This window comes from Ostrinia furnacalis, unplaced genomic scaffold (genome assembly GCF_004193835.3).
Source record: "Ostrinia furnacalis isolate ACB-3 unplaced genomic scaffold, ASM419383v2 OfSCF7582, whole genome shotgun sequence".
NCBI classification, from domain to species: Eukaryota; Metazoa; Arthropoda; class Insecta; order Lepidoptera; family Crambidae; genus Ostrinia; species Ostrinia furnacalis.
The window spans coordinates 47,360-191,538 of NW_021137821.1; the positions used below are offsets into that span (position 1 = coordinate 47,360).

At 37.7% G+C, this 144,179-nt stretch overlaps 3 protein-coding genes and 1 long non-coding RNA gene across 5 annotated transcripts; 2 read left to right on the forward strand and 2 right to left on the reverse strand.

Annotated features, from left to right (window-relative positions):
- Positions 1-7,393: 7,393 nt before the first annotated feature.
- Positions 7,394-7,967, reverse strand: LOC114365294 (uncharacterized). Its single transcript, XR_003656934.1, has 2 exons — positions 7,639-7,967; positions 7,394-7,452 (listed from the first exon to the last, which is right to left on the reverse strand). It is a non-coding gene; the product is annotated as an uncharacterized LOC114365294 (long non-coding RNA).
- A 113-nt stretch (positions 7,968-8,080) lies between these two features.
- LOC114365313 (uncharacterized) lies at positions 8,081-45,776 on the forward strand. The gene is made up of 29 exons (XM_028321844.1): positions 8,081-8,380; positions 9,190-9,314; positions 9,643-9,801; positions 11,009-11,199; positions 11,354-11,436; positions 11,525-11,694; positions 12,025-12,135; positions 12,384-12,699; positions 12,953-13,097; positions 13,941-14,082; positions 15,219-15,332; positions 16,286-16,425; positions 20,779-21,559; positions 23,258-23,372; positions 23,714-23,855; positions 24,302-24,388; positions 24,993-25,077; positions 26,334-26,523; positions 26,801-26,883; positions 27,613-27,792; positions 28,077-28,154; positions 28,495-28,653; positions 30,521-30,766; positions 33,242-33,345; positions 34,395-34,541; positions 37,321-37,564; positions 38,646-38,753; positions 42,141-42,284; positions 45,484-45,776. The coding sequence occupies exons 2-29, from the start codon at positions 9,195-9,197 to the stop codon at positions 45,661-45,663; spliced, it is 4,764 nt and encodes a 1,587-aa protein (XP_028177645.1). The 5' UTR covers positions 8,081-8,380; positions 9,190-9,194; the 3' UTR covers positions 45,664-45,776.
- Positions 45,741-75,734, forward strand: LOC114365314 (uncharacterized). The gene is made up of 8 exons (XM_028321845.1): positions 45,741-45,831; positions 49,067-49,188; positions 50,504-50,637; positions 57,966-58,127; positions 63,023-63,116; positions 64,735-64,854; positions 71,449-71,645; positions 75,109-75,734. The coding sequence occupies exons 1-8, from the start codon at positions 45,741-45,743 to the stop codon at positions 75,698-75,700; spliced, it is 1,512 nt and encodes a 503-aa protein (XP_028177646.1). The 3' UTR covers positions 75,701-75,734.
- Positions 75,735-84,406: 8,672 nt separating this feature from the next.
- Positions 84,407-120,084, reverse strand: sca (scabrous). Of its 2 annotated transcripts, none has more exons than XM_028321839.1 (6): positions 119,830-120,084; positions 107,378-107,543; positions 105,509-105,676; positions 87,284-87,736; positions 86,978-87,178; positions 84,407-86,479 (listed from the first exon to the last, which is right to left on the reverse strand). In XM_028321839.1, exons 1-6 carry the CDS (start codon positions 120,000-120,002, stop codon positions 85,766-85,768), a joined length of 1,875 nt encoding a protein of 624 aa, XP_028177640.1. In that variant the 5' UTR covers positions 120,003-120,084; the 3' UTR covers positions 84,407-85,765. The 2 variants fall into 2 exon arrangements, with proteins under 2 accessions (XP_028177640.1, XP_028177639.1); XM_028321838.1 differs by having other exon boundaries at positions 105,494-105,676.
- Between the last annotated feature and the right edge of the window lie 24,095 nt (positions 120,085-144,179).

The following is a 144,179-nucleotide window of genomic DNA, read 5'->3' on the forward strand; positions in this document are numbered from 1 at the left end:
TCGCACCCGTGACTGAGCGCCACTGTTTCTAAAGCACAACTTTTTTAAAAGTCACTTCTTAACCCATAATCAAATACGGGGAAATACAGTGTGAGTCATATTAAAGTGTACATATGAAAAAAGATGAAACTAGAACTGTTTTTATCGACAAAAAAGAGGTAAACATTTTTTTGAGATTTTTTTAAAATTTTTTATAGATTTTTTTTTCTTCCAATTACTTATTGTAAAGAAAACGTAATAACTTTTAAACTAAGCGGTATATCCTGATAAAATAAAAACAGTAATAATGCTTAATAACAGGCGATACTAAAAAAATACAAAAAATACCCAAAAAAGGCCAACAAATAATAAAAAATGATACTTTTTGAAAAAAATCTGTTTAAAAATTCGTGTTTTTTTGGTTATTTGATAAATTTTTCCAAAAAATGCTCCTATAACCGGTGGTTTTTATTACTTTGTATTGTTCTCTATCGTATTGTCTTTGTAAAACCAAAAATCGCATGTCTCTTTCCCTATCACAACCTTTGCTATGATCGTTATAGGGGCATTTTTTGGAGAAATTTATCAAATAACCAAAAAAACACGAATTTTTAAGCAGAGTTTTTTCAAATGTATCATTTTTTATTATTTGTTGGCCTTTTTTGTGTATTTTATGTATTTTTTTAGTATCGCCCGTTATTTATCATTATTACTGTTTTTATTTTATCGGGATATACCGCTTAGTTTAAAAGTTATTATGTTTTCTTTACAATAAGTAATTGGAAGAAAAAAAATTCTATAAAAAATAAAAATAAAATCTCAAAAAAAATTTGACCTCTTTTTTGTCGATAAAAATAGGTCTAGTTTCATCTTTTTTCATAATTATGTACACTTTAACGTGACTTACACTGTATATTCCCAGTTGGCTAGGATGATAAATTTTTTTCTCCTGAATAATACATTATGTACCTAATAATACCAAATAGAGAGAAAACAAATCTTGGATATATATTTTTAACTGATAAAATATATCAACATGATTGTGTCCAAAAGTTGTATCCTGGCCTAGTACATCAAAGCCAAAGTCACAAAGTTTGGTCACAAGTCGTGAAAAATGGTGGTCCTCGGGAGTTTTTCAACAAGTTTGTAAAAAAAAACTTGTGAGTTACACGTGATAAAACTAGTAAACTAGACCTATAATCTGAGCGCTTAGCTATAATCGCATGTAAAATAGAATACCTATTCATTTATTTTAACATTAGACGAACAAGCGAATTGTTTTTATTTTTTTTATCTATGTTATTTCATTATATTATACTAGTAAATTATTTAATAAACTATTAACTATTTAGACTAATTTTAATATTTACAAATAAAAAATATGTCCTAATTCGCTGTCCATACAACGCGACATGGTGCTCAGAATGCTGGCTGCATTTCCGCGCGGAATGGCCAAACTGATTCGTTGGCCAAGAAATGCGCTAGCTCTCCCTGTTCAGTCAATCAGCCGCTTGGCTAATTTCCTGTAGGTACAGATGATGAGCACTTGGTCCCCATGGACCTAGCGTCTCGACCCCCAAAAGGCTCAAACATGTAGGTAATACAACTTAAATATTTGCGCCGCATGACTCATGCGAACAAAAACAAATGGTAATATTTTGGTGTTAAACATAGATTTCGAATATAAAAAATATTTAATTTTACTATAATTAAGACATGACAAAACATCTGCCCCCCTAGACAAAACGCACTTTTTGATCGAATCAAAAATCGAATCCGTCAAAACTCCATACAAAAAAAGGGGTTTTCGACCACTTTTCGATTGGTTTGCGATTATAATTTGCACTTTGTCTAGACCCACTGAGGTATGTCTCGTTTCTGTCGGGTCTGGGTTTTTTTTTTACAAAACTCAGTCTAGAAAAATGGAAGATGCGGGTAGCAAGGATCCATCGTCGTTACAGAAATCCTTAGAAACATTTCTTCGACGCCCAACGTCTATGCTTGAAAAATAAACTAGATATAATAACAGTAATAATTGTTTGTTAGGTTTGGTAAGTACTGAATTTATACTTATAAGTAGTTGCTTATTTTGTAAGCACTAAAGAAACTATTATTAATCAAACAGATAGAACAAATTAATAGGCATTAAGTACGTTTGAAATGGGTAAGTAATTGGAGCTTGACCCTGGTAACACCATTTAGGTACGTGCCGATTATTAGTGATGTTGATTGTTGGTATCGAATATATCTTAACGATTTATGACTGTATTTAGATTCTATCTAGGTACGCTGTGCCTCTCACTACTCTGCGATGAATATCGATCGATACACCAAACCCGGGCGAACATTATTTTAAGAGCACCATTTGGAGACATCTCAACATCGCGTTAACGGCGTCACATTAAGTTGGTGAGTAGGTACTATACATTAATGTTTTTAACCTAGCGTTGTGTTTCTATTGATGCCAAGAATATCAACAGGTAGTACTAAAGAATGTAGGTACAGGTTCTGTTTCCTTCTGTTGCTTAATGCGTAGGTAGTTTATAGTAGGTATGCAAATCTTAATTTTTCCTTTTACAAGCATTAACAATTAGGTTCAAATTATACCCATTGCAAGATAATTAATTAGATTCAACAAGACCAATGCTGAATCCTGTATAGGTACCTAGATAACAAGTAATGCCTAGGTACCTAGTACCTACATATAACAAGTAGGTAATGTAAGTAAGTAAGGCTTTAACATAACATTTTCACCGTTAATATGCTAATGCTTTGATAAAACCAAAACAAATTTCCAAAACCAATTTGCAAAATCTAAGTAATACCAGCGCATGATGTAGGATAAATAAGTTTTATATGCGTTCATTTGTATCACTGAAAATCGCCCAAAACGCAAGTTGGCCATCAACACAAAGGCCGTATATAGAAAGAAAGCTGGAAACTTACAAGCGCTTACCGGCGCTTGCAGTAGCGGCGTAAGGAGGGGGCGGTGGGGGCGGTCCGCCCCGGGTGCCAAGCATCAGGGGGTGACAACAGTCGTGCAGATTAGTACTCACAGGCGCATCTGCATGATAAGGACTGTCATTGAATCGGTAACCCAAAAATCCTGGGGGGCACCAGACCAGACCATTCTGGGGTGCCATAGCCCCCGGCTATATATGGAGGGGGGGGGGGGGGGGGACCGCCCCGGGTGCCAAGCCATGCTACGCCGCCACTGGGCGCTTGACAGCGCTGGTAACCCGCGCAGGAAAATATAAACGCGCGCCGATAAGTACTGAACGGTGCTGACAACAACAACTGAGTTTCAACATGCGCTGGTCACCGTGCCATTCAACTTGCTTCCATTTGTGTATAGGTACCTACTTATCTACGTAACCTACATTGTTTTTTTTTATTTTCCAATTAATAAGAAAAGGAAGTCTAAAATAATAACTAAATAAGAGCTCGAAGAAACTGTCGTAAATTGTCATTCATAAAATGACAAGAAGAAATGTGAAGAAGATTAGTATTCAAACAGTAGTCCATTTATGAACAAATCGTATCATGTAATTCCTTCCTGTACCTACTTACATACTGGGAAATATTTCCCACTTTGATAAAATTTTGCATGCCGTTATGAATAAAGGGCCATAATTTCCAACAGTAAAACCTCCCTTTAACCCCACTGTTCCAGGATTTAGATATTTTCAAATTTAATATTGTATGCAAAAAATCACCTTATTATAACAATCAATCTCGTTTTGTATTTATCAAACTTTTTTCCAATTAATTAAGGGTTAAAACATGGTAGAATAATATTTTTATTTACCGTTTTGTATTTGTCAAACTTTCTTCCAATTAATTAAGGGTTAAAACCTGGTAGAATAATATTTTATCTACCGTATCAGAAGTTTCGATGTTTATTTCTTTTAAACATTAATTTAATGTCATATTTTTTAAGTTTTAAAATCATTAAAAGGTATATTAACCGAATGTGTGGAATCGATTTAATTTTCAGTGTTTCGATTCTAACTGATGAGAGATTGATTCAAAGGATTTACTCTATTCACCACAGATATGGATAGATGCAGCATGTGTAAAAAATTGTATGAAGCCGAGCGTGCCAATTTTTAAACGTCATTAGTGNATCAAACTGCTAGGGGAGGTATCCGATTTTTAATTCGACGGAATTCTGACAGCTGTCAATTTTTGACAATTCAGATGTAATAAGCCTTTTTTTGCTTCGAATTATTAAAAAATAATATGAAACGAAATTTCATCAAGTACAACTTACAAGAATGAACTATTGTTTGTTTTGTGAGTTCAATGTACACTAATTATTATGTACATTTTAGAGATTAAATAGAAAAAAACGTTTTTTTAACACAGTAAAACAACATATTATCATAAACGAAAATATGTATTGATCACCAATCATCATTATCGTCATCATAATCACCTTGGATTATAAAATTGCATCTTGTTAAATTGCTTATTTTATGAAACTAAGATTTTATTAACAAAATGATTTTCATAAAAAAGGTTTGTAACCCATGGATTATTGGCCAGGGAGTCCAGTAGTAGAAAAATAATTTCCCAATTTTTTTTGTAACTTCAAAAATATGATAATAAAAATTCAAATAACCATTATGAAATGAGCAGTACATTTTTAAGCCTTAGTTTTTCAAGTGAAACCTTAAATTCAAGAAAGGATTATTTTTTAATTTGCGAAAATGCTCTCCATTCTTAGTGGGAATGTTTCAATGTTGGCAGCACTTCTGAAATGTCAAAATTCCGTCGAATTAAAAATCAGAGTTTTATCGATATAGATGACCCACGCTGAACTGTCCCGCCAAACTCAATGACAGGGGGGCGCTACCATCGTTCAACTGTATGGTTTCCAACATGGCAAAAATCTGAACCAGCGATCCGGTATTGACGGTGGCGCCCCACTGTCAATGTCATCGACAGGACAGTCCAGTATTTTGGAACTATAGCACAATCGATAGGTATTTTTTTTAAACAGAAATTGTGAAAAAAAAAATCGCTTGTTTTATTACTATTAATTTTATTAAAATGTGTTTTTATCAGTAATTTAAGGTTAATTTACATTACTAACGTATATAATCTTTATATTTTCGTTAAATCTTTAAAGATATTCCAAAAAAAAGTCACTTTTACTTACTTTTTTTTAATTTTTCAGAACCTCATAACTTGTGAACGGGCAACTTTGGGCGCGCGCTGATAGTGTAGGATTAATAGTCAACAAGCCATAGAACAAGGCTCAAGTAGTTTCAAAGCAAGATCTGTCAAGGCTGCGTCTTTCCGTTCTATACATGGCCAGAACGCACCCATAGGAAACTGCTCGTGTATATTTTGTAGTGCCTGTTTGTAAATCGGTCACTACAAACTATACACGAATTTTGCGTACTGATCGTGTATAGTTTGGAGGAGCTTAGTAAAAAAAGTTATTTCCAAACTATACTCGATTAGTTTCTACTACACCACTTACACTGGACTAGAGTGTGTTTAGTTGACATTGATTTAGTAAAATTCAGTAAAATATGGAACTATATTTAAAATTACATTAATTTGATATTACCTATTACATAAAATATTATTATTTAAATGAATCTATAATAAATCTAGATTTTTAACACTATTGTAAATGGTTTTTGAAATTAAATTGATTAGGTAGATTTCAAATTAAATAACAATTTAATTAAAATGAGAGAGAGTGAGAGAAGAAAGTTCAACGTGCATTAAATACAATATTATGCGAGACTTTAAATGCTAGGTTTGTATTGCCGGCCGTTTGGTGTAGTGGTTCGAAACGGATTACTATTCATTCCGGAGGTAGCAGGTTCGATTCCCGCACAGTACAAATATTTGTGTGCATGAACTTATTTGTTTGTATTAGACTGGGTGTTTTCTATGATAATAAGTATGTATTTACAAAAAAAAAGTATTTAAGTATGATTATATCCGTTGTCTAGTACCGATAGTACAAGCTTTGCTTAGTTTGGGACTAGAAGCGCGGTGTAAAATGTCTAAGGATATTTATTTATTATTTATTTTATTTATTAACTTTTATCTCAAGAACAAAATCATTTTGACATATTTCCATAACTACGAGAATTGGAGAAATATCAGCCCCAAAACAAATATCTTTTCTATGGCAGAATAAGAAACACCATAAAATCCCTTATCAAAACAATGACACGTGTCGAAAGATGATTCAATGTTTAAAGTAGACACGCAGATATGAATTAATATGTAATAGAAAGAAAGGTCAATACGTCAAAATGACTAGCATGCAACTACTCGCGTATAAATTGCAATCACGCACTTATTACAATACATACATGATTAGTCCGTATGCGTACTGGCGATGTATATTTTGGAGTAAGATAATTGACCTAAGTCAATACAAAGTATACGCGAGCAGTACGCAGCATATGCGTACTGGTCGTGTATAGTTTGGAGGAGCTTAGTAAATAAAGTAATTTCCAAACTATACTCGATTAGTTTCACACCCTTGCGTTCTGGCTATGTATAGAACGGAAAGACGCGTCAAGGCTTAGTAGAAATCGACCACTTTATGTTTCATTCCATACAACGAAAATGGAAAATATTTTTTTCCAGCCAAACTATTGGTTTTAGAGAAAAACTTGTGCAGCATTTATTCATCAGAATAACGTAACTTATCGATAAGTATTTTTTTCAAATAGAAATTGTGAAAAAATTCGCTATGTCCATTAATCTCAATTTCGATCCATAGTGTAACGCCACAAATTTTTTGAGACTCAAAGGGTCAAAGGGTGGGAAGCTATGGAAAGGGGTATCAAGGGTATCATTTAATATCCTTCATTATATCAATAACTCATGTCCCATCCCACTTGGTCCCATTTTCTAAACTCGTCTCACAACTTGAAAATAGCACAAAATTACGTCGACCTCGAAGAAGAAGGGACGGGAGCTCTAATCTATATCTGTGGACGGGAGCAACATTGGCAACCGCTGGCAACACTGTCGTAGCCATAGATTAGAGTCTAATCTATGGCTACGACAACCATTAGACCATTAGACCAGTGTTGCCAGAAGGTTACTTTTGTAACCTTTTTGGTTACTTTTGAACTGCTGTGGTTACTTTTAGGTTACACTAATGAAAAGGTTACTTTTAGGTGATTTTTCAGAAATTGTAGAATTAACTTTACAGGTTATTCAGTAAAAAATATTAATAGTGACAATTTAAAAATTATGTCATAAAGTGCATTTAAACTTGAATTTGATTTATTATTTGTTAAGAAAAATGAGTTTTAGCGAATGTTTTTCGATAATAAAACGCAAGTCCATGAAACGTTTTTATACGACTGGTCACTTTTCGTATTTAGATGATCAATTGTATTCATTTTCCATCCATGAACAACCTTACACCATTCTACGTTGTTGAAGTTACCTCACACTGACTATCAAGCCGCAATCAGTCAAGACCTGAAAAAGATATGGCATGAGTACTGGACAATTACTAGTATGGAAAAGGGAAAATGGTATGCTAAGATCCAAGGAAGCCCGCCCGCCAAACCTTGGTACCATCGGAGGAATGAGAATATAGATAACAGGAAGTTTATAACCATCATAAATAGGCTGAGATTTGGCCATTGCCACGCTCCCACTCACCTGAAGAGGCTCAACTTGATTCCGAGCCCTGAATGTACATATTGCAATGAAGAGCTTGCTGATTTGGAACACATAATCTTGAAATGTAGAAGTTTTGGAGTTCAGAGACTGGTCATGATCGACGACCTTCAATCTATTTGTGAACGTGTACCAGAGTCGTTGGACGAGCTCTTGAAGGATCCGAAACTTTTCAAACCCTTATATACTTTCGTGGTTTCAACTCTGGGAACTATTTGAGAAGAGAATATCAGTGAATCAGTTGGAAATGTTGGAATCATCAGTGCTGTGCATCAGTGCAGTGAACTCAGTGAAGTGTCAAACACAGATGTGATGGTGTCAAATTCAAACAAAAGTTCAACGGACTTCAAAGACTGGCTTAAAAGGGCTTGCACCCAGAGCCGTGAAAACTATAAAAAAAAAAAAAAAAACCCGACTGGCAACACTGGATTAGACACAGTGTTTTGCACAGAGTACCTGTCTCCTGTCTCATCTGTCCGCTCCGCTAATAAAATAAATCGCTACATCCCTATTTAATTCCCGATCGTGTTATTTTTTTTTGTTCTGTGTTTTGCACCATTGCTCCATTGTAAAATCAATACTCACTTATTCTGCGTTGCTTGAAGATTACCTGTCGTGGCGTGGAATTAAATTCTCAATCGTCTGCTGCTGTGCTGTGTGGTTACTTACGTGACACCTGTGTATTTATCGATCCAAACCATTGAAATAAATATTCATCAATCATGTAAGTAATGTACTTAATTGCTCCAACCAAGGGCCCCAACAGATTAAAGAGAGTGCATGCATAGAGAGTAATGGCTGTGGTGTTTTTGTCTCAGTGATAAAGTTTTACTAGTATTTTTTATAGAAGATCCTAAATTATGTTCGAAGTTTTTAACATTGATTGACAGGTAGTCAAAGTAAAGAAAAGAGTCAGAGGGTAGTGTTTTGTACCCAATAAACTCCGCTAAAAGTAGCCTCTTGCAGTTTGGTCAGAGAGTAGTTCTTCAGGGTCAGGATAGGTAATCTTAAAATTCACTTTTAGATTTTTATATTCTAATTAACTATTTAGGCAGGTAGGTATAGTTAGAAAATGTTAGATTTCTATGTAAATTATACCCTCAATTTTTCTAATTTGGTGGGTAATAGAGTAAGCAGCATGTGGTGCCAAGAGAAATTCCTCATTATTATTGAAACAATGATTGAATTTTTTATAGTTATGATAGAATTAATGGTACTATTAATTTACATTGGTATTTTAATAGATTGCACAAATCTGATGTGGGCACGGAAACGCAGATAATAATCTTAGCTGTAAACGCTTGTCACATACAGTGTGAGTTTGTGTTTGCCTCAACATTTATTGTGCGACCTAGGGGAAGAGTAATGTTGGGAGGCCCAAGGAAAGGTGGGCGGATGACATAAGGAGAACAACTGGCTCGACCTAGCCCAAGACAGGCATGAGTGAAGCGAGTTGAAGGAGGCATTTGCTCATATAGGGTGCCACAATTTTATATTTATTTATTTTGCTGAAAAAGTTATATATTGTTACAGAGATCATGGCTTCAAGAACATTTCGCAAAATTTATGGTGGTGCTGAACTACCGCCACTGGAGGGGAACTCTGATGAAGAGTTTGCACCCCATTACGCGAAAGAAATTAAGTCAAAATTTTCAGGGGTAAGCTTCCTATTTTACTTTACATTTTGTTAAATGCTAGCGATCAAAATTATGACATTGATAAATGACATCTATTTTTTTGTGTATTAAAAATTATTATTGCTCAGCGCTCAGCACTGTCTCTTATTTAAGCTAACCGAATTTAATGTTATTATCAGCAAAGCGAAATCTACTACATCTGACACTTGTAGCAACAAGTGTTGTAGGTGTAGTATATCTTTTCCCTTTAAATGCGATCAATTTAATTTTTATCAGCTTTACTTAATAATTTAGCTCATGCCGAGTGTTTCTTTTGTTATTCAAAATGTTCATTTTTTTTGTTCAATAGTTGGTTGTAAGTTCGAATTCGGAATCTGAGCAAGAGGGGCCAGAGAAAAGTGATGATGATTCTTATATGATTCCGGCTGAGACAAAATCAAAAAAGAAAAATAACAAAAAGAAGCAACGACGAGCCAAAAACAAAAATGCCAGTGCTGACATGCCAGAGGTATGATATGTGTAAACAATGCATTCTTTGAGTTGTGATAGTTACAGTCTAGCATTTTGCTGCTTTTGTGTTTTCCCTTCCGGAAATATTTTGTTAATAATTAATAAATTAATTCATGTTGTCATATTATTAATTGATTTTTCATACAAAACTTCCATAATCATTTTGATCTCACATAATTTTTAGGATAAAAAGTATCCTGTCTTTTCAAAGTTTCAAACTACATAATATCTTCATGCCATATCTAGAAAAAGAGTTTAATAAAGTTGCTATCCCATGCCCATCCCATCATTATCTTTAGGTAAATATTATGTTCCGAGAACACGAGGCGGCGGCTCGCTCAGTGAATCAATAACGCGCCGGGCCGGTTACCTAGGTTACCTAGACACCTAGCTACGAGTTACCACGCAAAAGCAAAGTCGATACAGACGGTCGCCACGCGCCCCCTCTGGCCGCGCAGTCCGCGCCTGCGCGAATATAATGTGACCTTTTTATTTATTTACTTGTCTCGAAACGATTTTACACGGGCTATTATCGCGCAGATTTCATTTTAATACGCTTATCTTCACCTCTACAATGCTCATAGTTTTACCAAATCTTGTAAGTTGGCTTCAATCTACTTATAGTCGTGTTGATTTAAAACTTTTTAAGTGAATATAAACTCGAAAGACTAGTTTATTACTAATTTGGTACCATCGAACGTATTGGGCTACACTTTGGGCCTGTATCCTGTATCCTTTTAGAGAGGTTTGATTGATACTGAACTAGGACTTCATTTAGAAACCGTTTCATACGCATCTACGTATCACATCCACATAATGGCGCACGATCCACGTTTCTTTACGGTTTGTGATTTAGGTACGCATAAATTATGCAATGTGGCGCGATAAATATTAACTACATATTATTATTAGGAAGCTGTTCCAGCGTTTGTAATATATCAATTGTTTACCTATAAATAAACCTAATGGCCTCCACTTTCACGATGGTAACTATTCCTTCAATCAAACAGTACTTAGGAGATTAGATTTTTTATTGGTTGAGTAGGAGATTAGATATTTGATTGGTCGTTATTTTTTTTGTGGGAGCCCCTGTTCATAAGAACTTTATAAGATTTTAAGGCATTTAAGTACACAGTCCCTTAATGTTTAGTGTAACATAAGCTGAGCTTTTCATGTAATGAAATTAAAATTTCAAATATTTTTAGTTGGACGAAATAGATAAATCCGTAATGGAAGTTAATGCTCTTCTTGGAAAACCGCCACCAGCAGCTCTGGTGCAGGAAAAAAAAGTGGACCCTAGGAAAGTGCTTTTCTCAGTAAAGGCTAAGCATTTGGACTTTAATAATGAATTAAAAAGGATTTTTGGATCAGAATCCCTTGATGAAGCTCACGGCAAGTATGTATCTTATAGAATGCTCTAGTTTAATGTTAATGCGACATGCAAGCAGTAATTTAATACGGATCGTTTGACGCTATATTAAAAGATGGACGTTCAATTTCTTGAGTTTTTTTAATAATTTATAAAAAACTAATTCACGCTTAATTTTCAGAAAATATCGCCCCCACAATGTAGTCAAATACAGGCGGGCAGCAATAGTTCCTATTCTAGAAAACAGACATTATGTCAGCGTGGGTAAGTTATAATTACCAATTGTTAAGTGTTATTAAAACAATATTATTTGTTCTTTGAATGTGGTTAATGAATGTTTTTATATTTTTAGGACTGTCGATGTCTGTCCACCGTCGTGAGAATGATCCGCTGTCATATTTCACCTTTGACCACAACAGAGAGTACCAGGCCATGCACCAACGTGTTCTTGAGCTTGTGACCCAGGATGAAGTGTTACCCCCAGACGATCGGAGGAGCATTCACATTGAGGGAATGTTGCAAGTAAGTGTATTCTGATGATGACTTCTGGGCCTTTACTACTAGTTACTACCAGGCAGGCACTTGCAATTTGAGTGTCATCACATCAATCAATACAATAATTTTTCATAAGAAATAACTTGTAAATTATTAAAATATGCCGTCTCACTTAGCTTTTTTTTTACTTTTTCAAAGAAGATCTGCAAAGATTGATGTAATCAAAATGAATTTTCTTTAAAATTCTTTGTTCTGCATTTAAACATCACGGAACATGAATACAGAAGTTGATACAGTTTTTTGTAGTCGCTGTAGGCTGGTTTGTTGTCATTTATATTTTTTTTAAATCCTTTACAGAGTACAGATTACATGTTCCGTGCTGAAGAGTACACTGCGGCCAATAACCTGCTAGAGCAAATTATTTCGTATTTGCACTACGTAGCGCATCCGTGCTTCAACTTAACAGATGTAAGTAATATCCTAAACATGGATTCATTTAATATGACATTGCCGAGATGTTTATGTGTCTAGTGATTTATAGCAAACATATATTTATGATTGCAAATTGAGTTAGGATACCAAGACTTCAACTTCTGAGTCGATTTTTATCATTTTATATTTACAAAATTATCAGTTCAGGTTCTATCGGGGCGGATACAAAACATTACAGTTTTCAACATTTATTGCCATTTAGACTGACGAATAACATTTTGCAGCAATCAATCCGCTTGGAGTACAAGTACTTGGAAAACAGGCCTTTCCACATCGCCGTTCTGAAGTATTGCCACATGCTTACAAATAAGGCCTGCCACCGCACCGCTTTGGAGTTGGCCAAGCTGCTCCTAAACCTGGATCCGTCCGATCCCCTGGCTATCATATACGTCATCGACGCCATAGCTCTTCGAGCCAGGGAGCACCAGTGGTTGATCGACGCCATTGACTACTGGAAGCAAGAGCGCGACGCGGAATACTTGTTCAATATTAAGTATTCCTACGCAATGGCCCATTTCCATGTTGCTAAGAAGAACAAGAGTGAGTATTTATTTGTTATGAGAATCCAAACAATATTTTTTTAAATCTAAGTTGGTTTTGTGAATACAATGATCTGCATTATGCGAATTGTAGACCAGGAGCTAAGCTAATAGACACAGTGTTCCATAGTTGAGTGCAAACTGCATGACACTTGGGGAATTGTTCATTTTTCGGCGTTATAGAGTTCGTGATGTTTTAAAGAGTTTACACTGTATATTTTGCTTCTCGTCTTAACCATCTTAAACACTTTCAGCTAACGATTTCACCCGAGCCGACGAGCTGCTGAAAGACGCTCTTCTCCACTACCCCACGATCGCAGCCAGGATTTTTGAGAACTGCAAGCAAGATTGCGCCAATCTCTACAACCACGCGTATTTCAGCCTCAGTGGCGAGGACAAGTAAGTACTTTTGCAGTTTAAATTGGGTTTACTTTCGATTTTCAGCACAAATAACTTAATATTCCAAAAAAATAAGAAGATTGTTCACATTGTGTTAATTTTGGACATTCATCACGAAGAAAGATTAAACACATTTCAAAAGTGATCACCTACTTTTATAATAATTATTTAATTTGCACAATGAATAAAGAAACGGTTGCATGTGTGTAAAATTTATTTACCCTGCTAAATGAACCCTTGGTAATGAGCATTGAGACATCATCATCATTTCAGTCACAAGACGTCCACTGCTGAACATAGGCCTCCCCCAATAATTTCCAGATTGTCCGGTAGGTAGCGGCCTGCATCCAGTGCATTGAGACTGATGAAATGAAAATCAGTTGTTTGTTGTTGCCATATTAATGTGTCGCCAAGTCAATTTAAATTGTATCTTTTATTGAATCCCATATTTTGAGGGGAGAATAGTAATGACTCATGAACAATGAGCGTCTGATAACAAGTTGTAAACTAAATAATTTGTACATTATTTCATGAATAAAGCAAGTAAAGTAATAGTTAAAACATAACAAGCTAGACTCGAGTGTATTCTTGAAACATATTGCTCATCTGTATTCTCATAACTCATAGTACTGTTCAGGGTCGTCTTTAATATACTAGGGCCCTGGACACTTAAAGATCAAGGGGCCCTTATCATCTGGAAAAAAGTATTTGAGCAACCCCTCGGACGCAGGGCCCTGGGCACGTGCCCAGTGGGACATTACTATCTAACAAAAAAATAGCTGTCGTGATCGAAGCAAAAAGATCCAGTTACAGTCGTCAAAACAATAAATCGATGTAATGCAGGTTCCCTGAGAAGGTGACTACAGCCATGATCCTTCACGCCAAGCTCGTGTGCTGGCGTTGGCGCGAGCCCAAGGTGAAGCAGTGGTTCCTCAAGAACCTCAACGAGCTCGTGCATCAGCTCGACAACGATCCCGCGGTCAAGGTAAGCTCGACACTCTTAGGCTGAGTTGCACCACCTAACTTTGACCGTAACTATAACGATAATCGGTGATTTTTTTATGAAGGTTGACGGATATACAGGGTGTTTGGCGCATCGTGTGCCAAAATTATTTGGCGGATAGAATGGGTCATTTCCTATATTTTCACCCCCCATAACACGTTCCATGTCAGGCGGCTACTTTCATATTAAGTTTTTTAGTAATTTCACCAAAANACCTAACACCCTGTATAGTTAGAAGAATGCCCAAAAATCGACCTACCATTACACACTGTGTCCTACAGTTTCGCCTCCCAGAGGAGAATCAGAGACTGCAGAGGTTCTTCTCCACTTTCTACTGCACAGTGAACCTGGGCGGGTTCATGGGCATGATCGTGACGCCTGCGCTACGCAGGAGCGTCATGTGCTTCGGCGACGACGCGTGCTACGCGCTGGGCTTCGGCTTCCCGGCGCTGCTGGTGCTCATATCCATTGGTCAGTACTCGCATCAGTTGGAGACTGCAGAGGTTCTCCACTTTCTACTGCACAGTGAAGACTAATCCATCTAGTTAGGCTTTATTATCTAAGCTTTTAGCTATCTATGTGGCTATTGGATCAGAAAATGTAAGGAAGTTCATAAAAACAGTTGTTTAAATTAATAAGAAATTTTTTTTCTTCTTCTTATTTACTTAACCTACACCACAGATGACTGAGGTTAAAAAAAATTCCGGCGTTAAATTTTTTATAAACTCATAAAGCTTTCAACTTTCAGTTATTTTTNTGTGTTACAGTCAAAGTAAGATAGTGCAAACCCTGCCTTAAATTCAAACTCTTTATTACCTTGCGCTTAACTGAGTCAGGGCCTGAGGTAACAGGATGGCTGATATCGAAGAAGGAGGTTAAGGCTTTTATTTTCGCACACCATTGTCTATTAAGCTTTGCAGTTACTCGTGTGTACGTATTTTTCTATGATCGAAGTAAATTATTCACGTGTGCCAATTTTTAAACCGCGCGCAGCGGATAAAAAAAAATTTTTCTTTACGTAGGTAAATCGATAACTTACTGATTCTGAGCCGCTCCTAAAAATGTGGACACTGATTGCAAATTCAACCTGTATAATGTAGCGTACTGTTCTCTTGCAGGCACGTTCTGAGCAGATCTCCCGTATTCGGCACTCGCTCTACGCTGCGTGCCCGGAACAAATTCACCGCCACATGCACGTGATCAAACCCATGGCTAACCTCCTGGTCGAGTGGGTAAGTTTCTTTTAAATACACTATTTAGCTTTAAGATCCGTATAGATCGCGCAACCTGTCAACCGCTTTGCAATGGAGGAAAGTCGAACCTTAACTTCGAACTCCTATGTTCTTCTGAATTATTTCGTTGCGGTTCCAAATACAATTTAACTTTCCCCCGGGACAAACTTGACCTTCACTGGTTGGATTTTTATTGGCGGCCAAGCTGTAGATCCTGGCTACACAGGAGTTGCAGCTGTGGGAACGTGAGGTGGGAATAGTCCCGTACTCCCGTTATAGGTCGCGCAACCAGAGTTGAGGCGATCAACACATGCAAATGTTATCTTGTATAAATGAGGCCTCTTACACACAGCTACGACCGACACCCGTCAATACGAATTTAGAATGAAAGTCATGTATAGTTCCAAAATACTGGACTGTCCTGTCGATGACATTGACAGTGGGGCGCCACCGTCAATACCGGATCGCTGGTTCAGATTTTTGCCATGTTGGAAACCATATAGTTGAACGATGGTAGCGCCCCCCTGTCATTGAGTTTGGTGGGACAGTTCAGCGTGGGTCATCTATAGCTTACTTTTACTTATACGTGACGTAAAGTTACGACATAGACTATTTGACACCATTCCCCAATAATTCGAAATCACAAACTGTTTTAAGATACTTCATTCTGGTCTTAATAAAAACTTAATTAAATTTAAATTACCTGCAAAATAAGATTTTTGGTTGCATTGTATTTGATAAAAGTAGTTTAATTGAGTTGACAAAATAGTGATGTCACTTGCTTGTATTGCCATACAAAATCTAAGTCTCGTTTTGACAGTTATAAAAAGTACGTCAAAATTGATTAATGTTGTCAAATAGTCTAAAAACGCAATCGCGTGTTCTTTTTTAAATCGTCGTGGTGTGGGTTGTTTTGTGTGTGAATAGCGCCTTGATTGTGTGTGCGTGTATAGGAGCTGCCAAGGATGACGCGCCAGACCTCGTTTAACCCCATGCCGCCAGCGAACACCATCAATCGGTACCATTACGGCGTCGACTTAGGTCTCGACCCCCGAAACGTGACGCACTATTTGGGACTCTTCAATGCTTTCACGTTAGTATGATGCATCTACGACAGCGAACAGCCGCTACAGTTTGAGCGATATAAATCTGGATATACGGTGGAATTTTTGATAAATTATTATCCCTAAAACGCCATCACTTGCGTATCATAGTTTAGGCTAGATGTTTGCTTGCGTAATGCATTGTTAGATGTTTTTGCCGAGAAAATTTTTCTTGGTCGTTTTTATAGTTTTTAAAAAAGTACATGTGTAGAATATAATTATTGTTAACTTTCTCATTTTGAGAAAGTATTTTTTTATTGCTTAGTAATTTACTTTACTATCACCACTATTTCCGCTCTTTGTACTTTCGTCTTCTGGTATATTCGTGTAATTTGCCAAAATAAGTATTATGAAACGCGCTTCGTGGCATGGTTAGCGACAGTAATTACTAATTATGTACATAATTTTTATGTGAAACATGGCAGAAAATGCCAATGAGCAGGGTCAATGTACTTTTACTCCGATTTATTTCGCTCAAACCAAATCGGCGAATCAATAGTAATTTATTTTCAAATAAAATGTTGATTTTAAACAAAGTACTTTTATTGTTTTAACACCACGAATTGTTAAAATACATTTCGCCCAAATACTGATGCAACGCGATGAGTTAAGGCTGGCGTTTTTAAGCATTGTCAACGATGTTATATTTTATATTACCGAAATATCATTATTTACCAGGTTGGTAAAAGCTAGCAGTGAGTGCAGGTTACCCATTTTTCCAAAATTTCGCACATTATAATTAAATTGTTCTATTTCTACTGTTATTCATATATTTCCAGGATGTTAGGGTTATGGTCATGGTCCAAAACCACTGTCTTAGTTTTCTTCAACCTGTCGTTGATAATAGAGATTTAATTCCCTAATAATTATGGATCCTGTTCTGACATTAAATGTAAACAGCCTTTATTTTGAGTGTATCTTCAGTTTTTGGTAATGATGTCGTTGTCCAGTATGTTAGTTCTAACTGCACTGGATAAAACAGTACTACTATAGTAAAATAGAAAAGTAAAACTTCTTTAGAGCGAGTATCCGCAATTCTACTACAAAAATTATTATTGTATTTTGCTTTGACAACGTGAAATACTTTTCATAAGCTGCCAAATCGCGATTTTTATGTTATTAGAGATTTGTGACGTCATTTGTTTGCAACTCAATCTCTGTATAATCTACCTATTTTGGTTTTGTCTTAGAGTACCTTCTGTACTCGCCACTCTGCCCAGTGAAGCTGGAAAAATTCTTACAGCTACCAGCGCGCGGCCCTTGAAAAATTCACGTATAATAGAGATGGCGGTTCTGTTCACGTCTGTTTCAAGACAAAAACAAAGATGTTTTACTTTTCTTTACTGTGTAATTGTATGTTCGTGAATGTCAGTAGTTAGATTGGTGTTTTAAAATAATACCTTTAGAGGGATTGATTTAGATTTAACAACAGTGCCGTTGTGTACTAAAAGAGATCGGGAGTTATGTTAGAGGAGAGGAGGTAATAACAAAATACTCTAAAAAAGGTTCCGAGTTTCTGGAAATTAAACGTCATAATGGTTTATAAAGGTGTTATTTTGAATTCGGTTTTTAATTCGAGTCAATGTTTGAGCCATATTTGCTATAGGTAGCGAATTATCATTTGGACAATTCGTATAGTTCATTATTTGTTTAGTTTTTTTTTATGATGACTCGAATTAAATGTCAAGTATAGTTGTTGTTCTACGTAGGACAGATTTTTCAATTACTAATAGGAAAGAAATAACAATCGCCTTTTTCGTGAATTGAAACTTGACAATTGAAAAATCAATCCTTCATTGTTCGTGTAATATAGTGCCGTCGCACACCCGGCTTATAATCGAGTTTCAGTACTAAGACTCAAGGAAATCAGTAAAGTACTATGATAGTTAAGTAAACCCTTATAACTAATAAAGATCTTTTTATTTATTTGTATTTATAGTTCATTAATTGACGGGAGGTAATGTAATGTTACTGAGGTTAGAGCATTATATTTACGTAACCGGGTGTGCAGCAGCGCAGTATAACAGCATTGTGATATTTCATGATAATGCTACAATTTAATTATTGACATATAAAATACCAGTCAATTTCCTGTGCAATACGTGCCAAGTTACAATCCGCACGCTGCTAATTTCAAGCCAATCACGAAAGTCTCGTGTACAAGGCAATAGTTGCACGATAATGAAACAAAATGATTTCGACATAGCCCGAAAAAATGGTGGTGTTACATTCAGATAATTTTCATTGAGGGGATACATTAAGTAGAAATCTACATTTAAACAAGAATGTTCATCACAGGTTTAATATTACTTATCCCAGCGAAATCAGCGCGTTATGAAAGGAACCTACTTTAAAGCGCTGGCCAAGCGAACGCGAATTTTAAATGTTTTTACCCTCCTCCCGGTGCTCATAGAAACTGATATCGATTTTTTTTCCTGAAACGGAGGTTTAACGGAGTCCGAATCTTTAAATTTGTTTTATAAAAGAAATATGAAACCTTTGGTAAGAAAATTAAAACCTTACATATAAATCAAGTGAATTGGTATTATTATGGCTTTGCGAGCAAAAGTAAAAATAGGTACGTTTGTAAAGCGCATAACCATTTTGTGCAAGAGTTCAGTGATGAGTAATTTTCATACAATTTCTAGATGCACAGTCGCGGCGCCACTAACGTGACAAACGCGATTGTGTTGCATTTCTAGAAATTGTATGAAAACTAGTAGTGGCGCGACTGTAGCGCATTCTCACGCCTCTAATTTGAAGGCGCCCTAAGTTTTGCTGTCGTCATGCGCTACGAAAACTCCGTTATGCCTCCGCACGCATTCCCGTGGGAGAAAAGCGGATGAAGAGATTAAATGTTATCCAAGAAATCCGAATTTTTGGGTGCGGAACCAGTGTTCCCCTCGATCCCCAATTTATTCCATTGGTAAGTGCTTCTGTTGTATAAAGTTCAATAAAATTGTTTGTAGTTTCGTGGCTCTACTAAAAACGTAACCAATAAAACCAAATACATTTTTAGCACTTATTCTAACGACACTTTGTATATAAGGTGGCCGGAGTAGTAATGCCCATAACTAAAATTTACTTACTTCCTAGATTACAAGCACTAACCAATACGTTAGATAAATAAGCTTATTGAAGCTTTTTCGCTTTGTTGGGGTTCCGTGCAAGCTTGGGCCTTAATAACTTTACCTGTCTCTGCCTGTCACAGGCAATTTCCACAAAAGTCAATAATTGATATTTAATGGTGATCCCAGAAACATATTTTTTTTAAATAAGGAGGCAAATTACGGGGCAATCAATTGGCAACTTGAAAAATTTACGTTTTCCGGTAAGTAACTATAAATTGGTAAATATTTTTAAAAATTATCTTTACTAAGTAAAATTTATTAAAATTTAGCACATTCAGACTTGTGATGTGAGTAAATGTACAGAACCCACTGCACTCGGCCGATGTTTGACTAGGTAAATGTAAGACTAACAAACTAAATGAGTACCTATTTTGTAACATCACCATTTTCCATCGCATTCATATACTTACCATCATCTCGCTGCACGTGCCTGTTAATATATCTAATGTATTTAAGTATTTATATTATGTATGTATTTAGTAAGCACAACATTTCGAAGCCGCAGACCCGCTTAAGATTTCTTAAAAAAATGCAGTTTAGACTAGGCGCAGACCACCGATTTTTAGTAGGCCGATAGTTGTGCCCGATTTTAAATTGTATGAAGAATCGGCCAAATCGAATCGGTGTAATGTGCGCACTACCATACATGCCCATTGCCTATACTGATCAACTGCCCGACTACTGATAAACTATCGGCCGATGAAAAATCGTTGGTCTGCGCCTAGGCTAATAGCGATATAATGTCGACGACTAATCTTTTGCTATGTTACTGTATGTATTTATAATATTCCTAATATTTTTGGCACTTATATTTATTGTTATGTATCGTATGCTTATGTTAAAATGCACCACCCTCAAGACCATTTAATTTTGTCCTAACTCTGAGATTCCCAAAATGTAAGTAAGTCGCCTCCAGGGATCCGTGGGAAACAAAAGTTGCGGTCAAATACGAGTACATGCCTTGTTACTTGTTAGGTCTATTCCATTTTAGTCCTTTGATGGTGTGCGTCAGGAACTGAAAACGTTGGGAATCTCTGGTAGCTGACTGCAATTAATGTGCTTATAATGTCACTTTATGCTTTACTTTGCTCTTGTAGTGTTATGAGTAGATTTTTTTTATTTCATTTTGCTTGCTTCTTGGTTTTATACTCGTATGTGTACTCGTATATGCGCAAATAGCGTTTAAATCAGCTTATAATTTTCTTGTGGCAGGCGTTTCATGGGTCAGCCTGAACTTGGCTTTGTGGCCAGTGACGCAGAGGACACTGACACTGAGAACCAGGGACAGGTGCCTGAGGGCCAGGTGCCTGAGGGTCAGGCTTCTGAGGGCCAGGCTCCTGAGGGTCAGGCTTCTGAGGGTCAGGCTCTTGAGGGTCAGGTTTCTGAGGGTCAGGCTTCTGAGGGCCAGGCTCCTGAGGACCAGGCTCCTGAGGGCCAGGCTCCTGAAGACCAGGCTCCTGATGGCCAGGCTCCTGATGACCAAGCCCCCGACGGCAACAACGCTCCAGGCCAGGCCCCGGACGGCCAAGTGCCTGTGGTAGCGGCCCCGCCCCCGGAGGGACAGGGTGCCGTCGGGCAGGATCCTGGTGATGACCAAGGCGGCCAAGAACCTTCACAGAACCCTGGTGGTCAAGATGGTCGACGTAACGATGACGACGAAGAAGACGACGAGGACGACGAGGACGATGACGACGACGACGACGACGACGACGATGACGATGACGACGACGACGAAAATCCTGATGACGATGATAATAACGATGATCAAGAGCAGTTTGATGAGAATCAAGATCACCGCGGCGACGATGACGACGCTCCGGAAGGTGAAGCGGAGGACCCCGACCGCGTGGCGCGCTTGGAGGCCTTCATGGCGTTCAGGAATCTTCTATTGCAGGCTGCTAATTTGCCACCCGATGACCAACTCGATGCAGACGATTGGGATTTTGTTCTCCCGGGTCTTGATGATGAAATCGGAGATGAGATAACTCCGCGATAAATATTTTACGGAGCTCGGAGTTAGTCCATGTTAGGCTTAAATTCCGAAAATCCTTTTTTTTTTTCAATTTCGGTCTATAAGCGTAACATCATAAAAAGTCACGATTTTGCAAACATTCCGGAAGCAGGTTGCCCGGCAAATCGGGTATTTTTACATAAACGTATTTAATATTAAAGATCTCGGTTTGGAGACATAAATCGTAAACTGATTTATAGTCTTCTCAAGTATTATTAGGTGTTTACTTATGAAATTGCCATTTTTTATTGTGAATTTAACCATGAAAATTTTGAGAATTGATATCAGTAAAATACAATTTTATGCGTAGATGAAAGTTCTTTATGTCTCTGAAACAAACAATTAAAAATGAAATAGCTATGTAATGAATGTATTCCAATTTGAAGCTCACAAACATGAAATATCATACAATTTCATAGACACACACTTGTGTCTGTTTACGATCTGATTTAGAGCTTGAGTTTATATCACACTTTGTTTTTATTGTTGTTCACTTTCAAAGTTATTAGTTTCGCTCATTTCGGCCAGGGTACGTGCATTAATTAGGTTCATTTTTGTTATCCCAAACTTTTCACAGCCTAGTGTTTTTGACTGTGTGGGAAACTTATTTTTAGTTTTCATATTACTACTATGTTTTGGCAATTAAAAATTGCTGGTTTTGTTTACGATGTGCATGTTAGTTATAAGTAACACTATTTATCAATGGTATATTGATATGTATTATGGAATCTCAAAAATGAGATTTTAGCGTCGGGTATGTAGATGAAGGATGGATAGACATTTGGAAAACCAAAGATTTATTTTTTTGAAAAAATTTACCGCCTATTTTATACATATACACACAGTGTGTGAGCAATTGAGAATTGCATGTTTTTTTACTACTATTTTTAAGGAAGATAAAAAAATATAATAGCCACGAGGTAGTTTAGTCATTTATTTATTTTTTAATTACCTACGTGGCTGGATGCAAAATAATACTTGTTTTGTTTTGCTTTAAGTACAAATTATTATTATTATTAATTCTTTAGACTTTGGAACTTTATTTAAATTAAACACATTGTTGATATCGTGTCAAGTTTTTGATCGCTTAAAGCTGCTTTTTAGACTACCGCTTGACACTAATAATGGTATGATTTTTTTTGTGATGTGTTATCAAGCAGGCACAGCACAATTTACAATTACGTGTGCCAGTGTATTCTAACGAATTGTAATAGAAATTACAGCACAAAATATTTTATTAGTTAGTAAGGAAAGGGGCTTGAACTGACGCTGAAAGAGATATGTTTTTTGGGCGTTTTCCCGTATTTATGTTGCGTCGAGGCAACTATTGTATACCGTATTATGTGTCTATTTGTACCGAGTCCGACGACTTGTCGGCTAGTTGTTAACGTCTATATTTATCTTATTTATATCTTAATCAAATACGAAGATCATGTAATCATAGATTTAATAAAGACTTCATAGTCAAATCGCGTTTCATTGCTCTATGCGATAGCTTAATAAATCACGCTCCAACCAAGAGTTATGAAAATATACTTAAGTTCTCTATGAATTGACAGTGTCATGGTCATGATGAGGTTCATGGTTGTTATTTCAAAAAGAGATTGATAAATGTCCTCAGATTAATACTAATAAAATTCAATATTTATCTTTGTTGCCATAGGATTTTACCAACTGTAGCACCAATTTCTCTATTTGCAATTTGAGGCAAACATGTTTCACAGTCATCCTACGTCGATATTTTGTATAATTGCTACAGAATTTTGTGAAAGATTTTCATTTTGTGGCCTTAGAAGTGAGTATCATACATTATTATTATTCTATTGAATTTCTTTTTTCTTTTTCCATCGTCGCCTTGTTATCCAGTTTCGTATTGGTTCGTAAAGTATTGCAAACACCTAGGTACTAACTAAGATGTTTTTAGGTACTAATAGTACTATGAGTAATAGTAGTGTGGCCATTGTTTGTAGGATCATAATTTGTAGGCACCTAAGTGCTTACTTGTACGTACCTATATGCGTCAAGCGAATATGCATCTTAGTTTCGTTGAATAAATATTTGAAATACTGCCACATTAATTCCCTTCAATAGGTTTACCTTGAGTGGGTAACTAATGTCATGTTAATATTTTTTTAGCTATATTGTCCCTGTACCTAAGAAATGTGCTATGTTTGCACGAAAACGCGGCAACGGTGGTGTACCACATATTCATAATGCTGTGCTACACCATGCCTCTGATGGGGGCCATCCTGGCCGACAACTTTATTGGACGATATAAGTATGTAGATTTAACACATTGAGGTTATTTGCAGCTGTTATAAGTACCTACTCATGTTCTTTTTTGTATACCATGCACTTTATGGGGACTATCTTTGCTCATAGCTCATAGAATGCAGACTACGAGTTAATATCGAAAATATAAAATATCGCGTAACAATGGCATTTTTCTGGGCTTATTCCACTATTCCCCATTGACAATCCCCGTCAACGGGGATTAGTGAACTTTTTGTTCACTATTCCTCGTTAACGCCAATTGGAGCTTATAATGTTAAAAATAAAATCCTATTATAACGGGGAATAGTGAACAAAAAGTTCACTAATCCCCGTTGACGGGGATTGTCAATGGGGAATAGTGGAATAAGCCTTTTTCTGTTAGCAGGCTCTGTAGGCCTACTTAATGACGACAAGAGATGGCTACATTTTAAAATGAAATATTGTTTTCAGGGTCATATTATATTTCTCGATAATTTATCTGTTCGGTACCATATTGACTTGCTGCTCTGCTATACCGCCTCTTATGCTACCGCCTACGTAAGTGTCATTTTATTTTTTGGTAAGAGTAGTAAGTACCTAAGATAGTTACGAACGAACCATAGAAAATAGTGGCCTTTATCCAGCACAGCTACGAAAGGGGTGTTTATAGTTATAAAACCATCCTGTAGGTTTAACTTTAGCCAAAATCCATGTTGATCATGCTAATCTGATCGAATCTACGATCGACACTTGACTTGAATAGGATGGGGCAATAAAGGCTTACTGATTGTATCATTAATATGCAAAGCTTACCTTTGATAGTGCGACCTGTACCTACCTATATTAGTTACTTGGATACCTCTCACTTAGCTAGCTGGCAAGTCAAGTCCGTCTCTGATTGCTTTGGCCGGGCCAATAATTGGCTCTTGAATATTGCACTGAATCCTATTTAGATATTATTCTAATGAAAATATCCTGGCTTTCCATTTGACTCTATGTACCTTACTTGGTTAAAAGTTACAAGGTTTCTTATCTTAGTTTATGAATCCTTGAAATTATACAGGTCAGGTGACAGGTCTTCATAATGTAAGGCCTAAAAGGAGATGGCCTAGATATGGTTCTATTGGCGCGGAATTTAACTTAAGTAACGATGTTTTCTTAGGACAACTTCGATGATTGGTTTGGCGTTGATTGCTACTGGGACTGGAGGCATCAAGCCTTGTGTTGCGGCATTTGGGGGCGACCAGGTAGACAGGTCTTTTTTGTAACATTACCTATATTCAATTTTATCATCTTAATTCTTGAATAATAGGTATAGGTATAGTTAGCGAAAGCGTTTAAACGTGTACAAACGGCCACCTTGCTTTTGATCTTGATATTTCGTTGTAGTGTGTGGTGTGGATTGTGGTTCATCTTTCCTACAGTCTCACTCGAATGCTTTCGCTTCGGTGTTACGCTCGAAAAAAAGACAGTAGATGGCGCTACTAGTATTAGTGTGATTGGTAAAATGAACTGAAACTGAACAAAGTCGCAAGTAGAGACATAAAATTATTGTTTAGTAGTAAATATGATTAAGTACGAGTATCCGAAATGTAATTCTTGACTGACAATTTTATTTAACTGAAACCAATCAAGTCTCATTATCTATTTTGAAAGGAAAGTAAAAAACAGACACTACTGAAAAATCTGAAATTACATAAGTACCTATGACGCTTTCAAGCAGCAGTTAAGATTTTAAAGCCATAAGATATTTTGGAATAAAGAAAATTCTGGTTTCGGAATACTTACTGTTGCTTCTAGTATAACCAACTAGGGTGTTGTTAGGTAACTAAATGGGTATATGAGCCGACACTAACCCATGTTAACATGGGCATATAAATAGTATGGTGAAGTCAGAAAGTTGATATCTTCATTTTAATTATTTTAATTTTCATACAAAATAAATTTTATAAAACCCGATTTGTATGAAAATTAAAATGATATCAAAGGACATCACCCATTTTGGTCCAAAATCAAAAGTGTCGGCTAAAAAATAAAAGTGCTGTATTCTGATAGAATACGTCCGCCTTAGCATTTATTACTATGGCACCAAAGCTGTAGCACCACTGTGCATCGTGGTATTTGAGTTCTAAAAATATATGAAACGACTGACTTTGATCTCAAATACTACGACGCACAGTGGTGCTACAGCTTTGGTGTCATAGTAACAAATGCTAAGGCGGACGTATTCTGTCAGAATACAGCACTTTTTTTTATTGGCCGACATTTTTGATTTTGAACAAAAAATGTATGAATCGTCGATGAATTTTAGATCTCAAATACTCGACGCACAGTGGTGCTACAGCTTTGGTGCCATAGTAACAAATGCTAAGGCGGACGTATTCTGTCAGAATACAGCAAGCAACATGGGCTAGTGTCGGCTCATATACTCATTTACCTAACACCCTGTATAGTTAGAAGAATGCCCAAAAATCGACCTACCATTACACACTGTGTCCTACAGTTTCGCCTCCCAGAGGAGAATCAGAGACTGCAGAGGTTCTTCTCCACTTTCTACTGCACAGTGAACCTGGGCGGGTTCATGGGCATGATCGTGACGCCTGCGCTACGCAGGAGCGTCACGTGCTTCGGCGACGACGCGTGCTACGCGCTGGGCTTCGGCTTCCCGGCGCTGCTGGTGCTGATATCCATTGGTTAGTACTCGCATCAGTTGGAGACTGCAGAGGTTCTCCACTTTCTACTGCACAGTGAAGACTAATCCATCTAGTTAGGCTTTATTATCTAAGCTTTTAGCTATCTATGTGGCTATTGGATCAGAAAATGTAAGGAAGTTCATAAAAACAGTTGTTTAAATTAATAAGAAATTTTTTTTCTTCTTCTTATTTACTTAACCTACACCACAGATGACTGAGGTTAAAAAAAATTCCGGCGTTAAATTTTTTATAAACTCATAAAGCTTTCAACTTTCAGTTATTTTTGTTGCTGGGAAGCCTTCGTATAGAATAAAACAGCCTCGCGATAACGTCACATTGAAATTCGTGTCGTGTGCTTGGGTAAGTGGGAAACGTACAAAAACGCTATTTCTTTGCATGTCCTTTCATTCCACCACCGCAGCAGGGTAGGTAGTGGTGGGCTCACTCTGAAATTCCGCGTGATTAGTGTTGGTAGATAAGCTTTTTTACTTTAATTTTTTATCAATTTTGTTTTATCATCTGTGCTGTGTAAATCAGTTAGATTTAAAAGGTTTTCTGTTTCAAAACAAAATGCTGAAAACAAAATGCTAAATTTTCTTTAATAATTGAGAACAAAGAAATTGAGGTCAAAGATTTTGAGAAAGTTGTAGGTATAAGTTATAAACCAGATTATTAAGTATGTGGAATGAGATGGGACCCATCATGGGGTCATGCCAATGTCATTTCCTTTTTGCACAAATAGATATCTGAATGATTGATGTTGCTAATCGTCACACTGCTTACTAACCTTTTCGTAGTTTAGTTGGTGAATGGATTTATAGAAATGAGGATATTTCAACCGAATGCATTAAATCTCCATTGCCACTTGAATGTGGTTCCTACCACTTTGATGTTGTCTCTACATAGAAATAGAGGCCTTTCCGTGTGTTTCAGTTTATCAACCAACACCTCCAAAACCACACAACAGATTTTCATGCAGTTTCTATCATTTTAATAATGATGGAAACTGCTTGTAAAACCGTTGTTCCGATTTTTTCACACCCGCGCGAAGTCGGGATAGCGAGCTGAAACATATTTTATGTATTTTAGTATGCCTTGATGAAACGTCTGCGATATGATAGAGATAAAGACGGCCCGCCACTTGAACACTGGCTCGACTACGCCTCGGAAAAGTACGGAGAAAAGCTCGTATCGGACATGAAGATAGTATTTTCAATACTCTACCTTTACCTGCCTGTGCCTATATTTTGGTCTCTGTTCGACCAACAGGTTAGTTTTATTTATTTATGTCGTATTTTTTAACAAATACCTACTGATAGACCGGGGTCCTGATCTATCAAGAAATATTGATTTTTATTGTTTTTACTTATATTATTAATCTCTTTGTTCCTTTATTTTGCTACAGACACTTCAGCTTCTCTCGTTAATCTCTATGAAAATTTTATTAAATATCATCACTAATCTGTTATTATTCTGATAAGGAGGAAGGGAGTAAATAAGCCTTAATTATTTACCTAGCATATTTACTTTGATGTATTTTTACTTGTGCTTAGGGTTCCCGATGGACTTTCCAAGCGTCGCGGCTCCGAAGCGAGGTGTTTGGAGTGACGCTAATGCCCGACCAGTTACAGGCAAGCTCATAAACTTTCAATACCAATCCTAATCTATACTAATATTTTAATGCGAAAGTAACTCTGTTTGTCTAAACCACTGAACCGATTTTGATGAAATTTGGCCTAGAGATCCATAGAGTACCGGAAAGCGCAGCGGGACGTCCACCCACAAGGCGCTGGATGGAGGCCACCACCAACCGGCGGAAATGATGATGATGATGAATCTAATTAGATCTACTACAAACACCTACTGCAATGTTTACAAAGAGTCCTTAAAGAATTTCCAAGTGGACAGAATCTGACTGTCAAATAAGTCCCAGCACAGATCCCATCAACCAGTTTTCAAGTCCGCCTGCAGGTAATGAACCCCGCTATGGTGCTACTGATGATCCCCGTCTGCCCCGGGGGTGCGTGGCCGATGCTCCCCGACCTCCCCCCGCTTCAGAAAATGTTCGTCGGAGGCATCCTGGCAGCCATGGCGTTCGTTTCAGCTGGCATCTTACAAATTGGGATAGAGGTGAGCTATGTGAATGTGCCTATGTAATGTAAGTAATATTTCTTATATTCTTTGGAAGTTCAGGGATGCTATTTTTTTTTGTTTTCTTCTATTCGCATTACGTTTGTTGTATGTTTTCTTATAACTTTCAATACTAAAGGTATTATGCTCATACTTAAGTAAGTACTTAGTTACCTATTTCGAAGAAAAAATAATCTTTAGCAGGTGTGAGCAACTTTTGGAAAGTACTTAGTAAACTTTAAGATGCTTACAAAGTTGTGGGCCGTAAATAATAGCTGCTAAGTTATGAAAAAACACCTGCAATTTATTTAATGTATTGAAAATTAAATGTTTGGCGGGTTGAATCAGCTCTATATCAGACCATCACTGGAGGGTTTTGAATGATTTTTAGGTTGTCCCGTTTAGCGAGTTATATTTTGGATTAGCGGGTGTTACTGTTATTAAGGTTATTTCCTTGAAGCCTTGGGGCCAAAATAGGGATAATTTTTTCGGTATGTTGCAAGGGTCATATAATATATATCAATTTTAATTTTTCTTAGGCCTCAGCCTCGAAGTTAGCGGGCATCGGGGCCGGAGCGGCGGCGGCGCTGGAGCGGGGCGGGCAACGCAGACCCGTTCTCGAAACAAGCGGGCAGCTCGCGCGGCGCTTTAGCGGCGGGCGAAGTGTTGTGTTTGGGGTTGTGTTGTCGAGAAATTTGTTTTTATTCGCAAACGAAATGTCTGAACAACGGCGACAATTTTATTTCGATTCAAATTTATTCCTAACGCTCGATTTATTGTGGGCAAAAGAAGGAGTGCGCTGCCCGCTCGTTGCCCGCTCCCTCGCCGCTGCCCGCTCGTTGCCCGCTCCCTCGCCGCTGCCCGCTCGTTGACGGTCCGGCGCCGCTGCCGCGCCGCTGAAATCAAATAGAGCGGTTCTCGAAAACAGCGGCGCGGCAGCGGCGCCGGAGCGGTAATGAGCGGGCAGCGGCGAGAGAGCGGGTAACGAGCGGGCAGCGCACTCCTTCTTTTGCCCACAATAAATCGAGCGTTAGGAATAAANTCGGCAAAAATTATGGAACTTGATAGGTTTTAGACCATGCCACGCACCAAAACGTCCGGAAGTTGTAATAGTATTATAGAATAAACGTTAAAAGACTTATTTATTTAATTTTTCAATGCTTAAGTGTCCATTAGAATGAAAGGGTGCTTAATGTATTAAAAAAAATAGAAAATAATTATGATGGGTTAATGTTTTTGGGCGGTTTTTTAGGCGGTTTCTGACAATGTCCTTTGAATCGAAATAAAATTGTCGCCGTTGTTCAGACATTTCGTTCGCGAATAAAAACAAATATCTCGACAATACAACCCCGAACACAACACTTCGCCGCTAAAGCGCCGCGCGAGCTGCCCGCGCCCCGCTTGTTTCGAGAACGGGTCTGCGTTGCCCGCCCCGCTCCCGCGCTGCCGCCGCCGCCGCCCCGCTGCCCCGCTGCCCCGCTGCCCGCTAAATTCGAGGCTGAGGCCTAAGATCCTGCCGCTCCCGCGCCGCCGCCGCCGCCGCCCCGCTGCCCGCTAAGTTCGAGGCTGAGGCCTTAATCTGCCGCGAGCCGGATTGATGGCAGTGGCGGGGCGGGCCGGATATGGCCCGCAGGCCGCAGTTTGACCTTGATCTAAGGTGTTACGTGGTTTTAATTTAGTAACAATATTTGTCATTTACACATTAGTTTTCAGACCCGAAAGGTACAAAACTAGAGTTCATGATGTTTGTTGCTGTACAGGGTCTATGGAAACTCTGAGCGACTCTATCATAAGAGGAGCTGCTTACCATTAGAACAGGCTGCTGGAATTCTTCTGGGCACTCTTTTAAGTCTCTTATTCTGTCCAGCGATCGACCCTCCAAGTGCCGGCCCACCACCAGAGCGGGCTAGTACTACTGAATACTCTGGGCTGCCCCGCGGAGATAGCAGTGCGGGGCGAGGGCGTAGCGCCCGTGGAGGCCCACGGGACGGCTCTAATGGCGCCGCTGCCGCACCGCGTCCTGACCGTCACCGCCAGCTGCCCTGCCAACTGCGCCGGCCGCGTCATGAAACGGCACGTCGTGAGGGAGGACCTCAAGACTGTGGCTAGCATGGTTGTCTAAATTTTTAGTGAATTTGTGAATAAAAGAGCTCACAGACGAGCGACCGCGACAGTATATCGCCTTAAGCTAAGCGTCCACATGTCGGTACCGTACGCATCGGACGTATCGCACGCAACGGATCGTAGTATTATTTATATGGAAACTCATATAAGTGCGTCCACCTGTCCGCATCGTACGCATCGCACATCCGATACAATGTGTTTCATACGATGCGTCTGTTGCGTACGATACCGAAAAGTGGCTTTAATCGGCGAATACCGCCGATGGTCGCCGACAGTCGCTGGTGTAACGCGCTATCGAAGACGGGCAGTCACTGACATAGAATGTCAACATGTCAACACAGCAAAATGTGCGAGTTCGAGACTGTCACCGACAGTCGCCTTCAATCGCTGACCGTCGCCTACCACTATCGCAAGCAGTGGGATATAATAAAACTATTTTAGAATGTAACATTTATGTGATTTGTACATATAAAATGATGACATCTACCCACATCGGGTAAAGTAATGTTGCTTTTTATTATTTCTCATATTTGAAGAAACTAGGTATTTGTCAGGTCGTCGTTTCAGCCAAATGACGTGCACTGCTGGACAAAGATAATTATTAAAAGATGATTTAAGAAAATAAAAACATGCTATAAAATAACGTATTACCTAATTAAGTTAGGATAGTCATCATAAAAATTGAAAAAATGAAAAAGCTAGATTTGTTAAAAATATTATGAAACCCTTACGATGTCGTCGGTCCACCTTGTAGGTGGACGTCCCACGCTGCGTTTTCCGGTACGCGGCCTCCATTCCAGAACCTTTCTGCCCCATCGGCCGTCAGTTCTGCGTACTATGTGCCCTGCCCATTGCCACTTCAGCTTGCTAATCCGTCGGGCTATGTCAGCGACTTTGGTTCGTTTACGGATCTCCTCATTTCTCTAAGGGTTGCAACATGATAAACTGGCTGGTGCTGATCCGAAGGAACTACACTTTTTCGACATTATTTACTTAGTTGTACATTATGTACCTAGTTCTGATAGGATAGCTCATTGGCGTCGGCTCACTGAGTGCTTTTGTCGATTAATTAATTCCAATATAGTAATAGTTAAAATAGTACAAAAGTAGCTTTTAATTTTTATTTAGCCTTATTTTTTATTTAAAAATACTTTATTTCCACTCTATGTCTGACTTTAATTGCGATGAATCCGTCTTTAGTTGTCCATACAAAGGAAGAAAGAAGTAAGAATATTTACAATTCTAGATCCTTCAGTAATCTCTTTGACTTATTCAGAACTTTCAGACTGCATTTGGATTTTCCATTACCTAGAGATATCATCGATTTTGTTTGGATTTGGAGCAATAAATTACTCTCTACTTAAATAATATGATTGGACATTTTTTGCTCTACGTTGGTTTCTGCTCAGACATATTACTGTCTCGGAGATTTTATAAAAACCTGTTAGTTACTTCAGTAATGGTATTAAAAAAATTAAACAGATAAATTTCTACGAATCTCATAGTTAATTTTTAGAATTCCGTAATAGGAAAGTGTGTGAAGTCTTCAGCGTTTAAGCACAGAATAATAATAAGTACTACGTACAGAAGTTTTACTTTGCGAAGGTATTTAAAAAAATGTATGCTCAATGTCATTAACAATATGGTGTAATTTTGCCTGTCTCAAGAGTCAAGCACCATTTTGTTGACAAACGTCAGTGATCGGCACTGCGCCGAAGCTATAGGGCTGACTTCGGTAAAATGATGTGACGTGAGGTGCCAAACTGCGGAAAATGGCGGAGGAAATACATGATTTAGCATGAATTATCATGAATAATATTAACTACTTATTTACCTCTCAGTGTCTTGAGGCAAGTTAAAAAAGTACATTCTGTGTTTTTATTATTATTTAGGCAGTTAAATATTGCACAGTATTTAGTACACCATTTTCTTTATTTCCTTCCATCATACACAAGAATACGCGTGCGTGAGTCAATGTTCGCTCGTATGTGAGGCCTTGTCGAATAGAATCCTGTAGGTGGGCCATCGTGCGTGTTTTGTTTTCGATGTAAACTCGCGGAGATGAACAGGCCTGGTTTAAGTACCTTCTTATAGCCACAACAGAAATGTTGTTGACTGAAGCGCAGTTTTTTGACTGGTTGTTGAATTGGCTATTTTAACTACGGATCAAAAAACTTCACCTATCGCACCATCTTACTTTAACAAAGTTCAGAAGTCTCTTAAAAAACTCCATACTAAAACACCGGTTATTGTTATAGTTACGGTTAAAGTTAGGTAGCCTTAAGGTACCCCTTGGCTTTCGAACTAAGCGTCACAGAAGCAGCGTCTTTAGCTTTGGTCTTGTGCTACCAACGCCGCGTCACTAACTCGCTTCGAAAGGCTACCTTTAAGACCAAAGCTAAAGACGCTGCGTCTGTGACGCTTAGTTTGAAAGGCTACCTTTACGGTTAACTTTTATTTCCAGTTCATGCCGATAGTCATCGGACAGAATTCTGACGACCAAATCTCATTTTATTTCATGGACCCGAACCCTTTCACGAAGTCTTTGACGGGAAAGCCGAAGTTAAAGTAAGTGATGATTCTACAAATACCTACGTTAGTTACCTACGTCAACTGCGAGTGTAGAGTCATCGGGGATAATTTGTTTAATGGTTCCGGAAAGACCCTGTAGAGGTGTTTATTACTGGATGGTTAGGGGGTTTTATTTTTCTTTCACCGTTCTTGTATCAACGAGTAATTTTTACCGTTCTTTAAAGGGTATCTACCAATATGACATAAATATTCTATACTAAGGACCCTATTACTAAAGAGCCAAGGTCATAAGTAGAGATGGAGATTTAACAAATGTAAGATAAAAAAATGTGAAAAGTTATTGTACGGTTGTACAGAACCACACACAATATGCGCACTTTCTATGCAAAATCTGGCAAGTTTGAGAAGCGACTCGAATCGTTAAGAAATTTTAATAACGATTTTTATGATTTGTTTGTCATATCCATATTTTTATTTTTTTGCTTCAAATGGATGTTATTGGAAGAGTCAATATAAAACCAATAGTCCCTAAGTTCGTTGCTGCCGGCTGGCTCGCGCGAACGTAAATTGATTAAAAGTTGATTGCTTTTAAACGCATTTATTGCCGAGCAGTATGACCATCAACCGCATCAAGTTTTGAAATTGACAATTAATACTTTTCCCGCAGGGAGATGCAGGTTCTGGTTTACCTATCGCAAAATCAGTAGGTAGGTGTGCCTATCGATAGGTGAGTCGCTTCATCATGATGACTATGATGAGTTTCATGATTGATGGATGATTTCTTAATAAAATAATATAGGCACTTACGTTTGAATTAAAAGTAATTTGTGTACATTTTCTTATAAATAATTGCATGCGGGATTAAACCACGTCTCACTTACTCCCGACCTAAGACGCATCGAACAAGCCTAATAATATTGTCTATAGAAAAGTATTATGAGTTTTGAGATATGGCCAATTTTAAAATAAAAAGTTATTTTTTAAATGGACTTATGCTTGTTCGATCTATTCTTTCACACTGACCCCGAAGACCTTGGGACATCCTGTATATTCTCTATTATTTTTTTCTGTTTGCTGCCTAAAAGGGTGGTGTACGTGGGTGATACAGGGCCGAACAAAAACGTCTCTATAGCGGTGGAGACGGATCGCAGCCTCAGCGACATCTACTATGTATCTGACGCCCCTATTGACCACATCGGCGAGTCGGCATACATGTGCCTGCAGCCTGGCAAGTGAGTTCCATCTTAAGATGATCATAGACTAGCTAGAGCGTTTACTTGTAACAGAACAAGAAGCCCCTCTATGAGATGTCTAGTGTCACACCCTGAACCAAATGCTAAACAATACCCGGCGATTTCGGTTTCGTAGAGCGTTATCACTGTCGCACTTGAACAACGACTGACAATGACGTTTTGTCAAAGTGTAAACAAACTTTATTTTAAATGTGTGCAATTGATTTTGTGAATTAAATTGCTAAAAACTTTTATAGTCGTGAAAGAAAAGTGGTTCACAATGTGTTAAAGTATTTGTCGAAGAGAAATACTAAGGGTTCGGACAATATTTTCATTGAATAATGTTTTGTCAATGACGTTTTGTCAATCGTATAGGTAGTGTGCGACAGAGATAACGCTCTACGAGCCGAAATTAACCGATTCTCTTTCCAAAGGTCGATGTGCAATATTTAATGCCGGGTACTGTACAATTTAGAAAGAAAGAAAGAAAGAAAAAATGTTTATTCAGTATCATCGACAATACAATTTAACCTGTATTGTACCATTTGCAAGAACGTTTAATTACCTACATAGAAATGCTCTAGTCTAACTCGTCTCCTCTCGTCGCCGGCCTTATAACATAATAGTACATGGGTACATCCTGTGCTGTATAAATTTACCCCCTCACTAATAAAAAGTTACACAGTTGTTGAACACTGTTTTAAAATGACATTTCCATACTAAACGTCCTTTAAAACACTGTTCAACGAGTGTGTAAGTTTTATTAGTAAGGGGGTTACTATATTACATACACAAGTTGCAGAAAAAGAGTTAAGTAAGCTAAGTTCACGCAGTTTTCCATAGTCGTGTGCGAACTGCAAACTATACAAACACTATAGAAAATTGCATCAGGCTAAGCCAAACTGACTTAGCTTGGCTCTTGTGCTGCAACTTGTGTATGTAATTTAACCATGTATACAGGGTGTACCTACCCATGTATGTTATGAATGAGGTGTCAAGCCAGTGTGTGTGAGGCGAGAAGAGGGTCGTCATTCATATCGTTTACGCAGCATTTTGTGTGGCTGAGTGATATTCTTTTTCTTATGTATTTCCAAACAGAAATTTCCAATGTCCCTATTCTATTTAAATTAAAATTGATATTTTTAGGACATGATTTTTAATTTTATAGTATTCAGCATTATGAATATGTTATTATTGTGATTTAGGTACTTATTCATTTGAATCTCATAGGTACCTTACAGACTCGACCTAACACCCTGGAAATACATGAAATATCTAAAAAGTTTCTATTTCTCTAATTAGCGTCACAATTAAAAACGTTTTAAAATCTTTTTAGAAACACCATTAATTAATGAGTCCAGTTAAAAAGTTCGCTCCAATAACGGAACAAGGTGTCTTCTACCTTTGTGCACTTTTACAATGTTATAATTGAGCCATAAAACGAAGTAGTGTGAATTTACCGGCACTAAAACTTAGAAGTTGGATCACTAGTGAGAGACATCATTTTACACGTTTCCCGGTCTTGAAAACAATATTACCCACCATCCCCTTTTCCTTTATTAAACAGATTGTGTACATTTTTTGATGTCTTTTGATGTTACGGTAACGTACGATAGAATAAAGCACATGAAGACACGATGTATCCTGGTAATTTATTTAATTGTACTCCGATGTGAATTCGCAACATTATTGTAAAAGTAGTTTGTTATTCGGACGATTCTACTTCCAGTATCAGATATAGGTTTTAATTAACTTATATTTTCAAGATTATACCTTTTATTACATCCTGTATAATCGTTCAAAATCTTCTCATCATCGTAATCGTAACTAAAAGGAAAGCTATCAAAATAGCGTTGAAAGATTTGCCTATCTGAATAGTCTGATGAAATCTTAGCAAGTCGCATCCAATAGTTAGTTGCGAAAACTATGTAGGAGTTCTGTGTTTTCCAGACTTGCTACTACTATCCCGAGAAACTGTACCTATCACTTCAATATTCGTCTTTGAACACAGTCCCGTCGAGATTGTTGTTTCTGACTGTCGATTTCTCATTTGACTGATGTATTTCATCTGAAGGTGCCTTTGTAAGGTTAAAAGGAATAGGGGGCGATACGCAGTAGAGCAGTCTGAAACCGCACCAGTCTGTTTCAAATAATTTCGAAGTCAATAAATTTAATGAAGGTAGCAAACTAAAAACTAAAGAAAACTTTTACGAGTATCAAGTTTGGTTAGTTTTCATTTATTCCCTAAAAATGTAATGGAGATGAAATTAATTGTAAATAATTTTGGTCAGTACTTCATAATACATACGTCACAAATCTGTTTACCACAACTTTATTTAAGAATAATAAACTATATCGTATCATAACCCCATCGACTTAATGAAAAAGAAGGTGCTCAATATAAAATCTTTCTATTTCATATTTTTTGTTCCGTTTCTAAGAAAATCATTTTTGAAAATCAAATTGATTTCGTATTATAATGTTAGTATAGTAGTCACGAAAAGAAGAAGTATGGGTAGATCAAGCTCATGGTGAGTTGTAGGGCTGGGGTTCTCAAGAGAAACTTCAGCTTTCAGTTTCGTGAAAATACACCGTTTATTTCTAATAACTTTAGCGGAGCACACCTGCACGTCATGGCAGTTGGGACGAGAGAGAGCGAGCCTCGCACCTTTCATTCAATCCTATCATTCGGTTTATTTTAACGTTTCACTATTTGAACGTTTCAACGAAATTAAAAAATAAAAGTTAAAGTTTGTTTTCTTTTACATTCCTACACCAGGTTTCGTTGGCGTGCCGAGAGCGCGGGCGGCGAGGTGTCCGGCTCTGGCGAGGGTTACCTACGCGCGGGCGGCGTGTACGTGCTATGCCTGCGCGAGCGCCTGGGCCGACTAGATGCAGCTGTCCTGCACGCGCCTAACCCACCCAACGAGCTGCAACTGTCCTGGATAGTGCCGCAGTACCTGCTCGTCTCCGTGGCGGAGATCATGTTCGCTGTGTCGGGCCTGGAGTTCTCTTTCACGCAGGTAATTTAAGCGAAGCTTCAGCTCCTGTTTTCTTGATTTTTATGGAACGCTGAGAGAGCTGGCGGCGAGGTGTCTGGCTCTAGCGAGGTTTACCGGCGCGAGCGCCTGGGCCGACTAGACGCAGCTGTCCTGCACGCGCCTAACCCACCCAACGAGCTGCAACTGTCCTGGATAGTGCCGCAGTACCTGCTCGTCTCTGTAGCGGAGATCATGTTCGCTGTGTCGGGCCTGGAGTTCTCTTTCACGCAGGTAATAATGACGTGAGATTGAAGATGTTCTTGATCAGGCATTGAACCTGTTACTAGTCAAGCATAGATTGATGGGCGCAGCTGGTGAGTTATTATCGGGCATAGGTTTGTTATAGTCACTGCTCATCGTCGGACCTCGAGTTCTTTTACACGAGATCTTTATTACATTATCTCTATTGATATTGGGAGATGTACCTACTCATGTCATCCAGGATGAACCCACAACTATCTACATTGTTGGCCACAGGAACTTTTATTTTAATCTGCCCTACCAAGCACGTAATGCACACAGATAATTTCACCGCAGCTACATAGTTGCACTTGAATCGACTGATATTATTGCGCGCGCCATAATCTATCACATGACTAGCTGCGAACACACTGCTTTGCTTGATTAGGCGCGCGTTTAAGCGCTGTCGAACGGACGGTCTTCCAGCTAAAGCGAATTATATGCAAACGGCTTAATTACCGCATTATCTTAGAATTCCTAGAGGTGGAGACATTATTCTGCCGAAATCCCACAGTTAACGTTGTTCTGTCACTATACATTAACGAAGGTAATTAAGCTGTTAACAATTGATATACCTAATACTGTTATCTTGGACTGACATTTCTAGGAATCTGATCGTAAGCGAGGCGTAATTGGATTATAGCTAAGGCACAGTAGCTACCGAGCTATTTTAATAAGGTAAGGTAGGCAATAATAATGTAGGATGTATATCTTATTGTTAGATAATGAAATGTTCTTAACCATGTTATCTTATCTAATATTCTCTTAACGTAGAATGTACTGTACCTAATCATCTATTAATTACCTGTTTAAATATTTTTAGGCGCCAAAAAGTATGAAAACCATCACCATCGCCGCGTGGTACGTGTCGGTGGCGTTTGGAAACCTCATCGTCATATTGGTGGCTCAGACCAAAATCTTTGAGTCAAGGGTGAGCAGTATACTTGTAAACTTGGTAGCTAATCATCATCATCATCTCAGCCATAGGCCTCCCCCAATGCTTTCCATGTTGCCCGGTTGGTAGAAGCCTGCGTCCTTAATGATAATATTATCTTGCTCACTGCGTCGTTCGCGTAGATTTAAACAAAAGCAGTCTATTCAAGCTATCAACCAACCATCATCCTTAAGTTTCTATAATGCCATCTTTTATTTCTTTATTATTCACACCGCTATGCTATTCATCAAAACCGTAGATGTTGAGTGTAGAAAATCGTAAATACACTCGACAGCAAATAAATCGCACCACCCGCGACGCGAACTTTAAAGATTTTCTTTTGACACAATAATGGTGCCCCAACAATATTGGTGTTATTTGAAAGCCCAATAAAAATCCTTAAAGAAAAACACATTTAATTTCTTAATAAATGATTAACATATACCATAAATGTGACTTGAAAAAAGACCTCACTTTGGGCTCACCTCTGGGATCAATTAGACCAAATTTTATGGTTATAAAACCAAATAATGATCACACGTGTCCTCTTTAACAGATGGATAGCGATTAATCCCAACTTAACAGTTTTATAGCCATAAAAGTTGGCTCAAGCGTAACTAACTATCTATTTTTTGAAGAAGTGACTCTGGATCCTTCTAAAGAAACATTTTTGGGGTAAAAACCTTTCCTATAATGAAATGAAGTTTAGAACTAGGCTTTTGAATGGTACCAATATTGGTGTGAAGTGGGGATGCATACGTTTGAAAGTGCTTGTCGCGGGTGGTGCGATTTATTTGCTGTCGAGTGTAGTTACATAAATAAAGAAACTTAAATAGAATTTTCTGTTGTGGTATCCTACCTACTTATATATTTTTTGATATTTAATGAAATCGTCGGTTTAGAGCAGCGCTCGAAAATAACAATGTAAAATGATCACATTTTCATAAAAAACACGTATCCAAGCGTGCATGGCCGCCGGCTACTATTTCCAGGGGCGCTGCAATAAACATTTTTTGCTTGTTAAAATGAATTTTTCCATGTCTTTGTTTATTTTAATTTGAATAGTACATGCGCAAAATGTAGGGTTACAATATTTTGAAATTGATATTGGAAAAATAAAGTTAAAATTTAAAAGTTGAAATAAAAAAGCTGCAAGGCGTAAAGCATTTTATGGCTGTTTGTTTTCAGGGGCTGAACTTTTTCAGATTTTAATTATAATTTATAATTACAAACATCCTTATTTTCACATTAATAATATTTAGGCTACATAATATGGATTTCTCAAACACGATTATGGCTAAAAGTCAAGTAGGTAAATGCTAGCCATTTCAAAAACCATGCCAAAAAAAAAGAAAAGAATGGCAAAATAAAGAGTATCAATTTACATAATAATTAAATATCTTTTACGCCGAATTTCGTGTCGCACAAATAAGTGTTTAATCTACATTTCGTTATTGGATACGTTTAAATTTTAATTGGCTTAATTGGATAATGTCATTGGGCAAATGGGCACCATTGCGATTGACAGAGTAACAATGGTAAACATTTATTTTCATGTTGTCGCAACACATTTCCAAAAACACACAAATTAGATGAAATAATAATACAGACGCACCTCAAGTTAACTACTGTGGTTAAGATCTTAATTCCATGTAATTTATACTTTGTTACAAAAATGTACTAACTTACTCTGAAATGTTGAACTTTTACTTGTTCATGTGTGGAAACCAGTTATGTAAACCAGGTATGTCGTGTTTTGTCGCCTGTAATAAACAGTTGAAATTGAAACCGAAATCAAGCCGTGGGTGGAAGCTGTAGGAAGGAAGGTAATACACTAAACTTCATAAACGTGTTTGACACAAACGTAACTGAGCAAGTGATCTGCAAAAGTTTGTAGCGTTTGCTCATTAGTACGACTGAATCTGATTACGCTAATGGTGACATTCTCCCCTCAAACCACCTTGTTATAGTTCAGTTTAGAATATTAATCTGTGCTAACGTTGTTGACGAGCTTAACTTGCTTGTTATACTCGTACATCACCAACTTAATAAATTGTTTTGGAGTTAAACGCTGCAATACTTCAAAGCTGTACTGCAACTTGTCTGTTACTTCCCATGATCTACCGCATGTTTAAGACAGCCACTTGCTCTCTGAAATTAATTTGTGCTTAATATGTCTGCTTCCTAAGTAAGCCTAAGTTCCTAACTAAGATTGCACAAAATCCGTGTTTTAGTGAGATTATCAGCATTCATCTTGAATAGATCTTTTAGGTGTCCTTTTATTACACAGAGTAGAAACCACTAAAGTATAATATAAATCGTACCTAGTTCCTTTATTAGATTTCCTCCATTTGAACCTCACATTTCTTTTCATCTAAACATATGTAGTATTAAAGCCTTACTGCCTAACCCATTCACGCGTCAATTCATGCCGAAATCCCAAGCTTTCTCGCTATGAATGGGCTTCCCAGCTTTACTTCTTAGTTTGAGACAAGATTAATGAGAAAAATAAATATGTTATAACATAAGTGCTCTCAATCGTTTCCTGGACCGAAACCCAAAATGTGATGAGGCGATTTTAGTGCTTTAGTGACTTACCCAAACATTTGGATACCGTCTGCTACGCCATTGGGGCGTCCATATCTTTGTTGGTAGAAGAGGCACAATGTTGTTGCATAAGCTCTTCGAAAAGAACCCGAAACAACTAAAAGATTGTATGAAATCGAACTCATTTGGAAGATGGTGAAGGAAATCGGCCCGCAATTAAGTATCTTCTTCTTATCAATTTTGCTCTTCGCTCTTCTTGTATGGCATCTACTAGTAACAAATAGCGAGCTATTTTATGCAAAAAAATATTTTTTATCCGCATTTAGAGCTTTCGTGCAATATCCTTCAAAATCCGAAACAATTTACGTCAAAATACGAAACATCGTCTGTCAGTTATTTCGTAGTAGCACATTTCGGAGGTAACGTCAAAATACGTCACGTACGGACTTCCTTTCCGATTTCGGATCCGAAACATTTCATAGGCAATTTCGGATTCGATTGTCGTTGGACGGATTTCGTTTTTCGTAGTAGGCCTGCTGATTTTTACCACAGTACCTATAAACACAGTTTATACTGTGGATTTTTACCATTTGACGTTTCAGTGTTTTATGACTATGACACTGACACAGACACATGTCACTAAGAAAAAGATTTTCGTAAAGAGGTCATCACGGATTTAAACACAATAATTACCATAAAAGAAAAAGAAGAATTGTTTTTCACAAGCGATTTTTACTTCGAATGTAGCAAACAGGATTTGACCTACATTCCCCATGCTGGCCAGACGGGACCTTCGTAAAAGCATTTCACATTACACTTATTTTTTTATTGATTTAGGCGACAGAATTCTTCGTGTACGCCGCGGTGCTGACGCTGGCGATGCTGGTGTTCCTCCGCATGGCGCAGGGCTACCAGACGCGGAGTATTGAGGGCGACGCCTCCTCCTCCGAGAGCCGGCCGCTGCTGCATCATCGCTCAAAGGTGAGTATCATCAGTCATTTGTTTAGACGACAGAGTTCTTGGTGTACGCTTCTGTGCTGACGCTGGCCGTACAAATGACGTTAATTTGTACTAACAAAAAATATTTCTTTGACCCTTTTCGAACCCAGCTCTATTTTACAAGGCTTTTTTAATTGCTCGCCCTTTAAATCCTGTCAGATGAAAATGCGTAAATCCATTAATCCCATTATAACAGGAGCTTGCTATGAAAACAAACTTTAACATAACAATCCATAAAACTGGTTATTACTGCAGCCAGGTGAATACAACTTTGCCAATTAGCTGATTGCCTGCGGCGGAACAGCACCAGTTTTCCACTTCAATGATAGAATTCCATGACAAAGGGCATGACGTATAGGCACAAAATAGGTATAGGGGAGACCGAGGTGAGTTGTAACAGAGGAGAGTTGTGATTTTGACAATTTTTGGAACTTATTAACTACTAGCGAGCTCGTAACAGTGCGCGTTCAAGTCTCGAGCTAAAAAATACGCGCTGTTGCGACGCGGGTCATGTAAACAGGTTTCCAAGAATCGACATTGTCACAACTCTCTTCTGTTACAACTTACCTCGGTCTCCCCTACATCCAGACAAAGGCTGTACGCAAATCCAGTGACGAGACATGATTAGTCAATTTATTGTTCCAGCCACAATACAACACAATTTACCTTTGATTAACATACTCGTAGCAATTTACCTCCTAATGATGTCGGTAGCTATAGCATCCGTGGCTCAGTGGTTACATGGGACTCTTAAGAGGTTTTGTGTTCGATTCCTAGAGTGTTTCAAGCAGCACAAAAATATAAAGTTCTTTTCGTGCCCCAAACTTGAGAAATAATGTGGTCGCCGTACAAACTGATGTTAGGTTTTTCACCTCATAATTCTTTTTTTCTTTCTTATTGATAGTTTAACACCTTCGCTGCCAGCCTAAAAATGGCACTATTCCGTTCGGGCCATGGGGGACAATGATGGGCGACACTTTAACTTTCCGTTCGGGCCGCGTCGGACAATGATGACCGCGAGTCAGACCTATGTTCAAACCTCTGTATTGAGCCGATGGACAGCATTTCTTCAATAATTCTCATATAAGCTGACCCGCGCGGCTCCCAAGATTAGTGTACGTCACTTGGTTCTCAAGTAAAGCTCGGACTTAGAAAAAAAAATGTGGATAACGGTAGCGCAATGAAACATGGTAATTANTTTTTAAATAAAATTTAAACCTTTTTTAATTAAATTTTTTTTTGAAAAAAAACACTTTTAGCGTTCCTTTTACGGTATCATCGATTAGTTTATTATTATTTTTAATCACTATTTAAGACTTATCCTGCTAGTTTCGTTTCTCATTTTATACCTTATAATATTCCTATTTATGCGTAATATAATATATCAAAAACCTACCAATGTACAACTCTTTATTTTTTTGGTTGTTCTCCTTTTTTTTTTGGATGCGAGCGGGGATGGTCGACAACATGACCGCGCGGCCCTACGGAACGGATTTTCGAATTTTCGCTCGCTGGGGCCATGGGGGTCAATGATGTCCGACGCTTAATAATACGATGTAGAGACTCAAAAACAACTATATGTTAATATAAGATCCTTTATTTATGTTTATAATGTAACGATTTAACAAAAAAAAACAATCGACGAAAATTGAAAAAAATTGAAATTTTTACTTGGCCTGGTAGGAAAGTGCAGTGTCGGACAACATTGACCGCGTTGGCGTTCAATGTGTTAAATCCTCCTCTCGGTCGAAAATTGGTTTAGCGGTTTTGGTAATGATGTGGAATAGACAGTAATACTTATTAGTTTTGCATCTTATTGACAGTTTAGATTTTGAATTAATTGAAAGCTTTGATGTATAGGCATTAAGTATTTCATGTTGTCGAATTTTAATGGTTAGGCGTTATTGTACTCGTAAATACGTGACGTGGGTGAGGTTCTTTAAAATGCAACGTAGTTTGCTTGGTAGTTTGTGTTGGTTTTGTGACAGAATGGCAATCGCGGATTCTCCGGAACGTGTGTTTCCTGGATTGAAACAGTTTTCTGACACCGGGAAATGGTATTCGCATTGGCACCTATTTATGCAAACAGACATTTACAATTCCCTTTAAATGCCTATGAGTTTAACGTAATAGGTTCAAAATAAATCAGCGTTTGCCTGCGGTTTCGTTTGCGTAAAATTTCGGGGAACGTGGTGTATCTGAAGATTTTTAACATGATAATATATTTATTAACACATTCAGTAGTTCTATGAAGTTTCAATCTTATCTTGATTCCATACTTTTCGACCCCGTTTCATCTCCATAGGGGGATGAATTTTAGAAAAGCCTTTCTTTGCGAATTAAAGGTTTAACCACTTTTTGCATGCCGAAATTCGTTCAGTGGATTGAAATGGGTGTTGATAGATCAGTCAGTCCGTAAAACGGTTGCATTTTATACTCGTATACAGACTACAAAATCTGAAAAGGGCGGTATTTGAGGCTCAACTCAATGGAAGAAAAATATTTTCAGCTCACTAGACGTTGCATGTGGCTGCATTTCTTAATAAAATTATTTCAGTGAAAACTCGTTATTTTCCATTTCAGATAATTTACATTCGTGTTGATTCGAGAAACAGATTCACTTCTTTTAAATATGTATGTTGTGTATTAATTTGTTTTACATCAGTCTTGTTTTCCGAATGAAAGCCAAAAGTGTTTTTATTAATGAAATTTTCACGTACAAAATATTGTTTCCGTATTACAAAAGCGTATGGTTCATTAGCACGACATTTAAACTTGTGGTTTTCGTACATTTAATAGATGTTGACACAGCGATTAATACAGTTATACAATTAATTATATGTACAGGAAAGAAACATTGGTTAAATTATAATAAGGTTGTGTCGTCAACTTTTTGGCCAAGGCCTGTTCTAGTCTGCGTAAACGTAGGTACCTGGTACCTACAATACAGTGGGCCACAGTTTCCAGCTACCCATTTCCGTTTTTTCTCTCTCTCATCAAATGGCTATTCTTTGCGATAGAACGAGACGACATGTCCGGAAATGGGTAGCTGGAAGTGTGGCCCATAGTACCTACTTTTTCTTAGCCTCACGGTATACCATCATAGGAAACCGGTCTCAAGCGGAAGCGTTTACGCAGTTTCTTATACAACAAATGGGTGTATCGTTTATGTTTTTTCCAGGTGATATCAGTCCATTCGCTGTCGACCTCTAGCACGCGCGCCTTCAGCGGCCGCAGCAGCGCGGCGTCGTGTCTCGGGCTGATGGAGCGCGCGCGACCTGCTACCTGGCCCACGCGCGCCTACGTGCACCTCGCGACACCCAGCACTAGCGAGCCTCATGTCACGACCCTCGCCAAGTAGACCGCCTGTAGTGTGCTGTTCACCGCGCTATTGAACATCACTACGACAACTGTAGCGCGGCGTCGTGTCTTGGGCTGATGGAGCGCGCGCGACCTGCCACGTGGCCCGCGCGCGCCTACGTGCAATTCGCGACACCCAGCATCAGCGAGCAACGCGTCACTACCCTGGGCAAGTAGACCGCCTAGGCGCCTGTAGTGTGCTGTTCACCGCGCTATTGAACATCAGTACGACAGCTGTAGCGCGGCGTCGTGTCTCGGGCTGATGGAGCGCGCGCGACCTGCTACTTGGCCCACGCGCGCCTACGTGCACCTCGCGACACCCAGCACCAGCGAGCCACGCGTCACGACCCTCGCCAAGTAGACCGCCTGTAGTGTGCTGGTGACCGCGCTATTGAACATCACTACGACAGCTGTAGCGCGGCGTCGTGTCTCGGGCTGATGGAGCGCGCGCGACCTACTACCTGGCCCACGCGCGCTTACGTGCACCTAGCCACGCCCAGCACCAGCGAGCCACGCGTCACGACCCTCGCCAAGTAGACCGCCTGTAGTGTGCTTCACCGCGCTATTGAACATCACTACGACAGCTGTAGCGCGGCGTCGTGTCTCGGGCTAATGGAGCGCGCGCGACCTGCTACTTGGCCCACGCGCGCCTACGTGCACCTAGCCACGCCCAGCATCAGCGAGCAACGCGTCACGACCCTGGCCAGGTAGACCGCCTGTAGCGTGCTGTTCACCGCGCTATTGAACATCACTACGACAACTGTAGCGCGGCGTGGTGTCTCGGGCTGATGGAGCGCGCGCGACCTGCCACGTAGCCCACGCGCGCCTACGTACACCTCGCGACACCCAGCCCAGTGAGCCACGCGTCACGACCCTTCCCAAGTAGACCGCCTGCTTTATACTGATCACTGCGCTATTTGAACCTCGCTACGGCTGCATATGACTGCGCTATGTGCGCCTTACCACGACACACCTAGCACCAACGAGTGACGCTGGCTAAGTAGATCGCCTATAGTGGTTGCCACCGCGCTATTTGAACCCTGCTACAATGACCTACATAGTGTTTGAACACTAGTGCGATGGAGCGCGCGCTTACCGCCACGTCACCCACGCGCGCCTACGTGCACCTCGCGACACCCAGTACCAGCGAGCCAAGGGTTACGACCTTGGTCAAGTAGATGCAGGACTTTGCCAGGAGGTGGATCCTGCATTGTATCTCGCCATGCCCAGTAATCTCGATCACAGGGTCACGGACTCATGACTCTAGCTTCTGTTAAACTGGTGACTGCGCTACGTGCACCTCGCCATGTCCAGTACCAGTGAACCGAGGGTCACGACGCTGGTCAAGTAGACCTCCTACATTGTACTGGTGACCGTGCTATTGAACCTTGCTACGGCTGCATGTGACTGCGATATGTGCACCTTGCCATGCCAGGCACCAATGAAAGATAATAGTGGTGACCACGCTATTTGTATTTAGCAATGAACGGCTTGCATAGTACTGACGAACGCCATATTTAATGCTCTTGGCTGTACAGAAAATTATTAGACCAGAGTTATTATATTTTTCATAAAAATAGGAGTCTGTGGAATGAGTCCAAATTGATATCCCAAGCTATCTTATTATTATAATTTCAGATCTTGTCTCTTACATTCTGTATTTTAGATAAGTTCGTACTTATTATGGATTATTTTAGATAAGTGGTTATTTTAATATACTAACTTACTATATCTAACACTATTATCTACCTACTTAGTTGTAATGTCTTTTCTTTAAATAAATACGTACACATTATTGATATTGCTTTTATTATTTGAAATGAATAAATAAGAAAGAATAAGAAAAGGTTTTTCCTATCACAGGTAAAATAAGTATTACCAGTTTCAATTTCAGTTGATTTAACTCCACTCAAACTGAACCTCTTTTAAACAGTGTAAGGTACAGTCAGCGTCAAATAGTTCGTATTTTAAGTGACCAAAAAGTTGACATTATTCCAAACTAGCTGACCCGGCGAACTCTGTTCCGCCTTAAAGGCAATAAATAAGCAAATCTTTCCTTATTTGCTCACCGTTTAGACCTACCCCGGACTACAACAAACATTTTATCACCAAAATCAGCTCAATCGGCCCAGCCGTTCTCGAGTTTTAATCAGACTAACGAACATCAATTCATTTTTATTTACGAGTATATTATAGAAGATTGTAATCCTTTTGTACCCTTTGCACCACCGGCCTGCACCACTGGTGGTGCAAAGGGTATCTTTAACAAAGACGTGTTGCGAAGTTTTTGGCTACTATGGGTGTCACCGCTAACTCCTCTAAGCCTAGGTGCAGACCATCGATTATTAGTCGGCCGATAGTTGGGCACGATTTTAATTTGTATGAAAATCAAATCGGTAATTATGCGCACTTCCATACATGCCCATACTGATTAACTGCCCGATTAAATTATCGGCCGACAAAAAGTTGGTGGTCTACGCCTAGGCATCACATCACATCACGAAATTATATTTTGACGCTGACTGTTCTATATTATTTTTCCATTTATAATTTTCAAATCCAATTTATAAAAAAAGCTTCACAACAATGCCTTATAAAATTACAAGCACGGAAGTTACATATCTACTAACTCCAATTTTCAATATCTAAAAAGTAATAAAAAAAGCGAACGATCGTATAAAAATATCCAGGACCGTTTTGATTTGCATAAAAATAGGTAGGCTTTTACTTGTAAACGTAGTTTTTATTTTGAACTAAGTTTGAATAACATTACAGCGAATTCGTTTGCGTTATTTTTTGAACCATGAAACATAAACAAATAGTTACAAAGTTTCAAGTTTTACGTAGGGAAGAGAGGGCAATGTACGAGTATGTTATTGTATTGTTATGTATGTATTGTTGCCTAAAAAGGCAATGTTGCTCATGGCAGCGCAATAGACCTTCTACAGCAGCATTAAGACAGAAAATTAATATACAATCTTTGATTAGGAATGTAGCGAAATCTGTGCTGCTCCAAGAATGTTGTGAAGACCATTGTATTGCCCCAATATTGTCTCAAAGCTTTCGGCCACACAATACCGCTATAGATAGCACAGGCCTATATAGTTATATAGCCGTATACAATGTCAGTGATAGTGTAGTTCGTCTGCAATGTCTTTGCGTTCGCAAGTCTTGTACCTACCTACTTACTTAATATAGGTAAAGTTAATTAAGCCTACTAGATTGCTGTGCGTAACGAAGTAACTATTCGCGCGAAGTGCCTGAAAAATGACGAAGTTCATTATAATGTGCATTTTTGGTATGTATTTTATAATTTCAGTTAGGCATAACAACTTTTTTTAAATCTAGGAATGTACTCTAGGGATAAAGTCGGGTATGTATCAATTAATAAGTTTTAATTTTAGTGATAAAATACGTGGGACCTGTAGCAGTTCCTGCAAATGACACGTGTAAAGATTGTCTAGCGAGTCTATTTGAGAAGAGATTTTTCCCAAAAAATGGTGACATACCGATGCTTAACCGAAAGGTAGGTAAAGTATTTTTCTTCTTCTACTGAATCAAACTTTGTTAGCATCATCAATATCGATATTAAGTCACCACAACAGGGAGCACTCTATTTGAATTTGAATTTATCTAATTTTCCAAAGACAAATAATAGGGGGGGGATTCGTCCTACATTCAACCCGCTGACCAGTCCCGTTAGGGAGGCCTGACGTTTCCATATTGTTTATTATTTAATTATCGGTCTGAAAAAATACCTTTTCTTTTTCTTTTAAAGTAAACGAAAAGAGCCAAACACCTTATCACAACCGAACTTTCAACAGTTATAAAAGCGCTTTAACTCTTAAAATTTTTGACACACAATCTAATTCAATCCTTCTCTCTATTCTTGAGTAGCTTAGGTGTTAAGTTTGAATATGGTAACAGAATTTACTCCACAAATAAGCTCAGTGTTAGTACGAAGTGCAAACTACACAGCTAAACACGCTGCACTTAGTGGATACAATTTAGTAATTAGCTTGAAAACTTGTAATGCACTAATTCGTAAAATGAGTTTAGTAGCTGGCAACACCTCGTTTCAGTTCGTCTCTCTAATCTTTAACTTTAAGACAAGTTAAAGATGATTTGATTATTCAAAAAATATTGCACATTTATTATGACTTTAATTGATAAATACTTACATTCATAGCAACTGAATGGTTTCTTTTGACAGTGGTCAAAATAAAATGTTACTTTCTTATGGGCATTGGTGAATCGTTTTCTCTACTTACTTAGCTTGGGTAGCATTACTTTCGATATTGAGATCCTTTGAAGAATTCGAAGCATAGTTAATAGCATACACGCGCACAGGGTCTTATCCTACAGTTGGAACGATTCAAGACTTCAAAGTAGGTACAAATAACTCTCCTATCACAGTCTGGTAACTAAACTAATAAATAAAAAAGATTTACGACTTGAAATGTGCTATCTGAATAGAAACAACACTTTAATTCCAAATAGGTATCTACCTAGTACCTACTAATTAATAGTCTACTTCAAAATCGGAAGAGAATCAGATGGATCTTATTTATATCGAAATCGGTTTGGGGACCTTCTGCCTGAGTGTCTTTTAGTTTTAGGCTGAGAACCTAAACAGTGAAGGTTAAGTTTGTCCTGGAGAAATTCATCGTTCTTTCGTTTCAGCCAAATGACGTCCACTGCTGGACAGAAAGGTTTCTTCAACGACCGTTTATGGGCGACTTGCACCAGATCGTTAGTCCACCTAGCGAAAGGCCTGCCCAGAACATTTATCGATACTCAATTAACAGTAATCGATCGATTGGTAATGTGCCCCTGTGCAGGTGTTCCGTGCCACACTGGTACCGATCGCGGAACACCCTTACGTGGTGAGCGTGCGGCGGCAGTATGCTCACTACCTCACCGGCACCGTGCTCACCAAGAACACAATACTCTCCGTCGCTCACCCGCTGTACAGGTAAAAATATAATACTTCTATAATAGCTATTATTTTTTCATCTATCACAGGTCATTATGACGCGCATGTTCCCATTTTAAAAACCGAGATAAAATTCCTAGGTCTTTAATCTATATCCTAACGGCCGCCCGCGACTTCGTACGCGTGGACCCCGTTTTACCCCCTTAGGATATAAATTTTGCAAAATCCCATCTTAGTAGGTAAGCACCTACCTTGCAAAATTTGAGACTTCTAGCACGTAGTTTCTGAGATTTCGTGATGAGTGAGTGAGTCAGTCAGTCAGTCAGTTCACTGACTTTATAGATTATTTAAAGTCGTGAAGAAGTAACAAGCATTTATCCATTCCACCCTTACAAAGACACTTAACCTAGTAGGTTCCTGAGATAGTGGAGCAAAGCGAAGGGGACATGATCAAGTAACAGAGCTGTCACAGCAAAAATGTCTGAAGCACACCTGAATGACATCACAATAACACCCTCCCTCATCGCTTCACTACAGAAATATTAGCGCTATGCCTGTAGTGTCGCATATAAATAATATTGTCCGCCGTTTGGTGTAGTGGTTCAGAACGGACTACTATGCCGAGAGATCCCGGGTTCGATTCCCGGCCGGGCAGAAATTGAAATGATGAATTTTAATTTCTGTGACGGGTCTGGGTGTTTTCTATGTATAATATGTATGTATTTACAAAAAAAAAAGTATTTAAGTATGTTTATCCCGTCGTCTAGTACCCATAGTCCCATAGTACAAGCTTTGCTTAGTTTGGGACTAGAGGCGCAGTGTAAAATGTCCAAGCATATTTATTATTATTATTAATATACGGCGAAGGCGGTTTCTGAATTGAGATTTCCAGCGTGAGCTTGCTCATCTACTCAAGGATGGTTCATTAATTAATTGATTAGAAAATTTGCAACTTCAAGCCAAAAATCGAAATTATACAAAAGACCCGGTTTAATCTTAAATTTTTGCATAGAAACAAAAGACAAAGCCTATTTGCAAGAACAAATAAAAAACCACCTCTCCTCAATTGTCAGTTACGAATTGGCATCGGCATGGCATTGGAATAAAATTTTAAAATTGCCTCTTACGAAAAAAAAAACATATGTATAGGCACCTACTCTTACTACGCCCTCACAAAAAAACTGCCCTGGTTATTTCAGTCCATGTCAATCTGATGTAATAATTGCATCATTAGTCATTCCGCATCACATGCTCATGCATCGACCAATCAAGCCCTGACTCATGCATGGGTACCTACAGGTAACCTGTGTAAAATAAGCATCAGAGTCAAAAGTCACTGGCCACGAGCGTGTTAATCAAGTTACAAACAAAAGCGTGGTGTAAACAAAATTGTATCAACAAAATGTATGTTATCGAATGAATGTAGAGCAAGAATGTAATTTCGTAGGCAACAGTTTTCGTTTGTTTGCATAAAACACAGTCTACTAATCAGGATGCAAAAAGAAAAACTTATTCATTCACCATTCAGTAGGAATCGAACGCACAAACTTCGGGTGGTGAGGGTACGGGGTGTTAATAATATTTCTACACCCCTTACGCTGGGGCAAGAAACTCTGGCCTTTATTTAGTACTGTAGCTTTTAGTTACGGCCGAATTTCATAGATGGCGTCGACAACGTTTTCCGCTGTCAATTACAAATAAAAACCAATTTTCCTTGCAATTTACTAAAAAACATTATCAATGACAATATTGTGCCATAGCGATTAATAATACGAGTGTAGTTTCAGTTACTTCATAAGGTATATTTTTTGAAATATGTGGTAAATGTGCGATAACCTGAACCGCGGTGACGAAGTTTTTCGCCCTGTAAAGTATATATACCAAAAATTTTGTAACTCCGTTGGAAGTGTGTTCTTTAGTGTGATGCCACTACTGTACCTTTGATCGTCGGCTGTAGTCGTGATCGGCGCGGGCCGTGGCATCACCGCCCATGTGCCCGCCTTGTAGCGTGCGCGGCGGCCGCTCGCCCGCGCGGCTGCGACGGCTCGCTGGCGCATTCTCCTCGAGCGGCACATACAGTTGTTGCACGCGGTTTACGCGATTAAAGTAAATCTGATAGTGTTAGCTTAAATTCGTCTTCAAGCACTTCTATGATATTACGGCGGCGAGATGTCTCTCGAATGCCAGATTTTTTGCACTTATTAAATAATTTTTTATTTATTTATTTGTATTAAAATGTTGTTTTATAAGTTAAAATCTGACAACAATAAAATTGTTTATAATAATTTACGTACTAATTATTACAATACCATGCACCCTTAATTTATTTAACCGACTTCATTTATCTCTAGAACTCTATGTTTTATCGTTATTTGTAATTATTTTAAAAACTGACAGGAATAAAATGTTTTAATTAAAATTGTTTTTGTAATATCTTGCACCCTTGCGCGATAGAGGGTAAAAATTAATTAGATAGGGCTAGTAGTGTGTTAGGGGTTGTTGGAATCCCAAAAAGAAAACACTTAAATTGGGATTTTGAAGATATTTTGTATGAGGAGGAGCGGGGTAGCCAAGAAACATCATATTTCACGAAGGCTAATAAAATGCAGTTTTAAATTAATGATTGTAATCATCACTTTCAGCTTTGTAAAATTTTTTTATTTACCTTCAATAAATCCAGAACCATAACTTTGTGAGTTTCACAGGTATGGCGCTAAAGATAAATGTGGTTGTACTTACTTGGTTACGTGATAGCAGGGTTGCCAACTCTACGTATTTTTACGTAGATCTACGTATTTTAACCCTTCCTTGCAAACCTACGAACTTTAGTCCCAGAATCTACGTATTTTCTATCAAATTTGCAAAATAGGCTGAATGGGCATCGTTTCCTTTACTTTCGCCCGTTTCATACTAACGCACACCACTCGCCTCGCCACTCAACACATCGCGCCAAACAGATGACGCATGTCACATGGGTTACTAGTCCGATCACGGTTATTTGGCATGTGGCAAAAGTCGGAACTAATGTTATTTTGACATTTCCCCATAGAAAAAATGCTGTACAGCGCCCCCTGGAAATGTCACTAAAGAGCCTTGATATGAAATTTGAAATCTGATGTGACGTGACTGTGTGTGTAAACCGTTAAACGGTCAAAGTGAATCTTCACTATAAAAACATTTCTGAAAATGATACACAATTAAAGTTTACTTTACTACTTTTAGAGTCACTCTATGTTTACGGTAATAAAAATTGTCGTTTTATTACTTTTACCTACCCCTACTCTCTTCATTTCACTCAGAAAAAAAAGTACGTAGATCTACGTATTTTCTATATGGAAATGGTACCATTTCTACGTAATTTTCTAATCTGTCCTACGACTTTTTCTAAATCCGAGTTGGCAACACTGCGTGATAGGTTTCCTGTTAAGTTTCAGCCAAACCAACGCGTGCAGATCGCGTCGGCGATGGCGATCACTGCGCGTGCATAGGCCAATGACAGGACGCGCGTCCTGTCATTTTCCTATACCGCGCAGTGATCGCCATTTCGCCATCACTGACGCGATATGCACGCGTTGGTTTGGCTGAGGCTTTATACTGCTCACGTCCGTCTATAGAACTCCGTCGTTCCTATGCGGCAGTCTTAATCACTCTATTTTAAAGGTAGACTCAAAACACGTTTCCTTACGCTCTGATTATTCGACTCTACCTTTCTTGATACGTTTTGTTTTCCCCGAACATTTCCTTTGGCTACTTGTTTTTTTACTTTTACTTGGCTACGTATTTAGTTTTATTTACTTATTTACCTTGTTGGTCTTCTGCGTTTATTTCCATAGTAAAAGTGCCTTTTAAAACGTTACTCGCAGTTTTTTTATGTGTTGAGGTTTATAACAGATACTACTTAAATATTGATTTATCGAAAGAGTTTGCTTTTGTATTTATTATTTAAGCACACGTACGGATGTTATATTTACGTAGGGTAGCTCTACATTATAATGTTTACATATTTTATGTACCTACATGATTCTAAATTCATGACACACTTTACCTAAGTAACTAGAGGTAACTTAGGTAGTTTAACATTTTTAAACCTTTAACCCTCACTTATTACTAGAGTCAAGTGGAGGATTTGGCCTAAAATAATAAATCCAATTTACATAATTAAAAAAAAAATGTTTTGGCATTACATAGGATAATTTATTACTAAATTTTTTAGACCAAGAAAGGCTGTATTTGAATCTCATTTCATGTAGCTTGTGGATACATAATATTACAGGTTACAAAATTCTTTAAATAAATTATTCTTTCATTTAGTCAAAGCTAAAAATCTAGTTACCTTTTAGGATCCCTCTGCTGGTAGCGGCTCCAAACAAATAGACCAGGGAGGTCTTCGTTGACTGGTCTTGGATAATGAAATCCGTAGATACTGCAAAAACCCTACTAGCTGTGCCTTTTTAGTGGTCTAAATAAGGAAGTAAAATATTCCAAATATCTCCATCATCCAAACCTACCCAAATTAAGCGATCTTTGTACAATGGCAAATAATAACTACTTATCAAACAAAACAAAGTTCACATGTATAAACTCACGCTGTTTGTTTCCTTAATAAAGAAAAAAAAATATTAGGAGTGGTCATACCTACCAACATCATAATATTTTATTTAAATTACGGTAGACATAGTTTTAAGCATCATGTGAAGAAAGCTGTTTTCGTTTATTCCTTTGCAAAGTGTATGAGAACATAAAAGACACATGTCATTGTTACCGTCAAAATGTCACATTAACGCTGGGTTACACCAACTTACTTTAACGGTAAGCCTAGGCGCAGACTACAGACTTTTCGACCGATAGTTGTGTCCGAGTTTAATTTGTATGAAGGATCGGCTAATACCAAAAATTGGTGTAATATTCGCACTTTCATACTACATACTTAACCATACTGATTACAGCTCCACCCAACTATCGGCCGACAAAAAGTTGTTGGTTTACTTTATAACGGGTGTCTCTTTTGTATCGAGTTTGACAGATTTTTGACGTTTGTTAATAAAATTATGATGGTGCGCAACCCTGCCGAAGTAACTACAAAAACTTTTGTAACCATTTTCATCCATCACTCTTGAAACATCGCGAACACACAAGGCAATTTAGTTCGACAGTTTAAGTAAGACTTGCCACTTTTTATTAGAGAAAAAACAGAACGTGGAACTATCTGATAGATTCACTATTTCTTCTTTTAACAATAACCTAATTCGTACCTATATCTTTACTGAATTTGTTACTAAAAGTACCTAGATACGTTTTTGTTTTAGTTTTTCTGTGGTCTCTGTCTGCTCTCTACAGATGTAGATCATGCGTAGGTACTTATTTATGTATGTAGCTATGATTTTCCAAATTTTAGGTATTGTCAACTACAAGGCCCGATATAAATAATATGTAGCCCCTGATCACTAAAAAACTTATTTTTCTTCGACCAAATTCTATCGAATTTTGTTTTTCTTTCGTGGTTATTCCACGTAGGTACGCTTGTACCTATTTCTTTCGTTATCATACCTAAAATGGATTAATGATACTGACCAAAATAAAATACTTCAAACCGCGTTACGAATAGTAGGTATCTATTACGAAAAACCACTCAATTTTTTTTTAGAAACGAATAACTGAAATGGAAAATTCGGTTGTAGAACTTATCCAAACAGGATCTATTGTTTGTGAAACCAACGTAAGCCGGTAACGATATATTCAATCATCCGAGAGTGCCTGCGATATTCGGAAAAAATGGCCGTGTCATATCGAATAGTGCAGCTCTATTCTCTATGTGAAGGATTTTTGAAACACGATTACTATTTTCAAAGAATTCCAGCAGACACGGCAGCCGCAGTTTCCGTTCTACATGTTTGTATAAAATTGAAGTACCTCTGGCGGAAAACGAGTATCTGCATTCCGGGAAAACAGTTATGTGTATTTACAAACTGTGAAAAAGATTTTCAGTGTACCGCTAGCGAGCACACCTAACGTAAACTCATGGTAAGCACACAGGAATCGAATAACCACAAAAACATCTGAATATCGGAAAACCTGGTGAAAAAGCAGACCTAATCTATCTCGAATCGTAGCCATAATGGTACTGTACTTACTGTACTGTACTTAGTACTATAGTCACTACTTTTTCATTTCTAAACATAGGCCTAACATATTTATTGTCACATATAGTATGTAAATATGTATAAGTAGGTATGTGAACAAGTTTGTGTATACCTACCTACCTAATACTTATAAGTTTACCAGTGAACATTTTATGATTACTTACACTATAAATGAAAGGTACTATATCCTGGGCACGCACATAATCAAGACCCTAGCTGTTCCTGTTGGCTGGACGTATTCAATAAGACGATGGAATGTAAATATAGATCCAATAAGTCGAGAGGCTAAGGTTCGATCAACTTTGCGCTGAAAAGCTCGCTGATTTGTGATTGCCAAGTCTATAAAACTTGCCATCTACAGTTAATACAGGCTAATCATACAATGTAGCATTTTATAGATTTTAATTCGATAAAGATTAGACTACCTAGTTAGTGAGCCAGTTTTGTATGTAATTTAGGGTACCTAACGATAAAGACTTGAGTTCTAAATTACCTAATGGTCATATTGTCAACCAACACCCTCTGATCAGGGCAGTTGTCGGTACCTACTTGAAGAATACTCTCTGTTAAATAAATGTATCAATTTCAATATTCAAAAGCATGCAAATAAAGTTGTTTAGTAAGTCGTCTTAAAAATATGTTTTCAAGACTTTGTTTTACAAGATTTTCACAATGCCCTCTATTCAAGAAACAATTTATGTTTGCAAAAGAAAATATATTAACTATTGTCTTGAAAATGTATAGTGTGGAAATACTCTACATACCGACTCGTTTTGTCCTGAAAAATGATAGAGCAATAAAAGCTCGAACCGAAGCCGGGCCTACAGTAAGAGCCAAAGCACACGATACGTTGCGGCGCTGCACCGCAAAGATTTCTCCAAATCGCACCGCTCGCGCTCGTGTGCCCGCCACAGATAATTTCTATGTAAAGGCGGCGGTTCGCACTGCGACAGAGACAAGCGACCGAGACAAGGGGCCGAGACGAGAGACCACGACCACTGCTTGTCTTTAGGCAATGTATGATAAGTGCCAGTTTGTAAGCGAGACAGAGACAAAGACAAGTCAAGACGGTCGCGGTCCCCCGTCTCGGTCTCTGTCGATGCGTTTGCGTACCTCCCCGCGCCACCTAGAAGACGCAGCGACACCGTTCTGGCGTCGCACGCATCTTGTGCTTTGACTCTTACAATGGTGTTTGATAATAGAAATGATTATGTTTTCTTTTTGCAGAGTGGGAACTTATGAGCTAGCCGTGGTGGTGGGCGAGAGCTACGCCGACCGGGGCACGTCTCTACATTCAGTGATATTAATAATTATCCACGAGGACTTCGATCGCTTCACCCTCAAGGCTGATATTGCGCTCTTGAGGTTATACGAGGAACTTAGTTACAGGTATGTATATTATTATGTATAATAATTACGCAAAATTTGTAAGCAAATCAATCTCATACCTAAAGATTTGCTTGCTGCAAACTAGACTTTCAAATAAAGTTGTTACTCGTTGCGTAACGTGACGCATCAGCACAGAGAACAATATATCGCATTAATATCGACCCAATCAGGGGCTGTTCTCTCATTTAACTTGATACCCTGCCCATCCTCAGCTTGGAGTCAGGTCTAATCAACGGAACACTAAGGGCTTTGTGCATTTCAGTCGATACCTTTTGACAGGCGCGCTGCATCCCGGATTTGTATCGAAGAAACGTCATGTTTAATTTCGCCGGTAGATCTAATCCGATCCAATGCTGGTGCTTGTCAAAGGATATTGACTGAATGAAGCTGGCATTCAGGTGGTGTAACGGTAGTTGGATCCATTGATGGGCAATGGGAATCATAATTACTGACCGCGTTTGAGCAAAGCCGAAATTAATTTGAAGATGCAAATAGGACTAATTACTACGTGAGATTAGTGTATTGGTTTATTTGGAACATACCCATATGACGAGTAATCTACGAGTAGGTATACTAAGGCTGAGTTGCACCACCAAACTTTGACCGAAACTATAACGATAACCGATGTTTTTTGTATGGAGTTAGACAGATTTTTGACGTACGTCAAAGTTAAAGTAAGATGGTGCAACCCAGCCTAAGATTATTTTGTATTTTTGTTATGTTTGTATATTAAATAGGCTCGGAAACTATTGAATCGATTTAAACAATTGTTTCACCATGATAATCCAATTATTTTTCTGCTGAACACTGCCATTTATATTTTTTTGATAATTTTTTTTATTGAAACGTTTGATAAATAAATACGTGTGAAGTTGGGGCGGGCAGCTTGGTATGTTTTAAAAATGAATTCACAACGACGTTGTAATTTAACTACTCGTTTGTATCATGTTTTGTTTTAACTGTGAAAATTCACAGGATTTTCTATTTATTTTCTTCAGGACCAATTAATTAGTTACTTGCAAGCTTGTTTCTAATTAATGATTGCTACCTCACTATGTCCAATATCAGCGTATACGTAATACAGGGTGACATTTAAATCGTTGGCATCCTTTTAAACTAAGACTCTATTCATGATACCTACATAATAGGCACATTCCCTGAATGTGAGACGAATCCAATGAACAAAAATTAAACCCTTGTACAGACGACAGCTCATCAAACTTAACACCGGTATCTTATTTCGATGTATTAGGTGTTATTAAGCAACAAAAATGTATGGTCTGACTGATGTGTTGTTAACTGTAGGTACAAACTCTTTGTTTAAAAAACTTATTTAACTGTCTCTTAATCAGGGAATGTACTATAGATGACCCACGCTGAACTGTCCCGCCAAACTCAATGACAGGGGGGCGCTACCATCGTTCAACTTTATGGTTTCCAACATGGCAAAAATCGGAACCAGCGATTCGGTATTGACGGTGGCGTCCCGCTGTCAATGTCATCGATAGGACAGTTCAGTATTTTGGAACTATATGTGTCATGAGTAGAGTCTTACTTCACAAACGATGCTTGCTTAAGTAATCGATCAAATCGAACGCACAGCGTTGAATAGAGCGAGCGATTGGTTCGTGTGTGACTCTGTGCGTCCATGCGCACTGTGCAATCTCATAGTAATGTTTGCGAATACGGGCATTAGTTTAAAAGGATGCCAATGCTTTAAATGTCACCCTGTATATGATTCGGCAAAATTCACAAGGTCTTGCTGTTAAACCTTGTTAGTGACAGAGTTTGTATCATACACTACCGTTTCTAGTATGGCTGGTCTAGGATGCCTTTCAGGTCAGGGATGTTAAACCAATGGCACGCGACATGTTTTAGGAACTACGCTGATTAAATGTGAGTTGCATGTAACGCGTCTATGTAGTTTTGAGACTATCTATCAGCCTTGAGAGGTATGAAATACTTCAGAACTACTACTACCTAAAATAGTAAGACACGGGTTTTAACGCGACGTTTATTAATGAGTTACATTATGTACCTACTCACGGTTTGACATCACGAACTATTTGACGTTGCCTGTACTTATATTTTATACTTATTAACTTCTCAATTAAAATTCCCTGTCTATGGTGTCATTAAAAATTAATCAAACGTATGAATTTAGCCATTTGATCAAAAAGGTTAGCCATCCCTGTATCAGGTGGTAGTACCAATAGCATGATAAACGAACGAAGAGATTCATACGAAGGGTTACCATCCGTCCGAATTTACTCGGACATTGGCCTTTCAATTCGGACTCAGTCTAGCTTCTAAAGTTTGGATAATAAACTAAACATCTTTAAGCTATTGATGATGTTGTTATTTTATATTGCTTTCTGTCTAAGGCATTTTTCTGTAATATTCGAGTTTATAGTGGACGCGTAACAAAAGTTGAGACGAAAACTTACAAATCAGTGAGATACGCAAGACGTCATCGCGTCACAAAGATTACAGATACGAATCTTTGCTTGTGTGATGGCTATAAACTCTCGAATACTCTCGATGCGCGACCGTAAGGATTTTTAAATATAAATGTGGCAACCCTATTACACACGAGCATTCCTTGAATCGAACACAGAGAAATGCAATCAAATTGCAATTACAAACAGCTTTGTCTATTAATTAAAAATAACTGTACACGATGTTTTCATGGAATATGTGATGACGGAAATTTCCAACAGGTAGGTATTTAGCTTCAAGCAAAATATATTATTTTATAAGTTTAAAAAATGTTTGCTTAAATGTAATTTAGACTAGACTTCGAACATTATATTGATTAGAGTTTGATAACGTTTTAGGCCACCACTACCTGGTTTTCACCAAGGCGGAGCGGAGCGTAGAAATGTTTTGAATAAACAATCAGATTTCATTATTTCCACATTATCTCCTATCCGCTCTGCTCCGACTGGACGAGAACGGGGCCTTACCAAAGATTCTGTTTAAGATTTTCAAGAACGAAAGCGAAGAAAGAGACTTAAAAATTGGGTTACGATGCCGCGATGGGTGACGAATCCTTATACGTGCCTATGTATAAAGTTAACCCTTCACAAAACGTTTGGGGTTCGGAGGATTTATCCTTGAAATTGTAGGAATATTCCCGAAGGTAAGGGGCAGGTTGGCAAACCTTAAATAGTTAAATCATAAACCTTTGGCCCGTGTGTCCAAAGTGCTACAGATGTGTATCTGATATCATCGAAAATTTCTGATTTGAAACTACTGCTTTCTAAAGGCCATTTTTTAATTTTTTATTGTCTTACATTTTTGTATCGAATGTTTTTTCGTTTTTGAGCACCAGAATCAATCATCTTCATTTCGTAATATTTTTACACCTTGTATTGGCAAAATATTTTGGAAGATATTTTTCGCTACCCCAAAAAAAAAAAAAACAAGCGTCGAATGAACAAAGTTTTGACGTCAGCTATATTTGGTAGCAGAGAACAAAACAATATCGTGAAACTCAGGTAATCGATCATGGTGCAGAATAGGGAAAATGCAAGTTTTTTTATTATTTCTCAAGTTTCAGTAGGTAGGTATTATCTGGCATTATCAAATTAATCGGTGCTTTTCTATGTCAAAAATCAGAAAAATACCTTAGGTAGAGACATTATAAATCTCGTGACGTCACTTGGCCACCTTAGAAAAAACGCAGTCTAACGTTACCCATTTGACTTCACTCTCAGCTATTTCTATACAAAGTTTAAGGGCTGGTACCTATTTGTTTTTGTTTCTGAATTCAAAACTTAACTTACAGAAATACTAAAACTTACTTTTAAAAGCGATGCACATTCCTTAATCGAAGTTAGAAGTTTAGTACAGTCAGGGTCAAATAGTTCGTGATACCCAATGTATCCAATAAGTTCGCAACACGTTTTTGTCACTACATTATTCCAGGTTGTGTTTTCAACTTTTTGGCCACTTTGAGTGTCACGAACTATTTGACACTAAGGCTGGGTTGCACCATCTTACTTTAACTTTGACAAACGTCAAAAATCTGTCAAACTTCATACAAAAAACGCCGGTTATTGTTAAAGTTACGGTCAAAGTTAGGTGGTGCAACTCAGCCTAACTGTTCTATACGGAATCTGGCGAAAAGTAGCAATCGTATAGGTAGATAGGTATATTATGAGTTGACATGTAGGATTACAAGGACTCTGGACAACACTGGAGCGGATTACGAAGGGCTTACGGTAGTCAGTTTCACACTGGTCAAAGAGTTAAGAGCAACATTAAACATTAACCGATGTTTCAAAACATTTGGTAGCGATTACGATTCGAAAAAAATCATAGTGTTAAGCAAGGACACTTTTTTTTAAATATAACATTTTCTTTAGTAAGATTTTTTGCTTGTTTAAGTAATAACAATTTTAATGAAGTAATAATAATAATCTTTTCTATTTGAGGATAAAAAGGAGGATAAAAAAGTCAAACTGGTAAGCATTTACTCCAATAGAACTGTTAACTCGAAAAGGTATACTATGCCTACGTATTTTACGAAAATACATTTTTTTTTTCATAAAATAGAGAAAAGAGGTGGGTACTGTGTATTATATTATTAATATTCTATCTCGTTTTAGGCAACTGTGTAACATTGTGTTTGAGCGCTTTCATTGTAAGATATTTCAGAATGCCAGTTTCGTGTATGCCGAGTATTTATCGCACACTGCCCACGTCGTAGCGGTCTATAATTCTACATATTCGAGGATCCGAAATAAGCGGTTTTGTACATAGAATATAATGCCTCACAGAATTCCAAATATGTAATATTTAATTAACAGATGTTGGACGAAATCCGAAAATAGGCCTTGTATTTTGTAGGGGATGAACCAAAATCGTGTCACATTTATTTTTACTTGCAGGGTCTCCATAAAACCCATATCTCTGTCTTCCTCGTTTTCTCCAAAATATGGCCGAACTGCTTTCGTCACAGGATGGGGACGATGCGACAGAATGGTACGGTACTAAACATTAAAATAAACTTATTTGTAGGTGGACCGACGATCTGGTGAAGGTCGCGGGAGGTGCCTGGATGCGGGCGGCGCAGTTGTTGCACGTTGTGGAAATCCTTTGGGGAGGCCTTAGGTTTCCTTAGGCTGGGTTGCACCATCTTATTTTAACTTTGACAAACGTCAAAAATCAGTCAAACTCCATACAAAAAGCACTGGTTATCGTTAAGGTAACCGTCAAAGTTCAAATTCATTGTACTTACTACAAAACTTTTTAATGTTAGACAAATAACACGTGTAGGTACTCGTATACCATTTCAGAAAGTACATATTTAAGTAAACAAACAAAAATAATACACAGGCATTTCAATTGTGTTGGATTGCTTAGATTAAATAACATCCTCTCTCACCCTTGCCGAGTTCATACAAGGCAATTTATGAAGTAAATAGTTCGCTGTAGTTCTAGACCTACTGAGAGACGGAGCCCGGCACTAGCTGTGGAACGGGGACTAGCTGAAGACTTCTATATGTATTACTAGACAGGCTTTAAGAAATACATAAATAAATATCCCCGCCATCTAGATGGCGGTTTGGTAGTAGTACCAAACTAAGCAAAGCTTGTACTATGGCACTATGGGTACCAGAGAACGGATATAAACATATTTTTTTTGTGAATACTTATTACATAATTTTTATAGATAGAAAACACCCAGAATACAAACAAATATGTTCATGCACACAAATGTTTGCGGGAATCGAACCCGACACTTCGGCATAGTACGAGTAGGTACCTAGTCTGTTACGAACCATAGCATCAAGCGGCCGACTTTGCTATATTACTGACGAATTCGCGGGTAAATTAGCCGGAATTTATTTAGTCAGTGAGGGAAAGGGCAGGTGTACCGCTAGGGCGAAAGTTCATTGTCATTTCAGTCATTGGATTTCCACGACTGAAGAAGTTTTACAAAGATTTTCAGATTTGCAGAATGTTGTAGTTGACAGGCCAACATTCTTAAAGTTTTTGAAGTCTGATAAACGTGTGTTAAGGTGTTTAAAATTATTGTTTTAAGTACCTATCGCACGCCTATGCTGGTGCACATTTTCCAATTTTATTCAGATTTAAATTCTTTAATTAGGTCGATGTCCTTTTCAAGACACTGAACAAGAACTGACGACCTCATAAAAGTAGCAGGAACCGCCACCAACCGTCCAGTGTGGAAATCATTGGGGGAGGCCTATGTTCAGCAATTGGACGTCTTATGACTGAAATGATGATGATGAGGATTTGCTCAAGTATAGCTTGCAATGGTTTGTCTAATATTTGCATAGAGTTCATGTTCAGTTCGTGGCTAACTTATAATTTAACTAGCTTTCCGCCCGCGGCTTCGCCCGCGTGGAATTTTGTCTGTCACAGAAAAACTTTATCGCGCGCGTCCCTGTTTCAAAAACCGGGATAAAAACTATCCTATGTTCTTTCCCGGGACTCAAACTATCTCTATGCCAAATTTCATCAAAATCGGTTGCGAGGTTTAAGCGGGAAAGCGTAACAGACAGACAGACAGACAGACAGACAGACAGACAGACAGAGTTACTTTCGCATTTATAATATTAGTTGGGATTCCCAGGGCAAGGAGCTGTGCTTGCCTCGGTCCTCTCGATTCTTCCGCTGGGAGAAGTTGGACCCCATGTTGAGGACAATCAAGTTCACCATGACACACAGCGAGCACTGCAATGAGTATACTATGGTGAGTGCCTAATTCACAGTATGTTCATAAAAATGTGAGTTTGTTTTCTGACCTTCGTGTGTACCTTATTTGACATTTTAGGCTGATTGATTACTGTAATACTGGTCCTTAGAATACAATATGGCAGTGTTATTATTAGTTATTATAGTTATAGTAAATACTTTATTCATAAAAATATACAACGTTTGTTAAACCTAACTATATGAAAATTGGATTTCTCCCTGTATTTTTTTTCAACATTTGACTTCGACAAAAACAAGACAAAACATTTTAACTAGGTAAAATAGGTTCAGTAAACGTTTGTATTTTTTTATAAATTCTTATTTAAGGGGGTTACTTTCATAACTTTGTTTTTCTTTCCATTTTTGTTTAAGAATTTAACTCGTATTTATCTAATAAACGTATCCCTACTTTTATATATTTTGAAAACAACTTTTTTCCTTCTTAGATTACTTGTAGCTCGCGTCAATTTTCGGATGCAACTTAATAGTTATTTTAAAGTTACGAGTATATGACAAAACAAAATAAATAACAAAACTTTACACACAAATCACTTTATTCGTACACTGGTTGTCCGAGTGAGGTAGTCCCAGTTTCAGCAACTCTTCAATGTCCCCTTTGAATAGGTGCAATCGCAATTTATCAATTGAGTGTCACCCGCTTGGTCGCGTAATTTTCCAGTTAGGTGCATCAAGTTTGGTTACCAAGGTTAAAGGATGGTTACCAAAATACTTTAAATGAACTTTTTTATAAAATAAAACATTTTCATTTCATTTTCATCAAGTACCCGACTATAAAAACGAAATACAGATTTCGATTCGAGCCAGCAAATCGTCAGATGAACTCGATTTTAGTTCTCGATTGAGATTAACATATTAATACGATCTCGGTGATTCTGTCATTTCCAATATTTTATTGGTCGGTGAACCGAAACGTGTAGTTACGAGTGAGTTATGAACCATAATAGGTAGGTAATATCAAAAAATATACAGAACAGTTGTAAGTTATTAGCTGTACGGATAGACAGTTGATAGAAAACTCAAATGTTATTATTGGCTTGTCGGAGTCCAATAGAAAAAAAAAACGTATTAAGGTGTGATTACTTTATGTCTCAATAATATACACTTGCATCTACAAGGTTATTTTTAGTATATACGAAACCTTAAAACTATTTGTTCAGAATCAGTAATAGAATCAATCGCAATATTGTTTATATCTTTTTTTTTTATGTAACAGGAGGCAAACGCGCAGACGGATCACCTGATGGTAAGTGATTACCGTCGCCCTTAGACAAACTTAACAAACATTGCGTTGTTAACAACGAAAGTGCCGCGCGCTGTACGATGTATAATAGGTACTCGCGTGCGGATAATGGGACAACAAAAAAAGCTTGGAACTTCGTGAGTTTTTTTTATACTGATTCTAAAGATTGAAATACGTGACACGTGTTTTGGCTTTCGTATATACAAAAAATAATGTTGTATAGGTATACCAATAATATCTGAGTTTTGTATGGGGAAAGAAAAATGTTGCTTTTACAATTTTCCACGCTATTTTTGTCTTTTTTCTCCCCTTAGAAACCTTCCACGTGCCTTAAGGAAAATACGAAAAAAATAGCCAATTAAAAATAGCTTAATACGTAAATACTTACCTAACTGTTTTCGGGTTCTGAGCTTAGCAACACATTTAGGCGATTTATTTTTATTTACATAGATTTAACATCTTAAGAGTCCATATTTTACTTGCTATGTAATAAAGATTAGATAGTTATAGCGCTTAACTCAGGTAGATCTGAAGGAGATCTGAGGGTCTAGACAAAGTGTAAATTATAATCGCAAAAAAAGCCCCTTTTTTATAATATGGAGTTTTGACGGATTCGATTTTCGATTCGATCAAAAAGTGCGTTTTGTCTAGGGGGGCTGATATTTCGCTGACATTTGATGTTACAAAAACATGTGCCGCTCCCATAGATACCTCAGACACTGACTGAGTCAAGCAACCTATATATACATACAGGACGTTTCGTTTTTGTGATATTTTAAAATTTTATGACCTAAAAATCATAAAATTAACGATAACTTCTGAACTACGAAAAATCGTAGAACATGCATGGGGGTGACCTGCCTTCAGCTTGACACATTACACGAAACACTCTGTATAGCTATCTCGATAGAGCTATCGAAAATATGAGTGATTTGGGGCCCTTCCTATCGTTATTATCTGCGTACCTACAGTCGATTTTTCAGGCAAGTTCTAATGGTGGTAATGATCTCGTTTTGCATAATACATGTAACTGAATGCACAAATTGGATGATTGATGCCGGTACGTACGCAGAGAAGCGACAACAAGATAATAGATTGCAGAGATTGAAACGACCCGCAATTGGAAATCACCCTTGCAGCGGACGTTTCCACTTATACAGGGTGGAAACGATAAGTGATCTCACTCGATAGTTTCTAAACTATTCAAGATATCGAAAACCAAACAATGGTTACTGATCATAAAAGTACTTTACGAGCTGTATCAAACGGTATCAAAATAGGTTACAGAATAACCTGGATCTATCCGAAAATTCAATGTTTTCAGCTTCCATACTAAATGTATGCCAGACATACAATTTTAAATTATGTGCATCAAGTATGTACATGAGTACAATAATCGAGATACCGATTTCGAAGCTGGAAACATTGAATTTTCAGATAGATCCAGTTTATTCTGTAACCTATTTATTATATTGATACCATTTGATAGAGCTCGTGAAGCAATTTCAGGATCAGAAACCAGTTTTACGATAAATTAATGCCGTTTGATAGAGCTCGTCAAGCACTCTCAGGATCAGTAACCAGTTTTTCGATATCTTGTATAGTTTAGAAATAATCGAGTGAGATCACTTATCATTTCCACCCTGTATTGTATCTCTTTGGATTTCACGCATCAAACATTAACAGTCCATTCCGCGAATACACAACACGTGCTATTGCGCCCTCAGCAATAATCCCATGCGTGATACTGCGCAATAGTGCAACGGGAGTAGGGTCACCACACATCAACCGTTGCGACGCGCCGTGACGAGACACGTTACGTTGCCGTCGTTGTAACGCAAAAAAGTATGTATACCTATAGCGGGGGTCGGGGTGTCTGGTGCCAGGATTCCCCCAGGATGTTTTTTTTATATGTTATATGCTACTGAAATGCACTTGCAACAGTTGCAACTGGTGCCGGTTTACTCCAATTGCAATGCGATGTTTTAGATGGGGATTTTGTGGGTGATCATTTATTAAAATCTTTCAGGCTGTTTACTATGTAGATTATGTTTGGCGTTTGGTCGTCAAGGACAGGGACCGCTTTTAAGATGATAGTTGATAGTAGTAACTCATGAGCTATGATACTAATCGCACCCCCCCCCATGTCAGGGACCAACCCCCCCTGAAAAATAACTCCAGTGCAGTAGTGCAAATCCACGTTATGCCGTCGTCGTCGTTATGAGCTGCGTTTTTACTCTTATTTTATTAATTTTATTATGTATACAGAAAACAGAACAAGTGTCTTAAAATGGGAATCATTGGTAAGAAATAGAAAAGTTATGGATACAGTACCTTCTATTCTTGCATTCTATTTTTAGATAAAAACTGTGATAACATGGCGTGTCACGTCACGATGTCGTAACGAGTTCGTGTGTGGTAGCCCTAACAGCCTCCGATGCGTTGATAGCCAGATGGTACCAATTTTCTTATTGTGCATGCGTTTGAACGTCATCCGCCGACCTAGGCTAACAAACATGGAAAATATTACTATGTAGATAAAAGATAAACAATCAATGAACTATCTTACTATTATTATAAATGCGAAAGTTTGTACGGATGGCTGGATGTTAACATGTTTGTTACTGTTTCACGCAAAAACTAAGTACTAAAAGGATTTTGATGAAACTTTACAGTGTTATTGTTTATAGCCATAGCTGGGCATTAACTCGTTAATCCGTTAATCGTTAATTAACGAAGTTAACATTTCTATTAACGGATTAACTTTTAAGTTAACTTTAAAAAATGTTAACGGACTCGTTAACTTTCGTTAAATTATCCTAAGTCCGTTAATCGTTAATCCAGTACCTACTATTTACCAAAAAGATATAGCAGGCACGCTGAAAAATGCGTTCTGATAAGTACGTTCGAGCTTCCAGAACTTCCAGAACCCAAAACAATATTTTTTGTAACCAGATCACTAACGACACTTGTTAGTATGTGTGGGACAACTCTTGCAACTGAATTTAAGACCAGTTTTCCTCAACTGAATGAGCTGAAATTTGGTATACTTATGTAAGTACGATGACAATGCAATGTTATGGTACTATTGAGCTGGTCTGATGATGGAGTCTTGAGGTGGCCATAGGAACTCCTAAATGAAACGGCGGCATCGCATCGAATTTGGGTTCGTTGGATTTGTCTTTTCGAGCACTTTAGTACTACAGTATGAAATCACTAACATGAAGTTGTGTACTAACGAATTTGTTAGTTACAAAAAAGTGGCACCAGTTAAAAGATTAAACTTTTAACTTTAATTTGATACCAAATTCATTTAAATCACACCGGTATTTAAAAAGATATCCCGGCTGATGTGAAGAAGTAAGGAAAAAGACATGTATCAACTGTTTGTACGTCGCGAGTTGCGACCTATTTACCCCCTATAAAAGCACGTGTTTTCGGATTTTTGGTTTTCGGATTTCACACATTGATACATATACATCTCCGCTTCTTTCGACACTTTACCTGGGATTCTACACCTTCAGAAGCAGCACAAATCGTTGCACTATTGCAAGAAGGGCTCAGCCAGCGGGCTGTCGCACGTCAGCTCCAAATAAGCCACTCTTGGGTTTCGAAAGTTTTAAGATGCTTTCGGGAGACTGGTGGCTTTATCCCGAGACCAAGTTCTGAACAGCGCCGGTGCACATCGCAGAGGGATGACCGTTTTTTCATGTCAAACTATGAAATCGTCAAGATCGCGTGGAAACAACTTCGTGTAAGTGATTCCATACTTTTGCTCGCGAGTGTAGATGATGTCCAGGGTCCTGATGATGGAGTCAGGAGGTGGCCATAGGAATTCCTTAACGAAACGGTGGAAACTTATCGAGTTTGGGTTTGCTGGATTTGTCTTTTCGAGCACTTTGGTGCTAAATTGTATCGTAATTGAACCAAGGCTCTGAGATTGAGATACTACTAAAAAATGTAAAATGAAATTATAATAACTTTTTTTAAAACAAGCTTTATTTCTGAAATGCAGTTGTACTAAAATGAAAAAAATAATTGTACTTAAGCAAGGTTCAAATAATTTGGAAAGCTTGTAGCGCAAACATAAAAGAGGAATAAAAACCATACGCGATACAAGCTTTCGAAATTATTTGAACCTTGCATACAATTTTTTTTTTCGTTTTATTATCATGTGTTAACGGATTAACGATTAACGTTAACTTGCGTTAAATCTTGCGAAAAGTAACGTTTTAACGTTTAACGAAGTTAATTTTTTTATTAACGGTTTAACGATTAACGAAGTTAACTATTTGCTTAACGGTGCCCAGCTATGTTTATAGCCCAGAATAACAAAATTGGCTATAATTTATGACGAACTGTGACAAACTAAATTTCATGCGGGTGAAGCCGCGGGCAAAAGATACCTAGTAGTTTATAAACGTCGTTATTTTCAGTAGGTATGTTGGAATTCAAAGAGCACGTTTTATAAGTACGTCATTAATTTTGCTTTAAGATACTTATTACTTTGATTTTTTTGTAGGTGTCACTTTATATATTTTAATAACAAACAAACTGGTGTGAGGTAGGCAGTGTCGTTTACTACACAAATTTATTTTTAGGTAAATATTTCTATACTGAAATAAGTTATTGAATATCTTAATATGGAAAGTTTATATCGGTTTTGACGATAAAATTGAGACGCAAATGGGTATCAAGTTGAACAATTTATCCATCAATATTTACAGCTCAACAATATTCATTATTGCTTGTAGCGAAAGCTTAGACCTCGCTAAGTAATATCGGAGCAATTGAACCGTGCCAATGCAAGTTCTACTGAAAGGCAATGATACTATTCTACAATGACATAATTATCTAGCGAGGTGTGATTTGCGACGGTTCAACAATTCATAGGTCGAGCGATATATTCGATGAATTTCGATGTGACTTTACCATGACATTAGTGTCCTCTGAGACCTTTTGATTCTAAACAATGTAATTGTTACCGAAATTGTGGGTTAGGTGAGGTAAATAATTTTCCTTTTACTTTACACGTGCTAAGCATTTATAGTTCACCAATAAGTAATATCAGTTTTCAAACAGCAAAGTTTTTGCAGGTTTTTGCTTATGATTAAAGATTTGATACAAGAATAGAATATAAAAGATATGATGATAGAATAGTTTGTAAAAAGTTATGAACCTATTAAACAACTTCCATAATATGAAATACTTATTTACAGTTTTTTCATGGTACGAGTTTAAGGATGCTTTAATTTCATCTTGTTACGAGAACAATAATTATAATTAATAGTGTCTAATCAAACCTAATAATAATATATTTTTACTTCGTAGCACGAACTCAAGATGGACGACAGAATGCTGTGCGCGGGTCCTGCTCGTGTGGATGAGATCCTGTGCCCCTGCATGGCGGTGCCGGGTGCTCCGCTAGTGGTGGACGCCAAGCTGGTCGGCATTCAGTCCTGGGGCTTCAGCTGCGGCTACCTCCGCGACATGCCTGTGGTCTATACGCGTCTGGAAGCTTACCACGGGTGTGTATCTCTACCTTTATGACTCTGTGACGTATTAAGGGTTTCCTCGCGGGCCCTGTCTGTTTTAATGAGATCCTGTGCCCCTGCGTGGCGGTGCCGGGTGCTCCACTGGTGGTAGCCAAGATGGACGGCATTCAGTCCTGGGGCTTCAGCTGCGGCTACCTCCGCGNGCGAATACATACCTCAAGGACTTTCTTTTTTATTTTGATACTTAAACGTTTTGAAAACTTAAAATAATTTATGAAAAATTTCAATATCGGAATACGATATTGGCTTCAGTTCCGGAATTGAAATATCGGAAAAAATGTATCCGAAATTCCGGAGTTACGAAATTCCGGAATTCCGGTATTCAAGCCCTATACACGAGTCAAGACAATTCGACAAATTATCACAGCATTAACTAAACAGAATTTTGAATCTTCATTTGAACGTTAATTTGCCATCAATTAGAAGACAAAATGTAGTATCTGTTTACTTGCATGTAGCTTTATCACTCGTCATTATCATCATTTCAGCCATAACGTCCACTGCAGAATATAGGCCTCCCCCAATGGTAGCGGCCTGCATCCAGCGTCTTCCTGCTACCTTTATGAGGTCGTCGGTCCACCTTGAGCTTTATCACTGATTATGTAGTTACTAAATGCGATTTGTAAACTTTAAAAAATCTATTGCCTCAGGTGGGAATTGAACTCTACTAATTGTCTAAGTAGAAGAAAACTTTATAAATTTTAATATAACAAAATATTGTACATACACGCAGATGTAATCATCTAAATATATGTATATAACTCAAAGGTGACTGACTGACATAGTGATCTATCAACGCACAGCCCAAACCACTGGACGGATCGGGCTGAAAGGCATGCAGGTAGATATTATTACGTAGGCATCCGCTAAGAAAGGATTTTACGAAACTCCACCCCTAAGGGGGTAAAACGGGATCCACGAGTACGAAGTTGCGGGCGGCCGCTAGTTTGTTTATAAAAACGTAAGTAAACCACAACTTGCTGCAATTACTTTATTTATACTTACTTGAAGCTTGCACGCGACCAGTTATGTATACTACCTATAAGAAATGTATGAAAAAAATGTCATTTTTTACTAGTGCACTAGTCCTTTATTATTGCAATGACTATTCTTTACAACTTAAGGTTATAGCACACTTATCAACTCAGGGATCAACACCGTATACCGTATTGCCTTTCGCCGCGAGGCGTTTACGTAACGGTGTGAGTAAGTGTGCGTTGCAGTAGTAGTACGTATGGAGTTTCATACAAAGAATACTGACCGCCTCGAGTTGATACGGTTACAAACCGCTTCCGGGTGGATAAGTGTGCTTCATCCTTTAAATTCCACTTTTCGCTCCTAGTCCTGTTACTCCTATAGCCAGGATCATTCGTCAGCTTGCAAAGGTTGAGTAGTCCTTAGAGATAGTCCTAAATGAAGCTTACAGAACCCGCAACGAAATAAATAAGAAATACCTCACTTAAACATTACATACAGAGTTAGTCCAGTCATTTCGTCCGAAAAAAAGGCAAATAAAAGAAAATGAATTTGCGCTTCTAATTTTTTAATATGTTGTAGGGGATACCTAGAAAAGCTTAACTTGAGATTGTCGACCAAGCTTTCCTAGGAGCTTTCGCCGCCATCTTGGAAAACGCTTAAAATTTGTTTTTCGGCAATAACTCGGCTATCCGATGAGATTCGAAAATTTTTGTAGGACACTTTTTGTAGCTTTCTTTGTGCTCTACAATAACGCCCGAACCATTTTTAGCGTATCATGCATCGTTATCGAGATATCGATCGATAAAGTCAAAAATTTTGGACACAATTTTTGTTTTTTTCTTTTTTTTTCTTTGGGTCTTAATAAATATGAAAAATTCCGAAATAATTAAATAATTAATTAAAAAGTAAAAAGTAAAATTTAATTACTTTTAATTACTTTTTAATTACTTTTTTTTAAGTAACGGCAAAGCATTTGTATTAGTTGGTTCTTGTTTTGATCCCTTGTGAGAAACTTCTCCTGGCTAACTTTTGGAGTAGTTGTCTCATCGAATGTGAACTCCGGCGATTGGTTTTTTCTCGAACGTCGTACTCTTTCCGAAGTTTTCGTTCCAGCGAGTGTCATATCAGTCGGATAACCGTCGAATATGATTGCAACCTTTCCTTCGAAGTTATGTTGTACGTATCTGACGTTAATTATTTAATTATTCCGAAATAATTTGTGTCCAAAATTTTTGACTTTATCGATCGATATCTCGATAACGATGCATGATACGCTAAAAATGGTTCGGGCGTTATNTTAAGGGTTTCCTCGCGGGCCCTGTCTGTTTTAATGAGATCCTGTGCCCCTACATGGCGGTGCCGGGTGCTCCACTGGTGGTAGCCAAGACGGACGGCATTCAGTCCTGGGGCTTCAGCTGCGGCTACCTCCGCGAGATGCCTGTAGTCTATACGCGCCTGGAAGCTTACCACGGGTGTGTATCTCTACCTTTATGACTCTGTGACGTATTAAGGGTTTCCTCGCGGGCCCTGTCTGGTTTAATGAGATCCTGTGCCCCTGCATGGCGGTGTCGGGTGCTCCACTGGTGGTGGACGCCAAGCTGGTCGGCATTCAGTCCTGGGGCTTCAGCTGCTGTTACATCCATGATCCTGTAGTCTATACGCACCTGAAAGCTTACCAAGGGTGTGTACCTTTTTAGCTTTATGATTCTGGGACGTATTAAGGGTTCCCTCGCGGGCCCTGTAAGGGTGGATGAGACTCTGTGCCCCTGCATGGTGGTGCCGAGAGCTCCATTGGTGGTAGATGCCAAGCTGGTCGGCATTCAGTCCTGGGGCTTCAGCAGCGGCTACCTCCATGATATGCCTGTGGTCTACACTCGACTGGAGGATTACCACGAGTGAGTGTGCCTCTGTGTGAGTGAGTGTGAGTACTTACTATTTTTTAAGAGATAGTTTATGCTGTGCTATTGTCGGGCCAGTGTTGATTCAGTCCACACGAAACGGCAAGTCTTGTAACGACCTAATCCTAAAATAAGTTAAAAAGTGTTTAGATCATTATTAATTAATTAATTCTAAACCAAACACAGCACAATTTTAATTTAATTATTTGAAAATGCTCTGATAAACTCAAGTATAAACAAAAATATCGATATCATTTAAGTATTAGGTTAAGACGTCTAGACTTTTAGATGAACTTGAAAAAAAAAAATACTTTATAAACTTTCCTTACTGCGAAAGTCATTTTACAAACAGTATAGGTACTCGTAAAATATTATATTCATTACTTTAAGTTATTTGATATGTTTTTAAATAGAAAATATAAAATCTATTAAGTATCATATTCGCATTTAATTCTTTATGAGCCTACCACCACATAATTATCGGGTTGTGTTGAGATCGAGTTCAATACTACTATTATATTAATGGAATATTTTATGTCTCTGTATTTTATTATTTACAGATGGCTCAGCCACAACATCCCACACTTGAGGAGAATACACAAAGAGAATCTAACTCAACTGTTTGATGCAACCAAAGTGAAAAGGCTGACTGATTGGCTAGTCAAAAGCAGAGTTAGGATGCCTTTATTACGGAAAATCCATAACCACGACCTTCAAATATTACCTATTGACCATCAATTGACATTGCTGAGAGGGGTAGTGTATGATATTAGAGACTTCCTCCGTAGAGGGGCTTATCACGAAGCGAAAACAGCATTGTATAATTCCATCAGGCTATCCACGGAGAAGGTGAAGGCTATGAGAGACAATACCATGATGAAGAGCAACGTGGAAGTTGTGCCGTTTTTGTCCAATTCCACTCTTGATGATATTGGATTAGTGCTCAGGAATGGGAGTTTGATAGACGAAGCTTCTGGTGAAGAATTTGACGAAGTCGAAGAAGCAAGCATAACTGCAAAGTTTTCAAGCTCGAGAAATATCAGTTTGATAGATGAAGATTCTAGTGACGAATCTGTTGAAGTGGATGGGACTGACTCTACGCCTTCCTTATCGACTATCGCCTACGATTCTGATGAGTCTGATGAAAATTAATACTTAAACTTTTGTCGAAATTATGTTAATTCTATACTAGGTACCTACTCACAACATGAACATTTTTAGCTACTTGGTATTTCCTTGTAAATGCGTTCTCGAAAGATGCCTTTAGCTAGGTTTCGTTTCCTGGCAAATTGCTTCAGAGAAGCTAGGGTGCTTAATGTAGTTCAACGAACTGAATAAAGATACCATAAAATACAATTATCTTCTTTCCTTTTGTGTAAACTAAAACCTTTTTAGTTTATATTCACACATAGTCTAGTTAAGACTTGAAAATGGAGGGTTTTCAGTCACCAACAAGGTAAGTAGCCTGTGCTACTACCATGGCGCTCGAAAAATTGTAACTTGGGGGTAAACTTCTCTCAAGGATGTCAGTCGATATCATTACTACTTCAATGGCGTTAATTGTGTCAATATTGACTGGACTTCGCAATAGTACCTAACTAGGTACATATTATGTATTTTAGAATTATCACTTCACGGGATTTATTGCAACAATATCTATTTTAACGGTAAATAAAATATTTACCCTCCCGTGAAGTGATAATTCTACAGTAAAAATGCAACATAATAGTTTAAAATATTATATTATGTATTTGGTTTAAATTATACCTACGGTAGAGGTGGGCGCCGATATAAAATTGGTCGGCGGCGGCGCGCCGACTTTTTGACCTCGGCGGCGGCGGCGTCGGCGGCGTGACCTTGTTTGACCTTTGTTCATTAGGTTTTTTTTTTTAATTCTGCTTTTTTAGTATCTGTCGTCAAGACTAATCAGGTGATTTGCAGTTAGTTGGGGTTTGAGCCACTAGAGCAGTGGTTTACCCTAGTAAATTAGCTCTCTTGATCATAGATACTTTGATATTTGGATAGCGGGTTTGGCTGAGATCAGGTTCTCGTGTATTTCCTAAAGGTGAGCGTACCAATGCAAATGTGCCTATAAAAGTACCCTTAACATGTATTTTTGAGCTCTTTGGAGGCACATAGTTAATGTTGGATTGCTGACTGTCGGTGGAATATTATATTCAGTTCTGTTTTATTTATATTTATGGTCTTTCCATGTCATCCTACGGTCCAGGATTTTAATGCAGGTTAATGGCAGCAATGTGTCGAGGTCTAGATGGCTTACATAGCCGATCTTCGGGCGCACCAGCGCCGCTAAGACAGCTAAGTCGAAGTGGTCACCATGACCGAAATCGGTCGGATGAATCATCATCATCAGTAGGAATCAAAGGCATGCATAGCTGCAAGTCTCGGATCAAGTCCAATGCTTGATCTTATTTTTTTGATTGAATTGTGGATTTTTTGGATTATCCGTGTCAATGGGTTTAAATAAACCGGCTTGTCATGTAGCAAAGGTCTGAGATTTTTCTTGTCAGTTCGCACTCATGTAGTATTACCGGACCTAATAAGCGGAGAAGATGTACTTTGTTGCCTTCCAGAGGTTGTGGTTTCCATTTGCATTCCGAGACATATTTGCCAATCTCTGTGTGAGTAATTCGCTTAAAGTATGGTCCAATAGTCTGGATTATCTGCCAGACGAAGGCGGGGATTTTTTTCTTGACAGCAAGAGGGACCGGCGCCTCTCGCGATTAATTATTTACTAGACCAAGCAGTAACTTGAATAATGTACTTGATTAACTATTAATATAGTTAGTATTAAGTTATTCAATCAATTTATTAGTATATCAACGGCATTAAGTTCGCCTTGTGTACCAATTTATATGGCATTAAAGAATAAACATTATAGTTAGTTCTTCTGTTATATGGTTTACTGATGAGTCAAAAATGGGCCCTAATGTAGGTTTTGGCGTGTATGGAGAGCAGCCGAAGCTTAGGCTATCTCAAAGCCTGGGTAAATTTGCCTCTATCTTTCAGGCAGAAGTCTACGCCATTATTGAATGTGCAGAAGCTAGCCTGCGAAAAAAATATGCCAACCACATAGGTAATTTACATTAACTCAGATAGTCAGGCCGCGCTGATGGCCTTAAACTCCAACTTAATCACCTCAAAGTTGGTAGAAAACTGCATGAGTCGACTGAATATCCTAGGAAAACGTAACAGAGTAACGCTGAGATGGGTTCCAGGTCACGCGGGAGTCGTGGACAATGAAAATGCCGACGAACTGGCCAGGGCGGGAGCGGAGGGAACACAATATGGTCCAGAACCCTTTTGTGGCATTCCCAAAATTCTCGCTAGAATGACCCTGGAGAACATCTATTTAAATAAATCCTTTACAGCATGGTCAGACACGCCAGGATTTACTCATTCCAAACTTCTAAGAAAAGCCTATGACCGAAAATGCTCTAAGCAGATCATAGGACTGAGTAGGATCAAAATGCGCATCTTAGTTCGAGCCTTCACTGGACACTGCAGCTTAAACAAGCACTTGTCCACTATGGGACTGTCCGAATCAAGAACGTGTAGGATGTGCTAAGAGGCAGATGAAACGCCACTACACATTTTTACGGACTGCGGACCTTTGATGCGCAAGCAGAGCTTACACCAGGTGTAAGCAAACACATCCTAATCCCACAAGATGTAAAACATATTATTATCGCTCCCCAAAAGATACTGCAATTCCTAATGGATGCAGGACTCGGAGGCGAACTGTAAGGAAAATAGCGGCGATCACAATAGATCGGTACCGGTCGCAGTGATACTAGGACTTTATTGAACTAGAATAGCCGCTCAACTCTATAAAAAAAATAGTTCTTCTGCGTTTGAAACACAAATTAGTACAGTATAGGAGAGGAATAAATTGCAAATAGTTGGTACAGTATCAGTATCGGCGCGCCGACAGCTGGTCGTCGGCGGCGGCGGCGTGAAAAAATTCGCGGCGGCGGCGGCGCGCCGGCGTGGCGCCCACCTCTAACCTACGGTGATAATAATATAACACGAGGGAAAGTGAGGTATTACTAAATTCGACTTAAAGACCCTTAATTTCATTGAATATAGGTATTTACTACAGTAAATTCGACGCTAATTACTCAGTAATAGTAAGAATTATCGACTTAAACTAATTTCGTGTGTAGTAGGTACACGAGTAGGGCTTGCAATATCGGATAGTTTTCAACTCCGGAACTGATTTCCGATATTGGGCACTCAACTCCGGAATTCCGGTTCTAGTTCCGGAGTTGGTTAAAAAAAGAAAGCGCTTCCCGACAAACACGTATACGTATGTGGCCTCCACTTTAGAACCTTGCCCCATCGGCCGTCTGTTCTACGTACTATGTGCCCTGCCCATTGCCACTTTAGCTTGGTAATCCGATCGCTATATGTCAGGCAACTTAAGTTCCTTTACGAATCTCCTCATTTCTGGTTCGATCTCGAAAAGAAACACCGAGCATAGCTCTCTCCATACCATGGTGTGCAACTTTGAGCTTATTATAAGGCCTTATAGTAAGAGGCCACGTTTCCGAACCGTGTGTCATCACTACTGGTAACACACACTGATTGTAGACTTTCGTCTTTAGGCACTGAAGTGTTTTGGTCGAAAATATGTGATGTAGTTTCCCGAACGCTGCCCAGCCGAGTTGAATTCGACGTATTATTACATCACCCTGCCTCACAGCTCGCTGCAGAGTAATCGCAGAGGAATNTTCATTTTCTTTTTTGAATGTACGTAATGACTGGACTAAGTGTGAAGCATATACAGGGTGGAAACGATAAGTGATCTCACTCGATTATTTCTAAACTATACAAGATATCAAAAAAACTAGTTACTGTTCCTGAAAGTGCTTCATGTGCTCTATCAAACGGTACCAATAATAGATTAAAGAATAAACTGGATCTAGCCGAAAATTCAATGTTTCCGGCTTCCATACATTACACAGGTACAGCCTCATAATATTAAAAACTACAAAAGATATCGTATAACTGGTTACTGATTCTAAAAATTCTATCCAATAGTATTAATATTAAGTTCCAGAATAAACTGGATCTATCTAAAAATCAATGTTTCCATCTTCCATACATTTAGTTATCACAGATCTTATAGCAAATAAAGCCTAAAACTAATGTTTTCCATAAATAATTTTAATTAAGAATGCAATTTACGAGTTTATTTTAAGTTTAAAAAAATGCACTTCTAATATTGAGTGGTTGGCCTTGGCATACATTTAGTATGGAAGCTGGAAACATTGAATTTTCGGATAGATCCCGTTTATTCTGTAACCTGTTATTGGTACCATTTGAAAGAGCTCGTGAAGCACTTTCAGGATCAGTAACCAATTTTTCGATATCTGGTATAGTTTAGAAACAATCGAGTGAGATCACTTATTGTTACCACCCTGTATAGTCAACAGCAAAAGTCGATGGTCAAAATCAGAAATTAAATACTACGACGTTCACGTTAGAGTTCTGTAGCATTGAAGTGATTTTAAAGTAGATTATAAATATACCTAAGAATAGCAATTTATTGACATCACATAGTGCGGACACGGATTGTGATCATCAACTTTGGTTGTTGTCTGTACCTACCCAGTGTGGTAACATGGTTGATCATAGCAGTTTCAAGTTAAAGTTACGTTCTGACTTTTGATGTTTGTTGACTTGTACCTCTACTTACCTATCATGGTAGAGAAGATTGTCGTGTGTTCTTAGGCTGAGTTGCACCACCTAACTTTGACCGTGACTATAACGATAACCGGTGCTTTTGTATGGAGTTTGAAAGATTTTTGACTTTTGTCAAAGTAAAAGTAAGATGGTGCAACCCAGCCTTACTGTCCTTAGCGCTCTGTCAACGCCAGATGACGGGATCCATACAATCGTAAATATCTAGATTTATTGATATTTTCATTGATTTGATTGAAAGAAGATTTGTGGGTTTTCCTCGTTCCAGTCTGTGACATATCCGAGCCTATGGATGCTTTCTTTGTAAGAATTTGAAAGATGTAATTTACTATTTGATTTCTATAACAGCTTTACGATAAAGTTACTCACTATATTAAGCCTTAATTCGGCCATTTGGTGTAGTGGTTCGTAGAAGGACTCCTATGCTGGAGGTCGCGGGTTATTCCACACAGTACAAACATTTATGTGCATGAACATTAATTTATTTGTTTGTATTGGTCTGGGTGTTTTCCATCTATATAACAATGTATGTATTTACAAAAAAAGTGCATATTTAAGTATTTTTATTTCCGTTTTCTAGTACCCATAGCACAAGCTTGTTCAGTATGGCGTAGTGTAAAAATGTTCAAGGATATTCTTTCTTTCTTATTTATTTAATTACCTAATTAATTAAATGTCTTCAGTAAAGTATGGAGCGTTGTATGTAGCAGTATTTTTGTTTGTTGTCTTTTGTAAATAATTTTTGGTTTGATGTCAAATACATGCTGATATTTTAGAGCGAATGATGATATAACAAAAAATAATTTGCAAAATTCTCTCTATGTTTAAAAACCTACCTATTTAATAGGTACTCGTAAGTACTACGTACTAGTATTGGGGAAAGGTACAGCTACAATAAAACAATAATATTTTTTTTGTGGATTTATTTGGCTTTCCATTGGTACAGTGTTGTGCGGCGGACCTAGTGCCGGCCTTTAAGGCAGTAGATAAGTAGGTAGGTAACTAAATTTTAACTTGATTTTTCTGTCAAGTTGGTGGGCGGGGCTTGTCACTTGACACGTTTTGACAAGCAGTTTCATAGTAAACAAGAGCTTGACGTTTGTAATTAAGTTAAAATGTAGTTACGATGCAATTTGATCACTTAAAATGAAGTTAAAATTTAGTCAAGTACTTAACTACTTTACGTGTAAATCTGCCTTTTGGCCTAGGATGCGCGTCACGATAAGTTCGCTGATAAGAGAAGATAAGATTTTACGCGATAAGGGACCATTCATTTGTTACGTTAGACGATTTAGGGGGGGAGGGGCTCGACCATGTCTTATTTTTTCTTACAAGGGGGTGGGAGGGAGTCTCGATAGTTTTTACGTAAGATCACAAAAATGTGTGAGTTACACTTATATTTTGAAAAAGCGCGGCTACCCGCACTGCGCCTGCCGGGAATTCCCCGCTTGTGTACTAGTCGTCAAACGTGTACCTATATTTTTTGTCCTTTAGATTCTTACGTAATAAATAATAAACAGGGGGTGGGGGAGGGGGTCGGCCTATTCTTATTTTTTCTTATAATGGGAGGGGGTCAAAAGCTAGCGAAAATAGTCTTACGTAATAAATGAAAGGCGCCTAAGCCACATTTTGACGTGTGAAATCATCGTAAGGATTTTATCACGGCACGCATCCTACCTAGCCCGGTTAATCGGAATCCGGGTGACATGGTAATGGTCTTTAAATCTCATCTTTTAATCTATTACTAATGCAGTCTACACACCAAACCCACCGACAGGAGCCGTCAACTTTTTTGTCAGCGGGTTAGTCGGCGTATTCACATCTCATTCAAATTAGAAAACTTGCTGAGTTGCTCCAACTATTTTAACCGTGACTATAACCATAGCTGGTGTTTTAGTATGGAGTTTGATATGACGTTTGATCTAGTTAAAGTAAGATGGTGCAGCCCAGCCAGAGGCCCGCGCCCATTTCTACCAAGGCGGAGCGGAGCGGAGATGTGTTTCCTTTCATAGACAGCATAGACTGATAGCTGACAGCTACGCATAGCTCACACGATTGCTCCTGGCAAGCTGGCAGGTTATTTCCTCCACCGCATATCTCCTGATCTCCTCTTCTCTCCGCTCCGCTCCGCCTTAATGTAAACCGGGCGTCAGTGGCGCGACGTCGGTGGGTTTGGTATGTACAGTCCTTAAGCTTTATATAGCAGCTTATAAATGCGATTAATATGTGTTACTTTAACGATTACATTGGATGAGAAGTAAAAGATTAAAGATTAACAAAAAAGGTCACAGGTGTCACATAATCCAGCCATTTGCAACAAAGTACAGTTTACAATAACAAACGTAACATCTTATTGGCAGTAAACAAACTTTAATGGATCCCAAGCAACTAAAAAGTTATTTTTCCAGAACTTTAAACAATCTGATGTGCCAGATTTACATTTTAAAATGTCTTTTGACTTGAATTAAAGGACATGGGGATATCCTAGCACTCAATGTCTCGTGTATGTACTAACAATGCGATGGGCATCGCTTCAACATTCCAATTCTCTTCTTTGTATAATCTCTAAATCTATTATTTACAAATAAACAAAACGCTTCACTAACTAGGAGACTGAATTATTTAGGGGAGACCGAAATGAGTTGTAACAAAAGAGAGTTGTGACATTGACGATTTTTTGGAACATATTAACTACTAGCGAGCTCGTAACAGTGCGGGTTTTTAGTTCAATTCTCGAGCTAACAAATACGCGCTGTTGCGAGCTCGCTGATAATGTATATCTATATATATAATAATAGATGATGAAAGTCTACAATGTCACAACTCTCCTCGGTCTCCCCTACTTGACCAGAACCAAACTGCAGGAGCTGGTTGAGGCCTGTTGAACGCTCAAGACGGCCTAATCGTTAACCAAATGACATAAATTTTATTTTTCCTAATTTTACCTTATTTATTTTTAGATTGGCTTCAACAGTCTTATATATTTTTGGTCACTACTACTTAAATTAAATTCAACTTAATATAAAATCTTTCAAGGCTTCTAATTCATAGGATGGCATCCGAACTACTAATATCATAGATTACATCTTTCAACACCAGACAATGAGTGTGTACTCACTAATGAGTCTTAAGTGCAATTAATTGAAATTATTACTGCTGGGCTTAACAAAATGTAGGAATGTTGAGTATATTTTTATACTAGAGTTATTTATTACATATTATGACTTTGAAAAGGGTCCGATTCCACTAAAACTTGTTAAATAAATGATGATGTTTAAGCTGGTTGCAGGCTGAAAACTTAGTTACGAGTATGTTACAGCTAAATTGTGAGGTAAACCGAACAAGAAATAAATTTCTTGAACTTACACCAAAAACTAAGCTATAGATCAGTCAGTGCAAACGGGACGAGGGGTAGGCAAGAGGGGGTAGGCATAGCTTAACTCGTAGCTATACAGAACTTAGCTTCGTGTATTTACTTAAATCACTTATAAGTTTGCATAGTTTGTATGCACACAACTATTCTACGTCACGAAGTCCAATTAGCTTAGCTCTCGGTCTGCAACCAGCAATTAAGGTGGACTTTCAAGAGTTGCGACCAATCGCAGTTGCGCGCGATCTTTCTCAAGCGTCTCTATCAGCGTCAAATAATGCGTATTTCGTATCACCCAAAGTGGCCAAAAAGTTGACGACACTATCTTCTTCCATTGTATCAAAGATGTGTGATTGCGAACTTTTTGACAATTTTGGGTGTCACGAACTATTTGGCCTAGCAGTATAGCATAGTAGAATCAAACAATGGTATAGACGAGTACCTATGATCGTGTAAGCGACACTTCAGTAGTCAGTAATTGTCACTGCGACTGTAGCACGCAACTCTACCTTTAAGGTCAGGCGCTAGGTCTGGCTGGAGACACGACTTTGGATCAAATTTTATTGGCCAACAACTTTTTTATGTGTGATATTTAACAAATTTTCGTGGATTCGGACCTTTTAGAAGACTTACACCTAATTACTATTTCTTCGTGCGCATTATATGCATCAAAATTTAATATTACTATTTTAAACTTTATTATAACTATTTAGTGTGAAATAGTACAGTAAGAGTATTAATAACACAAATAATTAATTGGTTAAAGATAGAACTAAGAGCTAGACAAGAAATAAATAAATATAACCTAAGTCAATATTCACAAAAGAAAAAATAATATACAGTCACCCTGTGAGATGGGAATGAGAAAATATTTCAAATCATAATCATTTTGTTTACAAAATATCATAAGAAAGTTATAAAACTGTTGAAAAAGAGGTTTCAATTCATGAAATTAAACGTAGGTAATGAAAGAGGATAGGATAGACGGCACTGAAGTTATATGTCAGCCGTGATATTGAATAAACATTGATTATACGAACTACTACAACATTCAGATTCTTAAATATCCTGTAAATATACGATAAAACACAAACCCTTTATCCATAAAAACTTAAAAACTGCTTTACCTTCGGCGGCAATAGAATCTGGCAATTTTGTAAATAAAGCATCAGCGAACATTCGGCAAACAAAGACTGAACTGTCCCGGTACTCTCTACATTACTTTACTTTTCAGTCAAAGATACGCTCACGCAAATAGCCGGAGTAGGTAGTTTGGTATAATGTGATTCGGCTTTATTTGTTAGCAAGATTGCCGGCTTCTACTGGCGCGGACTGTAAAACACTGCATTCTCGCTTTTCCTCATCCACGAAATCTTCATTTAGCAGACAGTGGCCGAGCATTTCGAGTGCATCACCGAGTGTGGTAAACTAGAGAGGATCGACCTCTTGCACTGCAGATCGAATACTTAAGTAGATATTTACTTATTCGCATGATGATGATAATACCCGAGCTGTTATTAGCTGAAATGCTGTTTTAAATTTTCATGAATAACGGGGCACATTGATTAAATGTAATATCCATTAAACATCAAATTGAAACTACTGTTACTTACTGCTATAATAATAACCGTCTATCCGCAAATGAACAAAATTACTAGTTATCTTTGGTATAATTCAGAAATAAAATCTAATATCTTCAATAATAAGCGCTACAGTTTAAATATTTTAAAATTTGTCAGCGCACAACATACAAGACGCACGGCAAAACTCGCAAAACTGAATCGTTGAGTCATTCAATTTAAAAGAACTTCGACTGAAATCGTGAGATCAAAAATGTGAGTGAGCAAATCTAAAATATACCTACTAACGTATAATAATTATGAGTAAGTAATAGTACGAAACTGAAAAAGGAAATCGGATAGTTCCATGCGACTTCTATGTCGTGCGTAACGCGGTCTCCCCCGTCATGACAAACGCGACGTCACGGTATGGCATATGCGCCAGGAGCGGGGAATGTTATTGGTTTCATTACGCTAGTCAGTTGGTCATATCGCGTTGTGTCGCGTCCTGTAGCGTTTGTCACTGACGCTGGTAGGACACCGCGTTAGCGCGCGAGGCGCTTAGGCGCAGCCACGCCGGCGAGACAAGCGCATCTCGCTGGTGGCCACGGCGATCCATTCGTTGCGAGCCGAGTCGAACCAAGTCAGGCCGAGCGTGTACTTGCCGTTGATGTTCACGTGCTGGCAGTGGGAGAACCACCATCCGCCCTCGTAGTTGCTGGCGCAGTGCGTGTTCGAGATGTCACGGTCGCGGTCGATGGCAGAGAATTCCATGTGGTTCTGGTACTCAAAAGCGTCGCTGGCATTCCCCTTGAAGCCACTCACGTTCAAAACATAGCCAGAGTCAGCGCTGCCGACGGAGAATTGGTCGTACTCGGCATACCACACGCCTCCGTAGATGTCGGTCATGTCAATCCTCATCGAAGTGCAGTTGTCGGCGGTCAGCAGATGCATGGTTTCCAGACCGAGCCAGTATTCCGAAGCGGGGTTTCCAAATCCGTGGACGTACTCGGCGAACTTCCTGTTGAACTCGATGGAGCCGTTGTAACGGCGCTGGAGGAGGGTGGAGCCGTCGGCGCACCAGGTGTCGAGGGGCTTGTTGCCGGGGTGGATCAGGTAGGTGCCGGGGGGGCCGGACACGCTGGAGCAGTCGCGGGGCAGCTGGTTCACAAGGTCTTCATACTCACGTTCCACAGGTTGCAGTTCCTTCACCTCACCCATTAACTCCGGAAGAGAGATCGTTTCGGTCCCATTGATCTCGTTGTTAGCCTCGCTCTGTAACAAAAGAAAAAATAATTTATCATTTAAATCCAAAGCATATCATAATTCTAATATTTACGCGCTCATTAAAAAGTAAATCAGCCTCGTTGCGACGAAATATCTCTATTTCCCGTACGGATTTCGATTACATTTTGATTGTGGACAAAGCTGTTTCAATTTCCATTTGCCAACTCCTAACATTGAAGTTGCGCGTGTATGTTAACAAGGGTTCATAAAATGCAAATAGGCAAGTTCGTTCCGTTGGCATTAACTAATACGTGACTGGAAAACGTAAATACCCACTTTTACCTTTTTACTCGTTAGCGATAAACATGGTTTTCGGTGCTTTTGTAGTCAAAGCTTACATTGCACTCTAGTTCACTGACTTGTGTACATAACTACCTACGTAACAAAATTAAATTACACGAGAATCAAATTGCCTTAGGAAACTAATCTAGCGGGAATGTGCCTCACTTTTGTTTTCATTTCATATTTATTACTACTGAAAGTTACCTTCAAAATGTGATCGTTCAGGCGATAGAAATGTTGCTTGGAGCTGGTCTCGAGCTTGCAGATAGTATCATTCATGGTCTTGATCAGGACGCGGTCAGTCTCGGCGCGGTCGATGGCGTTGCTCACGCTCACAGCGATCGCCTTCACCGATTGGCGCAGGTTCTCCTGGTCCTCCCTCAGGTAGGAAGACGCGGCATTCAGCTAGGAATAAAAAGACATGTTAGTTTTTAAAGTAACAAAACCAATCAACGAGTAGCAATAGGCATTACTGGTTTGCTTAACCAGCTAATCGATTCAAAAACTTACTTGAGCGAAGTTCACGTCAAGCTTGGAGATCTCTTTGCGGAATTCTGGGATGGTCTTGTCGGCCTTGTTCTCAATGCTCTCAACGTCTTCACGCAGCTCCAGCATTGAGGCGTGAATCTTGTCGAAGTCGGATACCTTCTCCGTGTTCTTGCTCACGTCGGTGCGGATGTTCTTGGTCTCCACTTCAAGGTAATCCACTTTGGCGGTTATGAGGTTCCAGTTGGGCTCTTCGAAACGGTCCATGCGACGTTCCACGTCCAGGATCTGGGTCTGGAGATTCTGTTGTAACACCTCCATCTGGTTCTGAGCGCGAGCCAGGCGAGATATTTGGGAATGTACCATTTTGTTGTGGCGCAGCTTGTGCACGCAGTCGGACCTCATGGGGCCATGTTGGCCCGCGAGCACATCGTTGTAACTTTCGTTGCTGTACTCTTCCATTCGGTTCAGTTTTGTCTGTAACAATAACACAGGTTGATTATGTTATCTCTAATTAATTATCCTTATGTTTATTACTACTATTGCGTTACAAACGAGATAATTGCTGTCCTCTTACTAGACGATAGAGTCAAGTTTCTCAAACCTAATTAATTAACAGAGGTTTGTAATGAACGTTTTCGTCATATGATTTCCAATGTACTAAGATGTGCTTATATTATAAGGACAAACGCGCGCGTCTTAAAACAAAATGTGGTAGGTAGGTATTGCATATTTAATCATCGCATTCAAAATTATTTTAAGAGGCTTCTCTAGCATTGAGCATTTCTACAACCTACACATAATTTTATTTTTGTACCATTCACTCTAATACTCTTTAATAGGCCTTTAATTTATTTATTACTTTTCTATTTCAGGCTATTGATGACGGCAATCGTAACCTTTTTTTGTAGTTTGAAATAGGGTAAATGTATAGGGTGCTAGAGTCGCTTATGTCGCTAATCGCGCAGCGGAGCGGGAAAGGTACAAAGGGACCGCGGAAGACACCGCCGGCTGCAGTGTGTGTGGTTGAATAATTCAAGTTCAGCCGAGCTCAAGCGCATTGGCGAGCGACAACCTACGGACATAAACGGCTATTGAGGCTTACTGTTTGCTCTCGTGTCTCTATCAACTACACTGCAAACACAAAGGGAATCAAAAAGATTAAAAGAGACTGATAAACTATTCATTTCTGATGAAAACTGTTTAGAGAAACTCTAAGAAACATTTTTAAATCTATTATAAACTTTAAAAGAAATCGTTAAGACCAAAGTAGCCCGGCGTCCTACAAAATCAATTTCAATCATCAACTTTGTACAATTATAGCATTAAACTTGATAATTTATGCAAAATGTATCCTCTGTCTGAAGACGAATTATCAAAATTGGACAATAGGGTATAACAGACCCCGCGGCTGAAAGGGCGAGTTAATAAAATAATAAATATAGCTCCAGATCGGCAGCCGCCTGTAAGTGTACCGAATGAATGTTGAATGAAGCGGGAATAGACCTTCGCAAACATTATTCGTTCTTGATCCTACACCGTAAGTAGGTACTTAGTCTGTGGATCGCCAACTTAAACATTTGGCCAAATCAAAGATTGATGGATATATCTAAATAATTTTCCAATCTTAATTTTTAATTGTTACTGTTGATGCAAGCGATCCGGATAATCTATTAATGTTAAAAATATGTTTGTGGTAAAATATTTCCGTCTTAATTTCCTACGAATTTGTCACATTAATCTCGATAATTTAATAGGGGCGCTAATTGGAGGTTAATTAATATCTACGTATATCCTCTGATTAAAATTATTTCCTGCTCATCCGCTATTATGCGTAAACTGTGGCGAAAGCTCGCGTTCTTTGCAAAGTTGAGTCTAACTTTTGCTAACTTGCATCCTATTTTAATCTTCTACGCCGTCGGTTACTTTGAAGACTACATTACTGCAATTCCAAGTCGTTCTAAATAGTAAATAGGTACGAGTATTCGCAGTTGCAAAATAAGGTGTACATTGTACAACATTTTTTTGGGCTTCCCATTTTTCCAACTTTTCGTTTAGTGTGCTTCCACCGACGGGCTCTATTCAGCGTCATTGAATCAGAATAACAAAACAAAGAACAAGCGAAACTTTTATTTGCGAAATCGTGTTGTTTTGAAATAAGCACGAGCATTTGTTACAAGCATTGTTAAAGATGTTTCTCCCAAGTCCCAATCTAATTTTGCAGCCCACGAAAAATGTGCGATGAAAAATTCAGGAAGGACAGGAGTGCTCAGGTGCTTCGCGTAAGGGATTGTAAGGGGCGCTTACAAAGGTGAAGGCAGCATGCTAATGTTGATTTAGCTGGAGAATATTCATACTCGCTATAACATGGCTTGGGAGCAAATCTGTGGGACACACTGCCGAGATATGTCACACTGAATACCGTCAGTCTGTGGACTGGAAATTCGTTTCTGCTCCGTTTGGCGCGAACTTATTTACGTTGGAATTAGACACAAACCTCACTATCCTATTCAAATAATGTTCAGAACGACGTACCTACGTGTGTTCTGATTTGAGACATTTGGCTGTCTAGCAATTCTAGTCCGATGCTCCGTTTACGTGAGATTGCAATTCGTAATGCATAGTCTAGAACATACGTAATAAATTATGTATTCATTTAGAACTTGTAAACTAATGTAATAATAACATTGATTCAGAGCTAAGAAGTATTATATATGGAATAGGAACATGTTAATTATGTAATATACACAAATTAGGTACCTACAAAATAATGAGCTAATGAAACTCAACAGGTTGTATTCTAAGAATTTTCTACTAATTAAAATTAATCTGCCCTACTCTAAACCGTATTTAGTTCGAGTTAGTAATTAACGTTTACATTTTGCTACAACTAAATTCATTGTCATTTTGTCAAGCAAATAGTGGCTGTTCAAATATTAAAGTCCCGAGTGACCTTTCATGAGTCGCCCCTGAATCTGTATGACAAGGATTTTCAAACTTTTGACTGCACGAACCCCTGTTAAGGTTTTCAGGTGACAGTGAACCCTTTAACTAACTGATTAAAACCTCCCAAAAATATTGACTATTGAAGATAATAAGGTTTTAATTTCAATAAAAGGTACTAATATGGTACTAATTGATGCTATTGCTGATGGTGTGGTAGTTTCTTGTCGAAAATAAAGTCAATTTTAGGAGTAATTTTGGACAATTTTAATTGTGTCACCTAAACAAGATTTACCTAAATGTATTTTTTTTATCCACAACGAGGAAGCTTTTGGCCTGTATCTCACCTGATAGTAAGTGATGATCAGGCCGAAGGTGGAAGCGAGTTTCACCCGGAATCCTCAATCACGGAGGAACTGGCTATCTTACCTCTTACTGCCGGAACACAACAATACTGTTAACATTGTTGCTATGGCGACAGACTTAGGTAAGATGGTGGTAGCTAGCCAGGCGTACTTAGAACTAGCCCTACCACCAAAAATCTTGTCGCGAGCCCTTAGGGGTTCGCGTACCCCACTTTGAGAACCCTGCTGTATGACATTGTGCGGCTTGCTGCGGGTGAGAAGCAATTTATGAAGCTTCACCACAACAATGTGGAGACAGATGACACGTCGGAGTAGTTTGTTCACGCCAGACATGCTGTGGGATGGCCATCTGCGCGTCTATTTATTTTAATTTAGTCGAATAACTCGAAATCGATTCTGATTACCTAGAATCGACTCAAAATCATTTGTGAAGTATCATATCTTTTAAAGATATTGTTAATGTAGGTAAGTATTCAATATCCATGAAAAATTAAAGTTGTGAAGAATGTTTTTTAATGAGGTAGGTACTAAGACTGATAACTTTTCCGATAGAACTGAGACTGTTTACAAATTGTTTCAAGTTTTAGAATCACAAGAAGATTTTAAAATTAATGTTCGTGATTTAATAATTTACATAGGTAATTTGTTTTTTTTTTTATTACGTATTTTAAAATACTTTTGAAAGAAGGATTTGTAAATTAATTCCATCGATAATCACAAAATTGTTCAAAAGTAACAATAAAGAAAGATGAAGTATCTACTACCTGAATTCCTGAGACTCAATTTTCCTCAAAAATCTTTCAGTGTTATTTTTTGACAAAGTTTCAATAAACTCCGTTTGTTATCATAAAATGGTTTGATCGTTTACAGTTTGTTTGGAACAGTTGCTGTATCCGTCAGTCAGTAAGATACATATAATTGACACAAACAAAAGAAACTAGTATGCAGAAGGCAAAGTACTTAATGCTCGCGTTGTCCATTAGTGTCGACACGGGACTACAGCATTTATGTCCTATAAGTGCTTTATTTTCTTACACTTAAAGGAAACCGCGGAGATAATTTCCCTTGAGGCTAGCGGTGTCCAAGTTTTAGAGGGAACTAGCGGAAAACACTTTTATAAAAGTGAGTTGGCTTCGCCTTAGAGGAGAATTGTGTACTTACGAGAAAGTATACCACTCCCCTGATTTGATCTAGCTACTTCGCAACTAGTGAAAGTTTAATAATAGCAATTTACTTCGTTCTAGTTACGTTGTTTGAAAAATATCCTTTTACCTATACTAATATGGTTTCAAATATTTTAAAATTGGATTTATACCATGGATTATTATATTTTTTTATGAGATACAACAAGATTTTAATAACATATCCATGATTACGAACATGTACACATTTTCTTTGGATTTTATAACACACACTTTTGTAATAAATATGTATGGTTTATTGTTAAGTGAGAGTGTTTCCTTTTAAATACACAGACGTATATTATTATGCGTTTCAATTACACTGTATCAATATTGTTTGTTTTTTGCAATTTGATCATTAATCGACATCATAATTTTAGCCATAGGACGTCCACTGCTGAACATAAAGGTCTTACCCAATGATTTCAATGTTGATCGATTGGTATTTTGGATCATTATTATCGTTTAAATTAAGCATTTATCTAAAAGCTTGCACGTGTCGTACGCAGTGGAAGAAGCGGTTTGTAACAGACCAGGTGTGTCGGCGGCCATATGCAACTCGATGGACAACAGGACGTAATATTTTGCACATTATTCAGCACACATGGGACTGAGCAGGTGGCCAGTTACATCGTTAGCTCAGAATACATTAACTAATAATATTATCTTGTTTTAATTCTCTATAGTAAGAGGATAAACAACGACAGTGTTACATTTTTTCTATAATTGGCGACAAAAATATTGAACTGCTTACTTGTTATTAGTGTGTAAGATAATATTTACCATTAATTGTCCCTTAGCCAATTACAGACAGTAACGCGATCTCCAGTAATAACATTCGCAGGGGTTAGTTATACTTGCTGGGCTCAGTATTAGAGAATACGCCTGCAGGGGAGGCTTTGATGTCTAGTTTTTTTTAATTAGAAGCGCTAGGCAGACGGCTGCGCTTCAGAGCCTACGGCTGTCTGTTATATCGCCAACGGCACTACTACTAACTAAAAAGGCAATAATTATATATTTAAATATTTCAATCTACAAATCACCCAGAGAGAGCATACGTTTTGCACTTATATTTTCTTTAAAAGCTGATAATTGCTGAAAAATCGCACCTATTCCAAGTTCATAAGATGCCACAGAGCCCACGTACACGCGTGGGCTCAAAGAAGATTAAAGGATGGCCTAGTTTCCTTTTGGTTTGATTATAATCATTTTGGTTTATAATAAAGTCGTAAGATATACGAGTTCGTCAACTTCATCCTTACTTTTCAACAAAGTTTTTACAGTAGGGTTTCATTATTTCTTCAGAATCATTTCTCTATCTGATAATAATATATTTTGATCAAATCTTTATTAGGAACATACACAATAACGCTAAAATAATAAACCGTTAAGGTACCTACCATACTAACACTGATATGGGTAGAGAACATCTTACAATTTGCCCATTCACGACTGTCTCTATTTATACTATTATCTAAGGCATATTATTTCGCTAAGTGAGTGTACAGTCTTCCACACAAAACTAAACACTGAAACGTCTTGTGTAATTGGAACTGGTGCTATTTTTCATTAACTACTCGTACATGCGTGTGTTGACCACTGTACATAAGTTGAATAATATTAATCAAGTAAATGCTTTCCTTAGAAACGTGCTCGTGTCGTGTTAATAAGTTATTAATAACACATTTATTTTTAAGTTATCGTGTTCGAAACATATATTTGGGCTTTACAAGGAGACGCTGTTTATCATATAGAAAGTTAATTAAAATTAAAATTATAAAAGGCGTGGTAATTGAAACCGATTTCAAGTTGTTTCCTAAACAATTTATACTTATTTTAAGTCTTAGAAGCTAACGATTATTATTTTTCTTCCGTTGGCATTATTTGTGTCCAGTTAGGTATTTTCATTTGGCTGACATGGCTACATTACGGAAACTAAAAATTCGACTAGATCAATCATCATAAAATAAAACTTTTCCTTTAAAATATGATGTTATTGGTCATTTCGTAAGTCACTAAATTACAAAAATATCTCATATTAGATTATTCCTACACGTGTACTACCAGAATAAACTGCTCTCACTGCCCCATGTCAAAACCCGCCCCATATTCAACTAAAACACGAATATAGTTATAAGTGTGTTGGGAGAACCGCTGACCTGTTTAAGTAAAGAAAGTTACGTGAGAAGGCCACACTATTCCCTCGATAGGGGTACATTTTATCCCCGGAATATGCACGATTCCTGAGGGACCACTAAGTACTAAGCATATCTGTAACGGGAAAGGCTAGTGTTAACTAAGAAATTGGGGCTAAAGTATTTTCTGCCCTTATAGAGCTTCTAAAACTTTTTTATTCGACTTTAAATATTCAATACCTTGCGTAGATCCCATTTCAGATTACAGATATGGATGAAAAATAACAATCCTTATAATTTTTTTAAAATTTTACATGTTGCTCAGAGCGATCGGAATATCCAATGTACCTAAACTGTTTTTTTTTTAAACAATAAACGTTAAAAAATCGATGCCCACTGAATATTTTTTGTAGCGGCGCAAAAACAAACTTTAATAAACAGATCAATAACATTTTTTAGTTCAGCAAACTAATCGATGTTCGTAAAATTGCCGTTCATTTTGCACTGGTATAGCATAATTGCAATTATTATAGCTAATTAATGAACGACGTTGGTCATTATCTTAGGGGCCATCCATAAAGTACGTCACACGAATTTCATGATATTTTGACCCCCCAGTAGTCAATACCCCGGGCTCCGGCGGGCGCAAGAAGAACTCCCTGGTGTCGGCGGCGGAGCGCCCGCTGTCGGCGCACGAGCTGCCCGCGCAGAGCCCCACCGCGCTGGAGGTAAACACACATGTAGGACTTGACAACTACTATTTATTTCTTTTGGGTGTGCGGGTGTTTATTGGAAATTGGTTGAATAACGTAAATCAAACAGCGACTAAGCCCGGTCTCCGAGCACGTAGAATTTTGTCCAATGACCCCAAGCTACCCATCCTTATCGCTCGCGCGTAATTATGTTGCTGNTGTCACGAAACTTAGAACCCCTCCCACCCCTTGTCACACCATGTCACACTTTGTCAACCCCCTCCCCCCCTCTTTACGTGTGACGTACTTTATGGATGACCCCTTATTACATCACGTGTCAGTTATTTAGGTGGATTTTGTCGAACATCTGCTATGGAATGAAGGATTTATTCTCTTGGATCTAAGGGACAAGGATTATGTCGATTAGTCTTAAGATCATCCCTTCTTTAAAAGCTTGCTATACCAATCGCTATGTTAACAGTAAGATAAGATAGTCGGTCCCAATATTTGATCAGATAAGTTCTACCTAATAAGATATTTGACATTACTTTCGTATCTTCCTAAAAAATAACATTATCGTAGCCCATTTATTTTATAAGTATGAAAATTTTTCATATTAAAACGTGTAACGGGCCAGTCTAAGCGACCTGGGACAGGCAAATAATGGTGATTAGTGGTAAATAGGGTCTTGTTACTGAACACGGCGTGCGACATTGTACAAATTGTAAAATATTTTTAGGCAGGTAATCTTTTGAAATGGAAATATGGACGTTGACCCTGTGTGGTACTTTTGTATTTTTAAGACACATTATGTGATACGCGTCCGGTCACCAGGACTAAAGTTTAAGCTACAAAATGCTTGATTTTATTTTTAAGTTTTTTGAGGTTCGTTTCATTTATTTTTCCGGGCTTTGGGAGCCAGTCAGTCGTTGTCAATGGGCCAGATTCGAGGGCTCGTCCGGTCGGTCCTTTGTGGGAATGCAAAACAAAAATGGCACCAGCAAACTGCTATTATACGGCCTTCAATGACGCGGAAGCGGGACCAGTTCGCTACCACTTTTTGAGTCATCAACACAGCAGCTGCAGGTTATTTTTAATATTCAGACAGCTATAGCAACCAGCTATACCAATTTGCACACATTATTTCAACATGTGGCACGATATTTGACTTAAACTCTTTTCTACTTTATTGCGTTTACATACGAAAAACCTGGTGAAAATCTCGTCCTCCTTATTGGATATGTAAGTAATTTTATTTTCCATTTAATGTAAAACAAAAGAACGGAGCAAATTTGATTGGTAGGTAATATTTCACTACTGCTTTGTTATGTGCTCGTATTTTGAAATATTGCTCTCACATTTTCCTCGGCCGGGCTTTTAGTAGATATTATTAGATATAGATAAGCCGATATAAAAAACATACGACATACATAATCAAGATTGAGATGATATGGAAATGTAAGCCATATTACGCGTTTTACTTAAAGATATTTTCCTTATTTACCCATAAGTTTACCCTTATGCCTAATTTTTAGATTACACCTTTATTACGGCTCAATCATAAATATTTATTAAGATAAATTTTGATGTGTACGAAAGCTTTATTACATTTACTTCCATAGGTACTTGTTTTTCTTTTGTTTTATTAAATACTAGCGGCCGCCCGCGACTTCGTACGCGTGGATCCCGTTTTACCCCCTTCATCTATCTTACGCGGTTTAGATTTTTTCATACAATTTTTTTTCCCGCTAACTCCCGTTCCCGTGGAAATTTTGCAATATCCTGTTGTAACTAAGCTTTAAGTGTACTATGGTACCTGCATGCCAAATTTCAAGCGTCTAACTTAAGCGGTTTAGATTTTTCATACAAAAAGATTTTCCCGCTAATTCCCGTTCCCGTGGGAATTCCTAAGTATACTATAACCTGTCCAGGAGTATGAAGAATAATTGTACCAAGTTTCGTTAAAATCTGTCCAGTAGTTTTTGTTTCTATAAGGAACATACAGACGGACAGACAAAAATTTTACTGATTGCATTTTTGGCATCAGTATCGATCACTAATCACCCCCTGGTAGTTATTTTGAAAATATATTTCATGTACAGAATTGACCTCTCTACAGATTTATTATAAGTATACAGGATGGAAACGTTAAGTGATCTCACGCGATTATTTCTAAACTATACAATCGAAAAACTGATTATTGATTCTGAAAGTGCTTCACAAGCTCTTTCAAACGGTACCAATAATAGGTTAAATAATAAACTGGATCTATCCGAAAATTCAATGTTTCCAGCTCCCATACATTTAGTAAAACCACAAAATATTAAAAACTATACAAGATATTAAAAAACTGGTTACTGATCCTGAAAGTGCTTCACGAGCTCTATCCAACGATACCAATAATATGTTACAAAATAAACTGGATCCATCCGAAAATTCAATGTTTCCAGCTTCCATACATTTAGTACAGCCACAGTCATGGCACTCAAGTTTTATAGCAAGTAAAGATAAATTATAGCAAGTAAAGCCTAAAACCAATGTTTTCCATGAATGATTTTAAATAGGAATGCAATTTACGAGTTCATTTTAAGTGTTTATTATTTAATAAAAAAAATAATACTTCTAATATTGTTTGGCTGGCATACATTTAATATGGAGGCTCAAAACACTTAATTTTCGGATAGATCCAGTTAATTCTGTAACCTATTATTGGTACCGTTGGATAGAGCTCGTGAAGCACTTTCAAGATCAGTAACCAGTTATCCGATATCTTGTATAGTTTAGAAATAATCGAATGAGATCACTTAACGTTTCCACCCTGTAGATATAGATAGATGATAAAATCATTTCGGCTCACCCACAGTTTCGATATCCATAATCTTGCTTGCTAGGTACTTACACAATATCTGCATTCGTCTTAGGCCCGATTCGACTGAATTTTTATCCGAGAATAACATTTAACACAACACACATTGACAGTTTCAGAATGGGAAATATGTATATTTTACTCTTGTTTGGTCGAATCCACCCTTAGAGTAAAAATATTAATCTCAGAATAAATTGTCAGTTATTCGACATTTTGACATATTTCCCATACTGAAACTGACAATGTGCCAGTTATACCAGGAGTTATTTTCGGATACAAGTTTGGTTGAATTGGGCCTTAAAGTCTCACGCTAGTCTCGAGTTAACCAAATCTCTCTCAGAAAAACGTTGATCCTTAATGAAGTATCAGATTTCGCGGAGCGCGCGGTGTGGTCCCGACTTGCACCACGGCTGGGACCGCCCGGGATATTCGCCGGTTCCCACAGCATCGGTACTACATTATTTAAGGCCCGTATTACGAAACGAAACACAAAATACGGTGCTATCTTAAGAGTGTTTACGCGAAGCGCGGCGTTTCAAGGGGCATCGTTGGAAATGATTCGCGCGCGGCGTTTTTTAATAGTTTTCAAATGTTTATAGCGAAACAATAACAATGAATTATTATATATCGTTTTAAAGTAAATATTTTAAAGAAGATGTTATTTTATTATATTAAGCTATTTTTATGTTGAATTAAAGAAGAATAATGGTGTTAAAATCACTTTGATTTTTGGGTATTTCGCGTTCTTTTAATTTGTGATTTCTTATTGTAAAATGCTTAAATCTAAGAATTTTCTCAATTAACTATTTGCCTAAGGACCTATGCTATAGGATATAAATGTTTGTTATATCGTTTTCATAGTATTTTTATAAAAATTTCAGCTTGTAAACTGACGCTAAAGTGGAAATTTGAAAACCTGTGTGGACTTATCTTGATAGAATTCTTAAATACTATACTAATCGAAATATTTTCTCAACTAACTATTTAGACGACGAAATTGCCTAATTATTCATGCCTATAACGTATTTGTAATGTAACTGGTTAATGATTGTAACGGGTTGAAAAAGTACTGTTTTTGGGCCAAACGGCGTAAACGCTCTTAAGAGGCTGACTTGAGCTAACTGGCTCAACTTGTAGTTTTAATCCATGTCTCCTAAAAAGGCTAATTTTGAAAAATGGATACAATGCAAGCTGGCGGGAAGTTCCAATATTTAAGAAACCTTTTTATGCCTTTTTTCTTTTCTTTGCGTTTAAATTGGTAATAGGTATCGTATTTTTGTAAAAAGCTGCTTTAGATTTGAAAAACACAGAGAACCCAAAGAAATGCAAATAAATAAAATATGGAAAGAAGTTTTAACGTTTTAATTTCGTATTCCATTTTGAGCGTGGTTTCGTAATACGATCTGAAAGACTCACAACTGTCGATGTTACTGAGAGACCGCTGCATTTAAATAAACTAAGTATAATATGTAAAGTACTATGTAGGTTATCCATCTTTACCCACGCTTTGTTTAAATCATCTCTGTGCGTGTTTTTCAAGATTCGTGTTGTCATATAAAATTCATTGATTAATACTTAGCGTTTATTGAAAAATATAATATGAAATATTTATAATCTATTAAGCCACGCGATAATATTGAATAGTATAATTAATGATACTATTAATAAACAGAAATACTCAAAGGTAGTCTCTTGTTTAATAGTTAATATGAAATATTTATAGATAAGTACGCGTCAATATTGAATTTTGAGTGAGTGAGTATAGAAATACTCAAAGGTAATCTCTCAAAAAACACACTTAATATTAATTAAAACTTATTCCATTTCGACTAAAACACGTGAGTAACTTGGAAAAATCAATCACACGTAAAACGGCACGGTGTACAATTACCATTTCACATGATTGGTCGCGCTTTTAAAGCTGCGGGATGCTAACCACTAATGATGCAAGCCGAAAGCTTTAATTAAGATGATCAATTAGTACTTTAAATAAATCTATATTTAATCCGCCCTTCAGCGGCCAAACTGTAGCAGTCTATATTTAGCAGTGCTCCTAAGAAAGCTGTTACGTTCTAAATTCGGCGTATATTTTTTGTTTACTTTAATTTTTTGTTCTAGAAATCAGTTTATTTAAAAACTTAGGTAATTGGAATAATGGCATTTTAATTAGATACGCTGCAAAATACACTGTCTCTCAGATTTAAATATTATCAGACAAGAAAAGCAAAAAACGAACCAAAGTAAAATGGGACAGAAATTATAGAGCTTTGATGTCGCCCACCCATTATGTCATCAAACTGGCAAAAATGACGAAACGGGCAACGGCACTCGTCCCAAACCATTGTAGCAGTCATTTGTTGAGCTGAAGGTCCACATATTATGTGTCTAAATATTTATTTTCACATCATACAATGACCACAAAATACACTATTCATGTGGATCTGATAAGTATAATCACCTCTACCAAAGAATTTATTGATTTATCTAAGTATCGGTATAGTTAGCTTCGTGGTTTAAACACGTTAGGTTCTACCAAGGAATCTATACTATCTAATAAAATTATGGATCATTAAAAATAATATCCAAGTAGTTTTCTCTGTTTGATGACGTATATAAGTGGATAGACATTTGGTTTTGTTTGCCAGATAAAGATATTTTAACGAATTCGTAGCGGCGATCGACAAATAGATATGTTTACCTTCAATCCATCGCTGAAATTTAACTCGTGTGGTCAAACAAAATCGAACAAAATGGTGTTGGCACTTTTACAATTCAAATGCATTGCTAACAACTCGAATTGAAAATTTTCCCCTGTCAGTAGGCATTTGTTTTTGTTTTCAAACCCGTTGACAGCTTCATATGGAAAACGCTTTTCTTGTCTTTCAATTTTGCAAATCTCGTAACTTAGTCCAGTCATTAAAGCATTATAGATGGAAATCCGTGGAACACAATTTCTGACCTGGGGACTTTATTTAGACTAGTTAGGAGGTGAACATAGCAAAAGTCCCCGCCCTTAGCCCTTGAGCCGGCGGGAAGAGGGGGGTTTAAAGGTACCACTTTTCGGTTTTTCGCTTAATCCTCGAAAACTATGCGTCCTAGTGACATGACTACTATGAACCAAATAAAGCTTATTGAATTTGCTACAAGTGAGATGGTCAAGTTTTTCTATATCTTGTATAGTTTTCGCGACATCTGCTCGAAAAGGTCTGTAATATTGGAAATTTTATTTCTGTCTTACATGTTCCCATCAGGAGAAAATCGACTAAATCAGCATTGAGCTAATATTCTAGACCTGCGGGAGCATGTTAAGCCTAGTTCCAGGGAGGGGACTGCACCGTGCGTTTATTTAGACTAACCACTTGAACGTCAATTCCTAAAAAACCGTTTGAGGTATATTTATGAAATTTGAAGCTGATGTTTATCTTGCAGGTCTTAACACATGAGCCAAATTTGAAGTGTTAATGCACAGTACTTTTTGAGTGATGAGGAGTCAAAAGTGGCTCCAAGTGGTTCGTCTAAATATACGCACGGTGCAGTCCCTTACCTGGAATTAGGCTTAACATGCTCCAGCTTGTCTAGAATGTTTGCTCAATGTTGATTTAGTCGATTTTCTACTGTTAGGAACATGTAAGACAAAAATAAAATTTCCAATATTACAGACCTTCTAGAGCAGATGCCGCGAAAACTATACAAGATATAGAAAAACTTGACTCTCTCATCTGTAGCAAGTTGAATAAGCTTTTTTTGGTTCATAGTAGTCATGTCACTAGGACGCATAGTTTTCGAGGATTAAGCGAAAAACCGAAAAGTGATACCTTTAAACCCCCCTCTCCCCGCCGGCTCAAAGGCTAAGGGCGGGGACTTTTGCTATGTTCACCTCCTAACTAGTCTAAATAAAGTCCCGAGGTCAGAAATTGTGTTCCACGGATTTCTCTCTACACCGTCGTTAAAGCATTCATTGACTGGACTAACTACGAGGGAAATTCGAAATTCTAGCTACCCAAAAGTGCATATTATTATAATTTTAATTAAGTATGCAACAGTTCATTCTAAATAACCTAGTCGTATCTAACCGAGTTCCTAAAGGACCATAAAATTGGAACAAAATGTTTACTTGAAATCAAATTACTTACGTAGATTATATTCATAAGATAACGATTTAAGTACTTTAGATAGATAACTGGAATTTAGGACATTTCCTGTTAATATTTATCTGGTAGTTAGTTACCTGCCCGATTACAATGTTTGCTAACGAATACCGTCCGTATATTGTGCGGATATTAAATTCAATATTCGATAATTTTCATTTCCAGCTGGATCATGTTATTATTTTAAACACAGCGGCAACAACATTAATTTAGTAAATGAACCACTAAACTATCCGGAACAACACTAATTAATAATAAATAAATAAATAATAATAATAAATAAATAAATATCCTTAGACATTTTACACTGCGCTTCTAGTCCCAAACTAAGCAAAGCTTGTACTATGGGTACTAGATAACGGATATAAACATACTTAAATACTTTTTTTTTTTTTGTAAATACATACTTATTATACATAGAAAACACCCAGTCCAATACAAACAAATATGTTCATGCACACAACTGTTTGTACTGTGCGGGAATCGAACCCGCTACCTCCGGAATAGTAGTCCGTTTCGAACCACTACACCAAACGGCCGACGTTTGGCGTTTAATTTTCAATCAAGTTGTGGTAATTTTCAATCAAGTTGTGGTAATTTTCAATCAAGTTGTGGTAATTTTCAATCAAGTTGTGGATATAATTTTTATATTTGACCATGATAATAATAATGTTTGGTTATACTAATAATTGGCCTAGGACGTAAATTGCAGTGTTCATAGCGTCACGCTTATGAATCCTTGAGAAATTAAAACGATATTCTAAATACAAAGCATATTGACCGGTAAAAAGTCGCAGGCGCAACGGTCGGCGACGGTTACGTCCAGCGAGCGTGAAGGGACTACATCTGTTTTTTGTCTCCTGCTATTTGATATTCAACCTTAACACACAGTTATTATGTCGCAAGATGAATTTAGCAGCCACTTTAATATATTTTCAACGGACTTGATAACTAGATTTTTCTGTAATCTGAGTTAAAAAGGTTATTAACTATTTATTAATTACGATACAAAAATAAATAGTCAACGTAGCTGCGGTAAGCGGTAACGAATGAGTGACCAATAAAAAGCACTAACCTTAAAGTTAGCTTATACCTAACGCTAAGTTTCAACTGAATATTGGTCTAAAATAATACTTATCACAAAAAAAATACATACAGTCGAGCATAGAACCTCCTTTTTTATTGAAGTCAGTTAATATTTTTTTTTCATCAAAATTAGGTAAGTAAGAATATTCAATTCAAAGACAAAGCCTGAAAATCTTAAAGACGGATCTTTAAGTTCGTCGATCGCATCGCTCACATTTCTCATCCAGTTAAGTAGTCAATTAACCAACTGGTTCATAGTTCATTACCTTGGTCATCTGCAGGTGTAATCTGTACGTGGGAACTAGATATTTGCTAAAAATACCCAGCACTAAGCTCATTTTTAGGGTCCTGTACTTCAAAAGAAAAAACCCTTAAAGAATTAGGTACTTTGTTGTCCGTCAGTCTGTTAAGCAAGACCTTTAATCTCAAAAACGCGTAAAGGTATCGAGTTGGAATTAAAACCATACACTCTAGTCTAAGTCTCTGTGAACAAAATCAAACTTGTCGAATACTTGCAAAAGGAAGTCAAACTTTTTTATTAAAGAAGCAGTACCTACTTATCACAAAGCACGATAAGGAAAAATTCCGAAAACCATTTTGTGGTTAGATCATCTTAAAGTTTAATTATTGCTGAAACAAACTTTTAAATACTCGTACCTACAAGTGTGTACGTAACCCTCGGTGCGAGAGTCCGACTCGCACTTGGCGTCGAGAATGTTTGTGACTGAAACTATAGAGTGCTGAAACGTGCCAATACTGTTCAGGAAATGGGAACGCGCGGGGTGAAATAGCTGAGCCTCATCACTGCAGTTTCCCGCATTTTGCAGGACTTGAAGTAATTTCGAAGCACCGCGGCACCGCCCGCTACCACATTTCCGCAGCTGCTGTCTCATATCCGCGAAGAGAGGAGCACACGTCATCAACGGTCTACATATATCCATTATTTCCTTCATCGCCTTTTGACCTATTTCGCTCGGCGTTTGTTTAATGTTCGTTTTCTCGTAGGCTATGTGAAAAAGCTCTCTTTTCTACACCTAAACAGGTCCATGGGTATTCCATTTTGACGACTGTTAGTTATGTTATGGACTTGATATGAAGATTTAGGCAGAAACTGTGGGTAGAAGGTACAAAGAAAATATTTATCTAGGTACTTAATTGATACCAATAATAATTTAATATGTTTGATATAAAACAAATTAATTTAAATCTACCTACACTGAATAAACATAATCATGATAATAATTAAATACCATGTTAATCGGCATTTAAAATGTTATCCTTTCCTCATATAAAGCTTTTCAATTAAAACATTACGGGGAGATTTTAAAATATACTCGTTTATTTTGCAACCAAAATCCGTAATAACAAGGGAATGTTGCCAATTTGCCAAACAAATATTGTTTTAAAAGTTCTTTATTACAACGTTTACCTAATTATCACGTAGACAAATATCTAGGTAGTAGTAGCATAATAAGTACAATGGGAATGCCTAAAGGTCTTCCACTTTGACTACTACAAATAAATATTTATTCAAACAACTTTTCAATATCAGAGATCTCATTTCGTTTGTAAGTGATTGACTTTCTCAATGCATTTTCACAATACCGGAAGAAACTCGAATTGAATATTGCACAAGAAAATCTGAAGACGCTATTTAGTGAAGGGAATACTTATACAAAAGCAATGTAATCTTCCCCCGGAACGAAGGGGCAGACGCAAAAATAAATTGAGAAAACATTTTGACATAAATGAGGGGTTGAAATAGTTATTAGCTCCTTTCTTTATGTATCGCTGGGATGGCTTGCAGCGCCATAAACTATAAACGTTTCTTGGAGATCCACAAACTTTGTACGTGATTTTTATACAATGTTCGGATGAGAGATTGTCCGAAGTCTAAAATATATCATCAAAAGCTACTAATACACTTCGATAATTCCGTCTGTGTTACGTTTTCACACCAGAACCTTTGAACCAATTTTGATGAGTTTTTTTTATAGAAATAAATTGGATCCTGCGTGAAGGCGTGGATTATCTTTTGCCACTAAAACAAGGGGGAATTATGTAATAAAATATTGTATGGGGCTGACCATTTCTCTAGGATGAGGACTTAAATTCATAAGTCTTTGGAAAGGCTTTCTGTGACAGGCCGTACATAAGTATACCTTCTGCATATTAAGTAACTATGTCAATAGAGTTTCCTGTAAATGCGGTGTACACTCTCTCTGTTAATAGATTTTTGAACTTCATTTTGTCCATTACACAACAAACTACCTAAACTATTATTAAATTAAAGATAAGTGTGAACTATGAATATTCTTAGCAAACGATTAACAACTCCGAACTAACTGACAAGAGGGAGCAGAATTTAAACGTAGTTATGGTTCCCTTCACCGAGACTTAATAGATTTGAATTATTTATGTTGCAGGTCATTTGCTTAGCGATAGAATTGTTTGAATTATTCCAAATGAAATCTGCGTGATTTTAATACTAATAATATTACATAAGTATTTTGTAAATATGCGTTGCCTTTTTGTAGAGTATAAAGTAACTTACTAGATTTGATTTTCAGGAGAGTGTTTCATAATTTTATATGCAGTTAGCTCCGAAAATGTGCCACTGTCACAGCGCGGCGTGGAAATGCAGCCATCATTCTGGGCACTATGTCCCGTTGTTTAGACACCGATTTGAGACATATTTAGTCTAATAACCCAAGTGTAGAGCTTCATAATAATTTTTTGATCGATAAAAATACGCGAAATCCAAAAAGTATCTGTTAAAAAAATATCTGAAACATGGTTCTCTGGAAGATCAATTTACCTGTAAATGACTGACCTCTTTGGCGACCTTCCCGAGCTGGCCTCGAAGATCGGCCACCATGCCCCTCATCTGGGTCACATCGAACTTGATGCGGCTGAGTTCGTTGTCCATCTTGTCGACACGAGCCTCCTGGGTGCGGGCGAGTTGAGCCAAGTCGGAGTTCTCCATTAGTGCTTGCTTCAGCTAGAACAATAATTAACTTTTTTTAAAAATAAAACCGACTTCAAATGCGTGAACACAAAAAAAAACTAAAAATTAAAAATATTGCGTATAAAAAAGTTCATCCCCAATTTTCCACCCTTGGGGGTGAAATATTTTCTTCAAATTCGCATGAAACCACCCTTTTGATAATACCTATTCAACAAAAAAATAATCGTTCAAATTGATTTATAATCGGCGGAGATATTGCGTATAAAAAAGTTCATCCCCAAATTTCCACCATTGGGGGTTGTTTTTTCTATTATTAAATTTAAATGGGACCACCCTTGAGGTATTACCTATACGCCGAAAAAAGATTTGTTCAAATCGGTTCATAATTGGCGGAGTTATCGCGTAACAAACATAGAAAAAAAACATACGGGTCGAATTGAGAACCTCCTCCTTTTTTGAAGTCGGTTGAAAATGCACCTGTGATATAAACTAAACGAACCGGAAAACATAGTGTAGGCAGACCTCCCTTAGTGGACTGACGGTTGGCGAATTTCGTGGAAAGCACCTGGATGCGGGCAGAGCGGGACCGATAGTTGAGGAAATCCTTGGGGATGACGTCCTGCCGTGGACGACACTAAGTTGAATTACAGTACATCACGTACCAGCACTGGTGGATTAGACAGTATAATCTTATGCAATTACAAAATGCGAATGGAGTTCCTGCGTTTTTCATTATCGTTACTTTAACAGTAGGTAGTTAATTTATATCATCGATTTTCATCCCTTTGGCATGTAGCGACCACCTAATTTGCTACATCTTTTGCACGACCCTGATAATAGTATCGACCCGTTTCTTGTGACGGTTACAGAAGCCGATGGTTTCCCATAATTACCTAATATTTAGTAAGTAATTTACTAATAATTAATTTGACAGAAATAAGTTGAATAGACCTACTTTCCAGGGTTCATTCTGGCAGATTTTTTTTTATTATTACATAAAGACTGGTTTCGCCATGGATACTTTTGTGAGCAGAAAAAGTAACAAAACTTTTTATGCCTTGCTTGTTGCAATCTAAATTCAGCACATGAAAACGAGACAGAGTAAAAGGACAGACTTACGCACACATTAGCCAAAAACACAGACTGATTTACTCTAGCCGCGTCCATTAGTGCTTTTCAAAGCTATTTTTGTCACGGCATATAGAGCTATTTAGTTTCGATCTCAGAGGATTTAATGCGGCGATTTTCTTTCTGAATTTCAGCCATGGCGACTGTCTCCCATAAATAGACCTTTTATTATCATATAGATACGATTTCCAGCTACGAAGAAGTGTGTAGGTACTGAGACGGTTTATGGCGTTGTGTTTAGATAGTGTCTATTCTATTGAGTACATTATGATAGACATACCAAATATATCTCCTTTGTTAATGAAATCAATAGGCTCATTGTTCAAGTTTTGGTGGTCTTCGCGTGATAGAAGTGAACTCGTGAACTAAAGTAACTGTATAATTATGTATGTATTCTGTATATGGCTTACTGTTCCTCAAGTTTTAAGAAAGATAAGGTTTTTTACTCATTGTATCTATGCAATTATTGTTGCATGATCGAAGGCCATCTCCCTATGTAGACTTATATGCTAACGCCTTGAAAACTGCCCGTTCTTATGAAGATCACTTGGGGCCCGTGAGGTTCATGCTTAGAAATTTAGATGAAGACCTCTATCTATCACTTACTTCGTTCCTCATGTTATGCAGCTGGCGCAGCAGGACCGAGTTGTTGACGCTCTCTCCCAGCTCCTTCATCTCGACGCGGAGTTCATGCATGGAGGTTTTAGCCCACTGCAGAGTAGCCTGTTCGTTGCGTTCGTGGTTGTTGGTCGTGTGTGCCTGGCATTCTTGTCTGCAACAAAAAAAACTAAATTTAAAAACAGAACAGCAACAACGTTCCATTTTCGAAACAGTTTGCGCGGCTTTTGTTTGTGTTTTCTTTCCATTACACAGGCAATAAATAGACTCTAGTGAATGCTAGACCTACGTCATTTTAATACCCGACTACGGCAAAGCAAAAGGAGGGTTTTTGATTTTGACAGGCTATGTATGTATGTATGTTCATCGGTTTCCTCGTAACTTCTAAACTACTTATCAGAATTCGACAAATGACATGTCATTAAAAGCGTCTTAGAGTAGGCGCACACCGTTGATTTTTAATTGGCCGATAGTTGTGCCCGATTTTAATTTGTATGAAGAATCGGCCAAATTGAATCGGCGTAGTGTGCGCACTCCCATACATGCCCATACTGATCAACTGCCGACTAAACTATCGGCCGACGAAAAATCAACGGTGTGCGCCTACTCTTAATTGTCCGCTGGTTATACTATATTACCTATTATATGGGGTTTCACAAAATCTAATGTGGCGCCCTCTAGCGGACAAAACATACAAAGTAAAAAAAATAAAGTTAAGATAAATATGCCGTGTTTGGTATCATTTGAAAGCGCTTTACTTGTACATTTTGTACAATATATACTAGCATTTGCTTGCGACTTTACCTGTATTCATGGGCTTATTGCATTATAATTCACATCTTTTCGTTCATAGCTTCTTTACTACTTATTAGTTCATCAATTTAACTTTTGTTACAATACACACAAATACACTTTAACACAAAAATAGTACGAATAATAAATAAAAAGTAAAAAAACTAAAACCCAACTACGACAAAAAACGACGCTGAAAAAGTATAGGTAATTGTAGTTACTCGCGGTAACTTCGGAGAAAGCGCAGCACACCTCTCTACACCCCTGAGCTGGCAGACGCCAATGTTGCCCCTCAGTCCGGTCTATACGACCCATGACGCCAGGGGGGGCCCATTTAGTCGCTGGCTAGTCACCGCCTGCCATTTTTTCAGTCCGAGACTATGAACCAGGCAGGTGTCCCGTAGTCTCCATCCATAGCCCAGTAACCAGTCCATCCATCCCTCATCCATAACCCTAGTCCATTCTCCAATAACTGCAATAGCTCCTGTGCACAAGCTGGGGCTGGTCTCTGGCTACATCCCATGATATAGTCAGAGACTAGATCCAGCATGTGCACCACTTTCACTTTTGTCGATTATTTTGCGCTTAAAACGGCCTCTACGTGTTGGATCTGTATCCCCACGCAAGCCTCATAAAGGACCGGGCCACTTTTGACCCGTGAGCTCCAAAGCGTACAAACATAATAATAATAAATCTTTGGACAATTTCACACAGCGCCAGTTAGCCCCAAAATAAGCAACTTAATGCTTGTGTTATGGGTGCTAGCTTAACGGATATACTACTTATATACTTTTTTTTAATACATACATATTATACATAGTAACCCCAGACCCGTCACAGAAATTAAAATTCATCATTTCAATTTCTGCCCGGCCGGGAATCGAACCCGAAAAGGTATATTATGTACAAAGTGCTACGGTAGGTAGGTATATGTACGAAGAAATCGACGCTTGTATGGACCTCAGTCCCGAAGTTCCGGGGAATTTTAAAGTTAATTTACAAACCACAGAACTGGACCGTTAAATAACAGACAGGAAAGTCTTTTATTTATAAATCGAATGAGATTGCCAATGGATAAATACAATTTCAGCGATTTAAAATTCGTTGCTTTAGTAAAAACAAGTTAAAAGTGTTTTCAAAAGAATCGCATGCTTTGAAGTGAGTTATTTAATACCGGTCGCATTCACATTACATTTATTTCATCAAAGGCTTGGTAGAAGTAAACATAATTATTTGCTTTATTCAATATTACGGTATATTAGAATATGTATATGTGTGTGTATGTCATAAATAGTTAATTATTAAGTAAATACTCATTATTTAGCATGAATTTTATTTTTAACGAATACTAAAAATAAAACAACTCCCGCCACCGTCACACTGCACATAATTATACTGTGGTCACAGTCTTCTTCTTTTTTTCGTATCGACAACAAACCTACACAGTGTCAGCCCAAAACAGTCTTGTTTACTAATTATTCTAACTTAATTTGAATTAAAGATAATTTTAGCTTTTTCTCTGACCTTTAATCAACCATAAGTATTTATGTTTTGTCTGCCCAGATTGTAAATTAAGTAGGTAACATAATTTAAAGTATCGGTATTGAGTNGCGTACAAACATAATAATAATAAATCTTTGGACAATTTCACACAGCGCCAGTTAGCCCCAAAATAAGCAACTTAATGCTTGTGTTATGGGTGCTAGCTTAACGGATATACTACTTATATACTTTTTTTTAATACATACATATTATACATAGTAACCCCAGACCCGTCACAGAAATTAAAATTCATCATTTCAATTTCTGCCCGGCCGGGAATCGAACCCGAAAAGGTATATTATGTACAAAGTGCTACGGTAGGTAGGTATATGTACGAAGAAATCGACGCTTGTATGGACCTCAGTCCCGAAGTTCCGGGGAATTTTAAAGTTAATTTACAAACCACAGAACTGGACCGTTAAATAACAGACAGGAAAGTCTTTTATTTATAAATCGAATGAGATTGCCAATGGATAAATACAATTTCAGCGATTTAAAATTCGTTGCTTTAGTAAAAACAAGTTAAAAGTGTTTTCAAAAGAATCGCATGCTTTGAAGTGAGTTATTTAATACCGGTCGCATTCACATTACATTTATTTCATCAAAGGCTTGGTAGAAGTAAACATAATTATTTGCTTTATTCAATATTACGGTATATTAGAATATGTATATGTGTGTGTATGTCATAAATAGTTAATTATTAAGTAAATACTCATTATTTAGCATGAATTTTATTTTTAACGAATACTAAAAATAAAACAACTCCCGCCACCGTCACACTGCACATAATTATACTGTGGTCACAGTCTTCTTCTTTTTTTCGTATCGACAACAAACCTACACAGTGTCAGCCCAAAACAGTCTTGTTTACTAATTATTCTAACTTAATTTGAATTAAAGATAATTTTAGCTTTTTCTCTGACCTTTAATCAACCATAAGTATTTATGTTTTGTCTGCCCAGATTGTAAATTAAGTAGGTAACATAATTTAAAGTATCGGTATTGAGTTGCATTACATAGGTAAACGTATTATTAATCGAGCACTTAGACTGGGTTGCACCATCTTACTTTGACATTAAAAAACGTCAAAAATCTGTCAAACTCCATACAAAATACGCTGGTTATTTATACGGTTAAAGATAGATGGTGCAAATCAGCCTTAGCAATACGCTGTGGTTTGGGGTATTAGTGTTTATTAATTGATAGTGCAGCCTAACCGGAAGGGTGGGCATGCGATGCGGTGCGTCGCGATGCGTATCGGCATCCTGCGGCGACGGCCATGCACCACGGTCAACCCCCATAGTGGTGAACCGTGACATACTATTATTACATTTGTGTCCACCACTTTGCATGTGTACGATAAAAAACGCTTACATAGGACCTAATAGAGCTTTAATTGGAAGTACCTACTTCATGGTCTATCATAGACCATAGACTCGATGGTAAAATAATTGGAGAACATTTGTCTGGATTACTGCGTGTGATTTATTCCTATTATACCTATGTACCTATTTGATTTCTAACAAAATAGAGCTGTACATAACTTTCAAACCTATATCAAAAAACAAAAGCTTGCTGTTTTTCCAAAGTGGAAGAAAATCAATAACACACCTATGCATAAAAATCATATTTCGGATGGAGCAAAAATGGTTTCCCGAAAAAGTGAGATATTTTTCGATAACAATCGAATGGTAGCTATATTTACGAACTTTTATTCGCTTTGAAAATTTCTATTCATCTAATAGGCACCGCTGTACGTCCGTTGCATTTATGAAACAAAAAATACCAACGTATTGTTCCGAACAGAAAACAACGCCATGTTTTAGAATTTTCAGTCAACATTATTGGAAAACACATTGTAAAAGAGAAATTAAATCCTCGTTAAAACTAACATGTTGTCTTGTTAGCTTCAATTTTGCTGGAAACAAGTTCGTTTAAATTCACCGTTCTGTTTAAGCGGTACGTTTGAGTTTTACAGCGTCCTAAAGGAAGTTCCTACTTTTGCCGCTATTATAATAACAATAACAAAATTGTTAGTAGAGTAAAAATATTCATGAAAGTAAATTGTTTCGATCTAATAACTAGAAAGTTAAGCTAGGAGAGCCGAAAATTCATTTGCACAGAAAAGGTCTTTTTTCTGAAATAAAAATAGCCTAGTCCATTTCCAATTGAGTGATCGGAGAGTTGTAATGGTTTCATTAGATCGACGTGGGACTGTTAGAGGACACGCCCGGAGATTGAATGCTTACAAAAGATGCGCAATGTCAATGATGCAGGTAGTTGTGTCGGATCACCCGTCTGTGATGTAGTCATTGATGTGAATGCATTCCGGTCCGGTCGAGCGACAATGCAGTGCAAAAACCACAATCGCAACCAATGAACTCACAATGAACCAATTTCTCCCAATCCTTCGCGATTTAACAATAACAGATGCCAGTTTGCGAGAACCTACCAAGTGCCGAAATTTATTCTTTATGCCCCTTGGTGATACCCATCAATTACACTTAAAGTTGGGTGATATAGGTAGCACATTTTGGTACTGATTTGGAATACTCAATCAGTAAGTAATTAAGACAATTAAATTCATCTGCTCAATTAATCTGATTTGCATAATAATGGTAGGTGGACACGAGCTAATCGGTTACACCTAAATATTTGCAATCGCTCCAAAACTGAACGGTACCTAAATGGAATGGACATCATTTATTCCGTGTGTCATTTCGCCATCGCCCTTTTGAAGGGAATGAATTTTAATAGAATTCGGTAAAAGGCTTCGAAAAACGTTCGACCGTTTATTAATGGAAAGTTTGACAAAGGTCTTGTGCCAGACGCGGGCAGACGGCAGATGTGTCGTGTTCCGAGCTTGCACCACCCAAAAAATGTTAATTTACCATGCGGTGAGGCAATCGATGTTTATAGTGCTGGTAATAAGGTTGCATTTGATAAGCCTACGTGTTTAAAAATACATCTGCCAAATGGCGTTGGAATAGGCAGACCGTCATTAGAAATAGCACCTGCCTTTTGTGATGGCCATTAAGGATCCCGGATAACGCGCGCGGGCGGAGTTTTTTCGGGGGTCGTGTACTACAGGTCCCTTATGCGGGCATTAAAATTACACGGAGAATAAAGCTAGCTAGCTAAACAAATTGGCTGCTACATTTTGTCTAGAATATTAGAGAAGGCCTAGACATGTAAGTGGATTATTGGATCAATGGATCTAATTTGGTGTATCGAAATCACATTTTAGGTAGTGTGTTGTAAAAAAAGTGAGCGTTTATTTTCAATTCTTGTATAAATATTAGGTATGTTTAAATAATTAAACCCCCCATAATTAGTAAGTAATTTAGAATAATAAAATACAGATCTACTTTTTACTTTATTAATACTAACTATGTATAATATATTTTTCCTAAACTCTATGTATATCAATGCATAGTAAAGTAAGTATATGAGATATAGTTTTCAATTGAGTACGAGTAAGTAAGTACGGCCGTGGTTATAAGATTACTACTTAATTCAAACTGGAATTGAAAACATTCGAAGGATTAAATCCCACATTTGTAAATGAACTGCGGCTGCGAAATAGCGTCGACAAAAATACCTACGCTCAGCCGAATGCAATTATGGCATCGCACTAGGCTTCATTTTGTTCATACGTTCCGTTGCATAAAATACTGGAGTGCGCTCTGAAATCCAGGTATTTGCTCTATTCATAGAGCCAAAGGGCCTATCTCAAAAGCAATTTGATATGCCAGGTTTATCCGCCTTTTTCTCTCCTGCCAGTATCGAGATTCAAAGAAAGAGAGAGATGATTTATCGTGGTCGGACCTCAGTTAGTTCTGAGCATTCGTAAGTGGATGTGGTCTAGCCTATTACGTATTAATAACGTCTCTTGACACCTAAATTGGCTTGTTTCAAATCTTAATCCAGCCTAGATACATACTTAGCTTAGGCCTACCACACGTTATTAGCAGGGAAGCATGTAAATAGACGAGGCATCGGTAGTATTTGAAATTGTTTTAGTGAATAATTAAACTCTAGATAGAGCTATCTATGTGAGCAGTGAGCCTTCGAGAGCAAATACGTCGAATGTTTTTATTTATTTATTGAACCAGCGACCATCAGTGTGCTTACCATGAGTTTACGTTCCGAGTGCTCGCTAGCGAGTACGTCAAAAAAATCTATGAAGATTTTGTTTCTTGAAAGTAGCCGCTAGGGGCGCTGCACAATATGTCATACATTTAATGTCATTTTTTTACGTAGTCGCTAGCGAGCACACCTAACGTAAACTCATGGTAAGCACACAGAAGTTAATAGTTAATCTCAGTGAAGTGTACATTTCCTAATCGTATTTACCTAGCAATCGAAAGGAAATAATTTAGCTTTCTGAAACTAATTCGTTCGGTTCGACTGGTGTTGATTTCTTTAGTAAATACTGGAACGCAGAGTTCAGGCGTAGTTGACAACTATTAGGTGTCATTATAGCATGGCAGAGTAACGACGTCACAAGCGAGTAACGAAGTAAGCCAGTCCAAAATAACAAGCGATACCGTACTTTATGGACCACCGGGCTCGGGATAATTGATTTTCTGTTATGTATGTGTACGTGACTTGAAGTTTAAGGTATCTCGATAACTATTGGGATAAAAAGGTAGATAACGGTCCATATACAGTTTTTATTGGAGTAGCCACTGATTTACGTCATTATAGCAATCATGCTTTTAAAAGCTACCGAATAAAGACCCAGGCTTGACTCTACATAGAGAATAGCTAATCGGTAACCCGTAGCACATTGTAAGAAGCGGTAATGTGAAGTCTTAGGTTTTTTTAGCATTTTAATTTGTACCAAATGTTTAAGATAATAGGTAGTTTTTATACGTCATATCTAAAAGCGTACCTAGGCTATTAGTGATAGTGTTCTCACTCCAAACTTTGTATACACGACGAAGAATGAGAAGTTTGTATTTCCATGATTTGTATTTCCAACAATCAAACGTAAAAGTTTGCGTGCGCGCACGCGTCAATGTTTTTCGTAGCCGGATGTGGGAGGTACTTCCGGACGAGTATAAATAAACATGGCGGCCAGATGTCGCCCCCATGCGGCTGCTCGCCCGCGGAACCGAACGTGTTAACAGGCCTGATTTGTTTAAACTTCCTTTGAAAATATGTAAGTAGTTAGGGTAGAGATTTTTTACTCGCTCGACATTATCATCAAGCAATTACGAAAATATTCATCTATCTATCAATTTATAAGATCAATTATTTATGAACTCCGAAACCGAATTTCTACCTGCAGGTCCATATAGTATTATGAGTATAGAGTAAATTCTCGACAGACACAGAGCGTCGAATTATAATAATTGAAGAAAATAATAAGTCAGTGAAGTAATTGCAGAAAAAGAAATTGCTATTGATAGCTAAAAAACTCTAGGCTTCTGTCTGTAATGATGATTATTACCATGGAAAATTATACCCCGCAAGTTTGAGTTAAAATTAATACGTCCTTTGATCATGTCTATAAGATTTCGTAATCAATATTTTAAATGCCATCTCATATTAACCATTTTTGTGCCCACGCACCGCCAGATGATACAAAAATAACTGCGCTGGATCATCGTTCATTGATTAAAGATAATTTTCTAGCCGCGGACCAGTTTACTTCCATGTTTGCCGCAAAAATAAACCTCGAGTTCAATAAAAATCGATGAGCAAAAGTTGTGGCAACAGCTGGCGTCGTTGCATTTCAAGTATGCAAACTCATCTTAACACGAGCCTGGTTCTGCATCCCAACAACTATACCGATGTTCTGAGGCGGATAGATTGGAGGTTTTATTGTGGGGGTACAAAGTTTGAAATCGCGTGACGTTTCTTGTGCAAGCTGCAAGAGCGGCGAGCGCGGCGCCTGCGCAGGTGTCCCGCGGTGCAGAGCCCACAACCAGTTTTTAGTATAGAATGTAATAAAATTTCTAGCGAAGACATTTCTACTCAATCCTTTATAATTGTCCAGCGCGCAATTATGGGTAGCCGTTGGTATTTTTAAATTCAAATATTGACTGTAAATTCGAATTGTCCGCTATTTTAAATAATTAAAAATACAGATTACTAAGTTATCCTTGCTAAGCCTATATGGACACGCCGGGGCACTGTAATGCAAAAAGCTCTCTCAAATACGGAGAATTTTCCTCTATCCGCTAAATTTTCATAAGAAGGCTTCTTAAGTTGATGAGATATTTTGAGAATCCTAGAGATTCTTTCTACTTCGTTTTAGGTTAACACAACCTCATTCGTAGAGCCCTTCAAAGAACTTGAACCATTATCATCTTTTAAAACACGATTTAGATCGTGCAAAGTCGGGATCAACGAACGGCTAAGTAATTTGGGTTGTATCTAAGCATATTAATTTCACCACCAATCTACCATCTGTAAGAACTTTACCTCATTCACAAACAAAATAAGTAAAGTTTCTGGTGCATAATTGATTTCAATTATGGTTTAACCACATGTGTTAACCACGTGGTCAGATTCTGTTAAGCCGCGGTCATACGATGAGTGCTGAAAGGCTGTTGTCATAAAAAGTCCAAACTCATTTATTTTTGCGTTTAAGCTTTTAAATGAAAAAGAGCTTTTACAGTTTCAGTATAATTTAAGCTCTCATTGCCTCGGGACAGTAATGTGGGTAACTCACTATTGTCGGCCTCTTGGTTTGTATATTATATCGTGTGAGTTAACATTCCACACATTCTTGTCTTTTTTCTTTTTTTTTATCTTTTAATTTAAAGCTCTTTTTCATTAAAGTATTTTTAAGTTGGAAGGTCGCATAATGGCTGGTGCCAATTACGAGTAGGTATTCATAGGGATGAAGTGAAACGGTCTGAAATTTACTCTAAATTGAATGTTACATACCAGTCGGTAACTTTAACGGATAGGTTTTTGTTTTGATTAGCTTTTATATCGGAGTAGTAATTTGTTATTTTTAAACTTAAACACGTTTTAAAATGTGATAGATATTACTAGATACTATTTTCGTATCATAAAAACTAACGCACATACATTGCATCTCAAATTATAATCGACGCAGACAGCTCGGAGGTCGCGCGTTAACAAAGATTGACTGATTGCATCCGCGTGAATGCATCCCGCAAAGAATACACAAAATACCTCCCACTTCAAAGGGCGGAAAACAAAGTACGATCCTTCAGACTTCAGACTCCCTTATTATCGGGCACTTGACCTACGCCGAATGTAACAATGCGAAGAGTGTACGAAAATCATCAGCGAGATGTCAAGAATCATTTCAAGAGTGAAATGAAATGACAATCCAGGAGGAGGGAGGCCGGAGTAATCGTGTCGATCTGGCCTGGTTCCGTGGAGGGCCCTCGTGCCTCGATCGCGAGCAACACTCGGGAGTTAAGGCTTTTTTGTTGTATATTACGGCACGTTTAACGGCCGAGTGCCGCGGGGACGGCCTAAACGCTCCCTAGGGCGGCACATTTTGATCTGAATTTGCGAATTTTTTTACTCATGTATGATAAGAATACGGATTCTCTAACTAGATAATATGTTTACAATTATAACTGTATGCATTGTCTTGTAAATGAATGGAGTTTAAGGATATAATTATCGGAGATCCGGTTTTGAATACGTGAAGCTTTTTAAACTGTTAGTAAATGTCCTGAGACTAACGATTGCAGAAAGTACCTACTGCTATCCTTAGAAAAAAGTTTTGTTCTTTTTGGTCATTTTCAAGTTTTTAATTGCCAAAATATGTAAAGTTCTTTCGTTCTTTCTCAGCGAACTAGGAACGTTACATAAATGGAACTTTTAAAAAGACTTGAAGTTAGGTGATTGCGAAAAATGCAAGCGATAAGCCAATTTACAATATTGGCTTTTGAAACTCACTTGACCGAAATCCAGCTTGCAAAAGTCCCCAGTAACGAACTAGAGAACTAAATTAAAACTTTTTCGTACACGTATCGCTTTGCCTCAAAACGTTGTGAAAATAATAGGTTTAAAGCTTTTTTCTCCATCAGTATAATGTCCATTAGGTTAATGAAAATCATAATGGAGAGTATGGACTTTGTATGTTCCTCATTATTCATGTAGGTACTTAAAAGTCGGAATGCCTAAATATGTTTGATTGTTCAATTTTAAACACCTTTATGAAAAACTTCGGTATTTATGTCAACGGCTTTATTCATTATGCATACTATTCTGTAGCGTCAGACACATTCGCTTAATGCAGTGCTTTATAGAAATTAACGATTTTCTAATTTAATTCTTCATAAGTAGAGCCGTCTTTAAATCTACCCCTTGTCTTTAAAAAGGTTTTCAGATTATGTCGAGTCACCACAACGTTCGAGATCAACTTTTCGTATCGAGCATCTTCACTTTACAAGTAAACCATCTTATATTAAACTTTGATAATCTATAGCTCTGTTTCAAGTTGTAATTAAAGAAAAATAACCATTTATCCTTTGAACTGCCAGTGGCACTTGTGGGATCTTATTCGATGTACCTGATACCCGGGATCGGAACTCACAAAGCATTGTTTTAAAGTAATTTAAAACAGATACTCGTTTCTTCCTCAATGTTTCATAAAAATAGCACTAACGGGATAACAAAAGTTAATTAAACCTTTTTCTTAAGGCAATATTAGGTGGTTATACCATTCATATTTTTTTCCGTATAATTTCGAGGTAAAAATAACTCTTATTGTCTTTCAGTGGCGAACCAAATTACACGACAAAGGGCGAGGTAAGAACATGTCTTATTACTTATTTAAGCTATCGATAAAACATGTGAATGCCGTTGAAGTAAAAAGATCCTTAAACCCTCACCTAAATAGGTACGAAAAATTGATTTTTTAAAGTGTTTTTGTTAAATAAATAAAATTGAATTATTACAGTGCTCTTGTAGAGTAGTAGGTACGGAACCTTCACGTGCGAATCAGATTAGTACTTAGCTGGTTCTATAATAATTGATGCAAGTATACTCATAAAATTGCCTACCACATTCTCACGTACCTAAAGCGGCGCGTTCAAAGAAATAACGGCTCGCGTAAATCTAAATAAATGAATTGTGTGATTTATTCACGAGATGGAAAATAACCAGTTCCTGTAGGCTGTAATATTCCAACAATTTGAGGAGGACAAATCCTCTTGATTTGTCCTCCTCAAATTGTCAACGCCCAGGTTTTGCGAATGAAGAGGCAGCTAAAGCGAAAGCACCTACTCGACTACAGAAGTGCAGATGCGAGAAAACCTCGTCACCAACTTGAGAGGCGACCGAACCCAATTTATTTGAGCCCATTTAAATCTTTCCCATTGTTCCGCTAAGTATAAAAGTATCTATCAATAAACAAGTGTTTTCGTAGCGAAAATTCAATTACGAGCTTCGCGATACCAAAGAGAAGTAGGTACATACAAAGTTATGACACTGATAATTTCAAGAAACAACTGTATTTTTGTAGCGATATTGAGCATTTTTAAATTAAACTTTTAAAACAGGCTTCTGTTGCTACAAAAGTTTATTTAATTAAGAATTTTCAGTTTTATAAAAATGATATTCCTATTGGCAAAAAACATACTAGTTAGGTACCTACGAGTACCTACTTGATTAAATTTTTGCAAGGTTAACACAAATCTTTGGGTGAAATAATTTTCAATAGCTTTTTGTTATTTATTACAAATAGGTAAGTAATTTCCCACGAAACAGTAAAAAACAAAAAACGAAACAAAATAATTCTTCTTTATTATTATTTTTTCCTGTCCTATTACTTGTAAAAAATTCGCTGTGCACATTGCTTCCTTCGCGTAAGATAAGCTTTTAAAAGTTTTGTAGCTAAGCAGTTAATAATTAGAACAGTTAGAAGCCAAGCCACCAGTATCAGTAGAATTAGTTTAAATAACTTTTTTACATTATGAAACCTCAACTTTTTAATTCACAATTTTAGCTCTGTAAATACTTTTAAACTCATCAAAACATTTAAATTTTCGAATCGCCGGCAACAATACCAAAAGCTGCTTCGAGCCAAGTTTATGGGCTGGATCCACGCCGTTTAGAACTTTTAAAATTACATTAAAAGTGTATTAAACTTAAACACTTACTTCAGTTCTGCTACTTCTCTCTTCAGGCGGGTGACATCGGTCAGGTGGTTTGTTTTCAGGATTTCTAACTGTTCTGCCATGGCCTGCATTTCTTCGCGGAGTCTCATCTCGGCAGCGTTCACGTTTATAAGTATACATATTAAAGTCATTAGCACAGTTTTTATACACTTCATCTTGGCGCTGGCTGAGTTCGTCAGAGTTAAGAGTTCGGCGCGAGAGTATAGGCGGTGGCGGTCGGACGCCTGCCTCGGGGGACGGTCGGGAACGGAATGAAGGCGCCGCAGCCCGCCGGGTTCAGATATAGGCGTGCGTGGAGCAGATGTGCTCAACAGTTGTCAAAGGCGAAGCCCGCGAGCGCAGCCTGCTTAAACATACGCTAAGCGCGCCCGAAAGCAAAACTTTCGACCACTTATGCTACCCGATTTGGGAGCGAACAATGAGAAGGGATGAAAAAAACCGCAGCTTTCTTAACGCAGATTAATATGAATCACGTCATTTTTTTATTTAATGTAACGTACAAAAACAAAAATAAATAAGGTGCGAGTACATTTTTACAAAATTTATTATGTGGTATTCTTTCTTTCTCTTTCCATCTAATAAGATAACGAATGGGACAGGTTTTCTCTATAAATAAAAAATATTTTCATAAAGGTTGGCGATTCAGTGAGTCAGTACCTTCTGAATACTATAGCCAGTATAGCTGTTTTTCATGGTCAATAAAGAGTGATAGGTATTGTAGCATAGTATTAACTCTAACAAACATAGGAAGCATCCACATACGTGCCAGCGAAAAAACAACATAGATAAGAATATCAAATGTATAATTTTGGTTGTTTAACGTAGGCGGCTGAGTTCGTATTTGTTTTGAAACGAATAAGTACTTTGTAATAATACCTTTCATGACAAAGCTTTTACAAAATACGTAACAAAATATTTCACAAAGGTGTTTGTAAAATGGTTGTTTGCGCCTCTTGTTCAGTCGAGCTGGACCTGTAATAGGCTCGCAAAATTTGATAGTATTTGCGTTCTCCTATGTCCTAAAAACCTTTTGTGGGTGCGCAGGGTAAACAGAGTTTGGAAAAAAACCTGCCACGAGTTCTCAACAAGGCTTAGATGATTAAATCTACAAGTATTTACTTTAATTTATAGATAGTGTTTTGGTGATTTACAGTTAGGTAGTTTGTATGAAAAAATGCTTTTGTAATGGATGATCCATTTTCTGCGGAAAGCAACATCACGCTACGAGAAAATGGGAAAAAATACTCAAACGATTTTCACGAGGGCACAGGATGTTTGAAATTTAAATGTAATTTTTTAAATCAACTCTTAAGTTTTTTTAAATCTCCGGCTAAATTAAGTCACCTGCAAAATTAAGTTAAGTCAGATTTTTACTAAAAGCGTCCTATTCATACTTAGCTAACTATCCGACTCAATCCACCACTATGAAACGTGGGCTCAAATGAATACCAGGAACGGGCCTCATCACAGAGTCTAAAGAACTTAATTATTTATGGAGCTTAATCACAGAATCACATCAAATTGTTCAAAATATTGTACTGCTATTTCTTAATTACATTATGAATAGAATTTGGTTATATCAGTTCAATTCACAGAATAAAATTATCTTAGATAATTGTTTTACTTAGAAATGTTGAATGTTAATTAGGCGATACTGAAGTAGAAGATGAAAGGCTGCATTAAAACATACTCCAATGAAAGAGTAATTTTCAATATTTCGCAGATTAAAAAGATACAAATTTCTATAAGATTAAAAGTTTTTATTTTACAAAACCGTGGGTGGAAGTTGGGATATAAATAATGCTTTGTACAAGTAGATATATAGCGTTATGTAATGAAACAGAAATGTTTAAGAATAAAACCATCCCATCAAAAACAATACTTGTCAAAAAAACCAAGTCTCGCAACTCAGTTGTTCTACGGTAAAAAGTTGTGAGATCTATGTAATACCAAGTCCAGGCCAGGAAATCTTTAATTATTAACGTTTTACATAAATTATTGACTTGGCCATCGCACTAAATAATTTAATTTACACGTGTTTTCATGCGATGGCCAAGTCAATATATTTATGTTTTTCTTTTTTTTTTTCTTTATGTATCTAGAAAACTGGACCGAAATTGAAAAATTTTACTCGACTTGGCGGTTGCACTACCGTGCCCCCAAATATTTTAGTTTTTCCTTGATTCATACACCAAACACTACTTATATTCCAAATTTGAAGCTTCTAGGTCTGCTAGAAGTGCCTTAGAGTTTTGATGATCGGTGAGTCAGTGAGTCAGTCAGTGAGTGACAAAATTAAGTAACTTTGACCCGTTATAATTCTTAAACTACTGGTTCAAATTGAATGAAATTTTAAATATACCGTGTCTTTACAATGCCTGCATAGCTAATGAAAATTCAGCCTTCTAGTTTTATCCACAACGAAGTTACAGGCGGTCGAAAATGGCCTGAATTGCTTCGAGAAAAGGATGGTACGGCCGTGCCGCTTTTTTGCTCGACTTGGTGGGGGCACTGCCGTGCCCCCAGATTGCTTCGAGAAAAGGATGGTACGGCCGTGCCGCTTTTTTGACTCGATGCCCCCAGATTCGCTTCTAACTTTACTAGTTTTACAGACATATTTGACCTAGAGACCAAAAATAGCCCTTCTTAATCCCCGACGCAAAAAGAAAGGGGTGTTATTAAAATGAGTAGATTACGAAAAGATTATACCTATCTATTAAAATTTCAGAACTGGGCACTCATTTATAAGTTGAAAAGTTTGGAATGCCATGCCCTATAGATTCATTCATGTTGATGAATTCGAGCAAGGTGTTTCGTATCAAAGGGTTATAGGATAGGGTTCCATTCGAGCTTAATAGCGCACCGACTGAAGTATTAAACCCACACAAAAGCGAGATAGTTATTAAAATCTTTTTAAGATCATGTTTATGATTTACATTTACTTTTTAGGTTGTTTGTTCACAATTTTAACGGTAATATTGACGATAACCGGTGCTTTTTGTATGGAGTTTGACAGATTTTTGACGTTTTTCAAAGTTAATGAAAGATGGTGCAACTCAGCCTAAATGTCGATCGAACTGTGATATTTCTTGATTATAAGAGGAACATAAAATAACATTGGATACCTAACAAACAATAGTGAAAATGTGGTGGTATCCACTACCACCCATTCAAACCCTGGGTCTACTGGCGTTGTACTTCAAATTGTCCGGTAGGTAGGTACACTATTAGCATAGGTTGCTTACAAGGTAGGTACATATGCTATCTAAAATAAATTAATTCCAAAACTGGTCTGGTTTAAGCCTGGCATAGTTTAACTTCTTGTGTCTTCTTAAATCTTCTTAAGTTCTGAAAACAGGCCTTTATTGCTTTCAGCCAACTAAACGACTTTAAGGATTTTAAGGATATGTCCGTGTCATTAAAATATCCACTTCTAGGTACTCCTGGAAGATTATCCTGACCAAGAGCTAATACCTACTATACACACTAAGGCTGGGTTGCACTATCTTACTTTAACTGTAACAAACGCCAAAAATCTGTCAAAATTCATAAAAAACACCCGTTATCGTTATAATTACGGTTGAAGTTAGGTGGTACATCTCCCAGCCTAATGCCCGTTTTCACCATCAATCCCTTATTTTAAAGTGACCCATATGGTGACATATTACAGGCATTTTGTTTTCATAGGGATCACTTAAAAATTAGGGATTGATGGTGAATACGGGCATAAGCCTAACAAAACAACGTTAATTCGATTCAATTTCAGTCATGCTGTAATATTTTGTTCTGTGGTTGTTGTACATAAATATTGAAATTCAATCAATCGGAGGCCTCCTCACTGAGATTGAATCTAATTTTCAGCGTCGCTCTGTAAATATGGAACTGAGGTTCTGATTGCTGTGATAAACTAGTTATTTATCTAGTCGATTGCTGAGAAGAGAGAGTAGTGAACTACCTACATAGTTTGTCAAACGAACACTTACTTATATCGTTAAAGACCGAAATAACCGTTTCATTATTATTTATGTGTACTCTGTACCATGGATTTTATTCTGAACAGCTTGCTCAGTTGGCTTGGGGTTATTGTCGATTGGACACAGAGTCAACTCGTCACAGGGAAAAGTACGTGTAAATTCGTGTGACAAATTGACGCGTACCTACCTACTTATTCGCGTTTACTTATTATGATTTTTCAACGTATGAAACATACAAAAGTGTGACGAATGGTTCTATATTGGCTCACATAAAATTCTAAATCCTATTCTTTGTCTTACTACCGATTTGTGTTCATAATAATCTCTCTTCATAATTTTATTTTTCATACTTTTTTTATTCATACATTTTTATTACTACCATCGGAGCTCATAACAGTTAGTAATCATATTTTTTTTATCAATACTGTTACTACTAAGAACCATTTAAAATACATAATTTTTATTTTCAGATCTTTTGTTTTCATAACATTCATTGATCATATTGTTTTAATTAATAATGTTGTTACTAAGAACATACTTCAACTCATAATGTTGTTGTTCAGAATAATTTACTTTATAACAGACATACTCGTATCTTTAAAAAAATCATATTAATAGAGTAGATAAGCATGCAGAGCATGCAGCATGCATCGGTCTCTCCTCGTCTCCGGCGCTGCAGGATGGCCTTCCGCCCTTGCGTAACGAGGCTCAAGCACCCACGCTTGCTTCCGCAGCTTCGGCTTTTTGGACCAGCCTCAGCCGCTCCAGCTCACCCGGGCGCCTGAGCCTCGTTACAGCGGGTGAGGGCTGCCCTCACTCCGCGCCTCCGGCTTTTAAATTACACTCTAGGGGTAGCGCAGACAAGACTACGTGGAGTCGGTTTTGCAGCGATTCGTTTCTGTCACGTTAGTTTTGTGGCACAAAATATTGCCTGTTTTGGACCATTTCAAATTAATTTAATGTTAAAATACGATTTAATACGAATATAGACATCATGATTTTCAATAATATGGATAAATACACTTATGAGTAATAAATTTATGAAAACAAATATTAGTAAAAACTAAGTGTATGATTAGTGATATTATGAATATCAATGATTATGTTTTAAATATGTAGGTTTTAAATTGTTTATGAAGAATGATCATTATGGTATCAAATTTTATGAGAAATATTTTCGGACCTCCAATGATAGGAATTGAAAAGTTATGTAAGAAAATGCGCTACCGTGACGAATACTTAGAATGCAGTGGAAAATTTAAAAAAAGTTCTTGACTATTGAAACTAGTGAAAACTACTCTATATTAATTTGGGCTCTTACTGATGACCGATTTACACGTATTAAGTAAAGTAAATTTTAACTTAATTTTATAAGTGATTGAATGTAAACACAGAATTTAGTAGTAGCAAACGTAACTAAATTTTAACTTGGAGCTTGTGTTTACATGTAATTTAATCACTTAAAATTAAGTTAAAAGTTGATTACCTACTTACTCGTAACAACTTAAGACGTGTAAATTAGCCTTTACTGACTAGTAGGTCCCTACCAACTATAAATTGTGATTGACGGTTTCATAATAATAATTGCTACGAAATTGCTACGAGGCGTGCGGGACGCGTGGTCGTGCTGCGTAGGTACTAGTTCTTACAGAAAACCTACGCACGCGGCGGCGATGTGCAGTGTCGTGTGGCTGGCGAATTGCGTGGTAGGGGACTGAAATACAACTAAGATTTATTATAAATACACTCGAAAAACAACCCTCCTTCTGGCGCAGTCGGGTAAAAAACCGTCTTATTTCCGTTTATTTCAGACCAGCTTTACGTGGGCTAAAGTTTCAATTTGAGCACTCTATGACCACTTGCTTCACCCTTGTGAATATCAGTCTAATAGAAAACCAACGTGCGCTTCTCCCTCTTTGGAAAATCGAGATACAATCAGTCTATCTTCTTCACTGGGTCTCCAGCTATCTCTGTCTAAGTTTTACCCAAATCAGTTTAGTGGTTTAAGCCTGAAAAGACAAATAAAGAAACTTTAGCAGTTTTACTTATGAAATAGTTCCGTGTATTTTTCAGTGCAGTGACAATAATATACATATACATAGTTACGAGCATAATGAAAACATACGAGTAGGGGAGACCGAGGAGAGTTGTGACATTGTCGCTTTGTGGAATTATCGCAACAGCGCGTATTGGTTAGCTCGACACTTGAACTAAAAAACGCGCACTGTCACGTGCTCGCAAGTAGTTATTCATAAGTTCCACAATGTATAAAAATCCACAATGTCACAACTCTCCTGAGTCTCCCCTAGGTATTAATTCTTAACGTCAAAGCAATTAAACTAATAAAGCAGTCAATTATTTTCATCGTTTCATCGATGAATCAGCGTACATTGCTTTACTTTCAGGCAGTCAGCCTAATTTAATCCCTCCCTGTCCAAACCAAAGTGGGTCAAATTGCACAAATTGAAATATCACTCTGTCAATTACCAACAATCGAACGTGGGACTTTATGATCGAGAGAAACCGGGTCTTCATAAGCAATAGATGAAAGAGGAAGTGAGAGAGAGGATAAAAGAAGATATTAACTAATAAATATTTAAAGCAGTAATAATGTGCACCTACTTATAAACCTTCCTCTTGAATCACTCTGACTATTGCTGAAAACCGCACTAAAATCAGTTTCAAAGATCTAAGCACATAACACAGCAGGAGCGACTTTATAATACTTATTTAAAGATACGTTCAAAACGTCTGGATTAAATTAGGTAATTACGAAAAAAACCATTCACCAAGAACTAGACACATTGTTTATTTGACTTAATTAAGAAAATATCTACAAATATGTTTAGCAGAAGCTTAGAACACCAACATACTCGTAGCTAGCGTTGTAAAATAAACATTAATGTAGTTACTCGTATCTCTACATAGCTTAGCTTCTAGCTCGAGACCGCCATTTCTCGAGTAAATTGATTATAGGTGACATGTACGATAATATAATATTTAGTATATTCTGTACTGTATTAGCTCCCAGCGACTTAGATCACACGTACGTTCGAGGTTGCAGCCAAATGTAATTAGAAAACCCTTATGTTTATTATCTACTAGCGGCCGCCCGCGACTTCGTACGCGTGGATCCCGTTTTACACCCTTAGGGGTTATGTAAAATCCTTTCTTAGCGGATGCCTACGTCATAACATCTACCTGCATGCCAAATTTCAGCCCGATCCGTCCAGTGGTTTGGGCTGAATGTCTTGTCATTCTTAAAATTACCTTATCTATACACTCACGAAGTTTGTCTAACCTTCCGCCAAACACCCTGTATATTTAGAAGTATGTACTTTGTACGTTCTATTCACTTTTGAAGTGAAAATTGGCAGACCAATAGAGCTTGACTTAGAGGATTAATATACAGATTTTCATCTGAAGTTTTTCTCCAAATAATGTTATACATAAAATATACCTACAGTAAAATTACCATTGATACTTTTATTTTGATCCAACACATTATTTGCCACAAAATATGCCTATTATTCGCGTACACTGATGGATGGATATTATGGATACCAATACTCATATGTCAAATTCGATATCATTAGTACTCGTGTATGTATTTCCCGGAAAAAGCCAATTTTTCTATTCATTTTCTCCCTTTCACTCACTTCGTATATAACTTCAGTTGCCAACCGAAGAACCCGAATATTATACATTTTTGTTTCAAAATACAACTACGTAAATACATATGCGTAATATAAAAAGATGACTGAGTTTCTTCCGCCAATTCTTCCCAGCACCAGCCCATTTTTTGTTCCGAAGTGGTGATAGGGCAAGCTATACTTGGGACGTGTATGTATAAGTGCCCTGGCAAGAACCTATGTACTGAATAAACTATTTGATTTGAATTTTGATTTGATAAAATTAGGTGAAAAGACAATAAAGAACAAATTTGTTTTATAAATAGTACATTGCTGCACCCACGTATAAAAAGGTCAAAGGGTTGGGTAAAGGGCGGTCAAACGCTGAAGGACTATTCCTACTATAGCTATGTCTATACCATCATAATAATATAGTCTTTATCTAGGTAACGACGACACGAACCCGCAATTATGTATTGTGAAATGAAAATTATAGACTTGTAATACAAATATTATTCATGAATACTTCGGACTGATATCATCTGTCCGTGGTTGGAAAGTAAGCAATGACAGAATAGTAGTACCTACAAATAATAGGCCTTCCTAATTGTAAATACTTTTTATAAAAATTTCCATTAAAAGAAATAATCAATAGTAATCTATTTTTTACGAGACATCTGGTAAGTACACTACGTTCGTACACTCTTTGTTTTTTTTAAATTAATCATAAGAATAATCAATAGTATGGACAACACAAGTACCTACCTCGTATGTTTTTCATCAAGGAGACACCGATTTTCAGGAAAGCACTACCTCATATGCACACTTGCACAGTGCACGCCCTTGCTCCGTTGCTTTATGTTACACTTTCTACCTGATTCTCGGTTCTATTCCCAGGTGAGGAGCACAAACGAAGTAGTAAAATTCACTTTAGATTTCCGTTGCAACGTACCCAATTTTTCATCCAATTGGATGAAATAGCACAACATAAAAGTACTAGTTATACCTGCGACTTCATGCGCGTGAAAATAGTTTGAATAATATTTCCCGTCTGTGCAACATTTTTCTTTACTGCTCCGTCCCTATTGGCTGTAGTGATGTATACCTAGTGATGTTATGTAGCCTAAGTCTTCCTCGATAAATGGGCTATATAATACAATAAAATTTTTCAATCGTTAGTTCCTGAGATTAGAGCGTTCAAACAAACAATTAAACTCTTCAGCTTTCTAACATAAGTATAGATTGTTATTTGACCTGTTGCTTATTATTTTCCTTTTACACTTACGAAGAAAAATTTTCAGTGGAAAAGGCAACTGGTGCAATTATTTGTTACGTAATTAAAAGATCACAAAGAGAATGATTCTTTTGAGAAATTATGTTTTTCCGATACCGGAACAAAGGAAATTTATATCGATAATGCTTGTTAAAGTCATATTCCTCGGCGATTACAAAGGAACGATTCTAGGAACGTTTGTATCACAACAATTAATTTACATCTCATTTTGCTTTATAGCGATTTATCTTTGAATGCTGTTCTAATCGAGTATAAAGTTGAACAAGGATTACAATTAAAGGGCTATAAAGATTTACTTAATACAATTATAGCATCATTTAAGAAAACGAACTAAAGACGTTTCTTATAGGCGTTGTGAGAATCCAGCTGTGCCTTGTGGTTCCCATTGAGTAAGAAGGCAACTCCCACTCTTCCCGTGGGTGTTGTAATAAGGCGACTAGTAAACACATTACCACTCCTTTTCGTCGCGCAATCGGGTAAAAACATCAGCCTCGCCATCTTGTCTGGCCGGCAACAGTAGTGTAGACCAAATACTCCAATTTCCTTTGGAAAAAAACATAACCCTCCTTTTGGCGCAGTCGAATTATTAGAAAGGACCGTTCTCTTGCTATGGAGTCCGATTTTAATTAAGTATTGTAAGCTATAATGCTATTATTTATGCTAGCTATTGCCCGCGTGAAATTTAGCTTGTCACAGATCTTTATTAATTATATCTTATATGTTATTCTGATGTATAAATAATATTACCTACACTAAAGTTTCATCAAAATCCGTTCAGCAGTTTTTGCGTGAAAGAGTAACATACATAGACAAGTAGGTATATCCACCCAAACTTTCACATTTACGAGTAAGTATACAGTTATACTTAATATTATTATGGGAGGATTTGTTCGGTAAAATAAACCCTCAGAGGATCTAGTTTTGGCACCTAGTTAATGTGATGTTGTATGAATTTAAGATTTTAGTATGAAAATTGTTCCCCTGAACTAGCTACTTATAGCCCGACCAGGAACATAAAAACCCTCGCCATGTTGCGGAAAACTAATGGTACTAATTTCTTTTAATGGAAACAGTAACTGAAAACTTCATTGCCATGTCACCNAATCCAGGTTACCTATAATAATATTTTTTCGTTAACTTATGAAAATATCAAATTAGCCCGTAATCCTGAATCGTGATACATAAAGTTAGCCTATTAATTTAACACAGGTACGACTGTACTCAGTGTTGCACTATCAAATGCAATTGACGCGCCTCTATGCCAGGGTTTTTATGTTCCTGGTCAGGCTATAATGCAAAGTGGTTTCTAACTAAACTAAGGGAGCATGAAACCACTTTGTCAATTAACTGAGTATGCTGCCTATAATTTTGTTAGTGCATATTACCTACCTCCTACGACATACGAACGAGCACACTAGTGAGAAACTCAATAGAAAATCAATAATGCTTATTCACCAATAGAGAGACGATATTGCTAGGCTGGTGTTTATGCTCTTACGGCAAAATGCATTTACGAGTATGGCTAGAAAACTGGTACTAATTAATTCAGGAAAATATGAATGAATTTATACCCAGCAGCCATTGAGCGAATGAAGGTAAACTTAGGCCACCTAACTACGGTAACTATAACGATAACCGTTGCTTTTTGTATGGAGTTTAACAGATTTTTGACGATTGTTAAAGTTAAATTATGATGGTGCAACCCAGCCTTAGTAAGAGGTAAGTTAATACGAGTATTAGGTACTCATGACAGACAGAAATGTAGTAAAATGTTAAGCTGGGTTGCACCCTCTTACTTTAACTTTGACAAACGTCCAAAATCTGTCAAATTCCATACAAAAAACGCCGGTTAACTTTATAGTTACGGGCAAAGTTAGGTGGTGCAACACAGCCTTAAGTTGTATTTTGCCATGTGACATTTTCTGCTGAAAACATCGTGAATATAGCGTCGAGAAGAAATGGTAAAAGTGTCTTGTAATGCATTTTTTTATTACTACAAACATAATATACAGGGTTGGTGACTACTGTCGCATAACGCAATATATTGAATGTGTGCTGCAGTGCTATAAATGAAATAAATAAGTATGCTTGCGTCTACTACAAAAAAGTGCGCGATTAAGCCTAACGCAATCAAGACTGGTGGAAATTGCCAAGCGAAAAAATCTCAGGTATAGGTATATTTTTTGCCCCTTTTGTCTCACCCCAGCCCTCTTAATTAACCACCATTGGAAATAAATAGGACATAACGATGAGCTCAGTACTGGTCTGTACTGAAATTAATTAAAACCATGTCCAGATTTCCTCTTCGATAGCACGTGAGCATAAAATTGGATTTCAATATTCTCTGCACGTGTAATTCCATTTCACAAGCATATTCTCGTGCATAACTTTGTATGTGGATTTGAACCATTGTTAAAACTACTTCGTTACGATCCGAGTGAATCAGGTACGAGTATGTTAGTAAAGCCTCACTAACTATCACTGGTTAGGAGTTTGCACGAGGGTTTGATCTAGCAAATAATGGCGAGGTTGAAGTGTACGCAAATGGCAGAAAAAAAGTCCTACTAAGTCCTTAAATTACTCATAACCATGCAGAGTTTTTCAAGAGAATAAAAATGGATGCTCATTTTTTGTGTCAACTCATTTTTAACTCGACTTAAAAGTAGCAAATTACATACAACAACATAGTACCTACTTAGCTTTTATTTTATATATTTCTGCCTAATCACGGAAAACATTAATATCACAAGCATCTCCTGTTTAAAATCACTTTAAAACTAACTTCTGTCTCCTTAGCATCAACTTTAAGTTTTACTCTTCGACCGATCTTCTTTATGTTTAAAATCTATATACCTAGACACCAAAATTTATCAAAATTGTTGTAGATGTTTAAGAATTAAATAGACATGGCTACTTTTGCTTTTACAGTCCAGAGTTTCTAAGCTTCCCATCCGCTTTAAGTTCCGCGTATTCTGTGGTTCCGCTTTAAGGCCGATACATATCAGTGAAGTCACAGTTCCGTCACAGTGTCCGCTCAGTTCAGTATCAGTGCTACAGTGTAGCGTCAGCGAAATATTTTGAATATTTTAAAATGTCAGAGAGCTGTTTCAATATTCTTGTTCAGAAACTATGAAGTAAGTTATTTTGTTTTTGATGCTGCGGCGGCGTCCGTGATCCCACACAAAATTTCGTCGTCAACGTTTCGTCGGAATACGTCCGTGATTGCCGGCACTGACACTGAGCACTGTGTCGTCACTGACACTGACAAGTGGGGATGCGTTCATAGAAACTGTATGAAAGAATATTTCGCACTGTGCCGGTACTGAGTCTGAACTGTGACTTCACTGATATGTGTGAATCGGCCTTTAGGAGCTAAAGGCCGATTCAAGGCGTAGCTACACAAACAGTCTAAATCGAATCAAAGTGCAGCCAATATAATTAGAGTAGAGGCAATTTATTAGATGTCTAGAACAGATTACAGTTGCTAATGTATCAAATGAGATTATACGGACCTGACATTATCAATAACGATTATAACTCGATTTCGATTATGTCGATCTCAATTAGGTACCGCTTTGTGGTTTAACTGGTGAATGCTCTTATTACAAACAGGTAATTACAGAGATGTCGTAGATAGATTTATAGGTGTAGCGAGTCAGTCAATGCCTGAGGTATGGAAACTGCACGGAGGGGTGACATTGACATCATGACGTGACAGAGCATACAAATCTGCCCCCCTAGACAAAACGCACTTTTGATCGAATCGAAAATCGAATCCGTCAAAACTCCATACAATAATTAACTTTAAAAAAAAATAAAACCGACTTCAAATGCGTGAACACAAAAAAAAATTAAAAATTAAAAATATTGCGTATAAAAAAGTTCATCCGCAATTTTCCACCCTTGGGGGTGAAATATTTTCTTCAAATTAGCATGAAACCACACTTTTGATAATACCTATTCAACAAAAAAATAATCGTTCAAATTGATTTATAATCGGCGGAGATATTGCGTATAAAAAAGTTCATCCCCAATTTTCCACCCTTGGGGGTTGTTTTGTCTATTATTAAATTTAAATGGGACCACCCTTGAGGTATTACCTATACGCCGAAAAAAGATTTGTTCAAATCGGTTCATAATTGGCGGAGTTATCGCGTAACAAACATAGAAAAAAAAACATACGGGTCGAATTGAGAACCTCCTCCTTTTTTTAAGTCGGTTGAAAAAGGGGCTTTTCGACCACTTTTCGACTGGTTTGCGATTATAATTTGCACTTTGTCTAGACCCACTGAAGCACATCTGAAGTCTCAAAACACCCTCCCGTACAGCTTCCACACCTCAGGCACTAACTGAGTTAGCGCTAGACTTTTATGTATTAAGATAGCATTCGGATCAAGACGACCGCGACGAGAGACCACGACCCGAGACCGCGACAGGCAACCGGTCGCAGGTCGCAGGGCGACAGCTACATACGAATCTTCGCGACACGAGTCGTGCGACCCATACGAAACTTACTAATTCTATTAAAACACGGCCATTTTGCATCTGTCGCGTCACGGCACTGCCTTGTGAGCGACCGAGTCGCGCGACGCAAGTAGCCGGCAGGCCACGCCCACACGTCGCGCGACTCGGTTGCTTGCATCCGTCAGTACTTCCTATTAATTCATATAAAGCAGTGGGTCGCGGTCGCCGGTCGCGGTCTCGAGTCGCGGTCTCGCGTCGCGGTCGTCTTGATCCGAATGCTACCTTTAGGTCGGTACCTAAAATCCGTCGGCTTTGGTAAATTTTATTAATTAGGTACTCTTAGGCTGAGTTGCACCGTCTACTTTAACTTTGACAAACGTAAAAAATCTGTCAAACTCTATACAAAATGCACCGGTTATTGTTATTGTTATGGTTAAATTAAGGTGGTGCAACTCAGCCCAATTATTTTCATTCACAATAATGACACGGAAATCTATTGTTTTGGAGTTTTCAATTATATTTGCTAGTTAACTTTTATCATGCAATAAGTATTATATTAAAAAAAATGTAAAAGGTTTAGTTACCTATTCTCTTTGGTCTGGGAAAATAAAAAGTTTCATCGCTTAACTCTTTGCAATCCCGCCTCTTACATACATGAGTGTGTATTCTAGAATATAATATGCAAAAAGATACTAGCAGTAAGTTTGTTTGCACAGTAAATGATGTTCAAAGTGAATAAGGTTTGCTATGGAGCCTGCAGCTAGTGGTGCCAGTTGCAGCTACCTACGCTAGTCTAACGCACGAACCAAGTGTTTACCAGCGATACACGTAGGTGTACAGTCAGCACCGTGTGTTGAATCTTGAACTAATGGCCAAAAAACATCTTAGTTAGTGGCATCTTGAAAAGATGGCCAGATACTTAGATTAATAAAGCCTAGATGGATAGTATTCACACAAGCGCTTCGTATAAATTTAAGCAAAATAATATGTTATGTATTATTATTAGTAACTAGCTTTCCGCCCGCGGCTTCGCCCGCGTGGAATTTTGTCTGTCACAGAAAAACTTTATCGCGCGCGTCCCTGTTTCAAAAACCGGGATAAAAACTATCCTATGTTCTTTCCCGGGACTCAAACTATCTCTATGCCAAATTTCATCAAAATCGGTTGCGAGGTTTAAGCGGGAAAGCGTAACAGACAGACAGACAGACAGACAGACAGACAGACAGACAGACAGAGTTACTTTCGCATTTATAATATTAGTTGGGATAATTAGTTTTACGATATCATGTGTAGTTTTTAAAATAATGTGACTTTACCAAATGTATGGAAGCTGGAAACATTGAATTTTCGGATAGATCCAGTTTATTCTGTAACCTATTATTAATACCTTTTAATAGAGCTCATGAAGCACTTTCAGGATCAGTAACTAGTTTATTGATATCTTGTATAGTTTAGAAATAATCGAGTGAGATCACTTATCGTTTCCACCCTGTATAAGCTTGTGTTACGAGTGGGCTCACCATAATAGTCGAGCGGCGCCGGTGGGATTCGAACCCGCGTTCCTCGGATCTCGAGTCGGCCGGTCCGACGACCACTTCACCGTTGGGCTATCGTGGCTATTTGTTACAAAATCGCAGATTATTACAAAAAATGTATTAAGATGCCACAGCATTAAATTATGTCATCGTCGGTTTAAACGTGTCGCTTCAATTAAATATTCCATAAATCGTTGCAGTAGGTAAATTTTATGACTTTAATCTGTTTCCAGGCAATTTACAAAAACCTAAGTAGATTTATTTCTTGGAAACTTTACACTTTTGAATATTTTTAACATAAAATTAGGAACAAAAAGGTTAAGTTAGTACTGTCTGCTGATACATAAATACATATCTATTGTTCTGAGATACCTACGACTTTTTCAAATTACAGTGATTAAATCAATAAATGAAAAGCAAAATGTTTTATTTTCATAAGCATAAAATATAGGTACCTAACTAGATTTATTCCGCGGCTTTGCCCACGAATTTTGTCTGTCACAGAAAAACTTCGTTGGGCGCATCCCTATTATATTTCAAAAGTACTTATCTTAAGGCCCGATTCGACCAAACTTTTATCCGAAAATAATTCGTGGGTAACTGGCACATTGACAGTTTCAGTATGGGAAATATGTCAAAACTAGCTTTCCGNGGGGCTTTTCGACCACTTTTCGACTGGTTTGCGATTATAATTTGCACTTTGTCTAGACCCACTGAAGTCTGCCGTTAGACGTCCCAAAAACGCCCTCCCGTGCCGCTTCCATACCTCCAGGGTTCGAAATTATCAAGATAATTACGCTTCATGATAATTATCAACAATATTTTAAGATACATTTGTCATTGTTTTACAAGAAATGTTACTTTATAGTTTTAGTTGCTGATTGTTGTCAAGTTATCCATTGCTAGTCACATAAAGCTTGGAAAATAAATATTGTGACGCTAGATAACTAGTGATCATTTTGGAGCTAAATAGATAGGTTTTATAACTATCTATGTTGATTAACGCCCACCACTAGACGCAAGTGCGGAAATACACGTTCGAAAACTTCGAATACAGTTCACTTTCACGAGCGCATTTTTTTGTTATTATCAACCGATAATTATCCATCTGTTATTATCCTTACGAACCCTGTTTACCTCAGACATTGTCTGAGTTAAGAGCTAAACCTATAACTTTACGTAGACTTAACATTCTCTGAATATACAGCAGGGGAAAGGTACACTTTCGCTGTACAGTAAGTATTGCAAAACAGCTTGAATCTCGAATGACAATGCCTAAGATCTAGGCCTTCGCCTCTCCGGTCTGTGTGTCATTTGGTTGTCTATTAGTCACAGACGTCATCATTTGCATACTTCTGTCTGTCAGATGTTACGATCGAAATTGCAAAAGGATTTGTTTCTATATTATTACTGTTTAATATTATGTTCGTTCGTTTCAGCCAAATGACGTCCACAGCTGGACAAAGGCCTCCCCTAAGGGTTTCCATAACGACTGGTCCGGCGCTGCCCGCATCCAGGCTCTTCCCGCGAACTTCACCAGAACGTCGATCCACCTAGTGCAATGGTTCTTAACCTTTAAGTCATGAGGGACCATTTTACCAAATGTCTGTCTTGTCAGGGACCACCTCACGATCGGTCAAAACCAGTTTTCCTGCAAAAATCAGTTAAAAGTGGTTTTAACCAAGGTGTGCAAGTGCACTTCGTGGACCACTTGGAATGTCTCCAGGGACCACCATTGGTCCGCGGACCACCGGTTAAGAACCACTGACCTAGTGGGAGGCCTGCCCACGCTACGTATACCCGTGGTCGCCACTAGATAACTTTTCTGCCCCAATGGCCATCATCTCAATGAGCTATCTGCCCCGCCCATGCGTTGGCGCATGTTACGGAAATCCTTGGAGGAGGCCTATGTCCAGCAGTGGACGTCATTTGGCTGAAACGAACGAACGATGTAGTTAAGTAAGTAATTGTACTCGTTCTTATTTCTCTCCCAAACCAAATGACAAATACAAAATTATGTACATACCTAGACCTAAGTTTTTAACCTATATTCATGAGATATGATAATGATTGTGCAGAAAAACATTGAAAACAGACAGATAAATACCTCGTAAATAGTAAATAAATAATGCAATGACGCAAATAGGTGTTAGGGTTATTTGAGATAAAACTTAACCTGCCCCTCTAGACAAAGATTCTACCACATTTCTTGTCTTCGTGAAACCATCACGAGCTTCCCTATAGATTCTATTTCGATTTAGAAATTGCTTCCCGAAGCAAAGTAATATTTACGTACGCAAAGTGATTTTGAAACAAAACCTTCACGTAATTTTACTTGGCTGGTCTTTCTTTTCTTGTATTATTTATGCTGTCAGCATAAGTCACAATAACTTAGTAAGGATCCAAACACGTCCTAACGTTATTACCAATTAGTTTAGAACTAAATTATATTCGATCGGTGGGCGTGCCCAAAATATTCTGTCACCTACCATTGATTCGTTACCCTGGACTATACGGGACTATTCGCACCTCTCGTTCCCACCGCTGCAACTCCTGCGTAGCCAGGATCTACAGCTTGACCGCCAATAAAAACGCAACCAGTGAAGGTCCAGTTTGTCCCGCGGAAAATTAAACTGTCATTGGACCCACAACGAAATTAATCAGAAGAACATAGGAGGAGTTCGAAGAACCCTTGGACTATAGGATCTATTCTCAAATGTACAGGATTCATACTTTAACAGTCATAACATAATCAAAATTTTCATTGTTTTTGGACCTTAAGACAAGCAAATAAGGCTCAAAATATGGTGGGAAATATATTCCCACTGACTTTTAAAGGTTTAATACAGGTCTAAGACAAAGCCTGAATGCCGGCAGACTAGAACCAAACATGTCTGCAGGCAATCAGAGCGTTCACATCCAGTCCCAGACTTAGACAATAGGTCTAAAATCAAAAAAATATTTGCAAGTACCTATATTATCAAACTAAACACTGGCATCTTTAAGTAGTTGAATAGATGCGATTTTGCGCGAAACTAACGTCCGTTCCGTACTCACAAACATTACTATGAGGTCTCACAGTGCGCGCGGACGCACAGGGTGACACACGAACCAACCACAGAGCTCTATTCAACGCTGTGCGTTCGATTTGCTGCTTCACTTAAGCAAGCATCGTTTGTGAATCATCATCATCATTTCAGCCATAGGACGTCCACAGTCACTGCTGAACATTCATAGGCCTCCCCCGATGCTTTCCATGTTAATCGCGATTGGTAGCGGCCTGCATCCGGCGCTTCCCTGCTACCTTTATGATGGCGTCGGTCCACCTTGTCGTCGTTTGTGAATACGTGCGTTATACTGTGGTAAACTAATACCATGCTAAATTAATGTTGGTAAACTAATCGCGATCGATCGATGTAAGGAACCTTCGGTACGTGAGTCAGACTCGAATTTGACCTGTATTTTTTTCCTAAAAGAGCGCAAACAGACTTATTAATTGGTCACTCAATGGACATGCAATTAGTGCAGTTTTGTCTGTCTGTTACTGTATTTAGATTAAGTAACTTTAGACTAAGTAACACAGCCTCAAACATAATCCTATTATCATTTACACAAGACGTTAATTCACTTCGAAATAACGTCTTGTCGCAAACATCAGATTGCTAAGCACTACTAACGCCTACTGACCCAATAAAAACTCGTGTATTTTGGCAGATGTATTGTGGCGCAGGTACACTATGCGGTAAATTGACCGAGACGAAGCGCGAGACACACCGAAGTATGGGCGACGCACGGCGAAACAAACTGAAGCGTGTGTTTACACTAATTAATTTCCCACATAGTGTACCTACGTCATTAGAACTAACTTAATTTTTGTATGAATCAGCAATTCAGCTTTATGTCGTTAACAATAAGGGGCACATTAGAAAGTTGTTTGATTGCAGAGATAATGGAGTTTTTCTATGGCAGCCTAGTTTCCACCAATTATGCGATAATGCTTGAGAATGTGGGCCACTGTTTTGTTCATTAGTTAATTGAAAAGTAACGATTGGAGTTTACTAACAGTTTGTTTGTTTGTTTTCTCACTCTCTCCGTCTCTGGTAGTCGTTTCAGCCAAATGACGTCCACTGCTGGACAAAGGCCTCCCCTAAGGATCTCCATAACCTGGATGCAGGCAGCGCAGACTGGTCTCTCTGGTAATTTATAAAATAAAAAGAGACAATAGTAGAATGATCAAGGTGTCAGATTGGTCGATACGAAATCCAATGATTGCTGGTTCGAACCCCGCCACCGCCGGACTATTCTGGTGAATCCACTAGTATCACTAGCATTTTAGCTTAGTAGGCATGAGGGGTCAACGGGATTACTTACTCTATTTATTACTAATTGGTGCAAGCAATACATACTTGATAAATCTTACAATTTATTTACTGAGATAATGCGTGTTGTGTAACATATTTATTAATTTCAAAACTAGGGAATCTGCTACCTATGCTCAGTGTTACAGTTTATGCCAAAGTAAGCTAATTTTTCCTTGATAAACAAACCACTTTTAGGCTGCCGCGCTACCTTCGATTTATCACTTTATCAGCCTGTGTTTTATCTGATAAGGAGATGACATTGTAAAGTTTCGCCAAAATCCGTCCTTCAAGCTGCGCACCGTGTAAATAGTTTAAACAATGATAAATGTAGGCAGTGTTTACTTACTTTACTCATAATACCTAAATAATGCAAATTTAATTTCCTACAGCGACCGAGAACACTTGCAGCTTAGCTCGCGGACCTCGAAAGCAATAAAAAGTGAATTTAATTAGTTCATTGTGTTGATACGAGACATGCCTTTTGTCTGTTGAGGGAAATTGTTGTAAGGCTGGCTGCGTATTCTCGTTTATTTCATGTGCAACATTCAAAATATTTGCTTAGAAGGTATTGGGTTCGATTTCCAAGTGGTGCACATAAATGCAAATATTATAGTGTAGTGAATAAGCGAATCATTTTTTTTATCCACAACGAGGAAGCTCTTGGCCTATACTATATCTCATCTGATGGTAAGTGATGATCAGGGCGAAGGTGGAAGCGAGCTTCACCCGGAATCCTCAACCACGGAGGAACTCTAACTGCCAGAACACAACAATGCTGTTAACATTGTTGCTATGGCGACAGACTTAGGTAAGATGGTGGTAGCTAGCCAGACGGACTTAGAACAAGCCCTACCACCAACTAAACCGAACAGAAAAATCTGCCCCCGCTGGGAATCAAACCCACGACCTCTGCGTCTGAAGCAGGTGGTCTTACCACTAGACCACAAGGGCGGTTAGCTGATCTTTCTCAGTTTGAATAATACAGGCTTGAATCAAACTCAAGTTAGGGGTCGGAAACTTTTTGAGGTGGAAAACAGAGAAGTGCAACAATTACATACAATATTTTCCAGACATTTACGAGCCCTTTGTCTGCTCTGAGAAGCAAATTGATGCAACAAATAGTCGAAAGAGTCGCGGGTTGCCGACTCCTGCTTTACGTCGTTCCAGAAATGATTCCGTACATGGGATTCACACAATCGCATTAATCCTATTTATTCAAACGTCTATGGCGGCTTATCAAGTCTATCCTATAGCATATCATAACATAATAACACCGTAAGTAATGGTAATGTACTGTGCTATACGCTATACTCTCGCTCTAAACTGGTCGACGGTATGCAGCCAGCCTAAAGGGCAAAATTCAGGGCGATCGTTGACTGCCCCCATTTGCAATGCATCAATAAAAATGTAAATAAAACATCAGTAACATAAAGAAACGTAGACTTTGGACGACTTTGAAATCAAAATAGGCGTCGATTTTTTTTTATGCATTACAAGGCTGGTATTTGAACGCAATCGCACCTGCTATTAGGTGAGATGGATTGAGTCTAGGATGGATATCTGCCCTGTATATTCAATCTCGCCTACACTCTAGATCTGAATATTACTAATCTCAGGGTACTATTACTTATTCTGTGTCTCAGGTTGCAAATAATTCGGGAGAAGCTGTTAATTATAATTGAATCTCAGCGCAGGTGTGCGCCGAATAGGAGAGGTATGTACAGCAGACGACAGTACGTCAAGCTAACACGTAAATAATAAATAATAACAAATTACTAATACTAATCTTTTTTTTTAATAATGATAATGTTTTATCGGTCTCATTAGTTAGGTGATGAGTAAGTGGTAATTAGTCGACCACAACCGAGAAAAAGTCTGGCCTTGCGGCACACGCTGCTCTTGCTCACTCCTCATCAACTTTGTGAGATGTTAACTTGTTATTTATGTCACAAACTTAGTGATTGATATCTCAGTTGGTATTCTGTGGTGTACAGAGGCATTAGGCTGGTTTTAGTGTCACGAGGACCGTCCGGTGCGGACCCGCTCCGCACGGCCAATCTGTATGAACTTCTAGGGAGCGTAGTAACCGCTCTGCCGCTCCCTAGCAGTTCATACAGATCGGCTGTGCGGAGCGATCCGCACTGACAGTCCGCGTGACACTAAAACCAGCCTTAGGCCATGGCCATGGTTTATTGATGAGATTCTTTTAGTTTGTACATTTTACCTGCCTTGAAATTATATTACTGGCTGGCTTGTATGATTTTACGTGTATAAGAAATAGGTTAAAAGCTGTAAACATTGTAAGAAAAGTAAGAATGTTGGTAATAAGTTTTAGAAGTTGAAAGTATTCCTAATATCTTTACAACACTACACTAACTTCCATGAATGAACACTCAGTTTTATGACATCATTATAAATGAGTAACTGCATATTGTTATGCATTTTACTGTGTCACACCTTTACCTAAATCTTTGCTATGTAGAAGAGGAGATTTATAATTGGAAATAATTTGAAAACATTGCTACTTACATAAGGGCTACTTGATAAAAAAATCACAGTGCAGATCATAATCTGTAATATAAATAAAAATATCATCTTTTCCCCTCAGATAAAAGTTATAGACACCAGTGCAATACTTGAATGAATACCTGGCAGATAATTCAAGTAGGACATTTATCAAAGGCTGTCCTTCAGTGCAGGTGTGTCAATAATGATATTATTGTCCACAATAAATACAACCTCACATTCACAATGAACAGAACAATATTATTGTTTTTCAAATTGAAATCAATATGAGTCTGTCTTACTATGAAAATTTTATCCAAATCTATCAATTTAGGGCATCATAACTAATAAAACATAATCATACCAATGTACTGTATTAGGAAAAATATTGTTATTAAAACTCACACAGACATCTTATTAATTTATAACTGGCCTTCATAACATGATAAGCTACTGGATTAGATCTCTACACGAGATTGTAGACCAAGAACCGCCCATTTAACAAATTTATTCTACCGTCTATAAAAAACAGTTTCATTACCGCAAGCTATCAATCACCCAAGAACGCATATTTTACAAATTTATTTTACTTATAAAAACAGTTTTATTACCGTGAGCTATCAATCACCCAATTAACAGATGTCAAACATCGCATACTGTGGGCACGTCTGTGTATTCTGTGATTAGGCTCGCTATAATTAGATTTGTTGACATTATCAATGTTCATTAACACCGTCTCTTGATAATTATTATGTTTACAAGCGTAAGTTGGAATTAATGTGGTTTTCAAGTTGGCTCTGTGTTCCAATTATTTTGGATCACTTCTTATTAGATAAACTCAATTAATAGCAAAAGTGGAGAAAGATGGAGGAGGCTTTTACCCATATACAGGGTGCCACAACACAACTAACTTAAAAAAACAAATATCTTAACAAATGTATATTGTAGCTAAAACTATGTTTTGTGGAAATAAAAACTTTTTATTTTTAATTTAATAATGAACTTGAATCTAATAGCTTACATACCTATCAATTATTTCAAAACCAACAAACTAATTGCACTCACCTATTATTAATTACTTTATGAAATATTAACTAAAAATCTTGTACCTACTTAGTTTAATATTTTATTAAATATTTCAAAACAAAATTACGCTATTAGGAAACATTCCTAAAAGGTGATAATATTAAATTACCTACTACATTTGAGTGTACACAAACACACCAAATTAGTTTAAATATTGACATGCAACAGCTGTCCCACTTTTTAATCTTATCTGTATAATGTTGATATTTATTTATCTGTATCTTTATTTAGATTAATTATTGGTTATCAGTATAAAATCTAGGCAACTGCAATTACAGTATTTGTTTTACAAAATTTATTTTTTACAAAAAGAAAACTTTATGTAGGTAGTTCAAACAAAAGTTAAACAAATAAACCTTATGTAACCTCAGTTCTATTAAGGTCAATGGTAACAAATGCTGATGCACATAAGGCAAAGGTCAGTGCTGTAATCAAGAAAGTATATGGACTGTTAGTTAATGCACATTAATTACCAACCAGCCATCTGGCTCAACTTTCGCAAGAATAACATGGCACAGTTCTATGTAGGCGATAGAATACATCATATTTATACGGCTCACGCGCGAGAGAGCCAATGGGAGAGGGCCGTTCATTCACGCCTTCGCAATTAAATTGACAGCTGAACAGATAAACCTTGAAAACAATACTAAAACGCGCTCGAATTCGCAAACCAACACACATACAAATCAAAATATACCCATAACCCTCGTTTCTCTTACCTTCAGCGCTCTGGTTCAACGACGGTGGCACCACAGAAGAAGACAAATCCTTCTTCTGCCCAGTTTTCGGCGGATCAGAGTCTGAATCGTCGAAAACCAGCGTCCGGACCGACTGTGAACACCGACGATCCATTTCCACTATCACACAACACACAAATGCACTATATTTTTCGCCATTTATCACCACTTTCCGTATGCGTTCCGACTACGCAATCTATTTACATGTCAACGTTGATATCGCGCGATTGTAAATAGAGTACTAAATCGATCTGTATCAAAGATTTAATCAGTGTATTTTTCTATGCCATGATAAATAACGCGACACACGGCTTCACCACAAATCGAAAAAGTGTCATTTTTTGAAAGTCAAGTTTCGGTGTTGCCATACTACTACGCTTCTAAGAAACGTTCAGAAACAGATTTTTAAAATTTTCTCATGATTTATATTTTAGGGGAACTTTAATTTGTATTATTGCAACCCTGTAGTTTTGCTTTTTTAAACAGAATCACGGTGCAAAGGCATAAACGTTAATTGGTATCCCTGAATATATTTTTGAGTAAAACATTTCAAACAAACAAACAAACAAATATATATTTTCAAAATGTTAGGGGTCTTCGAACGAAGACAACTGAGTTATATAAAAGTGTAATTGGCTGTGACTATGATATCTTAGTTATGTGCGAGACTTGGCTAAATAGCACAATATTTGACTCAGAAATTTTGGACGATCGATTCGTGGTATACAGGCGGGATCGCGAAAC

Excerpts from the sequence above, each read along its gene's own strand:
- LOC114365313 (XM_028321844.1), top strand. The coding sequence starts at position 9,195 with ATGGCTTCAAGAACATTTCGCAAAATTTATGGTGGTGCTGAACTACCG. Across the intron at positions 26,524-26,800 it reads GCTGGTGCTGATATCCATTG|TTATTTTTGTTGCTGGGAAG; the intron begins GTTAGTACTCGC and ends TTCAACTTTCAG. Across the intron at positions 33,346-34,394 it reads ACGGGAAAGCCGAAGTTAAA|GGTGGTGTACGTGGGTGATA; the intron begins GTAAGTGATGAT and ends GCTGCCTAAAAG.
- LOC114365314 (XM_028321845.1), top strand. The coding sequence starts at position 45,741 with ATGGAGCGCGCGCGACCTGCCACGTGGCCCGCGCGCGCCTACGTGCAA. Across the intron at positions 45,832-49,066 it reads GCAACGCGTCACTACCCTGG|TGATAAAATACGTGGGACCT; the intron begins GCAAGTAGACCG and ends TTTTAATTTTAG. Across the intron at positions 58,128-63,022 it reads TACGAGGAACTTAGTTACAG|GGTCTCCATAAAACCCATAT; the intron begins GTATGTATATTA and ends TTTTACTTGCAG.
- sca (XM_028321838.1), bottom strand. The coding sequence starts at position 120,002 with ATGAAGTGTATAAAAACTGTGCTAATGACTTTAATATGTATACTTATA. Across the intron at positions 105,677-107,377 it reads TGCATAACATGAGGAACGAA|CTGAAGCAAGCACTAATGGA; the intron begins GTAAGTGATAGA and ends TTATTGTTCTAG. Across the intron at positions 87,179-87,283 it reads TTGACGTGAACTTCGCTCAA|CTGAATGCCGCGTCTTCCTA; the intron begins GTAAGTTTTTGA and ends TTTTATTCCTAG.